Source organism: Hylobates moloch, unplaced genomic scaffold, assembly GCF_009828535.3.
Source record: "Hylobates moloch isolate HMO894 unplaced genomic scaffold, HMol_V3 SCAFFOLD_1, whole genome shotgun sequence".
Taxonomy (NCBI): Eukaryota; Metazoa; Chordata; class Mammalia; order Primates; family Hylobatidae; genus Hylobates; species Hylobates moloch.
In genome coordinates this window covers 76,104,395-76,248,573 of record NW_026652276.1, presented here as the reverse complement: position 1 = coordinate 76,248,573, position 144,179 = coordinate 76,104,395, and the positions used below count along the sequence as shown (strand labels likewise).

Sequence of the window (144,179 nt, the reverse complement as noted above, 5' to 3'; positions counted from 1 at the left end):
TGTCATAGAAGGTTTTCCTAACCTGATGCTGACAGCCTCTTCTGTTCCCCTATTTGCAGTCTACATTCCAGCTACATTATTCTACGTTTAATTTCCCCAAAGGTCAGCTAGATGATTTCTGCATCCTCATAATGTTCCTTCTGTCTGAACAGTTTCAACTATCCTGATCACCTGATTACTTGCTTTGTAATATTCGGCTCAATACCTCTTGTATGAAAGATCTGACTTCACCTCCTTCCTTCCCTGAAATATAAATTCAACTCTTCATCAGCTTCTCTTTCTCCCATATCTCCAGTCTGCTTTGAGCTGCCAGCAGTCCCCTAATGCAGATTTTTATCCTACTTCTACAGTGCTTCATTTCTTTCATCACTCCTGTCTCCTTCAACTAGATTCCAAACTTCATAGACAGGAAATTTGTCTTAGGCATCTATTATCACCAAGGTATAGCATGATATCTGGCACATCATATAAAATTGTTAAATGCTTGATGAATGAAGATGGTGAAATACTTCTCCTAACCCAAGCACTTGAAGAAACACGCTATCTAATTATATTGCCTTTAAAATAACATAGATGTCACCCTGATTTAAGACAATTTTAATTATTATTTAACAAAATTTTCTAAGATTTTTCAGTGTTCCAAGAGCATCTTCAAATATTTACAATAATCCATAACTATCATTGATTTTACATCAGAAACGCTATCTTTAATTTATGGCACTCTCAATTGCTCTTTTTCTCCTCATTTAAAAAATTATAACATCGAAAAACAAAGAAATTTCCATCCTTTTATGGAGGCTGATATGTGCAAAAAATATAAAGATTCTGCTATTACAACCTGTTTCCCCATTTATTGACATCAAAATACAATTTAAAAACAACACTATCTGCTTAGGTTTAATTAGCTCTTTTTTTCCACAGCCATAAACAGGAAGGTTAAAAGTTTGGTCAGATGGATGAAAAGGGGGACAATATGGTGGACACCAACTAAACTTTAAAATTCTCTAATTTGGGGTCACACAAATCCTAAAGTCTTTAAGTTCACAGCAGAACTTAAAAATACATTAGGCATATTTTGACATGTTCACCAGTACTTAAGCATCTTAAAATTGTAGATATTTTATCTGAAACATATATTTGATTAAGGACAAATTGCCAAATCTTTGAACATCTAACAAAGTGATCAATTATTTAATTGTTTTAGAAACCTGGGCACAGATACAATCCTAGATGGTTGATTAGTCCTAACTTAATTTTTGCCATTAAAATAGTTTATGCAGTTTGAAGCTTGTACACAAATAACAGGGAGAAGCTATACTGAAAAGATTTCATTTCCATTAAATCCAAGACACATTTATTTGCAGGAAGTTGCATATATGACTAATTTGCAGTTATTAATATGGTTGAATATAAATATAGCAAATTTTCATTGGGAGAAAACTTGGAAAACTGAAAAGCATAGAAAAAAATAAATAAAATTAACCTATTCTGAGAAAATTACTGATTTTTTTTTTTTTTTTTTTAAAGAGACAAGGTCTCCTACTGTCACCCAGGCTGTGGTGCAATCATAGCTCACTGCAACCTCCAAACTCGTGGGCTCAAGTGTTCTTCCCACCTCAGCCTCCCAAGTAGCTAGGACTACAGGTGTGCACCACTATGTCTGGCTTTTTTTTTTTTTTTAAATGGAGTCTCTTTCTGTCACCCAGGCTGGAGTGCAGTGGTATGATCTCGGCTCACTCCACCACTGCAACCTCCGCCTCTTGGGTTCAAGGGATTCTCCTGCCTCAGCCTCCTGAGCAGCTTGCACTACAGGTGCATGCCACCACACCCAGGTAATTTTTGTATTTTTAGTACAGACAGGGTTTCACCATGTTAGCTAGGCTGGCCTCAAACTCCTGACCTCAAGTGATCTGCCCACTTTGGCCTCTCAAAGTGCTGGGATTACAGGCATGAGCCATGGCACCGGCCCTAATTTTTTTTTTTTTTTAGCAGAGATAGGGATCTTGCTAAGTTACCCAGGCTGGCCTCAAACTCCTGGCCTCAAGCTATCCTCCAGTCCCCACCTCCCAAAGCACCGGGATAACAGGCATAAGCCACCACACCCAACCTGTCTTCTTATATATATATACACATACTGACAAAATGTTTCCCAGAAAGTCTATAAAAATGTATATCCTCTTTAGCAACATGTAAGCATATATTTTCCCACAATGTTAAGTATAGCTATTTAAAAAAATACTTCACAATTTGATATTTAAAACATTTTTATCTAAAATGTGAATTTCGTGAAACATTTCTAGTTCTTTGGTCAGTCTCTTTAGTCTCTTGATCATTTTTATATTGAAATATTCATTATTTTCTTCTTTGCTAAGGGACTGTGTGTGTGTGTGTGTGCACACTAAGGATATTGATACCTTTTCACGAAAATTTCTTTTTTTTCCTTTGTCAGTTTGTCATCTTCTAATTTTGTCTTTACTAAAACTGGTTTTCAAAAATGAATAGAAATATATAATTACTCTTTAAAGGAATTATGCAGTAACTTTAACATTAAAAATATTTACCTTTTTGTGCATATATATGTTTTCCCATTGGGAGGGCAGAGTTTTATTTTCATGACATATTTCTGGGAAACATAGGCCTAGAAATGAGATTTTTTTTTTGACAGAGTCTCAGTCTGGAGTGCAGTGGTGTGATCTCAGCTCACTGTAACCTCTGCCTCCTGGGTTCAAGTGATTCTCCTGCCTCAGCCTCCTGAGTAGCTGGGACTATAGGTGCGCACCACCACGCCCAGCTAATTTTTGTATTTTTAGTAGAGACAGTAGAGATCAAGGCCAGGATGGTCTTGATCTCTTGACTTTGTGATCTGCCCACCTTGGCCTCCCGAAGAGCTGGGATTACAGGCGTGAGCCACCGCGCCTGGCCAAAATGAGGTTTTTTACACAGTCCCTGGAGTCTTGTCTGAGGCTGGGTGAGGCTGCTGCTTTACTTCAAATTGAACTGTCCTGCTCAGCCTCTGCCTCTTCTCTTTTCTCAGTGTTTGGGTCATCCACCTCCTCAGAGCTACTGTACAACATTTTTTTATTTAGATTTTTGTATAATGAAGTTTCTTTAATGCAGATGACTCTATTCTAAATAAACCTTATATTAATACTCTACATTTTTACACACATAATGGTTTGCAAAAAACATTCATTCATTCATTCAAGTTCATTCCAGACATATTTTAGAGGAACTATTATTCGATTATCATCCTAAGCATCACAGCAGTTAATACCTCCAAGAACAGAATATTTTTAAGTTGAAAAGTTAGGTCCAAATTGCAGGTTTATGACTCCCATTTTTTTCCCATAAATGACATTCTTATATTTATTTTTGAAGAATAAATTTAGCCACAAAACTCAAAAGTATGTATAATGAAAAATAATTCTCTCACTCTCCGATGTTTCCCAGCCATCCAAATTCCTGCCCTGTGGACAACCATAGTACCAACCCCTTGTGTATCCATCCATGTGGTTTCATCAGCATGTATACATCTACTCATTTTTCTTTTCATGCAAATAATACCCTATATAAACATCGTTTCATACCTTCCTTCGTCACTTAAAAATCAGACTTGGAAATCTTTCTCTATCAGTATGTATAAAGCTACTTCTTTTTATAGCAGCTTCATAAAGTCCTATTGTACAGCTGTACCCAAATTATTTAGTCATTCCCACACTGTAGAACACTTAGGTTGTTTCCCAAAGCTACAATAATTATCTTCTCATGATTAGTTTTTTTCTTTTTTTAACCTACTCTTTTGTGGGTTCTTTTCTTTTTGTAACTTTTATTTTACGTTCAGGGGTACATGCACAAGTTTGTTACATAGGTAAACTTGTGTTACGGGGTTTTATTCTACAGGTTATTTCATCACGAAGGTCTTAAGCCAAGTACTCATTAGTTATTTTTCCTGATCCCCTCCCTCCTGCCACCCTCCACCCTCCAATGGGCCCCAGTGTGTGTTGTTCCCACCTATGTGTCCACATGTTCTCATCATTTAGCTCTCACTTATAAGTGAGGACATTTTCATGAATAGTTTCACAGTATGGTATTTTATTTGTAAGACAAATGCTTCAGAGTGAAATTGCTGAGTCATAATTGTATATGCGTTTTTAATTTGCCATAATAAAATATTGCCGAATTCTCTTTTGTTACCTAGTGTAATGCCTGCAGGGCCATAGCTGAATTTCTATCCTACCCTAACTCTGCTTATCTTTGAGAAACAGGTAAAATGTTCCATTTGTAACCAGACCAGCTGAGATTGCTTAGAACCAAGATAGCTGACTAAAGGACCTCAAGAAGACCTCAGGCATCATTATAATCTCATTTTCATACTAAATGACACCCCCACCAGTGCCATGACAGTTGATAATTGCCATGACAATGACCAGAAGAAGCCATAAAAGGACAAAAAGGAAGGCAGCACTCTGGTTCCAAGAAGTTCACCACCTATTTCTGGAAAAGACATGAACATTCCTCCCCTCACTTTTAATGACCAACTTCTTCATTAGAGATACTTTCTATTTCAATTTCCTCACTCCTCACTAGTCAAGAAGTTGACTTGTGAGCCACACTTGCACTTCTCCATTCTTTGGCCATCGAATAAAGCTTGCATTGCTTGATGCTCACTTTCCCATTTCTTGTATTGGGTCTCCAATGCCAAACAGGGAAAGATGCCGCCTTTTGAAGCTACCGAGGAGGTTATTGGTATATTGGTAACTCCTTCATAAAGGCCTACCAATCCATGCTCTCCCCAAACAATGTGTCAGGGATTGTTTGCACATACCTTCAATAAAGTATTTCATAATATTTTTTTCATCTTTGTGATCCTAATAAGTGGGGAATAAAACTTTTATTTATTTATTTATTTATTTATTTATTTTGAGACGGAGTTGCTGTCTCATTGCCCAGGCTGGAGTGTCTTGGCGCGATCTTAGCTCACTGCAACATCTGCCTCCCCGGTTCGAGCAGTTCTCCTGCCTCAGCCTCCTGAGTAGCTAGGATTAGAGGTGCCCACCACCACACCCAGTTGAATTTTGTACCTTTAGTAGAGACAGGTTTTCACCATGTTGGCCAGGCTGGTCTCCGACTCCTGACCTCATGTGATCCACCCATCTCAGCTTCCCAAAGTGCTGGGATCACAAACATGAGCCACCACACCCAGCTGAAAACTTCTTAATTCTTATCCTTTTAGTTTGCATTTTCTTTTGTGAGTGAGGTCAGGGATCTTTTCATATCCTTAGATGCCATTTGTGCTTTTTTTTCTGTGCTCTGTCTGTATGTAGTCTTGTCCACTTTTTTAATAGACTATCAGTATTTTATTAATTTAGGAACTCTTAACAAAATAATAAAATTAGCTTTTTTTCTGTGGTATACAATACAAATATTTTTGTAAGTTTGCTGTTTTTGTTTCTTTTGGTTTATGGTAGTTTATCTTTTAAAAGCATCTACATTTTAATTAAATTGAATTCACCAATCCTTTCTCCAGTGGCTCTTGTGTTTTATATTATCTTAGAAAAGAATTTCTACTTCAAGATTTTGAAAGAATTCTTGGATCCTTTGTAGTTCATAAGTGTGATGACTGGGTTTTCACATGCATGTGTGAGATATTCCTCCCTCAAACCTTGTAATGACATTGATATATTATCCATCTCGGGTGAAAAGAAAAAAGAAAACAAAACCTTCACATGTTTTCTTCTAGCAGTTTTGTGGTTTGTATGTTATTTTAAATATTTGATTCCACTAAAATGTATCTTGGGTTAGGTGGCAAAGTAATAATCTGAATTTATCTTTATCCGCATGACTACCCAGGTGTCCCAATGATAACTATTAAATAATATTTCAACCTATTTAAGATGCTACCTTTATAATTCTCATATGTAATTATGTCTATTTCTGGATATCATATTTTCTTCCAGTGAACTATCTATTTAGGTCACCATACTATTTTAATTACCCTATTTGCATAAAATAACATTATGTATTAGGGTTGGTGCTATTAGATATTACTCTTTTATGTGTGTACAAATTTCCCAACTAGACTCAGATTATCTAATTCCAAATGGGAAAATTTCTATTTTTATTTTCATTGGGATTGCAATATCTTTATAAATTAACTTAAAAGGTTAAAAGGAACTGCCAACGGTAAGCACTCTGACTCCTTTCTTAATACCTCTTCTTTAGATTATAAAAACAAAGTATGCCAAGTATAATATCATAAGAAAAACAGGCAGGCTGGCTACTCATTTTAGAGCCTCTAATGTTAAGTGTATCAATGTGTATGAAACCAAATACTTTTCATTAAATACTTGCCTGATTGCTGAAATCTTACCATTGCATCTTTCATAAGTAACATTATGTTAATCATGTAAATAAATTCTTAAAATAATTATTATTTCTTAGAAATGCTTAATTTGGTAGATGGCAAACCAGTTTAATAACTTCAACAAGAGTAGTTCAATATTTCGTGTCCTAAAATCATTCAATTTTATGGCATTTTATAGTATTTGAACAACTGGTATGCAAAACAAATTAAGCTGTATATGCAATAATTTTATATTCAGACAACGGATAGGGACTTATTTCTAAATTCAATGATTATTAAAATATTGTGATTTGGGTATTTCATAATACCCTGTAATAATCATTTATATTATACATTATTTATTATTTTATTATTAAGATAGAAGTTAGTCTTATGTATAGCCTTTTAAAATATAGTATTCCTCAAATTTATAAGAAATGAAAGTTTATAATCTTAAGAAGTGTATTACCCTGGGAAAACTTAAGATTAGTGTCAATATTTGCTGGTATATCTGAACGTTTTACTAAAAAATTCATGAAGTCTTATCTATACAGCATGTATAAAGGAAGACAGAAAATACTTCTTAGTTCACATTAAATCCCATCTCTCTGTTAGTTAAGACTTTAGTGAAAGCACAAAATTATCACAGACTTATGGCTGCAGAACAGGTTCTATACCCTTATTTAAATAATTAGAGAGAAAATGTATTTCCAGTATTATTATATATGTATCCACTTCCCTCAAAACATCAACATGATTTAGGAGACAGTGCATAGTAATAACTTTGGCGCCAGGCAGACTTAGGTTTGAATTTCCTGCTTATTCCATATAATTAGCTCTGCAGCATTATGCAAATTCCCCATAAATGAAAGAGAGAAGTATATCTGTCTTATAAAGTTATCACGTAGAATAGAAATAGTTTTGGTAAAGTGCCTACCACAGTGCCTAGGCTAAATAAATAACAGCAAGATTATTATCCTTCTTCCCTATAAAAACTGAAATTTTTAATAATAAGCCGTGAGTTGGCCAATAAACACAACACCTTACGAAAATCTTATGTGGAGTATATTTGTTACCTATGTTTTATCTTGCCAAACATGTTTATGGCTTTAATTTAAAATATAGATCTGCAGTAAAATAGTAAGACAGCATAACCCAGTTGTTAAATTCATGGCTCCAGAGTGAGAGAGACATGGGTTCACATCCCATCTCTACTGCTTACTAGCTTATGTCCTTGGGGAATTTAATTAACTTCTCTAAAGCTCAGTTCTTATGTAGCAAAACAGAGCTGAAAATGATAATTCTATAAGGTTATTTTAGTGGAAAAAATTAGACACTGAATTTTAATCACTTAGCACATTTCCTGTTACACTTTAAGTGCGCAATACATTGTAACTGCTATTGTTAGTGATTTTAGCAATTTTCTTCTAAGTTGATTTTGTACACCTAAAGCTAATGTTCTTAGGATCGAGAATATATTTGCTTACTTTGTAATAGAAAAGCTTTTGTATTGCATATACAAAACCTTTTCTTCTTAAGGAGCTTTCAACTCAGAATATTTTAAAGACTAAAATGTATGCTTACAGCAAAACCAAGACTACATTGCTTTCTACCAGCCACACACAGCCATTTTAGTCCTGCCAATACAAAGTTCATTAGTTCATTCAGTGCCTACAGGATGTGGGCCTTGCTTTTAAGGTTATGTAAATTCTTAAATCCATCAGGTTTGATAAATGTGAATATACTGAACACACCGAGAATGTTGAAAGATTTAATAACAAAAACATTGGAATATCATGGGAACCAAAGAAAAATAATAAAATAATCGAAAGTAAGAAAATAATAAATGTGGCAAGTGCATAAAAGGTTAATCATTGACAGTAATGATGACCCTCTAGGACTGAGCAGAATTATGCAAAAGTTTAAAATAATGAGCTTAGGCAATAGCCAGCAAGATACAAGGAACATTTTTTTTTTAAAAAACTGAAAATGCTCTAGCATGGGTCAGAGGAGTTTTCATCAGCAGCGGATGCTCCAGAACTTAATGCTAAAGTGAGAAAAGACTAGGTATTCATTCAAGAAGGAAAAAATCCAAGCACAGTAACAGCTGCTGATGAAATATTCCTGATGGGGCAGGAATTGTTAAAAGCCCTTTAATTCAATATCAAAATAAGTGAGTTAAGAAGCATGCAAGCCAAAGTATTCTTTGGAACATTTGTGGACATTGTCAAAACTAGTGACATCTACTCATAAGATTTTTGATGAAGACATTCTTTGAGGATCTATATTAGCAAAGGAAGGGGGTAATCTGGTTTTAGGAGTCTAAAGGAACAGTTTATTTAGTGGAAATTCATCTGGAGATGGTAAAGTACTACAGTATAAATAACATGAGTTTACTAACAAACCTTTTGCAAACTAACATGTTCATAGATATGACTTCCTGTGTTTCTTATTTCTGTGCTCTCTCTTGGAACTAAAGGCTGTGATTATGGCAAGGTATCTAGTAACCCTCACCATAATCTGGGAATATGATGAAACTCATGTGATATTGTTTAAAATGCGTTCTCTTTCAGTAGTTGTTGTTTAAAATATATTCAAAGATAAAGGGTATGGCTATTTTTTTAAGGGTGAATTAAATGTATGATAGTATTTCTTACTTTCTGCCATTTTGGGGCAAAATTTTCAGAACCTCACAGATATAAACAGGATTGGAGTCATGAAGAATATTCCAAATTAGATAGCGATCATAGGATAACAAATGAATAGGAAGGAAATAATTCCTATCCTTCCTCAAATTTATATTCCAGAAGGAAGTGTTTTGCCTAAACATTTGCTTTATCTCAGAATCCAAGACTCCTGATCAAATTTATATTCCAGAAGGAATTAAAATTATTAAATTATTATTTAAAAATTATTAAATTTAGTAGGAATATAACTTTGACCAGGAGGCTTGGATTCTGAGATAAAGCAAGTGCTTAGGCAAAAACGGTTCACAACAATTCAATGACAAAGGTGCTTAACTTTTATTTACAGACTTCTTTTTATTATTCTAATTGATGAATTGACCTGTTCATTTTCTTAAATGTCCATATGTCATATTTTCATGAAAATGCAGAATTTACTTAGTGACCTGGAGTTTCCATAAATAGTCACCATTTTTCATTTGCTTGTAACTCCCCAATGGGAAAAGGTATTGCCTAGGGGACTTAACCTCCACAAGGATTGTCTAAAAACAAGAAATATCTGTGGTATAAACGCTAACCTTAAAACTTCAGGTTTCAGTAACAAACTCTTCCGAAAACTCTTTAACAAAACTGAGTGAAAACTAAGTGACTTTACTAAAAATTAACGGAGAGAGGAGATTTTTGAACTTGCTTTTTTAAAATAAATCTAAGATTCTAAATAGTAGAAATCATTGATCTACCCGACCATTGAGAAAACAAGATAGCTTTTCTTTTTTACTCATCAATTCAATTTGTTTACTCAAGTATTAAGCACCTTCTCTGTGCAAAGCATTTAAAAGGGTCTATGTGGATTACAACTACAGCACAATGAATCCTTGTTTGATTTAATCACATCTAGGATTGGAAAATGAAGGATCCCTAAATTCATTAACTAGCTAGGCGAGGATATACTTTCCCATCAGGAATTCCCCTAAATTGCTAGTATATTTATACAACAACTCAAAAATTTTAATACTGGCATAAAAGAAAAAACAGAACAAAACAAAATGAAATGGGAGTTCTTGAAAAGGAAGGCACATGTTCAGAGTAAGGCACATTCAGACTAAAAACCAGATCTCTGGGGACAATGGGTATGGAAAAGCTGGAAACTCTCTTAGAGTCTATGACTTATATAGGAATGTTTTAAAAATCACCAATGAATCACAGACCTAAACATCAGAGTTAGAACTGCAAAATTCTAAGAAAATATCATAGGGAAAAATCTTCGAGACATTAGATTTGACACGTGGGCATGGAACCAAAAGCGTGGTCAACAAAAGAGAAAAGGAGCTGAATTGGATTTTGTCAAAATTAAAACTGTTGTGCATCAAAGAACACTACCAGAAAGTGAAAAGGCAATCCATATAATGGGAGAAAATAATTGCAAATCATATATCTGATAAGGGATTAACATTGGCAATATGTAAAAAATTCCTACTCCTCAACAAAAAATAAACAAGCAGATTAAAAATGAACAAAGGATATGAAAAGACATTTCTCCGAAGAAAGGTCAATCAGTACATGGAAAGATGCTCAACATCACTAACCATTGGGGAAATGCAAATCAAAACCACAATAAAATATCACTTCACACTTGGTCGGATGGTTATTGTTAAAGAAAAAAAAAGGAAAAGAAACATTGACAAGGGTGTGGAGAAATTGTAACCCTTGTGCACTGCTGATAGGAATATAAAATAGTGCAGCTGCTGTGGAAAACACTGTGGTGGTTCCTCAAAAAATTAAACAGAATTATCACATGATCCAGCAATTCTACTTTAGGGTATGTATCCTAAACAGTTAATAGAAGGGACTCACATAGTTATCCGTACACCAATGTTCTTAGCAGCACTAATCACAGTACCAAAAAGTGAAAACAACCCAAATGTCTATCAACAGATGAACAGATAAACAAAATGTGGTACATATGCACAACAAAATACTACACAGTCTTAAAAATGAATAAAATTCTGATATATGCTATGACCTGGATGAACCTTGAAAACATTATGCTAAGTGAAATAAGCCAGACATGAAAACACAAATGCTGCAGGGTTCCACTTATATGAGGTACCTAGAATAGTCACATTCATAGAGAAAGTAGAATAGTGGTTACCGGGTGATAGGGGAAGAGAGGAGTGTGGAGTCATTGTTTAATAGTTACTGAGTTTTTGTTTGGAATGATGAAAATGTTCTGAAGATGGATGGTGGTGATCGTGTACAACATGAATGTGCTTAATGCCTCTAAATCATTTGAAATGGTTAAAATGGTAAATTTTGTTATTATATTTTACCAAAATATATATTTTTTAATTCACTAGCATGTTTTGTGATCTGTAAGGCAGAAAGAGTCAGTAGGAGAATAAAATCACAGCAGTTAGCAACGGGTCAACCCTGACAACATGCGGTGTCTCCTTGGTATCTGTTTTGCTAGGTAGTAGTCATTTATATCTATGCAGTACCACTATTTCATGAGAAATAATCATATAATAAACATAAAAATTGATCAAAATATACAAAATATTACTGTACTCCCACCATTGTTTAAGTTTCCAAAATGTAAACATTTAAAGTTACTCTCAATTGTCATCTTTGTCTTATTAGCCCTGCCCCCTGCCCCAAATAGTAAGAGGTTCCAAGAATCCAATCCATTACAGACAGGAAGAGAATATAGAACATTTAAATATAAATACATTTACATATACATAAATAGTAAATCAATACATAAATACATATACATGCATGTACATAAACATTTACATCTAAATCACAAAAAAAGACAAAAACATTATTTTTGTATAGAAATTAGAGACTTCTCAAACATTTTTTCTGATTTTGTGTTACCCACGTCCAGAAAGAGATCCAGTTAAAAAAGAGCACACTCATCCCTTTCCAAAGCTGTACCCATGCTGGTAATTTTAGCATTGGTTTATCACACAGCCCTCAACGCAGGTTAGTAATCCCTACAAAATCAAGAAAAACCCTCATCTTCTGCTTTCAACCTTGCTCTCTGTATTTCAACCACACTGGCTTCCTTGCTTCTCCTTAAATACATCAAATAAGCCTTAGGGCTTTTGCAATTGCTGTTTTTTTGTGACTAGAATGATTCTTTAGTTGTTTAGCTAGCTCCCTTACTTTTTCATTTACTTCATGTCTCTACTCAAATACCCCTGTATAAAATTTTTCACACCACTTTAAATAATACCTCCTTCTCTCAATTCTCTGTCCTGTTTTATTGTTTTTCACAGCATATTGTATGGTACAATGCTGGATAGTGGCGAATATTTATCTATTCATTATCTCTTAAAATTGGCTTCACATCTCCATGTGTTGTTCATTGCTGTATCTGGTGTCTACAATAAAAACTTTATGAAGAAGGAAGAGAGGGGAAAAAAGAAAGAGGGAAGGAAAGAAGGAATTGCTTTTAAATTCCAGGAAGAATATGAATGCTGAGGAGTGAGGTTGCCAGTTCTTGGAGCTGGCCTGGAGGGACTCAGCAGCCACTTACCACTGCCCGTGGGATCTCTGCCAGGTCTTCCCTCCCTACAAACCTCAACGGCACCAATACCGACTTGGATGCCAACTCCTGACCTACACATTTTGGAGGCCAACTAGACTGGATCTAATGATTATCACTAGGCTAAGATAAATCAGTTGGAAATTTCAGCTTTAACTTTGTTTTTCCTTATCTGCCAGTCTACCTGTTAAGCATATCTGTCACTGCCAAAAGTTTTTGTGTCCTTTTACTTATTTCACTTAGCATGTCTCTTCTAGGTCCATGCATGCCGTCACAAATAGTAAGATTTCCTTCTTTTTTTAAGGCTAGATAATATTCTATTTTATATACGGACCACATTTTCTTTACTCTTTCATCTGTTGATGATCATTTGGGTTGTTTTCATATTTTTGCTATTGTGAATAATGCTGCAATGAACACAGAAGTGCATATATCTCTTTGAGATCCTGATTTCAATTACTGGATCATATGGTAGTTCTATTTTTAATTTTTTGAGGAACTTCCATATTATGTTCCATAGCAGCTACACTATTATACATTCCCACCAACAGTGGACAATGGTTTCATTTTCTTGACATTCTCAACAACACTTTTCACTTTTTTATAACAGCCATCTTAACAGGTATGAGATGATTATCTCATTGCAGTGTTGATAAAACCTTAACCACTTAATTTAGAGGATAAGCTACCAATCCACAAATCACTAAAATAGATTGAGATATATCATAGAACTCAAGGGCCAAATTTCCCATGGTTTTTATATCCCAAAGTACAGTATCTAAGTGGATAATAGATATTGAGAAAAATTGCATGCAAAAATTATTATAAACATAATGTAAAATAAATTAGTTTTCCAAAAATGTTTAAAAACCTTTAAAAGTCAACTTCTTGAATTATTGATGTTAGACAATTTAACTGACATAGATAATTGAGTCTTTGTGACAATAAGTACTGTGATTTAGGTTTCATTTGTGTCTATCAATTTGTGATGCTCTAAATATTTGTACTCCTCCAATATAGAATATCTAAATTTTTATCTTCCAATATATATAAATACTTCCAATGAACACCGCCATCTTATCCTGCACAAAATCACTTTGCTTTTCATACTTCTCCATCCCCTAGCTCCAGGATCTCAATGTGTGTAGCTGCATTTCCTGTTTCTTCTCCATTTCAGAATAAACTTCACCCAAGACATTTTTTTTATTTTTTATTTTTCTTGAGACTGAGTCTTGCTCTGTTGCCCAGGCAGGAGTGCAGTGGCTCAATCTCAGCTCACTGCAACCTCCACCTCCCAGGTTCAGGCAATTCTCCTGCCTCAGCCTCCCGAGCAGCTGGGACTTCAGGTGCCGGCCACCATGGCTGGATACTTTCTGTATTTTTTTTTAGTAGAGATGGGGTTTCACTATGTTGGCCAGGATGGTCTCGAACTCCTGACCTCAAGTGATCCGCCTGCCTCAGCCTTCCAAAGTGCTGGATTATGGACGTGAGCCACCGCGCCTGGCCCACCCTAGACATTTTATACATATTTCCCTTTTAATTACACCATTCCTCTTTTTTCAAATCTTTCTACCTTGGGGAAGGCCTTTTTCCCATTTCAATTTCTTAATGTTAAAACAAAATATGAGAATCATAGCAAAGTCAAGTCACAGTAGTGCAATAATACTCCTAGACCAGAAAAGTGAAGTCATTCAACCTATGAAACAACTTCAAAAACACTTTAAATGCATAGGTACTCTTTTCATAATGTCTTCAAACTTCCACCAAAATCTCTATTTTGACTTAACACAATATACCCCTCAGGAGTTGGTATTCAAGACAAAAATTGAAACAGTCTTCCATCTTTCTTTTTTTGTTGTTTTCTATTAACTGTAATTACATGATTTAGTATGTTTGATTGCAAATGTAATTTTATTTTAGCTCCATTAAGGGTTAAACATATTTGATAGAATGCTTGGTAGCGTAACCACCAGGTGTATCTGTGTGGAGTGTGTGCAAACGTATTCTTGGAATATATAAGATTTCTTTCCTATAAAAGAAATGTGTATGTTATTCAAGTTTAGTAACCATTGTGAGTCTTTGGAAAGGTTAGGTAATTTCTGAGCCTTAGTGTTCTCACCTCAAATGGTGGTCATGAGGATTTAAACGGAGCATATGAAAATCCCTTAACAAACTGCTCAGTTAGCATTAAGGAGACATCCATACATAAGACTGTTAAAACAATGTTATCAGTAATGTTAGTAAGATGTAAACTTTTCCATATGTATTTTTCCTTATAACAGCATAATTGCTGGCCTTGCACAGTGGCTCACACCTGTAATCTCAACACTTTGGGAGGCCGAGGTGGGCAGATCACCTGAGGTCAGGAATTCGAGACTAGCCTGGCCAACATGGTGAAACCCCATCTCTACTAAAACTACAAAATTAGCCGGGCATGGTGGTACATGCCTGTAATCCCAGCTACTTAGGAGGCTGAGGCAGGAGAATCACTTGAATCTAGGAGGCAGAGGTTGCAGTGAGCCAAGATCGCACCACTGCACTCCAGCCTGGGCAACAGAGTGAAACCGGCACACATTTACCTATGTAAAAAACCTGTACATCCTGCAAATGTACCTTGAAACTTAATTAAAAAAAAAAAAAAAAAAGAGGCTGGGCATGGTGGCTCAGGCCTATAATCCAAGCACTTTGGGGGGCCTAGGTGGGCAGATCACCTGAGCTCAGGAGTTCAAGTCCAGCCTGGCCTACATGGTGAAATCCTATCTCTACTAAAAATACAAAATTAGCCAGGCATGGTGGCGCATGCCTGTAATCCCGGCTACTTGGGAGGCTGAGGCAGGAGAATTGCTTGAACCTGGGAGGCGGAGGTTGCAGTGAGCCAAGTTTGCACCATTGCACTCCAGCCTGGGCAACAAGAGTGAAACCCGGTCTCAAAAAAAAAAAAAAAAAAAAAAAAGAATGCATTTTGATTATAATATTCTAAGTTATTAAATGTCTAGACACCATTATTGAACATCTACTCATATCTACTTATCATGTGTAAGATATTAAAGTGGCTGTTTTGGAAAAAACAAATTACGATGTATATACATATATATCTCCTAACATATAATATGCTATATATATAATATAGTCCTTAGAAGTAAATACTACTAATTTACAAGGAAAGCAATATTTAAGAAATTAATATTTGACTAAGACCATGTACTGAGTAAAGGAAATATTTGGGAAAAAGAAACTTTCTTTCACTATACTAATTTGAACTCAAATTTATTTATCTATGCTTTTAACACTTTATAAAAATATTTTACAGTCTGAAATATAGTAGAGATGTAATATAAATTTTGAAAGGCACTTCTCTGCCTAGCTGTTCTACAAGTGTTCATTCCTAAAAGTCTGTCAGCTGATCTCATGGGATTATAAGAACCTTATTCCCGGTTGATCCCTGGGAATAAGGGATCACTTATAAGGCCACTTCCCTTTTTCCTACCTGAATTACCATGAGCCAAGTTTGTACATGGGGTAACAAGAATACTTATTTTGTTAAGAGGGAAACAAATTCATCACTTTGACTTTATCATATTTTGTTCCATGAAATGATTGTTTACAAAGATTGGTCCCATAATATTTACCTAGAAGGAATCACTCAGATAAAGGCATCACTTACCAATAAAGCATTTAATTCATCCTATTCAAAATGTACTTAATAAATTGTCTTTTCTCTGAGCCCTAAAAGATACACTGTCTATTGGACTTGAAAGAATAGTCATTTAGTAGAGTTTAAATCAATATATGAAATATAAATTTTAATTTTTTTGTAGAAACAGATTTTCCTTTTATCGCCCAGGCTGATCTAGAACTCCTGGCTCAAGCAATCCTCCAGCCTCGCCCTCCCAAAGTGATGGGATTGCAGGGGTGACCAGCTGTGCCTGATATAGTATTTTATTATCATGAAACATTTTTCTTATTTTTCCCTGTTTTACTCATCTGCATGGATTTGAATATCTACATTTACTTCTTTTTTCAAATTCTAAAGTATAGACTCTCAAGAAGATGACATATTTTTAAAATAATTACATTGGATTTAAAAACATATAGTGTAGGAGCAACTAGTAGAAGTTGACAGATATCACATCCACTGAAATTACCCCCAGTTAAAATAATAATAATAATAATAATAATAATAATAATAATAATAATAATAATTAGATAATGGGCTGAGCGCGGTGGCTCATGCTTGTAATCCCAGCACTTTGGGATGCCGAGGCGGGCGGATCACGAGGTCAGGAGATTGAGACCATCTTGGCTAACACGGTGAAACCCCGTCTCTACTAAAAATACAAAAACATTAGCCAGGCATGGTGGTGGGCGCCTCTAGTCCCAGCTACTCGCAGGCTGAGGCAGGAGAATGGTGTGAACCCAGGATGCGGAGCTTGCAGTGAGCCAAGATCGCGCCACTGCACTCCAGCCTGGGCGACAGAGTGAGACACCGTCTCAAAAAAATAAAAAATAAAAAACTTTTTTAAAAATCAGATAATACAGGGAGTCTAGGTGTGCATACAGCACATAAAATTTTTATTAAAAATCTTATGGGAATGTTTTTAATACTTATATTTTAATGCATGTATCTAATCTTATTTATCTTTCTTTAGAGGCCCAATTTTCCAATTATTTGTAGTAATAGTTTGACCTAAAAGTGGACTAAAATTTGCCTTACTGGCGTACATATCAAACATTTGGAAGATGAGATGTAGGAGAGAAGAAGAAAAAAAAAAAAGAAAAAGGGCATTCATTGCAGGGCAGGATGCTAACTTAATGACATTGTAAATGTACACACTCTTTCTAAATTTCCAAGTGAACAATCCTAGGTGCAATTAGAGCTTTATTGTATTTTGATAAATGATTCAGAAAGCTTTGTAAAAAATCCAAGGAGACATTTTAAAGAAATTTATGATCAGTAATAGCAGTCTCTCCAACACTTGACATAACAAAAGGAAATCATAAAATGAATAGCAAGGAAATTACAGTTAAACTAAAGTTAGGTTTCAACAATAATATATGGCATTTTTGGCTCCATGTTATATCACTTTAAAAAATCTAAAGATATTTCATCTCCTGTATTAAAGAAACAATAACAACATATTTTTTGCTTACAGTAAGTTGTTATTTTAAAAAGAGATGTGGAAAGAACGGTTTTCTCTATAGGACTAAAAAAATATAGAATAATGCAGTTCTACATATGTCAATTCAAATTTGTCTGTGGCAGATTATGCTTACTGGCACTGTTCAAGGCATTCCCCTCTTCCTTCCCCACTTTATCATGGTCTGGCATTTTTCCTCACCACCCAGAAGGGTTTCATTCCTCCAAACTTCATTCCACCTTTAGCTGCCAAGAGCTGATGGCTTTCTCTTTTGCCTAAAGCCATTTCCTTCCAGCAATGCAGAAAGAGTAAGTGAAACCTTCAATGAAGAAATTTCATTTTTCAGAATGGCAGGACACCAAAATTGTTATCTCATATTCCACAAAAGTATTCTACCCACATTCTCTGGATGCTCTCATAAATCCTCATATAAAATATTTTTATACAATTTTATAATATCTATTTTAATATGACCTTGCCTCTCAAGTGGTAATCTAACTCTACATAGTTCTAAAGGAAGATGTCATAATACTTCTGTAAAGAATAAATTAGCTAATTTGTGATGTGTAATATGAAGGACCATCTTCAATTAGTACACAGATGCCCTCCGATACAACATCCACAATATACCCTCTTCAGAGCAAATTTTTTAAAATTCCTGCTAACAATTAGTGAAATAATTTAGTCCTTCAAGATGTAATGTGGTAACCAAATTATTTACCAAAGATCTGTGGCTGGCCATTTGCTACATAAAAAAATCATTAATCAGAGTTTTTCACCTAACTGAAAGCTAAATTTTTAACCAAATGTTAATAGCAAAACTAGTTGTTTGTTTAATATCTTTAAGTATAGTCTTGAAAAATAAAGGGGGGAGGCAAATCACCATACAAAGTGTGTGTGTGTGAGAGTGTGTGTGTGTGTGGTAAAATTCTAGTATAAATATGACACAATCATTTATGAGCATGAAGTTTGCAGTCCTTCCACTCTAATAACGGTGATGGGTCTTCATGGACAAGCCCACATTGCCTCTCTGAACCTTCTTTAGAGAATGCTTCAAATTTTTGGATAATGTGCCCTTTGTACCTGGGGCAAACATCAATTTAGACTGTGTGGAAACCTAACTTCTGGCCTCAGCCTCGTCTGACTACATTTCTATCAACTGAGCTCACATAAGCATCTATATTTATTTTAAAAGAATATTTTAAGTTCATAGTCAGTGACTATCGACTGGCCCTCAAATTTCTGTTAGACGATACAGATTTAAACCTAACAAGGTTATCATTTTAGATTTGGAGTCACTTATACTAAAACCATATTAGTTTATGCAATCCAATTTTTTCTTAAAATATATTTTAATACATTTGTGGTCACTGCCTTTCTAAGAATGCATTACAAATTACTTATCTTTAAGTACATTATCACCTACATTGATAAAAGGGAGAATATATCTCAGGATATTTTAATTTTACCTCCTCAAAATCATACCACGATATTGTAAAAATACTAAATGCTTGACAAATAAAAAATAAATAGAATCACAAAATTCATGTTTCCAGCGTTAATATGCTTTAGTCTGGAAGAATCCATATTTTTGTACTTTGTTATTTATATAAATATCTACGAACCCCCTACTACTTGATGCCAGGCACTATTCTGGAAGCTAAGTCAACAATGAAGACATAGTCCGGATTCCCTTGGAGTATTTGGTATGCAAATTCACAAAACACCTACATGCTGTAACAAGCATTATGAAAGAAACAAATAAGGTTTCAACATGAAGACCAACAGGGGACAACCTACTTTTGACAAGATGATCAAAAATGATCTTTCCAAAACAAAAAACCTCGAGTTGAGATTTAAAGTTTAAGAAGGAGTAAGCATGCATAGAGTTCAGGCATTGGGAACAGCATTTGAAAAGCCCTTAAATAGTACTATTGTTTCATGTGTTTTAGCCACCACCTGGGCAGGAGCACCTTAATGAGAAGAGAATAGGTTCTGGTGAGGTTGGAGAGAAGGGGCAGAACAGAGAGTAAACCATATGCTGAGGAAAGGCATTTACTGTTGTTGCTAATTGATCTCTATGTTGCTGTGTTTATTTCTTCTTCTTCTCCTCTTCTTTTTCTTTTTTTTTTAAATGTAGTTGTGAGCCAATGTTTGTTAGGGGAGACAGAATGGTATTGCTTTATATGGAGAATGAATTGCACGGGAGAAAATTACAAAAGTGGAGAGATTGATGTGGAGGCTGTGGCAGGATTCCAAGTAATTTATGATGATAACCTGAACTAATTTGGTGGCAGTGTAGATACAGAAAAGAGGGTGAATGAGAGGCATCTGAGATGTATGATGAAATAGAAATAAGTTTGGGAGATAAGATTGATAGATCTACTTACAGGCTGGAAAGGCCCGAAATGGAGTAATAAGGAAGGGAGCAATCAAAGGTGATTTCAATACTTGGATGGTGAAGGCATTTATTCAGATAATGAAGATGGGAGGAAAGAATCTGAGACAGAGTTTTAGGGAAAGTCATAAATTATTATCATTATGACATCTAGAATGTTCCATTTACATTAATAAACTTTAAGCTCTTTTATAAGATCATGACTTGTCTTAGAAAGCACTTCACACTCTTTTGCATAACTAATAGGAATAGAAATTGGATAAAAATAGATTTTATTATTAACTTAAAATGAAAAATTCTACGTTTTTCCTTGCCGCAGAGAAAGTGGGTTGATTACATTAAATAAAGTAAATAGAACCCTACTGATTGCTCTTCTGAATTTATTTACTTGTTTATCTATTTTGCTTCTGAAACTCAGCACAGCAACAGGTAGTAAAAACATAGAAGCATTAACAGAAAGGCTCCCATGGTTATGTGCAGGCCCTAGGGGACAGGAGGCCCAAGATACTTTGGCAGAGAGCCAGACCTGACTCATCTTTCTTCTGTAGAAGCATCAGGTACTCTGTGAGCCCAGCCCTGCATCATAGGAATCAAGGCATATCATATATCCAGTCACTGTAAAAATACATCACTGTGTCCCACAACTGCACAGTGGTTTACTTAAGGAAACCTCCTTTTAAACATCTACAAAATTTTTAAAAACTTATCTTAAGTCAAACTATCAGTTGCCTAAATAGAGGGCACATTCTTCTTTACATCAAATACCATATTTTGTCTAGAGTTCAGTTGTTGATAAGCTAATCTAACAATCATGAACATTTGTAACATAGGGATCAGATAAGACTAGCTTTCAAACTAATCAATAATTTTTTAAAAATCTCACCATAAATTATAAGAAAAATTATAGTTTAAACTTTTTTAAATAGTGGAAAAAATCTGAAGAATTTTCAATAAGATGAACAGTTTAATAATTGGATTTGGTTTGCAGTTTATATAAAGTAGGTTTATATTGATGTTAAAGCAAAAATCATAAAATATATTTAAATAACAAGGAAAGAAAAAGAGAAAATCTTTATCTTGTCTACAGGGAAGAAGAAATAGAAAAGAATAATAAATATGTTTCTGAAAAGAACTGAACCCCCCAACACTGACTTCCTATTCAGTAACTGACAAGCTATCACTTCCTTGAAAGCTTACTTTGATTTGGCTTTTATCTTACTGCCACTAGCTTCTTAAAAACTCCCCTAAGTTTCTCATGTAAATTGCTCTTAACATCAGAGTAGATATAATCTATGAACTCTCCAACTTAAAAAAAAAACTAAAATAATGAGTGAAATGTTTACTATAATCACAAAAACTGGCATTAATGTTTCTAGTTTCTTGTTCTGATTTTTGTCTTGAATATAAGGCACGAAAATATCCATTTTTTTCCTAAAAGTAAATGAGTTTCCCAAGTTGAATTCGATAAAGAGTTAAAAGGGTTCCGCATCTTTTCTGAATTTCACTATAAAGTGCTTATTCGAAAAAAATAAATAAATAATCTGCGCTGAGAAATAGGGGCAGAGCTGTCCTGTCAATTATTTGTGTTTGTGTGCTCTTAAGGGGTGCGGGGTTCTTTTCTGTCCCCACAGGTTGTATCTGCTACGCTGGTTGTGCACGCTCAGCTTTGCAGATGGGAAATACAGCACACGCTTTTTGCTCGTAAAAAATGTGAGCTGCCCCTTGAATTGAAGTCCATCTAACAACTCTGCTAGCGTAAACAGAAATAAAAGACAGTAAACCACCAGGCATTGCTACCCTTCATTTCCACAGTTTCAGAACCTGGCAGCAAACCCACAGAGTCAAAACCGCACAGGAGCTGCCCAGCTATCGAAATAACTACGCTTCCAGCCCTCCTTCCTCCCATTGCTGGAACCACCCGGTCAAGCTTTTCCCCCTCTCTTCTTTCCAGGTGGCGTAATACAGGGTTCCAGAACCGAGATGTGAAAATAGACACAGGTGGGTGTGGCGGTTGAGGCGAGCACGGGCGAAAGACCGGGGGCTTCTCCTCCCCTCCCCACCGAAGCAGCAAAAAAAAAGCACTTACTTGCAACCTAGCCCGCCGATCATCCCCACTCAGTGCACCTGCAGAATCTGGCTCCAGGAGAGGGCGCGGGCCTCTCTTTCCCCGGCGCTCTCTCAGGGCTGCTTCTTTTTCTTTGGGCTCCTGTTGCTCAGGGGACGCCTGCCGCTAGCAGCCACTGGCACCCAGGCTAGCCCAGCCTCAGGCGAGCTGGCGGAATTGGAAAGCCGACAGCCGCAGCAGGAGCGCTGGCGACCGCCTGCACGCAGACTGCGCCGCTCCTGCCAGGGCGCGCCCGGGGAAGTAGCAGCCCCGCCTCCCCAAGGGCAGCTGCGCCGCTTTGCCTCCTCCACTCCTCCCTGCGCGCCCGGGTCCCCACCCCTTGCTCCCTCCCTCCCTCCCTCTCTCCACTCCTGCGGGCGGCGCAGGGCGGGGACCCAGCTAGGGGCGCGGTGGTGGCGACGCTGTAGCCTCTGCACCATGCGCTAATAGAAGGCGGAGGAGGGGGTTGCACGACCTGCCATCCACGGCCACCCATTGGGTGGGGCGTGTGTGTGTGTGAGTGTGTGTGTGTGTGTGTGTGTGTGTGTGTGTGTGTGTGTCCAGCAGCCAGAAGAGCCCTTCCCTTATCTCACCCCCGCCCCCATCATCCCTTTCCTCCCTTCCTGCTCAGCAGAATCGGCTAACGTTTCCGAGAAGTCACTTTGTGTGGCTTGGTGGGGAGCTGGAGAAAAACTCCGGAGCAGAGGAGGTGGGGACCAATGGCAAAGCCCTGAGTCTGGGGCAGTGGGTGGGGAACCAGACAACACAGCCTGGCCAGCGCCTCCCCGACCTTGGGCTCTGAAGAGTCTAGGCTGGGAATTGGTTTCTTCCATAGGGCTTTGCTCACAACCGCGAGTGGGGCGGTGACGCTCAAGACCGTTATCTAGGCTATGTTTTCTGTTTTCTTTATGTGTGTATATATGTGTGTGTGTGTGTGTGTGTGTGTGTGTGTGTATATATATAAAATCAATTGAATTGCAGAGTCTTCCAGGCAAGCAAATAATACATTTTCTTTCGAAGATGCAGTGAAGAATCAGAGGAGGTCCTAGGTGGGGAAAGAAACATGGGGAAAAGGCTGCTTTTCCAGACCTGGGACCCGATCATCTGAATATGCCATCAGTCATATGGGTTCTGAATTTCAGAGCTGGTATGAGCGACTGTGAAAATAAATTTTTTAAAAATTCATTTTGTGTGGAGTGTGTGCGTGCGCTTTCCTACAGCAGCCTGGGAGGAAGAACAATGGAAACGGGGTTGAATTATCTTTCTCAAAGAGAAACAAGAAATTTCCACCAAGGGAAGAAATCAAAGGGTGGCCATAGGGCAGGGTGCCTCTCAAAAGGGCAGACCACTTTGCAGGATAAACACTAGTGACAGGCACTTGCACTTCTATTATTTGCTTCCATACCTTCTATCATGGAAATGATGCTTAGAGGTAACCGGAAGGAAATCAAATCCCAGGGTCTACTTTTCCCTGCTGCTTTCTTTGCTTCCGAGATTTGTCCTGGGGCTTTGGACCTTACATTCTTGACTTGTAAGATGTGCTATTGAAGGAAGGAAACTTCAGTGACTGAGACTGAAGGTGAACTAGCTCACTTGTGATAATTCTCAGTGCCATATCCTGGACAAATCACCTTCTTTTCCCTGATTGGTGGTAGATATAGCAAGAAGAGTTCAACTGCAATAGGAATAGTTGTCTTTTTTTATTAGATGCAAGCAATTCTTTTATTTTTAAAATTTTATTTTTTAGAACAGTTTTAGGTTCACAGCAAAATTGAGGGGAGGGTACAGAGATTTCCCACATAACCCCTACTCCCACATAAGAATAGCCTCCCCCATTATCAACATCCCCCACCAGAATGAAACATTTGTTAAAATTAATGAACTTACTTCGAGGTTTCATTATCTCCCAAGGTCTGTAGTTCACATTTAGGGTTAGCTCATGGTGTTGTCCATTCTATGGGGTTAGGCAAATGTATAATGACATGTAGCTACCATTGCAGTATCATACAGAGTAATTTCAGTTTCCCCCGAATTTTCTGTGTTCCACTTATTCATCTCCCATTTCAACCCCTGGCAAGTACTGATCATTTTACTGTCTTTATAGTTTTGCCTTCTCCAGGATGTCCTATAGTTGCAATAATGCAGAATATAGCCCTTTCAGATTGACTTCTTTCACTTAGCAATATGCTTTTAGTTTTCCTCCATGGCTTTTCATAGCTTGATAGCTCATTTCTTTACAGTGCTGAATAATATTCCATCGACTGGTGGTACCACAGTTTATTCATTCACCTACTGAAGGACATCTTGTTTTCTTCCAAGTTTTAGCAATTATGCGTAAAGCCTCTATAAACATCTTTGTGAAGGTTACTGTGTGGACATGTTTTCAAGTCCTTTGGGTGAACATCAAGGAGCACAATTGCTTGATTGTGTGGTGAGAGTATGTTTAGTTTTTAAAGAAACTGCTACACTGTCCTCAAAGTGGCTGGAGCATTTTGCATTCCCACCAGCAATACATGAGAGTTCCTGTTGCCTCATATCCTTGGCCAGAACTTGATATCATCAGTGTTCTGGATTTTGGTTATTCTAATACATATGTGGTGGTATCTCATGCCCATTGTTGATACCATAAGTGTTATTTGATTTGCATTTCCCCTGTGATATATGACGTGGATCACCTTTTTATATGCTTATTTGCAATATGTGCATCTTCTTTGGTCTGTTAAGATATATGGCCCATTTTTTCATTGGGTTATTTATTTTCTTATTATTGAGTTTTAAGCTTTATTCGTATATTTTGGTTAACAGTCATTTGTCAGATGTGTCTTTTGCAAATATTTAACACTGGCTTGTTGTCTGTTTTTGCAGAGCAGAAGTTTTTAATTTTAATGCAGTTCACCTTATAAATTATGTCTCTTATAGATTATGCCTTTGGTGTTATATCTAGAATAACATATATGTTAGATACATTCTTAGAGTGGAATATATAATGTATTATACATTATATATAACCTATATATTATAACATGTTGTTATATATTATATTACTATACTATCTTATAATATATATGTTATATATGATACATATGTTGTATATAATATATAACATATTATATATTCCACTCTAAGTATCCATTAACATGAACTTACTATTCTCAATGTATCTAGGTTCTTGTTAGAGATCTTCAAACATAAAATCCTGGAAAATAATAAAACCAAAAATAAAATCCTCTTGGTCTGACTAAGGGATCCCTTGCAGGATTTTCCGTGTGAGCTCATAGGAAAAGCATTAGGTATATTATTCATTATTTTCCCAATTTTCTTTCATGTTCCAACTATTTATTTCCTTTCCATTTCTTTTATGTGCCATTCCTAGTCTACAGAACATCAGCTGTTTGTGTTTCTCTTGCTCTTTTGGCAGCCCTAGAAATTTTATCTCAGTTTAAACCCAGAAAAAGTCTCTTTCCAAATTTCTTATTAAATACTACACTACACCGCCTTGAGAGTTCATTAAACACTAAATGACAGTGTCAGATGTAGACATAAGTAGATGGTGCCTTTAAAATTTAAAGGGTAGCCTTGAATTAAGGGAAGCACAAAGCCTGTCGGGTTGAACAAGCCAATAACCAGTAAGTTCCTAATATTTACAACTGACCTCCTGTAACTTGGATAGAAAAATGTAGAGATGTTAAGTCATGGAAATTAACTAACATCATACAATCCATACCAGAATAGGAATAAGAATTTTATTTCCCTTAGTGAGAAATAAATGGATATCCACACTTCTGTCTTTTCCACAATTGCTGCTGCAATTTTCAAAACTGTAGAAGTTTCTGGAAGAACAAAACATAGTAATATTAAGGCAATAAAATTAATACAATACTGAAAGAGTTTGTTTTTCTCTAATTAAATAGGATTAGAAAAATACTTTTACTTTCTAATATTGGCTGCACGGCAATATTACAAAGTAAGAAAAAACAATTATTCTATTATGAAAATAGAAGAATAAAGTTACAAGTTTTGTGTATACATAGCTAAAAAGTAGGATTCAAAAGTAGAACTTCAGACTATAACTAAAAAGAAATAGAATACACAATGAAGATTATCAGACATAGATTGGAGTGATGAGATGGACAAATGATGCTTAATGAAACAACTGAAGAAAAAAGGTTTCCTAAATGTATTGGCATCTGAGTGTTTGCTCGTCTAATTTGACATGGTCTGGATTTTTTGGCCAGAAAACTGATGTGAAGAAAAATAAATGTTTTGTCTTGCATGTAGTAGATGCTTAGTAAGTATATTAATTGATTACTTATTCCTGAAGAATTTTCCCCACAGTGTCATAGTCCACTGATGGGTCCTTTACCCTAACAATGGTTTTGCTGATAATGTGCTTTCTGTGGAGTTATTTTTGATCAAAACTACTGTTATCGACATTCCCGTGTAGAAGTCTTCCACTAGATAAGGGGACAAAATATATGAATATTTATTTCAAAATATATGACCACTAGTTTTCAGTCACTGGGCGACATTATCTATAAGACGGTGATCCCTAGAGAAGAGAAAGAAAGTGAGCCTATGATTGTCTCTGCATACTACATGAAGTTTCTAAACCACAGCTCAGGAAGATGGAAACATGAAGAGCCAGAAAACAAGAGTTTGATAGGCTGAGGGAGCTAGAATTTGTTAGGACACCTAAGACAAGGGAGCTGAACAGAGAGTATACCAGAGATCTATAGAAAGAGACCTCAAGTTTTTGCTTGACAGCATTCTGCAATTGTGTGAAAACAAAAATACCCTAAGCCAGAGAAAGAACTACAGTCATGCGTTGCCTAACAGTGGAAATATGTACCAAGAAATGTGTCACTAGGCAATTTTAACATCATAAAGAGAGTACTTACACAAACCTGGATGGTATAGTCTACTACATACTTAGGCTTTATGGTATAGCCTATTGCTTCTAGGCTATAAACCTGTACAACATGTTACTGTACTGAGGCAATTGTAACACAGTGGTATTTGTGTGTCTAATCATATCTAAACATAGAAAAGTCACAGTAAAAATACAGTATTATAATCTGTGGGACCACCATCATATATACGGTCTGTCCTTGACTGAAGTGTTATCTGGCACATGACTGACATGACTGTAATGTTAAGTAGCAGGTTAAAAATTCGTGGACCTCGCACAGGGATAGTAATAGTTTATCCTCCCCAGTCAAAGTGAAAAGACCTCATAACACAGGAGGTATTGGGTAGACCCTGTAGAAAGGTCTTGTCTTAGCAGTGGGGCTGAATTAACTTTAATTAACGTTGCTCTGGATTTATCCTAACAAAGCTTAAAAGTGAGGCTTAAAAGGACCCAGCTGATTTCAATTTGTTTATATGTTAGCCAGAGTAAAATCCAACACGTCTCAAAGGACCTAACAACGTAAAATTCACATTGACTGGCATCCAATCAAAAATAATGACCAGACATGCAAAGAAGAAGGAAAATATGAGCTAGAGCCCGCAGAAAAGTCGATCAACAAAAACAGACCCAGAAATGACAAAGATAATGGAATTAACAAATTAGGACATTAAATTTTGTAATATTAAGTTGGCTATGTATACTTAAGACAGTAAAGAAAAATCTGAATATGATGAGAGAAATATAACACACAAAAATGGAACTTCTACATATGAAAAATACAATATCAGAAATGAAAATTCAATGTATTGTAAAGGCAACACTCGGAATAGTAGTTAAGAAATATATATACACACTCAAAATAGAAACTAATGATCCCTATAACAACAAAGTTCATTCACAACCTGTTTTAACAGCTTGACTGCTATTGTTCCGGACTTTTATTTTCCTATATGAATACGTATATCATTAATAGTATTTGAAACAATAAAATATTAATGCAACATTTGTTAAACAGTTATAATAATTTGTAGGTAGCTGTGATCTTTTTTAACTTTTAATACATATTTTAATATATTCATTTAACATATTTGTATTACATTTATTAAGTTAATTCTCAAGGATCAGAAATTTTTCTTCCCTCAGAGATATATATGGCCAGGTGCAGTGGCTTAAGCCTGTAATCCTGGTACTTTCGGTTGCTGAGGCAGGAAAATTGCTTGAGTCCAGGAGTTCAAGACCTGCTGGGGCAACATAGGGAAACCCCATCTCTCAAAGAAATAAATAAAAAATTAGCCAGAGATGGTGGTGTGCACCTGTGGTCCCAGCTACTTGGGAGGCTGAGGTGGGAAGATCAGTTGAGCCTGGGAAGTCAAGGCTGCAGTGAGCTCTGATCTTGTCACTGTACTCCAGCTTGGGCGACAGACTGAGATGCTGTTTCAAAAAAAAAAGAAAGAAAGAAAGAAAGAAAAGAAAAGAAAAAGAAAAGAAAATTAATTTTAAAAAAGACATAAGTAGGTCCTCAAGATAGTTCCAAAAGAGACATTTAAAAATATTTCAGCAAACCTATCACTAATGATACAAGATATAACTTCCCAAGCTGTTACTCTAAAGGAGATAACAGTTATTTAAATTTATTTATTCCATTATCTTTACTAAATTGAAAGTTTAATTATATACTATGAAATGGAGTTTGAAAATATCGGTATTTTTCTTGTTGTTCTAATTACCTTAAGAAGGAGTATTGGCAAATTTGAATGTGTAGTCTAAGATGTGGTGATAACTGATTCTTGCCAGGTTAGTAGGTTTTAAAGCAATGATGGGGATAGAATCAGTTTGTGGACCAAGTTCTGAAGATTTTAAAGAGGCTTTAGAGAGAAGTGAGGCCAGGGAAGTCTACAGAGACCTAATGGTCCAAGGGTCTTCAATGCAGCTGTAAAAGACTAGTTCGCTATTTATAGAAATCCACATTCCAAATATTAAGTTTCTTATTTAAAGTTTCTCACACTGCAAGTTTTTATCATAAAAGTAATAATCAGTCAGAGCAGGAGTCCACAGCAGGAACCAGGCCACACAGCAAGAGGTGAGCTGCAGGCCAGTGAGCAAAGCTTCCTCTGTATTTACGGCTACTTCCCATGGCTTGTATTACCACCTGAGCTCTGCCTCCTGTCAGATCAGTGGCAGCATTAGATTCTCATAGGAGCGCGAACCCTGTTGTGAACTGTGCATGTAAGGGGTCTAGGTTGTGCGCTCCTTGTGAAAATCTGATGCTTGATGATCTCTCACTGTCTCCCATCACCCCCAGATGGGACCTTCTAGTTGCAGGAAAACAAGCTCAGGGCTCCCACTGATTCTACATTATGGTGAGTTGTATATTTATTTCATTATATATTACAACGTAATAATAATAGAAATAAAGTACACAATAAATGTAATGCACTTGAATCATCCCAAAACCATCTCCCACCTCTGTCTGTGAAAAAAATGGTCTTCTAGGAAACTGGTCCCTGCGCCAAAAAGATTGGGGACTGCTGAGTTAGAGTTTATCTTTTAAATCAAAATTTTCAAATTATTGATTACCATTGTAGGATTTTTTTTCTAACATTTCTTTTACTTTCAGCCTAACTGCATTTACTACTTTTACATTGCTGTATTTTAAGCAATTCAGTAAATAGACTCAAATTTTCATAGTAGTGACGAAGAATAAAAATCAAAAAATAAAAATTTTAAAAAACAGAATATATTTGTATAGTGTCTAATAAGTTACGTTAAATTTTAAACCAGAGGCCTATTTTAGCAAAGTCTGAATTTATTTACACTCAAAAAAACCTGTTGATATTCTGAAAATGTATTGTCATGTGAAATGTGGAGAAGACAAGTTGAATGGTAATGCCATATAAAAACAATACTGTATAAAAATGATCAGCATGATTTTATAAAATATTCGGAAAAGTCATAGATTTAACTCTTGAAATTTTGTTTCTTGCCGGTGAGATTAATAACAGTTACTGAAGTTGTAACATATACCAGGCATTATATTAATAAACTTTATTTTTTGACCCATTTAATCCATATAACAAACTTTTCATTTGTTTGTTTGTTTGTTTGTTTTTTGAGAGAGGGTTTTACTCTGTTGTCCAGGCTGGAGTGCAGCGGCATGATCACATCTTGCTGCAGCCTCAGCCTCCTGGGTTCAAGTGATTCTCCCACCTCACCTCCCGAGTAACTGGGACCACAGGCATGCACTACCACACCCGGTGATGTGGTTTGGCTCTATGTTCCTACCCAAATCCCTTCTCGAATTGTAATTCCCACCTGTTGAGAGAGGGAGGTAATTAGATTGTGGGGGCAGCTTCCCCCATGCTATTCTCCTAATAGCGAGTGGGTTCTCAGGAGATCCGATGGCTTTATAAGGGACTTTTTCCCCTTCATCTCTTCTCTCTCCTGCTGCCATGTGAAGAAGGTCCCTGCTTCCCTCTCACCTTCTGCCATGATAGTAAGTTTCCTGAGGCCTCCCCAGCCATGCAGAACTGTAAGTCCATTAAACCCCCCTTTTTAAATAAATTACCCAGTCTCGGGCAGTTATTTATAGTAGTGTAAAAACAGACTAATACACCTGGTGAAGTTGATTTATTTTTTATAGAGACAGGATCTCCCTGTGTTGCCTAGGCGAGTCTTGAACTCCTGGACTCAAGTGATCCTCACACCTTGGCCTTCCAAGTGCTGAGATTATAGGCATGAGCCACAGTGCCCAGCCAACAACTCTTAGAGGCAGGTAATTTTATTATAATCCCAGTTTTTTTTTCAGGCTGAACAACTGGCCCAAGGCCACACAGCTAATATATGGAAGAGCCAAGGTGACAACCTAAATAAGTTGGCTCCAGAGCCTGTGTGCTTAAGCACCATGCTACTCTATCTCCATAAAGAAGTGGCTCTTCTATGTCTCCTAAAGGCAATACATACGTTTTGAAAATACTGGCCACCTACATTATATCTATGAATTGAAAATAAAATTTGTTACACGTAGAAGAACAAAATAAATATTAAACAAATAAATCTCTCAGTAATCCATTTATTTGCAAATAAACCTGTGGAGTTTAAATCAAACAAGTCAGAAAAGTTAAACTGCATCGTAGTATAGTGGATAGAGTACAGAAGCTATTTACTGATTTGCCAGTTACTACTGTATCTCTGGGCATGTCTCCTCATTTCTATGTATTTCAGTTTTCTCCTCTGTAAACAGGAAAGTTTGTACTAAATTATTTTTTATTCCTTTGCATGCATAAAGTTCAAAATCAGTTTCATCCTTCTACCTTCATTTTTGGCTAAATGCCACATTTACTGCCGCCTGGTGTTCAAAATAAGTAGAATGTTTTATTATACGAAGTGATCTAAAAAACCTTTTGATATTAATAGTTTCTTTACATTCGAAGCAAGGGGGACAGTCGTGTGTGTGTGTGTGTGTGTGTGTGTGTGTGTGTGTGTGTGTATTTTTTTCTTAGACAAGGTCTTGCTCTGTTGCCCAGGCTGGAATGCAATGGCACAATCTCGGCTTACTGCAACCTCCACCTCTCGGGTTACTGCAACCTCCACCTCTCGGGTTCAAGCGATTCTCCCTCCTCAGCCTCTCGAATATCTGGGATTAGAGGCGCCCGCCACCACGCCTAGCTAATTTTTGTATTTTTGTAGGATCAGGATTTTGCCATGTTGCCCAGACTGGCCTCGAACTCCTGACCTCAAGGGATCCGCCTGCCTTGGCCTCACAAAGTGCTGGGATTACGGGGTGAGCAGCTGTGCCTGGCCCGGAAAGTACATTTTGCTGGTGTTCAGACTTAAGGTCCATCTTTAGATGAGCTGAAACAACCACCTCTGACTGTTTTATATATAAGAGTAATTTTCAAGGAGATAACTTGAGTTAGTAAACGTCACAGATCTGATTTATATTTTTTTAAATTTTTTTTTTGCTTTTGCTGAGACATAATTTCAACAATTTATAATTGTTTTATGGGAACTTTTTTTTGCTTACTTGTGATTTTTGTCCACAAATATTTATTTAGCTTATGCAAAGGGCACACCTGATACAGAAAGGCTTTCCTTTAATCATATAACCTTGTGTTAAATTCTCCTTTGATTTAAAAAAAAAAGTAACAGAAAAAGAAAGAAAATATGGTATTTCAGAAATGTATATGAAATTAAAACAAGACAAGGCAGAGGGACAGTAGAAATGGATGTAAATACTGGAATTTTTAAAAAAGCTTTATTCTAAAATTTTAAATACAATTAATTTTTTTGAAGTATTAGTTTTTAAATATAGTATCTCAAACTTTGTTTAAATTTATGAAAACATTTTTACTCCTTCCATTACAATAAAATAGATTGGAGGAAATTCAAGATGGGATTGGTTAGAGGTAACAGGCAGAAGCCCTGGCTAGACAGGTATCCAACGAGTACAGTACAACAGGGTCGATGCCCAAAGAGTCAAAGCACTGTTTGAGGAGAGTTGAGGGAAGGTAGGCGGTAGCACCAGTGGTGGAGTCGCGCTCTTCCGAAGAGCTGTGGTCTGTTTAGTTACAGGCCCTTGGTTGTCTTCCAAGACCTGACACACTGTTAAATGGAGATTACTACTGAGTGTGGCACAGCTTTGAATAGACACCCGTAGTCTTCTAAACAGATATGAAATTTGAATGATACCTTTAATATTCCCTCTCACTTTTTTCCTACCTTCACTAGTTTATTCTCTTGAAAGAAAGGAGAAAAAGAAAAGCAGAGCAATCATAAGTAAAGCCAGATGTGGGGAGAGGTATCTAGCAATGGTTTCTGCCTATTTTGATGAAATATAGATGTTATTGATAAGAGCTCTATGCCAGAACTTTATATCTTTGCTTTTGTGTAAACTTTGTATTTCCTTTCTTCACAAAAATGTAATAAAGGAATTCTACCACATGAAAAAGCCAAAGAGATTGGGGGCAAGTGTCGGAGATTCTGTGGTCCCTAGGAAAGAAAAGTTGGTTTGTTTTATTTAAGCAAAGAAGAAAGAAGCATAGAGAAAACTTATTTTTACCAGAGATTTCTTCTTTCTTTTTTTCTTGAAAAATTTATGGTGAAGTCTCTCAAATTTGTTTATTTCTATCACTACTTGCACTATTTTAGCTTGAGTGCTATGATCTTTAATCTGGACTATAGAAACAGACTCCATACTGCTCTGTCAACTGCCAGCATTCCTAACTCTAACCAACTGTCTACATTCTCTTATTTAATGAGTGGTTCTCAGGATCAAGGTCAAATTCTTTAACATCCCTTCTGATCTCTAGCATCAAGGTCTTTGCTTTTGCACTTTCCTTTGGTGGACCACTCTGCTCCAGCACTTATTTCTGAGCCACCTCTTTTTGTCCTTCAGATCCTGGGCATCACACACTCTAAACCCTGCTTGACCTGCCAAGTATGGATTAGATTCCCCTCCTCCATGTCTCCATTATGCCCTCAAAGTATGTGTCAAAGTATGTGTCACATTTTATTCTAATTCTTTATTTGGGCTCCAGCGAAGACTTCCCAGAACAAGTGATGCTTGAGCTGGCCTTGGAAGGTTGTTCAAGAATTAGATGGATGGGGCTTGAGGGGGAATTGCAGGCAGAGGGAATGTGGTATGCAAAAACAAAGCCCTTCGCAAATCTTCAGTTTCTGTACTGATGAAGTTGAGGGAAGGCTTGGGAGAATGAGGGAAGGTAAGCCCAGAGGAAAGGAGGCATGGGTGATAAAGGTCTTGAATATGCCCTGCTGAGTTGCCTGAACTTAATGAGGAAAGGAGACATTTTAAATGTGGAAATATAAATTGTCACCATCATATTTGATTTTTAGAAGCATTATTCCTATTTTAAAAGAAAAAAATACATATTTACTCTGATAATGCTGGGAAGGAAGGTTTGAACAATAATATACGAGAGGAAAAATAAAGACCTAAAGAAATTAGGGAAGTGAAAATGGAGCAGTATGGTCAGAAGTGGTAGGTTTTTTTGGTTTGTTTTCTAAGTAGAATTGAGAAGTAAGTGCTTATTGAATTTGGGTAGGACAGTAGATAGAGGCATATAAAATAAACAGAAAAGTTTTTGACATTAGTGACAATAGATGGCAATGATAATTTCATTAACACTCCCCCCCATCCCACAAAAGAGTTAGTATTATAAGAGAAATAGATTTAATGGTGGAAGATGATGAGTAAAGTTTTATACATATTGATTTTGAGATGCTGTGAGACAGCCGAGTGGAAGTATTTAGGAAGAAGTTGAATGTGTAGAGATTAACATGATGTTGTCATTTATGAAAAATGGCCAAATATGTCATTTAATACCTATATTACATATTTTTAGAATACATTTTTAACATCAAATGAGTATATATAGAACATAATCTCTGAATAAAGTAATGTATTTCACAGAAAAAAAAACTTTTGTCAATCTATTTCTTAATGCATAGAGAAATAATGTTTATTTACAAAATTTAAAAGTTACAATTTCATTTTGCAATATCATATTGTATGTAGTGATTTTCTGGGCTCACACTTGTCACATTAGGGATCCATATTTGATAGCAATACACAGAGAAGATAACAAATATTGAGCATCTCCCAGGATCCAATGTATGTGAGGTAGTATGATATACAGAGAACTGTGTTATGTTGCCCATCCCCCTTCAGGAACAATGAACAACAGATTCATTTCTTCAGCTGGAGAGAGTATGGGATGTGGATGGCTCATAGCTGTGATTCTCTCTGGGAATTGTCCTTAACTAAAGGAAACAGCCGCACTCAAAGATCTGACCCTTTCTCAGAGGCAGCCCACATCTAATGACTGGTTAATATGAGTATTAAAGTCCTGTTCGTTTGCTCGGGTACAAGTTAGAGCTTCCCATGATTTCACTGAGGCTGCTGTTGCAGCTGCACTGCAATTCTGCTGCTTCTGCGCAATCTTGTTTCCTGCTTCCTCTCAGCTATAATTAGAGAGAGTACTTCCCAATGAACTTCCATACAAATATTTCTGACTCTTCTGTATCAGAAATAAGTTTTTATTGCATAGTAATATTGAGGGAAATAAAGTCAGTTGCTACATGTAATATCATTCTAGAAAAATTACAGGAGTTTTGAGGAAAATAGTCTCATCTTCCAGCATCTGGCACTATTTATGACCTTTTCTCATTCTATGAAAGAATTAGAATGAAAGGGTTCGAGGCCAGGGCATGAATTGGCTAATGGTTAGAACTGTAAGAGCTGTGGGAAAGAAACTGGAAGTCCCGCCATCCCCAGAACTATGGATGTTTATAATTATATTGTAGACTGAAGGTACTAATCTCCACCATGGAAAAGTCAGAACTTCAGGAGAGGCAAAAACTCCTCATTGACTGGTACCAGTCATGGGCTAGTATTGACAACCTCTTGTCTGGAGATTCTATTATTATATTATTTTTTATCACAGATTTTGTAGTGTGATTAAACCATGGAGAGTACCCCAACTTAAACAATGCACAAAAATTCTGGACTTAATAAACACAGATAACTTGCACTCCATGTTCTTTTCACAGTATTCATCATCATATTCTGTATTAGTCCATTTTCATCCTGCTGATAAAGACATAACCAAAACTGGGTAATTTATAAAGAAAAAGAGGTTTAACAGACACACAGTTCCACGTGGCTGGGGAGGCCTCACAATCACGGCAGAAGGCACTTCTTACATGGTGGCAACAAGAGAGAATTTGTGAAGGGAAACTCCCCCTTATAAAAACATCAGGTCTCGTGAGACTTACTATCAGGAGAACAGCATGGAAAAGACCCACCCCCATGTTTCAGTTACCTCGCACTGGTTCCCTCCCACAACATGTGGGAACTGTGGGAGCTACAATTCAAGATGAGATTTGGGTGGCGACACAGCCAAGCCATATCAAATTCTATGCTTCAATAATGTTGTTAGAACAAAAGAGATTTGTCTGAAGGTTCAGCCATCCATATATTCTTGTAACTTTTGGACACCCTCAAAAATATATATCTGAACCAGATCCCCAGAGATGTGCAAACTGAGACCCAATTGACACAATTACCTCTGCTAAATTTCTAGGCCATTGGCATTAAGGGATGTCATCACAAGCATCAGCCTCATGGGATCTGGAGAAGGACGAGGAGGGCGATAGAAAGCCGAAATGATGGCCACTGGCCCATTGTAGCTTTAAATGATCTACTCTACAGGTTTTTGGAAGTCACCTTTATCATATATATTTGGAAAATGATCTATGTCATCAATTTGGGTTGGCAAGGACATTGGAGTTCTCAGGAATTGAAAACATAATGACTCCCTTTGACTAATTTATTTTCTTTAACATTATTCCCGCAATCACTTGACTTTCTATCCTATTTTTCAGTGATTTTACTTTGAAATATGACTGGTAATGAGCTGTAAAATAATGAGATATCATCTTCTCTGTCCTACATTTAAATTTGGAATTTCTATATCTGAACAAATATGTTTAGAGTCAGTATTAAAGAACATCCATTTTTAGAAAGAATATGAAACAACTCTATGAAGGGATAAAACATACTATAGTGTCTTAAAAGGCTCGGCTTCAGAGGCAGGTGAAGCTTGTTAATTGTGTTATCATGAGAGTTACTTAAACACTCTGGGCCCTAGCTCTCTCATCATAGGAATAATAACACCTGCCTTGTATGAGTCTGTGAGGATTAAATAAGACTGTATTTATATAAAGACCTTAACACTGAGCTTGGCACATAATCCTTACCCTCATACTACACTACCTTGATTATTGCAGCTTTCTAGTTGTTTTTCAAACCAGGTAATAAAAGTTCTCCAAGTTTGTTACTCTTATTCAAATTTATCTAGGCCATTCTAGGATCTTTGCATTTCCATATAAATTTTATAATTGGTTTGATGGTATCTACTGTGATATTGATTGGGATCATGTTGAACCTGCAGATTAATTTGGAAAAAAATATATATCCTAGCAATATTGGATTTTCCAATCCATGAGCAACGTATTTTTTTCCATTTATTTAGGTGTTCTTTAAGTCTTCTAAAAAATGTTTTATAGTCTTTAGAGTAAAGGTCTTACACATAGTTTGTCAAATTTATCTCTAAGTACTTCATTTAAAAAATGTTCCTGTACATTGAATTTGACATTTTAATTAAGTTAATTTTTCAGTAATTAAATCATATTATAGGAAAACACTTTATGTTTATTGATCTTGTACCTTGCTAAATTCTATTAGGTGGAATAGTTTTCTCCTTCTAAAAACTTAGTGAGATTTTAGGTGTAGGTAATGTATTTGTCTGCAAATAATACAGATTTACTACACCTTTGATCTATGGATCATTTAGACATGACTTTTCCTTTTCTTTTAGATAGGTGATTTTCCATATAGCTCTTATTTGTTGCTTTATAGTTGAATTTTGATGGAGTCAGAGAACATATTTGAATAATTTCAATGCTTTCAAGTTTGTTCACACTTGTTTTATGTTCCAGCTTAGTATGTATCAGTTAATACTTTGCTTGTGCTTGAAAAGAATGTGTCTTCTGCTACTGTTAGGAGAGTGTTGTAAATGTCAATAAAGTCAAGTTGGTTGTTCACATCTACATTATTTCTGACTACCTGTGTACTTGTTCTACTAATTACTGAAAGAGGAGTGTTGAAAACTCTGATTATATTTGGGAATTGGTTATTTTTCCTTTTATCTCCATCAGTTTTACTTTATGTATTTTGAAGCTATGCTGTTATATTCATACACACTTAAGATTGCTATTTATTCTTGTTAATTGCCTCCTTTGTTACTATAAAATATACATCTTTATCTCTGATAATATCACTTTCTTGTAAATCTACTTATTTTCAATTTTAATACAGTCAGTCCAAATTTCTTTGAATTAATGTTTGCATATATATTTTATCACAATTTTGTGTTGTTAATCTGTTTGTATCTTCATATGTAATGTGGGTTTTGTAATTTAAAATTTCTATTTGACATCATTGTTAATTTTAAGTCATGTTTAGAAGTATTTTAATGATGTAACTATTAACATTTTTATCAATATATAATGTCATTTAAATCAATCATCTTGCAATTCGTTTTCTATTCTTCCAATCTGTTCCTTTTTGTTTTACAAATTTTTAAAAATAATTTGCTATTTTTAGGATTTTAATATATTCCCTCTATTGGCTTATTAGCCTTTCTTTTTGCTTTATATTTTTAATTATTATTCTACAATTTACAATATATTGTTTCGACTTATCACAGCCTAACTTGAAATACTATTATACTACCTCATGTGTAGTATACAAATCTTAATTCAGTATAAATCTATTTCATCAGTCTTGTCCTTTGTACTATTGTTAAAAATTTTTCTTATATATATGTAATATGTATTACAAATACATTATCAACAACAGACATTGTTATCTTTGCATTACACAATCTTTTAAAATATATTCAAAACAATAAAATGTTTTTTACATTAATCCACGTTTATGTTTCTAGTGCTCTTCATTTTATTGTTTACATCCACATTTCAATCTGATATCATTTGCTTTCTCCCTGAAGAAATTCCTTTGGCCTTTCCTGTAGTATAGCACTACTGGTGGTAAATTCAATTATTTTGTGTTTGTCTTAAAAAACATCCATTTATCTTCATTTTGGAAATATTACCCATATTTTTAATTGCTATGTATTGGCTCATGGGTCACAGAAGCACTTTGTTTTTTCCTCTCTTTGTTAAATTTAGATAGTTTTTATTCCTACAACTTCAAGTTCATTGATCTCTTCTGCAGTGTCTAATCTGCATTTAAACCCATTCAGTTTATTTTTCATTTTGGATGATTTTTTAAAAATCCCTAACACTTCCATTTGGATATTTAAAAAACATTTCCACTTTCTCTTCTTATCATATTTATGTGTTCCTTTATGTTTTTGTTCATAGTTATACTATATACAATAGCTAGTTTAATATTCTAGTCTGCTGATTTCATAGTTTATATTGTAACTGATTTTTGTTTCTTTTTCCTTCTAGTTAAAAGTCATATTATCTGCTTCTTCCCTACCCTAAATATTTTCACTGGACACTGGACATTGTGAATTTTGTAATGTCCTATATTTTCTTATATTTCTAAAATATACCAGGCATTTAAACTATGTTCAGAGTAGTTTAACCTTTTTGAGGCTTAAAGTATATTTAAGTCAGGTCCAGAGCAGCATTTCATACGGGACGGGGATCCTCACATTTTTGTTGTCTCAGGATCCCTTCTGTCATGTTTCACAGTTCTGTGTTACCTATTTTTCAATGTCTACAGACACTTGTTTCATATCTTTTATCTCGTTTTCTAGTTTTACAATGACACAGCAGTTCCCACAACAGTTAATCCATCCTAAATGGAAACAGAAGACCCTAACTTTACTTTTAAATAACCTTAAATAAATCTAATTTTCTCAGTGATTGTACCCCCACAATAATGACAGCTTGAAATTTCGTTTTTTCTCTTCGGCATTAGAATATTTAATTTTTATGCATTAAACCAATGAAGATGAGGAGGGATAATTAAGATATGGAGAGCATAATGGCAGAGTGATGACTAAATCTTTCTATAATCAACAACATAGAATCTCCAGAGCACTGATATGGATGACTCTATCTTATAATCTCAGAAAGAAAAATATCCCATACAATTAATATTATACAAGATTTATTAATAACAATATTCACCAAGGGAAAACAATCAATATAAAACATACAGACAACATTGTAATGTCTTAGACATGCCTGTGTTTACTACATAATAATTCATGGTATAGTTATGATAGTATACCACATTTCCATTATCTTGTTGATTTGTGTAAAAAGTCAAGAGGCTGATATCTGTAGTATATGATCAGACCATGGGGGTCATCCACTCTCCCCCCATCAATAGCAGCAATTACACTTAGGCAATTGTGTTAATAATTTTGGCTAATTGAAGTAAATGCACAAAGGCTGTTATATTGTACGTTTAATGCATAGTCTGTTATTGAGGGGAAAATATCCTCTATTTTTTCATCTAAAATAATAAAAAGGTAATGTGATCATACTGGGGAATAATGATAGCTATTCCAGGAAGGTGCCTGGCATCTCCTGACACTTCTTGTCATCGGTTAAGAAAATAGAACAGAGTGGATTCATATCCTACAAGCTAGTCCATCAGTGGCACATCAGCACTGAATACTATATCACAAGCACTTCTCCAATTATAAGATGGCCTCATGATAGCTGCTTTTGCTTCTTAAATACTCTATAGTGAAATAATTTCTCTGGATTTTCACACTTGAGGCTTTTAAATATTTTCTATTTCTGCTTAGTGATAGAATTCTGGTTATTGTTCTAATTTATGTGAGTTTTCTGTAAAAGTACTGCAGATCAGTGTAAGCTAATGCACATGCAATCAATGCCTTGCAAGGCTTTTCATCACACTTTCTTCCTGGATAGATCAATTGCTAATAAAGGTATCCAATTACTTCCCTCAGAGTGTACTTGGGAATAGCATTAAGTGAAGGAAGCTTGATATGGTCACCTGTTCATAACTGTACATTATTCACAATACCTTTCCTGTGTGCGTAAAACGCTGCAGCAGCAGAGATCCCCAGCAGACCTTGGCTGGTTGTGCTTGGGTTGCCCTGCAGTAGAAACTTTGTGTACACTGGAAGGACCCAGTGTTGTTGTTGTTGTATTTCTGCAGAAAGCAATGTGAGGACACAGCAATATATTTAGTAATTTAAAGGTCAAGAGAAAAGTAGACATCTTAGCGATGAATATTCGTCACTTCTGTGATGTTAAAAAAAAAAAAAAACAAAAAACAACTCATCTCCCTTAATCAAACTGATGTTACTTCATGTAATCTTGCTTGTCCTAAATATGTCAGTGCTCCAACTTGGTCTAAAGAAGTTTCACTCAGTTGAGAAAACAAATCGTTTTCTTGACCAGAACTATCAAGCATGATTGTTAGAACAATTAAAAAGAAATATTTATTCAGCAAACCAAGGGGGCTCTTTCACATGTGAAACAAGATGAAATACTCAAAGATCAAAAAGGCATTCCTGCTTTACATTGCACTGTTTCATGGGTTCATGATAAATTCCTTCCTGTTAGTTTTTGTTTAGGAATCTTGGAGAGATTTCTACTAAGCAAAAAAGTAAAAGTCAATGTAGGATTAGCAACTACCGCTTATAATACCTATACAGTTAATTAAGAGTCAATTATAATGGAATGTTATGTTAGACAGCTATGCTACCTGTTAACACTGTGAAATTATATTCAGGTTTAGGTTTCAGATAATGTAATCATCTTAATGATGATATCTAGTTAGAAAATAAAGTTTTATTCCATCTAAAGCTCCTATTTATTAATTTATTTATTTGAGATGGAGTCTTGCTCTGTCACCCAGGCTGGAGTGCAGTAGCATGATCTCTGTTCACTGCAACCTCCGCCTCCCAGATTCAAGCAATTCTCCTGCTTCAGCCTCCTGAGTAGCTGAGATTATAGGCACCTGCCACCACACCCAGCTAATTTTTGTATTTTTAGTAGACGGGGTTTCACCATGTTGGTTAGTCTGGTCTCGAACTCCTGACCTTGTGATCCGCTCACTTCGGCCTCCCAAAGTTCTGAGATTACAGGTATGAGCCACTGTGCCCGGCTAAAGCTCCTATTTATTAAGAAAAATATTGAAGAGTTTTAATCGCTGTGTGTGTCCTGAATTGTTTGCAGTTTTGCTCCTCAGAATGACAGAGTATGGCACACATTTTTATGAGCAATTCTACTGTGGTTCCAAGCTTGTGCATCATACTCAACAAAATACAAGAATCATAGTATGCACCCTATAATAGATAGTTTCCTTCTTTCTTTTCCTTCCTTCCTTCCTTCCATCTTTCCTTCATTTTTCTGTTTTTCTCTCTTTATCTTGATTTTAATGGAGAGAAATAAGATTTAAGCTTACTCTGGGGAACACTACTATAGGAGATAAAATTTGAGTTATTTCAGTTTCTAAACCTACTAAAGGCCAAAAGTTCAGCTGATGCATGAACCAGGGATATGCAATTATTGTAGAAAGAATAAGTCACACTCCAAGGAGACCATCTGAAGAAAAGTAAGCCGAGGGGCCTGTCAATACTGTAGGCAAGGTTTAAGGAGAAACCAAGGGATTCTGCTTCTAAGACTGAAGGGACAAGAAGGGAATAGTTACCAAAAATTGCCCTAGAGATTACATGTAGATGTAAGAAACATTTACAGAAATTGTGGCCATAGGTAAAGAACAGAAACTACACCCAGTGACTGGGGAGGGAGCAAACACTTGGTCTGGTGCTTCCCATTGGTCAAACCCAACCAGAAGCCGGAGGTCAAGAGAACCCATTGAAACAGCTCTTGTGAGTGAGTCTCTAAGAGCTGAGGGCAAGGAGAAGGGTAAAGAGTAGTTCTGGCAGAGTAAATGGAAGATATCCAGTACAGCTGATAAACTGTTACAAATATACTACCCTGACAAATTTCATTTATTCTTCAATCAATGTTGTTTAGCAGTGCTTTCTAAGATGATGAAATGTAATAAATTTGTGCTGCCAAATATGGTGGACTCTAGATACAGGCTTTTATTGAATACTTGAAATGTGGCTAGTGGGATTTAGAAATCAAAGTTTTAATTTTATTTGCTAATTATTTTAAATTTGAATTGTCACATTTGACTAGTAGCTACCGGTACAGATCTAAGTAACTGTTTCTTAAACTTTACTGTGCATTAGAATCGGTTGAAGGGCTTGCTAACACAAGCCCCACTCCCATAATTTCTGATTCTGTGGTAGGGCCACTGAATATGCATTTCTGAAAAGTTTCCAGACACAGCATATTAAAATGTTGAAAATTAAAGGCAGAAAAATCTGGGATGCTGCCAGAGACAGATGATGCAGCCAGAGAGAGATGATGGTGATAGAAATGGCTGACTTATATTTTCATTAAACCCCATATTGACTTAAAGTGTACACACAGAGTTGCAAATCGACATTGAAATTCAATCATAACACATAGGTAAAACCGAACCACAATACATTGATGTCAAGAAATGATTCTAAATAAGAAACACAGTAATATGAAACTATAAAACAAGAATGAGAAACATTAGGCCGCCAAATCCTGTATACAACATAGATGTACTATTTAAAAAGAATCCTCTTAGATAACTACAATTTTCAACTGTGAATATGCACCCACGGAGAGTAGATATATTTTTTTTAAGATTCAAGATGTACATGTGCTTCTTTGTTACATGGGTATTACATGAGTAGTGGTGAGGTTTAGGCTTCTAGTGTACCCATCACCTCACCCAAATATTGAACACTGTACCCAATAGGTAATTTTTCAACCCTTAGCTGCCTCCCCCCTTCCTCGCTTTGGAGTCCCTAGAGTCCATTATCCCACTTATAAGTGAGAACACAAGATATTTTACATTCTCTAGCAGACATAATTCTTAAAGATTGGCTGAACAGAATTCTTCTAACAGAAAAGATGAATAAAAGAAGAGATCATGGAGCATCAGGAAGGAAGAAATAATAACACAGAAAGCAGAAATATAGGTGCTTACAATGAGCTTTCTAAGTGATGTTTGATGATTGGAACAAAATTATAGCATAATCTCATTCTCTTGATGATATAAAAATGGGGAAGAAAATGTAAGGTTAAAATAGTGATACCAGTAGACTCATAAAGATATAGATAGATAGATGATAGATAGATTAGATAGATAGATAGATGATAGATAGATAGATAGATGATAGATAGATAGATAGATAGATAGATAGATGATAGATAGATAGATAGATAGATAGATAGATGATAGAGAAATAAATAGATAACAGGAATACTCAGAACAACCACTACCAAAAATGATACACTCAAAATCACTGTAACTAAACCAGATGAAATCCTAAAATATGTTCCAGGAACATGCAGGAAGAAGAGAAAAGAGAAACAGAGGTCTGAGTCCAGAGAAAACAAACAGAAAAGAACTAATAAATGGTAATCTTAAGTACTGGTATATCAATAATTGTCTCAAGTGTAAGAGGCCTAAATACATCAACAAAAAATGGATAAAAAATGTACCTCAGCTAAAGGTTGCTTACAAGAAACTCCCTTCAAATTCAATGACATATATAGGTTGAAAGTAAAATGGTGAAAAAAAAATTGCCATGCAAACCTTAATTAAAAAAAACGAGAATGGGCTATATTGTTATCTGATAAAGTTGACCTCAGAGGAAATAAAGTTATTAAATACAAAAAGGGACATTACATAATGACAAAAAAGCAAGCTATTAGGAAGAAATGCCAGTCATACATATATATGCATCAAAAAACAGTTACAAAATACATGTAAGAAAATCTGAGAGTGCTGAAAGGAGAAACAGAAAAATTCATAATTGTAGTTGGGGATTTCAACAACTCCTTCTCAGGAGCTGATAAAAACACCAGAGAGAAAATAAGCAAAATTCTACATCCTGATTATCTGAATAACACAATCAGTGAACAGGATCTAACAAACATATATGCAACACTTCATCCAACAATTGCAGAATACACATTTTCTCCAAGAGTCCATGAAGCAATTACTAGGACAGACCATATCCAGGGTCGTAAAACAAACCTCAATAAATTTGAAAGTATCAAAGTCATATATAGTGTATTATCTGACCACAAAGGATTAGAATTATAAATTAATAACATAAAACAGAAGGAATATCTCCAAATCTGTAGAAATTAAACAGCACACTTCTAAATCCATGGTCCTAAGAGAAAGCCTTAAAGGAAATTAAAAAATACATAGGGCCTAAGATGAAGCCTTAAAGGAAATTTTTAAAATACACAGAACTGAATGAAAAAAAAAATAACATATCAAAATATGTGAAATGGCACTAAATAATGTCAAGGAGAAAACTTTTTATCTTAAAGGGTATATTGGCTATGAATAAATGTCTCAAAAAACCCCAAATTCCCTAACTCAATAAATTATAAAAAGCAAAATAAATCTAAAGCAAGCAGAAAGAATGAAATAACAAAGATAATAGGAGAATCCTATAAAATAGAAAAATGGAAAACAACAGGAAAAATCAATGAAACAAAAGGCCGTTTTCAAAAAAGTCAATAAAATTGATAAACCTGTAAATAAAAGTAAAATACATACCATATAAATGAATAAGGAAAAATAAGGCAAAAATACCCAAACGATTCTCAAAACCATTTGATAGAGTTTTGATGGCAACCCTATCAAAATCCCAGCTTGGCTTTCTTGTAGAAGTTAACAAGCATATCATAAAATTTACGTAGGAACAGGACAGGGCCCTAGAATAACCTATCTTGAAAAACATTTAGAACAAAGTTGAAGGAGTCGTATCTTCTTATTTCCAAGCTTACCACACAGCTACTGAAATCGAAACAGTCTGGTGATGGAAAAAGAATATATGTATAGGTCAAACGAACAGAGAATCCAGAAATAAGTGTTACATTTATGGTCAATTGATTTCAACAAGAGTGTCAAGACAATTGAATGGGGAAAGAACAATATTCAACAAATGGTGTTGGGACAGCTGGATAGCAATATGCAAAAGCATGATCTTAGACCCCTTTCTTAAACCATAGACACACAAAAATTAACTCAGAAGCATAAACTTAAATATAAGAGCTAAAAGCACAAAACTCTTAGAAAAAAACATGGAAGTAAATCATTGTAAGCTTGGGTTAGGCAAAAGTTTCTCAAATATCCTAAAAGTACAAGCAAAAGTTTGATAAATTGGACTTCAACAAAATTAAAACTTTTGTGTATCAAAGGACATAATCAAGAAAGTAAAAAGAAAACTCACATAATGTGATAAAAATATTTGCAAATCATATGTCTAATAAAGAACTGCTGTCTAAAATATAGGAAGAACAGCAATAAAAGATAAATAACCCAATTAAAAATGGGCAATGGATTTGAGTAGGCATCCCTCCAAAGAAGACATACAGATATCCAGTAAACTCATGAAAATGTTCTCAACATAATTAGCCATTAGCAAAGTGCAAATCAAGGCTACAGTGAGAATCTACTTCATACTCAGGATTGCTATAAACAAAAATACAGATAACAAATGTTAGCAAGGATGTGAAAAATTGGCACCTACATGCATTGTTGGTGGGAATGTAAAATGATGCAACAATTTTGAAAACCAGTAGAGCAGTTTATCAATAAATCAAACATAGTGGTACCAATTTCACCTCTAAGTATATAGTGAAGAGAACTGTAATAATGGATCTACCCAAAAATTGTACACTAATGTTCATAGCAGCATTATTCATAATATTCAAAATGTGGAAACAATCCAAATGATGAATGGATAAATAAAATATAATATATCCACATAGTTAAATATTATTCAGCAACAAAGAGGAATGAAGTAATGATATCTGCTACAACATTTGAAATATTGTGTTAAATGAAAGAAGCCAGTCACAGAAAACATCACATATTTACACTCCCACCAACAATGTATAAGAAGAAAATGTGGTACATACAGACCATGTAATACTATGCAGCCATAAAAAAGAATGAGATTATGTCCTTTGCTGGGACATGGATGGAGCTGGAGGACATTATCCTTAGCAAACTAACACAGAAGTAGAAAACCAAATACTGCATGTTCTCACTTATAAATAGGAGCTAAATGAGGAGAACACATGAACACATAGAGGAGAACAACACACCCTGGGGTCTATTGGAGGGTGGAAGGTGGTAGGAGGGAGAGAATCAGGAAAAATAACTAATGGGTACTAGGCTTAATACCTGAGTGATGAAATAATCTGCACAACAAATCCCCATGACACAAGTTTACCTATGTAACAAATCTGCACTTGCATCCCTGAACTTAAAATAAAAGTTAAACAAAAAAGAAAAAAGATCACATATTATATTATTCCATTAACATGAACTGTCTAGAACAGATAAATCTGTAGATACAGAAAGTAAATTCATGGTTTTCTAGGGTTAGGTGGTGGTGGAATATGGAGTGACTCTCAACAGAGATAAAACTGTTATAAACTTGAATTGCTGTGATGCTTGTACAGCTCTGTTAATATACTAAAACCATCTAATTATATACTTTACAAGGAGAATTTCACGATATGTTAATCATGTCTCAATAAATATATTTTAAAAAGAATGATAGACAATATGAGCAATTTAATGTATAAGATAAGTTTTGCTTGGTAATTGAGAAAGCCCACTTTAAGTGTTCTCCTTTTTTTAAATTTTAGAGACAGGGTCTCACTATGTTGCCCAAGCTGGTCTTGGACTCCTGGGCTCCAGCAGTCCTCCCACCTTGGCCACCCATAGTGCTGGCATTCCAGAAATGAGCTACTGCACCCAGTCTAAGTGTTCCTTTGAGGTCATCTCAACCTTAACACTCTTGACTTGTCATTTTTCTTTCCCTCATATTAACATATCCTAGAATCCAACTCTACCATCTCATGCCATTTTTTGAATGCCTTTTTGCATAAACATACAAGTAGAGAGACTTGGGGTTTATGGACTCTATTTTTCACACTTCTGTATTTGCTGTTACTTCAGCTTAGGATGTCATTCCTCATTTCATCATGACCTCCAACAAAATCCCATTTGCTTGAACACTTAGCTCAAGATTCAGCTTTTCTGCTAAGCTCAGTAATACTTTCCACTAGCCTTTGTTGAGTATCTCTGTTATTGGAAGGGAGTTAACAAATAGTTCTAACATGGTGTTTTACTTGTCACACTAAGAAATGACTTTTTAAGGATAAGAGCAATCCTATTTATCTCTAAATTGTTGTGCCTAATACTTAGAAGGTGCTCAACAGATTTTTATAAAAGGACAAAAAGGAGGGAGAAAATAAGGAAAAATGGTGATAAAATTGTGTATAAATGTGGAGTGAGAACTTATGGATCATTTGAAGGTGTAGACTTTCAAAGAGCCTAGACTAGAATCCAGGAGTATAGGGTTGCGCCACTTGGATAGTGAGTAGAACCTAGGGCTGGAGTTGAGATAGAATTATTTGAGCCAGTGTGTGATTATAAGTAATTGAAGACAGAGGTTTCCATACAGATGAGGAGATGATTAAGTGTCTAAGCCTGAAAGTTTTAGTTTACCGAACATAAAGATGAAAATTTCCACTTGTGAAGACTCAGTCATTCACTGGAGTTCTTTATTGACCATTATAGCTAAGAATGCAGACCCAGAATTTATGGAAAGGAACAGACAACAGAAGAGAAAGTTCAAAAACCAAAGGGAAAAATAAAACATGTCTGAGAAGGGATTCGAGGTGTCCAGAGTAATTCTGCTCAGATTTTCTAGGTAATCTCTGCAATAGGGATTTCATCCTCTCCTTGGTTCATATCTCTTTATCCTCCAGGCTGAAGAACTATAAGCTGGATGCCTAGGTCTGATATCTGTGGTGGACTCTTCTCCATACAAGTGACTCTGTGTTTAATAAAATTGCCTTCTTTAATTGACAAAGTCCTCCTTTTTCTGCAGGGGCCCATTTTACTCACTTCACCTCCGATATCCAACACAGAACCCATCATTCCTGCCTATATGTGTATTACAATGTACACTCGTAGTATAAAAATTATCACATATTATTACCAGCTGCATAGTCACGTTTCCACCCAGTAGTCAGTAAGCTCTTCAGTCTCAGATATATCTTTATCTGAATAGGATCTGAGTTTACCTTTAGTATTCAGCATTCACAAAATGTTGAATTTTTCAACTTCTATAATTTTATCCCTTATGACTTCCCTTTTTCCAGGGAATGTCTCTACTTTTAAAATTTACTCCACCAAATGGGGAAAGTGGGACAGAGGGAGATGGAGAGAGAGACAGCAAGAGAGCGAGTGTGAGAGAAAACACATTAAGGCTCTGTACCTGGACCTGGTTTAGAGTCCTGGCCTTTTTACTTATAAGGTCTCTGCCATATAAAAACTTCGTAACCTTTCTAAACCTAACTTTTTTCACTCATGAACTGAGAGTGATCACTTCTTCATGCATGATAAATACATAGGATAAGGCTGGGCATAGGAGTGTGCTCAATAAATGGTAGCTATTACCATTATCTTTAAAACAATTTCAAGTGTATTATATTTATTAATGAAGCACAATACAATTTTTGAAGATGCAGAAATTGATAAATAGTAGTGTACCAATAAATTTAATTTCAGTATTATCTTCCAGAAAGCAAATTCTAGTAATACGAAAATATATCTAGTAAAATTATCATTATAATTTTGATAAGAAGAGTGATCTTTTTCATCCTGTTAATGTGTAGGGGCCACCGGTAAGCTTACTAAAATGCATTTGACAAAATTATGTGGTCTAAAGAAAGCACAACTGTTTCCAGTTTTAAGCCTGAATTAACAAACTTTAATGTAAAGCTTATTTTTAAAAAGTATACTACACAAAGTTGCCAACGTGATTTATCAAATTAAAAACAAACATAGCTTAATGTGGTTTACGAGTTATATTTATTATTTTCTATAGTATCTAAAAAGTAACATATATTAAGACTTGGTTAAAAATAACTCTTTACACAGCTTTCGGAAGGTAACTGGCAAACAAGGTTTACAAGTAAAATATACTTTTCAAACTAAAATCAGTTTGTTGTCTTTATGCAATTTACAGAAGCAAGTTATGATTCAGTTTAAGTATCTGAAGCAGTTTCCACAATAAAGCGTTCCCAAGAAATAGAAAACGGAGAAGCTTAGATAAAGCACCAGCTGTCACATTGTCACCAAGCTAACACTGGTTCCTCACCGGTCCCCATAACATGATGGACAGCAGGAGGAGAAAGGGAAGGAACACTTAGAGAGGAAACAAAACAAAACAAAACAAAACAAAACAAAACAAAAAAACAACCCTGAAATTACATTTACTTAGGGCATCCCCTGAAGGCATCTTGGTTAGGTTATTCAATTTCTGAGGGGCAGAAAAAGATGATAATAGTTAAGGCTTGAGATCATGCATTCAGAATAAAATACAATCACTGATACATAAATTATATTGAATGTTATACAACATATTTAAAGGATGACATTTAAATCAATAATATATAAATTTTCTTTCTGAATCTTTTAGGACTTAGCAGGCACATTGAAATCAATCTTCATATAGTTGGAATAACTCTCAGAATCTCAAACTGCATGGAAGTAAATGACTATATTTGTATGAATAAGTCAAAGGACAACTATTTATGCCTATCTTTAAAAAATAATTTCAATAGTGAAAACTAATGTTTAGGATTTTACAGTTCTTTGAATATAAAACATTTTATAGAGTATTGATGTACATGATGAGATTAAAAAACTTGAAAACGTAAATATATAAGGGAGAACTCACTTGTACATGTTATAAAACAACAAATTTAAACTTTTATCTCCTAATTCATAGTTCTCATAGTTTGAGTGACCATTGTCTTTCTCTAAGTTATAAAGAATTGTAACGTACAGTAAAAAGTACTTTAAAGTTGCCACAACTTTCCAATTAAGAGTCAAGACACTATGAGAATCCCTGTACATAATGGTAGCTCTCAACTCTTCTAATTCATATTTAAACATACATTTGTCAGATCTTATATATTCAATGTTACATTAGAAATAACTGGTAAAAGTACATCAATTTCATAAGGTAAAGCTTGAGTCTATTAACATATTACCTATTACATCATTTTAGTAAATGTATACTTTTTTAAGAAATAGGTGTAAATGAGAAGAAAATGCAAAAAAATTAGGCTATAACTCTCCTTTACGCTTCTTATTTTACAAATCTGCCCTGCTTAAGAGCCAGGGCTTAGGTGGAACTAGCCAGAGATGAGAAACCAGGAGCTTGAGCACAATGATATCCTATTCATTCCCAGTTCCAAATGAAAGGAAAACAAGAACATACAGAAATAAACACAGAGCTTCAACCAATCTTTTTCAAATGCGGTTTTAATCAGCCCAAGAATCTCTGAGGTTGATCTCAAAGGCACTTTCTAAAGAACTGCTCTCTCCCTTCTTCCAATTAGCATTTGTCTAGGCAAGTTTATGATTTAATGGCCGGTAGCATTTCACCATCCCACATCAGGAAAGTATTGGCTTATTTGTAAGTCTTAATAGTGGTGACTTGAAGCCCATTAAATTATACATAAAATATAAAAGAAAGCCCCTGCTGCTGCTGATCTCTATCACCACTTCCCTTCATTCCCTAGAGGGCACACATCATATACACCATGTAGAGAAAACAAACATGAGATTGTCAAATGGCCACTTTAACCCGCTTTAAACTCACCGCAGCAATATTAAGGATTCTCTTGATTTGTTAGATATAATGCTAAAAAGTGAATTTGGCATGAAGTCTTGTGAATACAAGCTTAATTACCATCAGTTGTAAAGAACTGATTATTATCTCTTCTTTTATTCCTGGCTTAGGCTTTCAACATTTTTCAGACGTGTGAAGAAATATGCAAAGAGGTGGTAAGTGGGATTAGATCTGGCTTTGAATAGGTGACTTTTCCTTAGCTTTGTCAAAATAGGCACCTTCTTTAGTAGTGTGAACATCTCTATCACCATCTATCCTATGAGTATCTGACGTATTTTTGTCATTTCGCCTCAAGCGGTAATTTTTATAAGCACGTTGAATGATGGTTGCTGAAACTGCCTCTTGTTTTCGTTTCAAAGTAGTCGTAATTGGCTCATATGTGATCTTAAAAGGGTTGGCCAACAAAAACCCTGATTCTATTTCTGAAAGAACTTTCTCCATCCTCACATCTTGACCCATAACTCTCCTTGTAAAAGCAAGTAAGATATCAAGGCAATGAATTCTGTCCCCAACAGCCATGGGGAGGTCCAAAGCAATGAGCTGGCCCTTGTTTGGTTTTGCCATGAAAAGAGGAGGTTCAAGAGCAGCTGCAAAATCTGAAAGCTTGCTAGAGTCTATGTACTGGGTCCTATCAGGATCAAACCTTTTCCACACCTGAAAGAATTTCCTAAAATCATCTTCACTCAAGGTCTTGTTTTTCTTCTTAGAAGCAATATTTAAAAACTCCATGACAACAACAATATACATATTTACAATGATCAGCCATGATATGAGGATATAACTGACAAAATAAAAAATCCCAACAGAGGGGTTCCCACAATCTCCTCTAACTTGAGTCCCAGGGTTAATTTTATCAGGATCACAGTCAGACCGTTTACTGTTGAAAATGGCATCAAGCATCCCATCCCAACCAGCAAATATTGCAACTTGAAAAAGACAGAGCATACTGCTGCCAAAGGTTTCAAAATTAGACACATCATTAATTCCAGCTTCTTTTTTAACATAGGCAAAATTGTACATTCCAAATATGGCATAGATGAACATGACCAGGAAGATGAGAAGAATGATGTTCAATAATGCTGGGAGGGACAGCATCAAAGGAAGCATCAGATTATGAAACACCTTTGGTCCTTTTCCAAGACGCAGCATGTGAATGATCCGTGAAAGAAGTATCAGTTGCACAAGTGAAGGAGGCACAAGGTAGGATCCTACTGTCGCAGGCAGACATAGACCTGGGGGTGGGAAAAGATAAAGCAGGCTATACAATTATTCAAACACAATTGTATTTTGAGGACTATAAATTATTTTACACTTAATTGTTTTTCCCTATGTTTTATTAATCCTTTATTGATCCCTTCCATTTTACTAAGCATTCTCATTTAACAGTTAGCATGTTGAAAGTTTGTGTCAGCCAAACACCAATTGTATCAATGATCAGGGTATCCAGCTATATTTGGAAGATTATTTTTCTGTAACATCATCTAAGAGTATTATAGACCAAGTAGTTCTGGAATTACAGATGACCTGATTCTATAATGCAGGACAATAGTCATAATTTTTTTATTGCTATTGGATCAAGAAATTTAGTTCCATGCAACCTTTATTGAATACCCAATAAATATATCACAACAATATGCAAAGATGAATGACATGAATTTCTGTCTTCAGGAACCTTATAATTTACAAACTAGTGATAGACATTTAAAATAACTATAAGGCAGAAAGACCTAATTGATAAATATAATTACAGAAATGTCTGGCACTCAGTGATTCACAGATTGTAATTTAATTTCTTTATTTCATAAATAGTACTGGGGCTCCAGGAACTTTAAATATGAATTGAATAAATAAGTCTTTGTTTATAACATTTTTGTAGCTGTGGTAGTTAGATGAGGGAAGCATGGCAGTGATTAACACAAGAACTATAAAACAAGGTAAAATCATAATTCATTAAAGGTATAAGAGATGTTCTCTGGAAGTATTAGACAGAATGTAGTTTATTTTGAGTTGAGAAGGTAGTGGAAGAAAGAATCCCACGAGGCTTCTAAGTGATATGGTAGGTTTATTGAATCTGGAGGAATCATGTCTCACATTTTTGTTAAACTTGGTCTCTGCCTAAGATGACATTTCTCTCTGATGTTCTATCCTATCAATACCCTATCTCTATAGTGCTTTAGTGAATCTTATACTCTGACCCAAATTCTCATTTCCCTTCAACCTTCCAAACTTTTTCATTATGCAGGAAGTATCACTAAATTGTGAATAAATTCCTCTACATTCTCGTCACTAATTTTTTTTAACCCAGTCTCTTTTTTGGGGGTAATTTCTTTTTTTAATTTTTGTTTTTCTTTATTTCTTCTAAAAAAAACCACCAGGATACATGTGCAGAACATGCAGGTTTGTTACATAGGTATACATGTGCCATGGTGGTTTGCTGCACCTATCGACCAGTCCTCTAAGTTCCTTCCCGTCACGCCCCACCCTCCAACAAGTCCTAGTGTGTGCTGTTCCCCTCTCTGTGTCCATGTGTTCTCATTGTTCAACTCCCACTTATGAATGAGAATATGTGGTGTTTGGATTTCTGTCCCTGTTTCAGTTTGCAGAGGATGATGGCTAAATCTGTCTCTATCTTGAAGACTCTATTTCCCTTGCAACCCTCTCAAATACAGGGAGCTCATTCTTCCCCACTCCACTTTCCCCAGGTTAGAAAGAAAAAATATGTATCTTTCTTTCTTTCCTATGTGATTTCTGGTCACTTTTCCTTCCTATTATTTTTATAAAGAAAAAAATAAAAGAGGTTTTTGACACTTTGTGGATCATGCCATTCAGCTATATCATTTCCTACCATTCCTTGGCTCTATAGCCTACTCATTCTTCATTCATATTCATTGAAGACTTCAATAATTGACTCACTGTCTCTCATTTCACCTTAGCACCTACCATCAACAATCTATTTAAAAACCAGTTTCTGTCTTTGGTCTTCTAAATTTATTACACTCTTCTCCATCATTTTATAAATTCACATTTATAATCACATTCTGGACCCAGGATACCTTGCCTTCTGAAGCTTCAAATTCAAACTGCTTTCTCTCTGACTGCAATTGCTTTTCCTTCCAGTTCTCTCATGAAGTCCCCTTCGGTCTCATAGGACTCTAATTCCATCATTCCTCTGCCTTGTTCCTATCAGCTCCCTCTTGTCTTCATGTACTTTTCTATCAGTTTTTCTGATAGCTTCTTCTTTTCTGAAGCTTCTTATGGTTTTTTTCAGTAGTTAGTTGCATTGTTTCCACTATCAACTGAATGAGTGAATATTTGGAAGCATGTCTGGGCAAACAGTTTATCTACATTTTCTACTACTCAATACATAGAATACTGCTTGATGCAGTAAACTTAAATATTTTTCCTACTCTCATGGAACTTACATCCTAATATGTGTGTTATGCGGAAACAGGCAAACTTCTCTCTGCCTGAAACTCTTTGACACTAAATTCTTTGCTTGGCTGCCTCCTTATCTGAAAAGTCTCTAATTAGATTTCACGTCTTCCATAAAGTTTTCTCTGACCTCTACTTACTGATTAGGTGACCTCCTTCTGCTGTGCTGCTGCAGCACCCTGTGACTTCCCTACCATAACCTTAATAGCACATATTAAAATGTACTGTTTAATTATCTATATCCTTTAATAGACTCTAAGCTATGTGTACACAGAAATACTTACCTTGTTTACTACTGAATTTTTTGCATATAACACAGTTTTTATTCACAAAGAGAATTATCAAGTGTATTTATTAAATAAGAGAGAGATCTCCAAAGTAAGAGAAAACAAGCAACAAATTTGTTAAAGCCTGAAACTCTAATGTTGTATAAGTTGTAAATAGTTTTAGAGATTAGAGGGAAGGAAATAATAGCGAACTTGAAAGGTTACATCATTCTAAGACATAAAGATCTTTCTAGTGTCATCTAGAAAATTAATGTATATTATAGAATGAATGGGTGACTAAACATTCACCTGGTGGCTTATATGCAAAGTCTATGTTATTAGAAATATTTTTGAACATCTTATCTCTATTAGGCATGGGTGGTACATATATGATTACAAATGTGAAGCATTCCTGTTGGAAATAAAAAAAGCTCTCTACCTGTTTTGCTTATTAGGAGACTATATTTCATGAGATATTTACTGTAAGAGCTTGCTTGAATTGATATTATTATCAGTAAAAATTTGACTAAACAAAATCTTACCTGTGATGGAGAAAATAACGACCATAAAATCAAAAATGTTCCACGCAATGGTGAAATAAAAACAACGGAAAGCGATGAGCTTCAGTATACATTCCATAGTATATAGCATAACAAAAATTGAGTTAATCCAGTAGAGAGCAATGGACATTTGTAGACTCTGAACATCAGTGTCTATCATCATGGCAATTGCTTGGAAACATATAAGAACCATGACAATGACATTAAAAACTTGGCTTGTTACCACATCAAAAATGAATCCTTGGAGCTTGTTCTGTGGGTAAAATCAACAGGTGTAATAGTCTTATTAATAGGATACATATACATATATATGGTCTTTTATATGCTACAACTTTCTTCCCAAAATAAATAAGAATAAGTGTGAACCTAAATTTTTGCCAAACTATAACATATAGTTAAAACAAACAAACAAAATGACCACGAAAAGCTTTGTCAGAGGACACAAAAATTTTGTCAAAAGCATTTGTTAAGGCTTTAAAAGAGAATATATAAAGAACACCTCCATTGAAGTTTCAAAAAATCTAGACATTTTCTTACTAATGGGCGAGGTACTGGTCTTTGAGAATCCTCATACATTATCTTCTTCAGCCTGCGGTACTGTTTTCTCTGTTTAACCGTTATAAAGATATTTGAGCCTCCCAGGTAAAGAAAGGAAAGAAAAACATATTAAAATCACACTTAATCCAAATTTTCCCTTATGTTAATATGCATTTTAAAGACTTGGCAATTATTGATTTAATCTTCTAAAAGAAGGCTTAACTGCAGTGAATGAAATCATGTTTGAACATGTCTGACTTTCTGCCCCAAAATCCATAAAAAGTACATACAGAATACATGCCGATAGTGAGAGAAATTCAGTAATCTCTAAGTGCACTCTCCTAGGAGAGTGTCAACTCTATTTTCACACAGGGTTGTAAAAGAGGGCAAAGGAGAAACAGCAGGTGATATCTTGAAATATTTACTAAGAAAGGTTGAGCTCAATAGCTAAAGGAAAAGTTGATTTGTATTTTTAATAAGCAGAAGTAAACAGAAATGATCATATGGGATCATTTTTATATGACTATATATTGCTTTATTTTTCAAATACTATCAGAAGATTTTTTTTTACTATTACTCCAAAAGTACCTTGCGCTTGCTTCTTCATAGCACGTTTGAGGGCTTACTCATTTCTGTGTTTCTAGTGCTAATTTCATTATCTTATGTAATATATGTGAAGTGAATAATGTCATGTCCTAAGAATTAGGAATTGTTACTGCTCTAAATCAGGACCTGGTCACTTAAATTGACAGCAGACACCAATTCGAAGCCTAGAAGCAAATCCTAGTATGTTATCCTACAGGGTTGATATTCGTAGAAAGCTGAAGCATCCAATCAGAATCACATTTGATCACTCAGCTCTCTACTCCTATTTCACTGGTGGAAACTCAAGAGTGATGTACAGTAGTCCCCCCTTATCTGAAGTCTCACCTTGCACAGTATCAGTTAGCCATGGTCAACCACAGTTGGAAATTATTACATGAAAAATCCTAAAAATAAATAGTTAATACATTTTAAATTTCATGTGGGTCTGAGTTGTGTGATGAAATCTTGTGTCATCCTGCTCTGTGGAGACTGGGATGTGAATTATCCCTTTGTCCAGCACACCCATTCAGTCTATGCCATCCACACATTAGTCACTTTGCAGCTATCTCTGTTATCGCAGTGATTGTGTTCAAGTAATCCATATTTTAATTAATGATAACCCCCAAAATGCAAGAGAAGTGATGCTGGCATTTGAATATGCCAAAAAGACGCTGCAAAGTGCTTCCTTTAAGAGAAAAGGTGAAAGTGCTTGACTTAAGGAAAGGAAAAAAATATATATATGCTGAGGTTGCTAAATCTGGTATGAATGAATCTTCTGTCCATGAAATTGTGAAGAATGAAAAATAAACGTATGCTTGATTTGCTGTTGTACTTCAAACTGCAAATGGCCACAGTGCATGATAAGTCTTAGTCACGGAAAAAGCATCTGAATGTGAACAGAAACATGTTCTGATTTACAGCAATCAGGTTAGGTACTACTCTGCGGTTTCAGGCATCCACTGGAGGTCTTGGAACACAGTCCCCTTGGATAAGGAGGGTCTACTGTACCAGATTTTACACATGGCTAAAGTTTGATTACATGGCTGAAGATAAAATTTCAAAATTAAACAATTCTTTCCTTTGACTTTTTTGGAAGGCTTCCCAAAAGAGATTAGGTGCCTGTGTAAAATAACTTGACTTAGATGTCTTTTTGGTCCTTTGCGTTTGTGGAGGCCCTGAAGGAAGTCGCTTTTTAGAAATGGCATGAAACTGTAGTTATTCAATTCTGTCTCTGAGCTCTGTCTTATTGGGTTCAAGCACTCCTACTTAGGCCACCCAGTTAGGATTTATGACTCTCTCTACTTCTAGCAGAAAGAACTACTCTAACTTTGAAAGATGTCCATGCTGGCTGACTGTGAAGGCTTTAAATATAACAGAGAGTAAAAGAGTGTTTTTTTCTGGAACTCTTCACATATTTGTGAAGATAGAAAATTTTACTTACAGTATTTATTTTTCAGCACATCATTATTTTTAAAACACTTGTAATTTTTACACAGACACTTGTAATGTTTAACTTTTAAACTTGACTGTGTAGTACATATTTTGGATTTAGAAGTCAATGTAAAGATGAACATTTTGGCAATGTTCATCAATGTGTAGGAACATTAATCATGATTTTTTAAGATACATGTCAAATAAAAATGACATTAAGCTGAATCCAAAGCCAATTATTTGAAGCAGGGCATTTATATATTTATGTATATGCCTGATTTTATCAGACATTGGATAAACAAATAATATTTATACTTATCTTTATTTTATGCTTGTTGAAATTATCAGTAATAACAGTAATCAGCATACTCAGAGGGAGAAATACTCCAAATATAATAAAGTTGATAAAGTAACAATACATGTAGATGTTGACTTCAAAATGAGGCTGTGTATTTACCTAGAAGTTTAAAATAAGCAAACTATTGATATTGGCTTTTTAAAACAAGTTTTATAAAACAATTTATGACAAGAAAACCCAACAATGCTACCTAAGAAAATGTTTTCTTTTTTGCTCTTTGGTAAAAGGATATCATTGATTTGTATGAATGTTAAAGTTCATTTCATTCATTTAATCATTGTTGCAAAGTCTGGTAATCTTGCAAATGGACCTATGGGGCCTCAATCATTGTATATAATAACCCTGGAAGAATTTCATTGCCAATGAAATATCCAATCTGAACTGCATTTGATTTCTATTTATTATTACTGGTGTCCTGTGCTCGAATTGCAAAAATGACTTTGCTTGTATCCTAACAATGGCTTTAAAATGATATTATACTTACAGCAACAGAATCAATTGCTGAATTCATAATAGTGATCCATCCATTAAATGTTGCCTGTAAAAACGACACGCATTTAAAATTTATGCTTACTGGCAAATAAAAAGTAAAATCTCAATCTCTTATTAGTGCACTGAAACATTTGACATAGGCTTGCCACACTTCCATATACTGTGTAATTGGGATCCTTAACATTTTCATTATTATATTGTCTGTTAACAACTATTTCAAGTACTTAGTTTATTTGTAGTTAATAACAAAATATTTGAAGATAGTATGACTAGAAAAAGATAAATAGAGAAACAGATATATAAATGGTAAATAAATACATGCGTAATGCATCATGGTGACTTGTAGCTGCTATACATGTGCTTTTCTGTGAGAGACATAAAAGGAATTGTTCAACTCTTCACATCTGCTAGATATTGAGTCACTGAGTAGCAGTTCCTCAAAATGCTAAAGAGATAAAAAGTAGTGACTTGGGTTGGACCAAAGAATTATTACCTGTGATGGTTAATACTGAGTGTCAATTTGATTGGATTGAAGGATGCAAAGTATTGATCCTGGGTGTGTCTGTGAGGGTGTTGCCAAAGAAGATTAACATTTGAGCCAGTGGGCTGGGGAAGACAGACCCACCTTTAATCTGGTGGACACAATCTAATCAGCTGCCAGCAAATATAAAGCAGGCAGGAAAATGGGAAAAGGCGAGACTGGCCTAGCCTCCCAGCCTATATTTTTTCTCCCGTGCTGGATGCTTCCTGCCCTCAAACATTGGACTCCAAGTTCTTCAGTTTTGAGACTCGGACTGGCTCTCCTTGCTCCTCAAGCTTGCAGACAGCCTATTGTGAGACCCTGTGATCACTGATCATGTAAGTTAATACTTAATAAACTCCCCTTTATATATATATATGTGTCTGTGTGTGTATATATATATAACTTATATATATGTAAATATATCTATATCTATATCTACATCTATATCTATATCTATCTATATCTATATCTATATCTATATCTATATCTATATCTATATCTATATATGAAGGAAGTAGAGATGCAAGTAAATTTAACACAGGAAATACAGATACTGGCCCAAACTACTTTTACCACCACTGATCAAGTTATGGGGTAATGTATTAGTCAGGGTTCCCTAGAGGGACTGAACTAATAGGATATATATATATATATCTCCTATCCTATATCGGCACCTATTCTGATTTTTCGGTCACCCCAAAGTCTATATCCTCATCTTACCAGGCTTCGGAATAATCTCTCACATCGTAACATATTATTCCAGAAAAAAAGAACCATTTGGGTACATGGGCATGGTCTGGGCTATAATATCAATTGGCTTCCTGGGATTCACTGTGTGAGCTCACCATATGTTCACAGTGGGAATAGACATAGATACACGAGCTTACTTCATCTCTGCCACTATATATATATATACACACACACACACACACACAAAATATATATAGAATATATATATTACATAGAATATATATTATTATATAGGATAATATATAGTAGGATATATTATATATAATAGGATATATATAAAATATATATTATTATATAGGATAATATATAATTGGATATATATATCCTATTAGTTTTGTCCCTCTAGGGGACCCTGACTAATACATTACCCTATAATCTGATCAGTGGTGGTAGAAATAGTTTGGGCCAGTATCTGTATTTCCTCTGTTAAATTTACTTGCATCTCCACTTCCTTCATCCAATGGGGCAGAGACAGTATTTAACTTTTGTCTCTTTTTTCTTTTTTTTTTTGAGAGAGTGTCACACTTTGTCACCAGGCTGGAGTGCAGTGGCATGATCTCGGCTCCGCCTTCCAGGTTCAAGGGATTCTCCTGCCTCGGCCTCCCATGTATCTGGGACTACAGGTATGTGCCACCACGCCCAGCTAATTTTTGTATTTTTAGTAGAGATGGGGTTTCACCATGTTGGCTAGGATGGTCTTGATCTCTTGACCTCATGATCTGCCCACCTCGGTTTCCCAAAGTGCTGGGATTACAGGCGTGAGCCACCGCACCTGGCCTATCTCTTTAAATGAGCCTAGTGTTGTATGTTGCAGGAAGTCAGGGACCCCAAATGGAGGGACCTGCTGGAGCCATGGCAGAGGAACATAAATTGTGAAGATTTCATTTTAATATGGACGTTTATCAGTTCCCAAATTAATACTTTTATTATTTCTTATGCCTGTCTTACTTTGATCTCTTAATCCTGTTATCTTCGTAAACTGAGGATGTACATAACCTCAGGACCACTGTGATAATTGTGTTAACTGTACAGATTGATTGTAAAACATGTGTGTTTGAACAATATGAAATCAGTGCACCTTGAAAAAGAACAGAATAACAGCGATTTTTAGGGAACAAGGGAAGACAACCATAAGTTCTGACTGCCTGCGGGCTTGGGCAAAAGGAGCCATATTTTTCTTCTTGCAGAGAGCTTATAAACGGATGTAGGGAAGATATCACTAAATTCTTTTCCTAGCAAGGAATATTGATATTAATACTCTGGGAAAGGAATTCATTCCTGGGGGGAGGTCTATAAACAGCTAGTCTGGGAATGTCTGTCCTATGCGGTTGAGATAAGGACTGAGATACGCCCTGGTCTCCTGCAGTACCCTCAGGCTTACTAGGATTGGGAAACTCGGTAAATTTTTGGTCAGACAGGTTCTCTGCTCTCAAACCCTGTTTTCTGTTAAGGTGTTTATCAAGACAATATGTGCACCGCTGAACATAGACCCTTATCAGGAGTTGTGATTTTGCTCTTGTCCTGTTTCCTCAGAAGCATGTGATCTTTGCTCTGCTTTTTGCCCCTTGAAGCATGTGACCTACTCCCTGTTCGTACACCCCCTCCCCTTTTGAAATCCTTAATAAAAACTTGCTGGTTTTAAGGCTCAGGTGGGCATCACAGTCCTAACAGTATGTGATGTCACCCCTGGCAGCCCAGCTGTAAAATTCCTCTCTTTGTACTCTTTCTCTTTATTTCTCAGCTGGCTGACACTTACGGAAAATAGAAAGAACCTACATTGAAATATTTGGAGCGGGTTCCCCGGATAGTTATTATGTCCCATTACATTTATCTACTAATTGCTAAAATATTTTATAACCAAATGTATTAATCACCCACATTTTGTCCTTTACATTCAACCTACAATATGGATGAATATATAATTAATAAGGAAAAGTCAAAAGTGTACTTACTACTTGAAGCAGAGAAAGGAAACCATTTCCAACATTATCAAAGTTCATTTTTGCATTTTCCCATGGCATGGATTCATTAAACAGAAGGCTTTCACACTGACTCCTATTCATGACTTCAGATGAAGGAAACCTTTCTCCACTTGTTGGGTCAATGCATTCATAGAATCTGCCAGCAAATAAGTCTACTCCCATGATACCAAAAATCAGCCAGATCATCAGGCAGACAAGAAACACATTCAAAGTCGGTAAGGTTGTTTTGATCAAAGCTCTCACAACCACCTGGTATATAGAAAAAATGTAAACTTTAGATAAGAAATCTGAAACTGTTTTAGTTTTTGATCAGTTTGAAAAATACTAATTGATATAATGACATATTTTTAAAAAAACCTTAAAAGGCCATATCTAAAGATTTAACAGCCCACATGCTGGTACTGGAATAACCTAAATAGCAATTCAGTTTTTCTTTAGAAAATACATTCAAATCGGGCTGGGCATGGTGGCTCATGCCTGTAATCCCAGCACTTTGGGAGGCTGAGACGGGCGGATCACCAGGTCAGGAGATCGAGACCATCCTGGCTAACACGGTGAAACCCCTTCTCTACTAAAAATACAAAAAATTAGCCAGGTGTGGTGGCGGGCACCTGTAGTCCCAGCTACTTGGGAGGCTGAGGCAGGAGAATCGCTTGAAGCCAGGTGGCAGAGCTTGTAGTGAGCAGATAGTGCCACTGAGCTCCAGGCTGGGCTACAGAGCCAGACTCCATCCCCCCACCAAAAAAGAAAATACATTCAAATCTAGATATTCTTAAAATGTTTGTACTAAAAAATCATTAAATGGCAACAGAGCTAATTAGTACAAATACCAGAATAAATCATTATTTTGCCAGCTTAATATATATATGTATATATGCTTATTGATTTCCTGTATCGTGCCAGAAATGATCATTCAAGATAATTGACCCCATATGTATGTATGAGATTATCTTAAAAAATACATATATTATATATTTTAAGTGAAATATAATATGTGAAAGAGTAGTCAGAGGAATCAGAAGACCAATAGATTGTACTGTCAATGAAGCCAAGGGAAGAGATTGCCTCAGGAAATTAAATAGGTTGCTGTACTTCACAAAGATGCAATCCTCACTGAACCATTTGGTGTCACTGGTGAGTCACTCCAGAGTAGGAAGCTTGGGAGATGAATCCACCACCTAAACTTGAATACCAGCAATAATCTATAATCACTGTCATTATTTCCTCAACTGACTTCACTCTTTAAAATTCAAATCAGAATTGTATTCTCATTACTCCACTGAAGCTGCTACGGCAAATGCAAATGAGTTGCTATATCTAATATAATAATAGTTTTACTATTTCCACTACTTATTTTTCTCTTAGCTTTTTTATATTTTTTTATTTATTTTATTTTATTTTTTGAGACTAAGTTTTGCTCTTGTGTACAATGGCCCGATCTTGGCTCACTGCAATCTCTGCCTCTCGGGTTCAAGCGGTTGAACCCTCTCCTGCCTCAGCCTCTGGAGTAGCTGACATTACAGGCACACGCCACCCTGCCAGGCTAATTTTTTTTTTTTTTTTTTTTTTTTTTTAGTAGAGACGGGGTTTCACCATGTTGGTCAGGTTGGTCTTGAACTCCTGACCTCAGGTGATCCACCCACCTCCGCCTCCCAAAGTGATGGGATTACAGGTGTGAACCACTGTGCCTGGCCTCTCTTAACTTTACACTTTTGATTTCCCTCTCCTGACCTTCTTTCACTTTCTTCCTAAGGCACCATTGATTCTGTTTTCTACCATTCTAACCTTTCCTTCCTTCAGCCATTACTAGACACTAATTCTTTTGCCTGCATATTCTTGCTTATGTTCCATAGTTGTCTATCTTTGAATTAATATTTAGGCTTATAACTATGATTTCACTAACACTTTTATTTCTAAAACTAGATCACAGATCTTTCGTTAATACTTTTAAATTTGAAAGGTCCATTAATGGTTCTGCTGAAGAAAAATGCCATGTCTTTTAGAAAATCCACATATAAAGAATAAAAAGAGTGGATGTAGTTGACACATATATTTGAAAAGTAGTCAGCACCTAAGACCTTAAACTTATTAACACAAATCATTAATTTTGTAAGCATGTAGCTTCCTAATATACTCAATGATATATCTTCAGTGATAATTTACAGAACTTCCAGAGGTTGAGATGAGGCTTCAGGTCTGAACCTGACTTTGACCTAAGCATGGCTACAGTTTTCCTGACCTTGAATTGTCCACAGCCATTGTCTCATTGCCATTCTAATGAATGTACAGCATTGAATGGTACAGGGCCTAATTTCTGACAGTTTCCCTGGCAAATCTCTTCCTGCTTTTCTCTAAATTGGGGCAGACAACTTGCTGATTTTGTTACTTTTTTTTCCTCCCTATATGTCTAAACTTATTAGGAAAAAGAACTGGTATTATCCCATTTTTTGAAAATAAAAAAGAGTTTGTTTATTTTAGTTATATATTTACTTAGGGGTGTGTGTGTGTGTGTGTGTGTGTGTGTGTGTGCACGTGTGTATTTTGAGTAAATAGGCCCTCTGTAGTTTACATGTTAAAATATTCTATAATGTTTTCCTATCACTAAACTGTATTTATACTGGAAATGTGGCTTTTTTTTTTTTTTTTGAGACAGTCTCACTCTGTCACCCAGTCTGGAGTGCAGTGGAGCAATCTCGGCTCACTGCAGCCTCAACCTCCTAGGCTCAGGTGATCCTCTTACCTCATCTCATCTCAGCATCTCAAGTAGCTGGGACTACAGGTGCACACACCACACCTGGCTAATTTTTGTATTTTTTGTAGAGACAGGGTCTCACTATGTTACCCGGGCTGGTCTCAAACTCTTGAGCTCAAGTGATCTGCTCGCCTCGGTCTCTCAAATTGCCAGGATTACAGGTGTAAGCCACCGTGCCTAGGCTGTTTTGTCATTTTAACTTCAATCTTATTGAACCATTCAACCACCTTATTTTCAGCTTATTTTCCACCTTATTTTGGTTTAAAAGTACTGGGCAATATCACCACCTTGTGGATCTTCATGATATGGTTAATGAAGTCTGTTTCTTATTACATGTTACAATTACTATTTTAGATTTTTTTTTCTGAGGTATATAATTGGAATTTTGCCACATTTGGAATTTTTATGTATTTACTAAATAATCAAAATATTAATTTCCCAACACAAATAATCAAATGTATTTAAGAAACAGATAAGGCCTAAGTACTATTATAATGAGTCAACGACACATTTGTATAAATTACAAGAATATTATCATGAATCATGGACTAAGTATACATATACAAATATAATTAATGTACTTAAGTACTTTACACAATCATATAAAAGTGAAATTATTAAAATTTCTGAAATTATTTTTAAATACAATACATATTTTAAATTATTTATATTTGTTTGTATTTATAATAATCACTCAAATTTTGAGAGAAAAATAAACATCCACTTTTTACCAAGTGGAAAGAGTTTAAGTGTTAAGGTTTCTTAATTAATAATAGTTTAAATGTAACACATAATACATAAACTATAGGGATAAAGATAAAGGTTAAACATTAATAATTTTCTCACTAGATTCTACCATAGCAATGAATATGTGATATTAGGTAGTAAAGTGGCAGACTGATATGAAAAAAATCTATGTAAATAAAAATGCAAAAACACATAAATGTATTATAAAATAAAAGGTACATTTGAACCTGTTCTCCCATTTCTGTATACAATGGGTCACTGTATAGCTACATACTTAATACTACTTGTAGTGGTCATAGACTCCATTTTTTTCTATTATGGGATTTCCATTTCAGGTATGAAAGATTGAACACCGGCCATTTTATAATATTCAATCTATTTTCTTTACATTGTTCAGAAGAGGTTTTAACATGTGAGTGATGAGGACAGGACAGGTAAGAAATCATCGCTTGTGATTGTGACATTAAAAAAGTAAATTTATCTTAAAATTCAAACTTTTCTTTCATTCAGTGAGTAACCACTTAGGGTATACAATGTTTGTATAATTTTAAAGTTTGTTAACTGACCCAAGTTTCATTTTCTGACAATTGTATTTTTAAAATGGAGACAACTGCGGTAATATGCATATGTATATGGGGTAGAAATATATTTTTAAAACTATATTTTCTGTCTCAAATACTAGTTTCTTTTACTTGTCTGTATTGATTTTTATACTTTATGAGGAATAAGAACCTAGAATTTTAATAAACGTACCAATTCCTTTCTATTTCTAAGCAATGAAACAAAGTTTTTGTTGTATTAATACTGTCAAAGGTACAAACGAGAAGAAAACAAAGCTTCCCAATTTGTGCAAATTTAGAAATTCCAAATAAAAATCGGTAGATTAGCTTAGAAACTTATCTCTTACCTTCATTCTTTCAAATTGAGATAGAACTCTGAGGGGCCGAAGGAATTTCATGGAAATAAGTGGTTTTAGTTCTTCCCGAGTTTTGCCTATTAAGCTAAGACAAAATACCTATATATTTTTTTTTAAAAAAAAGTGAATAGGATTCCATATTAATCAAAATAACATGTAAAATAAATGTTGCATTTGTTACAACAGATATATACAATAAAAGCTTACCAGTAAATTTGTGAATTATTTTTACATATATTTCAAAATACATTAATAATGACTTACAGAAAGTTATAAGAAAATTGTTCAGTGTTAAAATCACTTTAAAAAGATAAAATTAAACTGTTTTCTGGTAATAAGGAACATATTTTAGTGAAATAAATAAAAGTTGTATATTTTATACTCTTTATGATCAATGACATATCTTTTTTGTTTGAAATTAGATTAAGAATCAGTTTCATAATTACTTGTAATACAGTAATCATATGCAGTATATTCATTAAAACAAAATAAGAAATATATTTACAAATGCATTCATATACAAATATGGTTAAGACAATATACATGATAGGCTTTCAGGGGATAGGCATCAAGGAAGATATGAATATTGTTAAGTCAAAAGCACACACATTACAAAAAAGCATAACCAGATACTAAGGTAATCTTTAAAAGTAAATATATTAAAGGTTAATAAATGTTCACAAATACTAAGGTGGTAAAGCTAAGATTAACTTTTATTAATATCTTCAGATTTTTCTACATTTTCAAGTCAACATTATGAAAAATTTCTTCTTTTTACCCTTTACTAAAGAGACAGCCTTGAAGTAGGCTTTGAAGTTTGGGTATTATTTTCATAAGCATGAAGGAATCTGGACACAGAACAATGACTAGGAAACAGGAAGGCGAGTTGCAGGCATAGTATGATTTGGCTAGAGCAGAAGGCTAATTTGAAAGAGCGAACTTAGAAAAGAGAGGTCAGCTATTTTAAATCATTAATTGTAGATTGGGGAGCTTCTATCATTGTTTATAGAATAGAGAGCCATTCATTCATTCAACAAAAATACTGAGAACCTTCTAATATGACAGAAATTGTTCTAGGCACAGGACTTAAAGGAGGGAAGAAAACCAAGAAAAAATTCTACCCTAATGGAACTTATAACTTAGTGGGAGAAAACAGACAATAAACAAAATAAATGAACAAATGGTACAATATTAATAAGGGGTATGGAGATGGAGAAAGAGAGTATTGGAGTGGTTGTGGTTGCAGTTTAAATAGTGTTGTAAGGAAAGACCTTCAAAGGTTTCATTTTGGCTAAAGCATCAATGCCAGCCAAGGTTCCAGCTGGAAGGAAAAATAAGTGCACAGGCACTAAGATGAAAATAATCTTGGCATATCTGAAGTGCTCCATGAAGGCTGATGCTGGTGGATCAGTAAATAGACCTGGACAGGGGAAAGGGAGCACAGCAGGGAATATGTTTGGATTACACAGATACTTGTAGAGCATTGATTGCAAAGATTGTTGATTTTACCCTGAATGAGATGGGTGTTTATCATAAGGTTTCAAGAGAAGTGACATGAGCTGACTTCCATTTCACAGCAGTTACTCTGGTTGCTATGTGGAAAACAGAATGAAGGTATGCAGGGCAGAAGCAGGGACACCACTTTGGAATATATTGCAGAGATCTAAGTGAGAAATTTGGGGAGATTGGATCAGCCCCACACTTGTGAACATCATAAGTAGTCTAATTGTGATATATGATTAAGAGTTAAGCCAACAGAAGAAATTAAAGATTTTAGGGTGCTGATATCATCAAGATACTGTGCAACAAACTTACATGGTTAACAGTAAATTCAAGGTGATTATTATAATAACCTAGGAATAAAGTGTTGAACTTTTAAAATTTTGGAATGAGAAGAAAATGATAGATGTTAAATATTACAAACTAAGAAAGGTGTCATGTACCAACAATGTAGAGAGAGAGGGAAAGGAAAGATATAATAAATTGACAGGAAGTGAAAGGGTAAGAGTGAGGAAGAAAAAGTAAATCAAATAGCCTTTTATATTTTCTTTAAAATACATACAATAACAACCACGAAGTCCAGCCTGTACCAGCCATTAGAGAAATAGGCCTTAAAACCATATGCCATCCATTTTAGAAGCATTTCCAGAATGAAGATGTAAGTAAAGATCATGTCAGCATATTCTAATAAAATTTTAATTGTCTTTCTCTGATCAATATATATATCTTCAAAAGCCTGTGGGTAAAAAAATAAGGATTAGGTGTACAGGTAATTTCTAAAAACGCTTTTGACATAGAAGGGAACAAAATTTTGTCTCTAATAGGCATATGGTGAGCACTGTCAGAGATTGTAGGCTCCAGGACTGGTTCACTATGCTTGTATTTATTGACATAATCTATAAATATTATTTGACCCCATGCCTATGCCAGACATCATTAATTGATCCCAGAACTAGTTCTTACATAGGCTGAACCTGGCTTCATAATTGTTTTAAATAACGATCCAAAAATCCCCTCCAAAATCAGTTAATCAAACTAAACATAAAAGACAAAACCTTTAGTCACATTTGACATGGATCTTATATGTAATTCCAGGTAGCCAACTCACAGATATATGCCACTTACTCATACAGAAACAGATATGTTTTTAAAATGTCTTTAGAAATCCCTAAGGCTATCAGGTAAACCAGTTGAAACACTGAAGATTAATTAAAACTATAATTGTTTCTCCAAAGCTTCTCAGTTTTAATGTCAACCTTAGTTTGACCTGGGAATATGTAAAATCTGATCATGTCATTGAAAGCGATTTCATAAATATTTTAGCACTGAAAACAGGCAGGCAGACTTTCAATATATCAATATACCTAAAAGGACAAAAAGCAAGCAAGGATTAAAATAATCTCATATAAAGAATGATGTGATTCTTAAAACCTATTGTTAAATGGAAGTAAATACAAAATAACAATAGATTTTATGACTTTTAATTGAACCAATTATGGTGCAAACGAGTCCATAAAGATTATAAATATAAAGTTCTTAAAAATTGTATTTTGTTAAATGTATTTATTTTTCAATTATTCAGGTACATAATGCAAAATATAATAAAAAGATGTACAAAAGCCTCCACTTCAATTAGCATGGGTAGAATAGATTTCACCAGACCAATGATCCTGCTGCAAAGAACCAGAGAAACAGTACAAAGTTTAAAAAGCATTTGCTTTTAAAGGCGTCACAGAGCTGCTGTATCAATAAAGAGCAGATGGGCCCTAATTGTAGAAAGAAGGTCAGGAATATGTTCAGAACAAAAAGATTTAACATGTAAATTCTAATAAAAATAAAGCTAGTATCAAATTAGGCAAGATACATAAGATAGTTCATAATAATGGGGGGATCGCTACTACAAGTGTACATCTGTATGTCCAAAATAATGGGTCATCAAAATATATAAAGCAAAACTGATGACACTAAAAGAAGATTTAGAAAAAAAACAATCATAGTGGGATGATTTAACACATTATATCTATAGCCAATCAAAGAAAAACATCTTTGCTATATCACTAAGGCTCCCATTGTAGATGGGAACAATGGAAATAACAAACTATAATTGCACCTAGCTACATCATATGACACATGCTTTTCAAGTACATGTTGAACACCGTAGTAGATGCTGGAGTTGCCCACCAAGAACTCCTTTACTGGCGTATCTATTCCACAGCAACCGAGTGTTGCTTGATTACACACAACTGAAGCCCTCTCTGGAGAACTGCTTCTGCTAAACAAGAGCCACCCCACCTGAGAGGCAATGTTTCCACTCCTAGACGGACCCAGCACAATCAACGGCTGAGCGGAATAGAGATATAAATGCCAGCTGCCTTGAGTCACTCAAGGTGAAATTGTGTGGTACAGTCTGGACTCCAGAGCCTCCCCATAAGATCAAGCTGAATTGAGTCTTTCTTGAGGATTATGAAGAGGCCTACATAGGGTAGGTGTCTTTTAAAAACTCTTTAAGGTCTACCTCTACCTCTTCTCCTGGCCACCTGATGTATAAATAGAGACAACTATCTTCATACAGTGGCCTGGGAAGTACTAAGATTGCTAAGGAAGGAGAAGGATTATATACCAGAAAACCTGGTACCTATGCAGGACCTAGAAACATGTACTAGCAGGAAATGGAGGAGCTTTCCTGGGAGTGGATCTAGAGAGGGCTGCTTATTAGTTTCCTATTGTGACTGTAACAGATTACCACAAATTTAGTGGCTTAAAAACAACACAACTCTATATACTCTCATTCTTGATGTCAGAAATCACTGGGCTAAAATCGAGGTGATGAGAAGGCTAGTTCCTTTTGGTGGCTCTGAGGGGTCTCAGTTCCTTCCTTTTTCAGTTTCTAGTGACTGCTTATACACTTTGGCCTGTGGTGCATTCTTCTATCTTCAAAGGACAACACCCCAATCTCTGCTTCTATCCTCACATCACCTTCTTTTCTGACTCCAACTCCTCCAGTATCTCTTTTGCAGGAACCATTGTGATTATATTGGGCTCAGCTAGAAAATTCAGAATAATCTCCCTGTCTCAACATCTTTAACTTGATCAGATCTGTGAAGACCCTTTTGCCATATAAGTTAACATTGAAAGGTTCTGGGGATTATGTCCTGGACATATTTGAGGACCATTTATCAGCCTACCACAGGCTGGATCAAAGGGGATAGAATATGAAGCTGGATAAAAGGAATAATGTGTTGATATGGGGGTCACAGTTAACTCCAGGACCACAGGAGTTAACATCATATTGATTCATTATATTGATGATATCAGGTTAATCAGACCTGATGAACAAGAAATGGTAAGTTCTCTAGATGCTTTAGAGAGACTTGTGTGCCTCCGACTCTAAGAAAGAGGTAACAATGCCTGGTAGGCCTCTTTAGGATTTGAAAGCAAAATTTCACACTTGGGAATATTGATCCAAAGATGCATTATCAGGTGATGCAGAAGATTGCTATTTTTCAGTAGAATCTGATGCAACAAAAGATACTAAAATAGGTTGAGTATATTCTAAGCAGCCTTTCCATTTGAGCCATATGAAGATCCATGATGCTAGCAGAATCTGTGATGGAGAAAGGCATAGTATGGAGGATCTGGCAAGCCCACTAGAGGGTATTTGTGTTTCCCATTCTCTCAACCTTAGGATAGGTGGACTCTGGGGTCTTTGCTCCCAGAATAGGGCATGAGGAGACATAGTATGTCTCCTACTAAAATTCAAGCTTAGATGTCATTTGCTCAATTTTTGACTTCTTGTACCAGTTAACTAGTAAGAAAGAAAGAAGTTACTATACCAGCAAGGATAATTGACCTGATCATTATGAGGAAGTGGGATGCTGTAACAAAATGAGAGGAAGAAGAAATACAAAAGTAACACACAGTTTGAATCTATTTTTATTAAGTCTGAAATGGATAAAACTAATCTATGGCAGTTGAAGTCCACATGCTGGCTACCCTTGTGGAGTAGGGAAGTAACTGAGGGGGAAGAGTGTTGTTCTGGCATCCTGGTAATGTTCTGTTTCTCAATCTAAGTCACAAACGTGCATTCACATTGTGAAAATCATTCCTGCTGCACACCCATGGAGAGTTTTCAATATGTGTGGTAAATAACATAAAATTTATTTTAAAAATATAGGCAGTGCAAAGTCCAGTTCACAACCATGACTCCATCTTCTGTGTTCTGTGCACCTCACAGTTAACTAGATCTTGTATATAAGAATTATCCTTAAAAGATCTCTGATCTTCTTTAATCAAATACAAACAAATACCAGTATACATTCTATTTTTATTCCTTTCCTACATAAAAGGCAGAGTGCCATACACTTTATTCTACACCATTCTTTTTCCACTTATTACTATATCTTGATGAATTGTAGTGTAATATGCACATAGCTTCTGAATTTTTAAAATAGCTGCACAGATTTCCATTGGATGATTTTTCATAGTATAAAGTCAGCTATTACAGACCTTCTTTGCTAACCCTTTGCTATTATTACAAAACATTCTTCAGTGAATTACCTTGTAGAACCATTTAATGTGCAGATATTTGTAGAATTTTTTTAGAATTAAGATTCTGGGTGCAGAATTAAGATTGTAGGGTCAAATACATTTGTAGTTCACAGATCCTTTAAAGCATATGCAATAGTTCCCTTTCCTTTGATAGGTACCAAAGTACAAGCATATTATGGCAGTTTTGGATGTGCAAATCGCTAAAATGTTTCATACATGAAACTTCATTAAAATCAGAAGAATCCGGTATCTATTCACATTCCATTTCCCACTGTCACTCATATATTTTGAAATTCAATATTGCAAAATAATTAAAAATCGATATTAAATTTAATGTTAATGATGCATATATAAACTTTCTAAGAAAGTATAATATTTAGATTTTAAATCACAGAATATGAAATTTTGTGCTACACTAAATATCTTTGGAAATCTAATCCTGGTTTTGACTTTCTGAATTAACAGAATCATGATACATTTGTCCCCAGCAAAGTATCAAACACCCTGGCTGCTCACTTACCAGAGTGCCGGTGCTGAACAGAGTAACAAGACCAATAAAACACTTAAACCAATTGTTCTCTACAATCTTGCAGCAGGTTTTCCTGATATTCTGCCAGATTTTTCCTTTCTTGGACGCTCCACTGATTTGACCAAGTGAAGATCCGCGTCCACAACCTGTCAAGATTGAACTGGTAAGAACAGCAATCTAGAAAACTCATGAAAAAGTAAACACCTGAAACTTTCTACTATGTTAATTATTTATTTATTTACAAATTATTTATTTACAAATTCTAATCCAGGTTGTCTCTGATTTATAAACATTTAATTTTTACCCATGGTGAAGTGACCACTGTAATCACTGAGCAGAAAAAGGAAAACTGGACTTAGGAGTTTGGTAGTAACGAGAGGAAAGGCATTGTGAAAGGCAGAAATGACCTAGAATATCTTGTCACTCTGCAAAACAGTCTGAGAATTGGTATTCACTAATACTACAAAAGAAAATACACACAAATATCTCACTTCTGAATGTTAACATTTTGATATAATGCCTGAAAATTTACTCTTTGAAGATTCACATGGCATAATATGCATTCCTGTTTAAAAACATAAATACTTATGAGATGTTAAGAGGCATAAAATTAATTAAATCAAATTAATTGCTTTGATTCCAGTTCTTAGGTGGCATGGAAATGGGAATTTTTATTGAGACTATTACAGAAGTAACATGGACTGTGGAGTACTTTGTGGGTAGAGTACATATGTACGGGGCTGCACTCTGTGCCCTGGCCAAAAGGGTTAGCAAAATGGAAATCTGAGGCTGGAGAAGAGGTTGATATGCAGGTGACAAAACGAAGATATGGAGGTAGGCGGAGTTTAAAGCCAAAACATTTTATTTTAGAATTTTGTCTTGTGTTAAATTATACTATGAGTAGTATTGTGGCAGTGGAATATTATTGATAGTGGTGATTCCAAAACACATTTTTCATGCTGTAAGTAATATTGGGTAAAAATACATAATATTCATATTTGATTTTATACTGGTAGCTATACCACTGTGTGCTTTAGAACAGAGCACAATTTAGGAGTAAAACAGAAAATCAGTATAGTTAAAGCAGCACTGAGATGTGTGTGTATACACATACACATGCACACATATACCTATATATGTTGAAGTCAAATGAAGTGTTCTTAGATCTCATGAAATAGGGCCAATATTTAAGTTACTCGTATAAAAATGGCCTATAACTGTCAGAGGAAAACAAATTGTAATGGTGCCACTTATATATTTAACATGAATATTAAGAAATGTACAAAGATTCAGTCAATTGACTGACATACTGGATATGGAACATATACATTTTGACAACTTATAATTCAAATTAGTTTCCCAGCAAGATTAACAACATTTTCTTACCATTTTTAGGATGCTTTGATCTTTCACCTCCATAGAACATTTCTTCTTCTTCAGAGATAGCAATATCAACAGTACTGCATTCAGATGAGCTAGATTGCTTTATTTTCTAAAAGGTGAAGTCCCACCAAAAAAGTTGTGATTAAAGTTTCATTTACCCATGGTGGTCAAAGTTTATTTCATTTTCAGAAGTAAGAAAAATTTTATACAGAAATAATATTATTAGGTTTAAAAGACTTTAGGCCAATTTCATGACTGAGATTAAAATGCATACATATTGGTAAGAGGTGAAGTTCAAAAAATATTGTATGATACTTATTTTAAGCTAAAATAACATTTAGATTAAAATTAGTGTTTAGTTTATAACACTTTGCTTCTTAAAGATGTATAGGCTGTCTCCAATTCCCAAAAGGATTTGCGTTCCAAAGTTTTCTTGAAGCACAAGTTTCCCATGTATGCTATTTCAATTAGGTGAGTAGAATCAAAACAAATCATTCCTTGTTGCTAAAGATGGGTAGATAATAGTGCACCTAGGTTTCATTGTAAAATTCATTCCAGATGGTCTTATGTATGTCATCATAGGATGGGATTTATCATGAAGTAAAATGAGGGAAAGGCACAAGAAATAGGGATAAGGACAGGCCTGGGAAAGGGGCACAGCCTTACGAAAAGCACCCAGATGCAGAATTGACCTTCTTTCTCACTCTGCTTTTGACTGAAGTTCAAGGCTGGGGAGAATAAGGTGGTCATTGCTTTACACAGGTAATAGTGCAAATGATACTCTTTGCCTTTATTTAAAATTATTTTCTCACAATATTTTACTTTATTTTAAAATAAGTATACCGTAAATCATTCTTTAAAATCACCAAGATTCTAAGGTTAATAGCATGTAAGTAATATTTTCTAATTAAAATAAAAATGAAAGCAAGTGTATTTTAACATTTGGAATGAAACCAATCTTATTTCATAAAAATTAAGAGAAAAATCTAGGTAAAGTCGAGTGCCAAAAAAAAAGAAATTATCAATATTTTGTCCTACCTCTTGGACTTATACACAGTAAGGGTCAAGGGAATATAATTAGAAAGCTTTTTTTGCTTTAGTCCTTACGTGGTCAATTGTCAGTAAATCATTATAGTGCTCAATTAAAAAAAGTAAAGTATCCAGCAGAATATTATTCTTTTTTATTTCCATTACTTTTATATATTATTTATTTCTAATGAAATAAAATCTGTAGCAATATATATATTTGAGACTAGGCATTAAGTAATTTAAATATAATATTTGACAGAGTAATTAAAATTATACATCATACATTTATATTTTTAAAGACTTGTAAAAAGCCTTGTACATATCCTATTTGATGTGATTTTTCCAAAATACCTGTGAGTAGGTATTTTTCTAATTTTACAAATAAATCAAGACTCAAATTATAAATCATTTATTTTGATAGACGATTACTTAATGGCATAAGAAAGTGACCATGATATACTTCTGCATTACAAAAAATACAAGTTACAAAATACGATGTGAATTTTGATGTTATTTTTATAATATGTAAATATATATGCATATTTTTAATAAAAATAGGCTGGAAGTACAAATACCAAAGAAACAAGACAGTGTATCTCTGAATTATCAGATCATTTATAATATTTTTGTGTTTTATTTTTGGCTGTGGGTATATCAAAATCCTAAGTAGTCATGGGCTACATAATCTAGAAAGCATCTAACTAAATATATAACTAAATATATAAATAAATGAATACATCTTTTGTGAGTAGTTAATCAACCAACAAGACCAAATAACTATGCAGCATAAATAACAACTGCAATTTCAATATTTACAGTTATTTTAAGTTACAGCTTTCCTGTGTATTTTCATACTCCAGAATTTCTAAGGAGATTAGCATGAAGTGTGCTGTAGTAAACAGCAATTTCACCCAGAAATGGATGGTAATCAAAATCTCTAATGAAGATTGAGAAGTGTGCTGAGTAAGAATTTATGCCTGTTTTATAGTAATGGTATTAATTTAAAAGGTAAATGAATCTTAGACTATTGGGCATGTGGATTAAAAATGTTTCTCTAAAATAAAGATGGCTTTAGTAGGTGATGGAAGGACCTTGGATAATTGAAACTGAGTTCCTGTTAGAAGACAATTTGTGAAGTTATCGTAGAGAGCATCTGCCAAAACAGAAGAGGTCTGGGAAACAAGATGGTGCCAGAGACGATGGGGACCTGTAAAGAGACATTCCCTGACCCTCCAGTGCCCCTGAGTGATCCGAAATGATTCCCCAGTGGGGTCCAAGGTAAAAAGCCCTTGTGCAGATGTGATCTCTGTAGGTGTAGATTTCTGTGAAGTGACACCTCCTTCTAAAACACAATGCTGCTTGCAAATGGAGACAATAAGACTGTTTCCAGTAGGGTATATATTTTAGAAGCTGAGTGAACAACAGTATCTACCCTTATTTGAATGTGACCCTGATTTTTTTAAAGCCAGTGCGTTACAAAGCTACCAACTGTTCACAATCCAAACTGGGAAGTTTTAAAAATTCCTTTAGTCCAACTTAATTATAATGTCCAAATATGGGCAGAAATGATCTGACTCAAATCTTGAATTTTAGCAAGCAAGAAGGAATTGTAGCACTCTTCTAATTCAATCTCCCATTTTAAGATTATAAAATCCATGGAAATTTAGTGATTTCTTAAATCATACACCTTGATTTTGAAAACTTTGGTTTCCTCAGTATACTTTTCAGCATCCTCAAACTGCCTGGTTATTAATTTATAGAATGTCACAATTATATCATCTAATGTTTCCTAAGTGCTTACTCTTTACTAGGTATTGTTCTATGCACTATCACCCACCCCCCCATGGAGTAAATACCATTTTAGCCTCATTTAAATATGAGAATAGTGAAGCTTGAAAAGTTTAAGTAATTTGATCAAAAGCATAAAGTCAGAGGCTAAGAGTGATGGAGCTAGGAGTGATGGAGTTAGAATTGAGTGGATAATCTGGCTGTGGAACTTCAGCGCTGATTTACTTCCTTATCAACAATACTATAAATCACTACTAAGCAATCAGGATATTTAAACATCTTACCTCTTTGCTGCCTCCATCACCAGACTTACTCTGAATCTCCTTATTTTCCAGATTTTCTATATCAGATTCTCCTGAAGCAATTGGTACAGTTTCTGAGACACTAGGACTGGGAATAAGTGATTGGTTCTCATTTTCAGTAGTGTTTTTCTCTGTGCCACTGCTTTTTTCCTTATCTTTGAGAAAATCTTGGGTGTTGCTCAATTCAGAAAGGGTATGGTCAGAAATATCTTCTTTAACATATACCTCATTTACATGGTCCATTGTGTCCTTTGGGACATTTTGTGTTTTGCATAGTATTTTAAGAAGCACATAGTTTATTCCTTTTTTAATCCTTGCCACTGCAAGCTGGAGATTTTTTGCTTCATTATTCTCTTCAGCTGTTACATCCTTGCATGAACTAAATGAGCTCACCAATGCCAGAAACAGGTAAAGTACCTAAATAAGGAAGTAAAATGAGGCTAAATGTATCTCATTTTGTTTCATTTTAAGTAATGAAAAGTTTGTTTACAAAACTGACTTGAGAATATTTAATATCTACTCCGTTAGCATTTTTCAAGAATACAATACATTGTAATTAATAACTGTAGTCATCATGCTGTGAAATGCATCTTTTGAACTTATTCTTCCTATTTAACTGTAATTATGTGTCCTTTGACCAACAGCTCCTCAATCTCCACTTTCCCCTAACCACCCCAACTTCTGGTAACCACCATTCTGCTCTCTACTTCCAGAGTGTGAAAGAACACTTAACCCATTTATGCCTAGTATTCCATTATTGGAAGGCTAAGCTTGTGGGAGTTATTTATATCCTACTGCTCAAGGTCATCGCCAAGGTCTCTTTTTCACACAAAAATTGCAACTTCTGGCATAAATGGGTTAAGTGTTCTCACCATAAAAATGATAACCATGTGAAGTAATGCATTTGTTAATTATCCATATTTAGCCATTCCACAATGTATGTCTACTTCAAAACATTACCTTGTACAACATAAATACATACAATTTTATATGTTAACTTAAAAAATAAATTTGACCCAAAAAGGCTGACCTGAGATTTGAAAATGAAGCATATGAACTACAGTACTAGTCAGTTCTTATCCATCTACCACAGTGTGTCAGGTGCCATGCTAGGGATTTGATAGCAAGAATTTATTTTAAGCTCATGACATCCTATGCAATATGATTTGTTTCTCTTTTACAGATGAAAAAGGCAAGGTTTACAGATGTCAAATATCAAACGATCAAAGGTTACATAGATTAGACCCAAGTCTGCTTTATTCCAAAGCTTATTTTCTCACTGAGTCAAGCTGTCTCACCCAAGGTGAGCAAATAAGTTGTTTTTCCAGGCAGCTCACTTCACTTCAGCCCTGTTCCAGGAAAACATGTAAGAATTCTGCAAACCCAGGAAGAATTATATGGGGAAAGAGCTATCCATGGTCCTGAATACCATATCTAATGGCTTTTGTGGGATGAAAACACAGATGTTAGGAAGGTTAGTTGATTATCTGTTGTAGTAAATTTGGTCAAACAAGAAACAGATAAGTGATGGAAGACTCATTCCTAATACTTGTAACTTATTTTTAACTCAAAGATAGTGTATATTTTGACTTTTACTATCACTTAGAAATATGATCAAGTACTGATCACTTTCCAGAGAATCAGATTTTAAACTTGTTTATAATTGTAAGACATATATTACAGTTTTGGATAATTAGGCTATTTATGTGTACATAAAATAAGTATGTGAGCATCTCCAAAGACTCATATTTTGAAACTTCTTTCAAATTTTTAGATCTATGTCAACAGTTGAGTTTCTCAAACACTCCAATAATTACTCTTTTTCTCATGGACATGCACATCTGGGATAATGAGAACTTCCCACCTAATAGTGTTTAATCCTAATGGGTTACATTTACTTCTCTCTATCTAGATCTTCCTATTTCTTAGGAATAGAGAAAGTTCAAATAAAACTTGTATAGAAAAATCAAAGTATTTTGCAGTGAATAAAGTCATCAAATAGATAATCTTATCCATAGTTTTAGCATAGCAATAAAATTTTGGTTATAAGATATATCAATATGGGAAATGTTTTGTGGGTGAGAGCATCTGAAAAACTGGCAGATATCTTCTATAATCCACAATGAAAGATTCTCAGAAGAGAAAAATTAAAACAGAAAGGACAATGATCAAATGCTAATAGCTTCAGAAATAAAGAAATAAAGCAGACTTAGGTCTAATTTATATAACCTTTGATCCTTTCTGTTCTCCCACTAGCGTCTCCTTTGGCAATGAGGGTTACTTACAGATAATCTAGGCAGGACCTCCATGGCCCCCATAGGAGCCACACTATTAGCAACTCTATCATTCTCAAAGGACAACAGTTTCGTGATATAAGACGGTGAGACCAGATACAATTTAAGACAGTCAGTTGTTTCCTTTCCTTCTATTGTTTGGCTAAGTATTAGGCACAGTGTGAAATAAGGGAAGTCTGTTAGAGTGTTTCATGACTGTAAGCTTCATATGAACAAAAACCATGTTTTCTCTTAATTAGACAACCAGCACCCTGCTAAGCACAAAATAGGTAATAAACAAATATTTATTTTAAAAAATAATTGATTATAGAATGAATAAAAAATAGATTTTGTGCTAGGATTTGAACAAGAAAAAGTTTATGCTATATTAACCATATTTTAAGGAAATTACATCAAAGATTTCTTATATCTTAGACACACATGCACACAAATATACACACATACATTCATATATATATATATATATAGTGAAAATGTTCAATGCCTAAAAATGAACGTAATCTTACAAGTGCTAAGTGCTCTGAAACTGTAGTATAAGACAAGAATTTTATAATACTAACAAATGCTACCGCTTTGTTCAGATGTGGTCTGAATTAAGAATAGCCTACTCTCTTTAAGGATTTAAAGGAAAAGACAGGCTGTGTAAGTGGCGGAAGTTACAGACAACTGATTACTACTTCTAATCTGAGCATTAACAAAAAAGAGAGCAGAAAATGCAGAGATTTGTATTATATAAACTCAGAGTAACTTTATTCTAGTCACAGAATCTGTAACCAGATTAAAAACATATTTATTAATTTTGTGTTGAGAGAAAAGGTGAAATAATGTGTATAAAACAAAACTTTTTAAAAAATTCCCCTGAATTTTTTTTTCTTGCCCCTCAAAGATATCCATAAATTGAGTGAGAATTGAGCAACTCATAGCAAAATCAAGCAGCATGAAAGAGGAAGAAAGTTCAAGATTTAAGTAATTACTTTCTGATTTGTAATCAACAAATAAACAGGTATGAAGGAATTCAACATGTATTGAGGCTATTTAATTTTAAATTTCTTGAGTTACATAACATATATTTAATTTGGGATTATACAAATATATATGGAACAACATATTTATCTATGATCATATTTTTTATTTTTAAAAGGCAACTGAATTTTGTATTAAGTTTTCTTTTTCTTTTATTTTCATGTTTCTATCCCTCAGTGTTTGGTTTATGTAACCAGTCAGGTACTATATTTCACTTGGTGACAATTAACTAAATCACAAGTAAAACACCTGGAATGAAATTAAAATTTGCCTAAAACTTGTTAATAATATTAAATAACTAACAAAAATCTGGTAAAGATATAGGGGTTAAATTTTTCTACAGTGTAAAGAAATGATTTATGTAATTTGTGAATTACTTATAGGGTGCTAAATGATTACATTTAAGTTATAATAACCCTATAAGGCAAGTATTGTTATGTTCATTCCTCCGTTAAGTATGGTCAGGTTCAAAGAGGCTGCATAATATGCACAAAGACACTTATTTATTAAGTGATTGAAATGGTTTATCTTTGCTCCCATCCAAATCTCATCGTGAATTGTAGTTCTCATAATCCCCACATGTTGTGGGAGGGAATTGGTGGGAGGTAACTGAATCATGGGGGCAGTTACCTCCATGTTGTTCTCATGGTAGTGAGTGAATTCTCACAAGATCTGATGCTTTTATAAGGGGCTTACCCCACCTTCACTCTGCACTTCTTGCTGCTGCAATGTGAAGGACATGCCTGCTTCCTCTTTCACCGTGATTTTAAGTTTCCTGAGGCCTCCCAAGTCCTGTGGAACTGTGAGTCAGTTAAACCTCTTTCTTTTGTAAACTATCCAGCCTTGGTTACGCCCTTATTAGCATCATGAGAATGGACTAATACAGTAAATTGATACTGCAGAGAATGGGGCACTGCTGTAAACATACCCGAAAATGTGGAAGTGACCTGGGTAACAGGCAGATGTTGGAACAGTTTGGAGGGCTCAGAAGAAGACAGCAAGATGTGGGAAGTTTGGAACTTCCTAGAGACTTGTTGAATGGTCTTAACAAAATGCTGATAGTGATATGGACAATAAAGTTCAGGCTAAGGTGGTCTCAGATGGATATGAGGAACTTGTTAAGAACTGGAGCAAAAGTGACTCCTTTAGCTGTGCTTCAGCAGAGACTGGTGGCTTTTTGCCCTTTCCCTAGAGATCCATGGAACTTTGAACTTGAGAGAGATGATTTCGGGTATCTGGCAGAAGAAATTTCTAAGTGGCAAAGCGTTCAAGAAGCAGAGCATAAAAATTTGTAAAATTTGCAGCCTGATGATGCAGTAGAAAAGAAAAACCAATTTTCTGGAGAGAAATTCAAGCTGGCTGCAGAAATTTGCACAAGTAATGAGGAGCCAAATATTAATCACCAAGGCAATGGGGATAATGTCTCCAGGTCATGTCAGAGACCTTGGCAGCAGCCCCTCCCATAACAAGGCACAGGCCTAGGAGGAAAAAATGGTTTTGCAGTCTAGGCCCAGGGTCCCCCTGCTGTGTGCAGCCTAGGGACCTGGTGCCCAGTGTCCCAGCTGTTCCAGCTGTGGCCAAAAGGGGCCAAGGTATAGCTTAGGCCATCACTTTGGAGTGTGCAAGCCCCAAACCTGAGCAACTTCCATGTGGTGTTGAGCCTGCTGGTGCAAAGAAGAATTGAGATTTGGGAATCTCCACCAAGATTACAGAGGATGTACGGAAATGCCTGGATGTCCAGGCAGAAGTTTGCTACAGGGGCAGAGCTCTCATGGAGAACCTCTGCTATGGCAGTGTGGAAAAGAAATGTAGAGTTGGAGACCCCAGAGTCCCCACTGGGGCACTGCCTAGTGGAGCTGTGAGAAGAGGGTCACTGTCCTCTAGACCCCATAATGGTAGTTCCACTAACAGCTTGCACTGCACCTGGAAAAGCCATAGGCACTTAACACTGGCCTGTGAAGGCAGCTGGGATCGGGGCTGTACCCTACAAAGACACAGGGATAGAGCTATCCAAGGCCATGGGAACCCACCTCTTCCATCAGCGTGCCCTGGATGTGAGACACAGAGTCAAAGGAGATCATTTTGGAACTTTAAAGTTTAATGACTGCCCTATTGGTTTTCAGACTTGCATGGCGGCTGTACCCCCTTTGTTTTGGCCAGTGTCTCCCATTTGGAATGGGTGTGTTTATCCAACGCCTTACCCACATTGTATCTAGTAAGTAACTAACTTGCTTTTGATTTTACAGGCTCATAGGTGGAAGGGACTTATCCTATCTCAGATGAGACTGTGGACTTGGACTTTTAAGTTAATGCTGGGATGAATTAAGACTTTGGGGGACTTTTGGAAAGGCATAATAGTGTTTTGAAATGTGAGGATATGAGATTTGGGAAGGGCCAGGGGTGGAATGATATTGCTTGGCTGTGTCTCCACCCAAATCTCATCTTGAATTGTAGTTTCCATAATCCTCATGTATTATGGGAGGGACTTGGTGGGAAGTAATTGAATCATGATGGTGGTTACCTCCATGCTATTCTCATGATAGTGAGTGAGTTCTCAGAAGATCTGATGGTTTTATAAGGGGCTTTCCCCTGCTTCACTATGCACTTCTCCTTGCTGCCACCATGTGAAGAAGAGCAAGCCTGCTTCCCCTTCTGCCATGATTGTAAGTTTCCTGAGGTCTCCTTCACCCTACGTAAATGTGAGTCAATTAAACCTCTTCACTTTATAAATTGTCCAGTGTCCAGTATGTCTTTATAAGCAGCATAAGAATGGACTAATACAGTGATAGAACTGAAATTTGAATCTATGTTTCTTTGATTCTGAACTCTGCTTTTTCTACAACTCAACAAGACAGAACTATTTAAAAACCAATTGATTTCCTTTGGCATATAATAATTTTTTGTAAGTTTTCTGCTTAAGGCTTAAAATCACTGTTGAGTTTTCTTAGATGAGTAAGACAAAACTAATTTTTTAAAATGTGAAATATCTTCCTTTTACATCAACCCACATTAGAAGTGTGGAGGTTAAAAAGGTCAACAGCTTCAAAGATTATCTACTTATATTTTTCCCTCTTCTACTTATTCTACTGCCACTATCATGATGTTTCACAGTTGGATGACTGCTGAGGAAAATTAAGCTGGAAGGATTTAGTGAGCCAAGAAATATGATGGCCAATCAATTGGAAATGGAGGTTCATGTAACTCCATTTATCCTAGAATCCCTCTGCACATTGATGAAGTTTCTGGTTAGTAGAAACAACAAAAAATAGAAAGAGATTGGAGTTCAAAATCAAAGAAGCAGGAATGTTTAGGCAAATATATATATTATATATTTATATGTTATATCATATATGTATATATACATCACACACACACACACACATATATATATATACATAATGCCTCAGTATTTCTGCTTCTTTCTCTTTGAATTATGTGTATGTGTGTGTTGTTGTTGCTTTCCTCAACAGCCATAACTCTTCCTTTTGGAAACAGAAACATAAAATTTATTTAGGAAATTACACTTATCCTCTTATTAGTCATAGGATTTGGGTTTGATCTTATCCCATCTCCAGCTGTAAGAGAGAGCTACGTACAGTTTAACATAATAAATGCATTCCACACCTTGGGCAATGGAGGTTAGTTAAGAATGGGCATGTGATTCAGCAAATGAGATAATAGGAAAAATCAGCTGTGGCTTCTAGAAAAGAAATTCTTTCCTCTATTAGACTTGATATAATACAAAGATATGAGGCTTTAGACTGCAGCAGCCATCTTGATAAAACAGAGGATACTAGCTAGCAAGGAGCACAGAGAAAAACAGAATCGAGATCTACAAAGACCTCTCTGTAATGATCCCATTTAATCATTTGTGTCACACCCAAACTGAAGCAAGATCTATCTCTGATATTTTGAGTTATGAGTTATGTATGCTGATATATATGATCATTTTTTGTTTCAGCCAGTTAGAGTGGTGTTTTATATCACTGGGAATGAAAAGTGTACTACTATAACCACAAAGAGCAGAAGATATTGAAGTATTTTTTACATGTTGGGCACCATTCTAGGTTTTATAATAAAGAGGAGAACTATGGTCCTTTCTCTCATGGTGCTTACAGTTTAATAAAGAAGATAGAGAAGTACACTAACAATTAAATACAATGCCAATGTGATAATTGTATGAAAAGGGTCTTCTCAAGGTGAAACACAAGCAATGTGGACAGGTAAAATTGAGTCTAACCTGCGATTTTTTTTCAGTCTTTTGGAAAAGGTACTTGATCTTTATGACATGAGTAAAAAGAAAATACCAAGTCTTGTATTCCTGTAAGAATCATTTTTTTAATAAGCCATACCTTTTCCACAGATGCAGTGAAAGCTACTTATTTAATTCATTAAAAACACTTCAGTTCTTAGGAAACTTATAAGTGAAGGCTTCCTCTCTTAGTTAATGCATAACATTTTTATAGACCAGTGGTTTTCAATCTTGACTACACAATTTAATCAACTGAAGATTTTCAAAAAATCCTGATGACCAGGTCATGTCCACATACCAATAAAATCAGAATCTCTAAGAATGGATTCTAGGCATCAGCATATTTTTATTAATTCCCCAGGTAATTCCAATGCCAGGAAAAGACTGATGGCAATGTTACATTTAAGTGCTTCTTAAAATTTAATGGGCACACAAATCACCTGAGAACAGTGTTACAATGTAGATTATGCTTGCATAGGTCTGGAATTGGGGTCTGGGAGTCTGTATTTCTAACCGCCTCCTACGTGATGCCAATATTACATTGAGTAACAAGGTTAGAAGCTAGTGCTATCCAATGGAAGTATGATGCAATCATATATGCAATTTTACATTTCCAGTGGCCACATGGAAAGCACAGAAAAACAGGCAAAATTAATTTTACTAATACATTTTATTTAACAAATATATTTAGTTAAATACAATATACAATTTGTATACAATAAATACAAACATATTTGTATTTAACTAAATATATATTTAACTAAATACAAATAAATAAAGGGAGACCATTGTATTTGTATTTAACTAACAGTATTTGTATTTAGTTAAATACAAATACAGTAGTCCCCCCTTATCCAGGGCAGATAAATCCCAAGACCCCCAGTGGATGCCAGAAGCAGAGGATGGTACCAAACCCCATGCGTACTACATGATCTGACAGCCCAGACAGCTACTAAAGGACCAATAGGTAGCGTATACAGCATGAATATGCTAGACAAAGGAATGTTTCATGCCCAGAGCAGGACAGAGTGGTATGGCAGGAGATTCCATTACACTACCCAGAATGACATGCAATTTAAAACTTATGAGTTTTATATTTCTGGAATTTTCCACTGGATGTTTTCAGACCATGGCTGACCACAGGCAACTGAAACCACATACAGTGCAACTGAGCATAAGGAGGACCTACTGTATTATCATTAAAAAAAGCATTCAATATAAAAATTATTAATGAAATAGTTCACATCAATTTTTGTGTAAGACTTCAAATCTGGTGCATATTCTACATTTACAGCACATTTCAAATGGGACCAATCATATATCAGTTGATAATGGCCACATCTGGCTAGTGGGTTACTATATTGGACTACCACAGTTACAGACCATTAGATCCCATCAATGCACATCATGAAAATACCAAACTACCTTGTACCAGTTTTCAAGGAAAATGTAAAAGAATTGACTACTTACCAGTAAATTTCCAATTAAAATGACCATCAGGTAAAAAGGAATACACCAGGATTGGCCTGCAACCTCCATACAGTCCCACAAGGTCTCTACCCACTCTCCACAGAGAATTCGGAACACATTCAGGAAGGAGTGGAAAAAGTCATGCATGTGCCAGCGTGGGAGTTGACAGTCTTTGTCTATGTGGCAGACAAATTCTTCATAATTCTGACCAAACAGCTTCATGCCGAATGCAGCAGAAAAGAAGATGAATGTGAACAACAACAGGACCAAGTCTTTCAGGGCCACCCATGAGTTACTAAGAGACCACATCAAAATCTGGAATGTTGGCCAATACTTTCCCAACTTGAAAATTCTCAGCTAATAGAGCAATGTAAAATCAAGACAAGAAACAAATGACAAAAAACTTGATCAGTGTATATTACAAGGTACAGCGTTATACGCATACACATATATAGCCTTTAGAGTTTTAAGCATTATTAATATTAACTACTGAACATTCATTTTGTGAAAAATTCTTAATACATCTTAAATATTCTATAATTTTGTATACTCAGTCTATACATATCCTCTTCTACTGATGTATTTGCCAATTCCCATTAAGCATTATACTGTTACAATTCCTCTAGCTTTATATTTTATTAACTGTTAGGGCAAGTATGCATTCTTTGTTTTTGCTTTACACAATATATTGAATATTTTTTCACATTTTTTCCATACATTGACATGAAAATGATATTGAAAGTCTTTCAGTATCCAATGGATTCTGACGAAGGTACTATCATGTATTTCCCTTTTAAAATAACACGTCAAAGACCAAACACAACATTCTAGGTTTATTTTGAATAGTCCCCTTCCTTTTACTAGATTTTTAAAAATTTCTATTTATACAGAACAAGATTACCTTAATATTTTTGGTCACTATATCACAGTAAACTTACCGTCGACTAGATCTCATACATCATTTTTATATAGGCTATACCTTCCTGACACTTTCTTTTCAATTTTTTTTGTTTGTTTGACAGAATCTCTCTCTGTCACCCAGACTGAGTGCAGAAGCACAATCATGGCTCACTGCAGCCTCCAACCCCTGGGCCCAAGTGATCCTCCCACCTTAGCCTCCTGAGTAGCTGACACTACAGACATGAACCACCACTATGACTAATTTTTTATTTCTTTTTTAGAAGTGGAGTCTCACTATGTTGCCCAGGCTGGTTCCAAATTCCTGGCCTCACTTCTTGACTTTGTCTAGTGTTCAGCTGTCTTTCTGAACTCGAGAGTGAGATCTTACATTTATCTATGAAAAAAATTAATCATCTTAAATTCAGTCTATTACTAGCCTTTAAAATATTTTGATACTATCTTTTAGCACATTTTCTGCAATTGTCAGTGTTGTTTCATCCACAAATTTGATGACAACATCCTGTATATATTTCTCTTATTCATTAGAAAAGGTTATGGATGAGGATCTAAGATAGGATTCTGAATGAGCTGCCCTCTAGGAAGTAACCATTAGAATAAGATTAAATGGACTTAATTGTTCTTAGTTCTTGCTACATTCCTTCAACCTGTCACCAGAATGTGACCATGTATAACTTATCTAAAGCATATCATTTCAATAAACATTATTCTCATAACATCATTCCCTTGTTTAATTTTCTGAGTCTCACCATTACCTTACCCCATAGACATACACTAATTTTTACCTAATAATTATCATAATAACATTCTGCTGGCCTGACTGGTCTTCCTTTATACCTGACATTTAGAAATACTCACCTTATTTTGGCTTCTTGGTGACATATTAGCAATCTACTTTGGAGACTCCTCGTTTTCTTGCTTTCCAAAATGTACTCAGTTACCCTGACCCTGCTTCCTAAAACTGTATCTCAAATTTGCTGCATATATGGCATTATTTCTTTTAACACTGTGGTCAAATAACAGCATTGGAGACTGCTTACTCTTTCCTTGGCAATAAACTCTTTATATACTAATCAATTCATTGAATACTTCCAGTGTCCCAATGGGACAGGTATTACTGTAGCCCCATTTTATGTCTGCAGACACTGAAATAAACTTTGATCAAATAAAAGTAAGGTATTGGATTCCACTTACCATCCTGAATAATCGAAGAAGAGCCATTCCTGCAATATCTGCTAGACAAAGTTCTATTAAACCATGGAACACGATCATGCTATCAAAAATGTTCCAACCTACTTGAAAATACCCATATGGATGCATTGCAATTATTTTAAGAATCATTTCTGCTGTGAAAATTCCAATGAAAACCTAAATCAAAACCAAATACATGGGTGAGAATATGATTCCAATAGCTGTATCAGAATCTTCACACACAAAATCTGTAACACACACTGTTTACTTGTCACTGTCACATTCTTCACAGCTTCTCTGTCAAGATCTGGTTAGTTGCAGAGTCTGCATTGTAAGAACAGACTCATACATTTTATTTAACAATCTAATGTCAAACACTATATACAGAATCTTTTATTATTTTAATAAAATTCATCCTCGAAGAAAACAAAAGAATATTTCAGGGTGAAGACCTTTCAATTTTGAATAGTTATTTTTGAGGTACAGAGTACATGATACGATATTTAATTTTTCAACCTCTGAAAAAACATAACATGAACCTATGGAAGCTGTCCTTTAAAAAGTGTACTGGCAGAAATCACTAAATTGCTGTTTTGGTACCAAATAAATGTATAATTTGAAACTTCTAGCAGTTTGGCTGTTTTTATTAGTACCAAGCAACTAAACAACAACAACGGTGAAAGAAAATACATTTAAACAATATACATTTGCTTGAATGTGACTTATTTTTAAACTCACTGGAATATGTTTTGTCTTTTGCATTGTATGTGAAAAAGGACCAGTGAATCTCAAAAATACCAGGCTAAAATGGTAAGTTCCAATCCTGGGCAAAGATACATGGTTAGAACAGAGAGGGCCAACTGCTCTTTTAATCAGAATTAAGAATTCAGGAGTCAGGTGCCTGTTATTTCACTTCTGCCCTTCTCTGATCTATGAGCTAATGGTACCAAGAGACTGTATATTTGGGAAGGGAGAGGCAATAAATAATTTCCATGTAATGTAACTGCCAAGCATCTGGCTAGGAATCCCAAATTTAAACTGGGGAATTTTAAATTCCAGCTGTAAAACTATTCAATGATAAGAACATTTACAAAGCAGGGGTTGGAGGGATAAAGCATAAACACAATGCTTTGTTCAATAATTATGCATATTGCAACATATTGGAGTTACAGAATAAAATAATGGGAATAATGATGAACCAAGAAAAGTTCAATGATAACTAAGAAACTACAAATGAAAATAATGTACAATGAGAGTCTTACCAGGTTTCCAATGTCGAGAAGATTGTTAGTTTGTTTACTCATCGGATAATGCTCCAAGGCCAGAAAACATACGTTTAAAATTATGCATATGATAAGGAAAAGATCAGTAAATGGTGCCCTTATAATCCTATGGACAAACTCTTTCAATTTTAACCAAGAGGGAGAACAATTCCAGATCAAGAAAGTTTTAGCAAACTTATACCAATATAATGGGCATGTCTTCTTGGATTTTTCAAGTTCTGAAATGAAAGAATACAAAAGTTAAGCATTCTGGCCGGGTGCAGTGGCTCATGCCTGTAATCCCAGCACGTTGGGAAGCCAATGTGGGCGAATCACTTAAGGTCAGGAGTTCGAGACCAGCCTGGCCAATATAGTGAAACCTTGTCTCTACAAATACAAAAAATAGCTGGGTGTGGTAGTGGGTGCCTGTAACACCAGCTACTCGGGAGGCTGAGGGAGGAGAATTGCCTGAACCCGGGAGGCAGAGGGTGCAGTGAGCTGAGATTGTGCCACTGCACTCCAGCCTGGGCAACAGAGTGAGACTCTGCCAAAAGAAAGAAAGAAAAAAGGAAGGAAGGAAGGGAGGGAGGGAGGGAAGGAGGGAGGGAGAGAGGGAGGGAGGAAGGTTAAACATTCGCAAATTGTTTTAAGTTCTAACGAACTAATAGGGAGATTTGAAGATAGAATTCTGATACGGAATTCAAAAACAGAAATACTCTATCCTAATAAAAAACTGAATGAAGGGAAACCCTCTCTTGGGCAACCCACTTTCTCAGCACGAGGAAGCTTTCTCTCTCTCCTTTCTTTTTTGTCTGTTAAACTTTCTGCTCCTCAACCCACTTCACATGTGTGTCCATGTTGCTAATCATCTCTGTGTGAGACAACTAACCACAGCCTTGCATCCCCAGGATGAAGCCGACTTGATCATGGTGGATAAGCTTTTTGACGTGCTGCTGGATTCGAGAAAAACAAGCGATGGGAAAAGGATTCCCTATTTAATAAATGGTGCTGGGAAAACTGGCTAGCCATATGCAGAAAACAGAAACTGGACCTCATCCTTCCACCATATACAAAAACTAACTCAAGATGGATTAAAGACTTAAATATGAAACCTAAAACCATAAAAACCCTAGAAGAAAACCTAGGCAATACCATTCAGAACATAGGCATGGGCAAAGCCTTCATGACTAAAACACCAAAAGCAATGGCAACAAAAGCCAAAATTGACAAATGGGATCGAATTAAATCAAAGAGCTTCTGCACAGCAAAAGAAACTATCATCAGAGTGAACAGACAACCTACAGAACGGGAGAAAAATTTTTGCAATCTATCCATCTGGCAAAGGTCTAATATCCAGAATCTTCAAGGAACTTAAATAAATTTACAAGAAAAAACTCCATCAAAAAGTGGGCGAAGGATATGAACAGATACTTCTCAAAAGAAGACATTTATGTGGCCAACAAACATATGAAAAAAAGCTCATCATCAGTAGTCATTATAGAAATGCAAATCAAAACCACAATGAGACACCATTTCATGCCAGTTAGAATTGCGCTCATTAAAAAGTCAGGAAACAACAGATGCTGGCAAGGATGTGGAGAAATAAGAACGCTTTTACGCTGCTGGTGGGAATGTAAATTAGCTCAACCATTGTGGGAGACAGTGTGGCGATTCCTCAAGGATCTAGAACCAGAAATACCATTTGACCCAGCAGTCTCATTACTGGGTATATATCCAAGGGATTATGAATCATTCTACCATAAAGACACATGCACATGTATGTTCATTGCAGCGCCATTCACAATAGCAAAGACTTGGAACCAACCGAAATACCCATCAATGATGGACTAGATAAATAAAATGTGGCACATATACACTGTGGAACACTATGCAGCCATAAAAAAGAATGAGTTTATGTCCTTTGCAGGGACATGGATGAAGCTGGAAACCATCATTCTCAGCAAACTAACACAGGAACAGGAACCAAACACCACATGTCCTCACTGATGGGTGGGAGTTAGTTGAACAATGAGAACACATGGACACAGGGAGGCGGGCATCACACGCAGGTGCCTGTCAGTGGGTAGGGGACAAGGGGAGGGAGAACATTGGGAAAAGTGCCTAATGCATGCGAAGCTTAAGACCTGGATGATGGGTTGATGGATGCAGCAGATCACGATGGCACATGTATGCCTATGTAGCAAACCTGCACGTCCTGCACATGTATCCCAGAACTTAAAGTTTAATTTAAAAAAAATCTGTGTGTGAAAATAAAAAAGTGGAATGAATTGAATTTCCTCTATTGTGTTCATGCTTGGCTTAGTTAGACAAAAGAAAATGAAGCGAACTATGTATTAGAAGAAAAATGTAGGGACATCTCTCAAGAAAGCAAATATGGAACATAGTTGAGAACATTGTGACTTACAATGTCTAGATTTACATGCTTTACTAATTAATGCCTTTTGATATTGTCCATGATGAATAATTATTGGTTACACATAAAAATACAGAGATAAATCTAGAAGGGACATTGAGATGTTAATGTTATATACCACAATCTCTATACTTAGTCACAAGTTAATATGTCAATATGTTTTTAATGTTAAACAAAGAAAATTATTTGGTACTCTTTGGTCACTCTTTCCAATGTTTAAAACACCATGATTCTAAAATGTTTATACATGGTTTATCCTAATATTCTCAAATATTTCTTAAATTTTTGTTATTACCATCTAAGATTCTGAAGAAATTGCTGAATTTCTTTAGAAGTGAATTTTATGAGTAGTACCTTCAATAGTGAGTGTCCAATTATTTAGTACTTTACCTTCCTTATGTCTGAGAGTAGCATCTTCTAATACATCCAATGATGTGTCTGTGGAAATTGGTGACCTTTTCTTCATTTCTATTTGTATGGTCTTGGCCTGAAAAGGAATTTGATGGTTTAATACTGGTTTCCTCTCTTTGCAGGTCCAAGACTATAAGAAGGTGCACAGCCTTGCTAAAAACACCACTTATTCTCCCGGAGCCTTTTCTTTTTATTAAATTGATACATAATCATTGTACATATTTGAGGGGTATATGTGGTATTTTCATACATGCATACAATGTGTAATGATCAAGTCAGGTTAACTGGAATACATATCATCTGAAACATTTTTCTTTGTATTGATAACATTTCAATTCCTCTCCTACAGCTATTTTGAACTATATAATAAATTATTAACTAGAGTCACTGTACTATACTATTGAACACTAGATCTTATTCCTTCTATTTAACCATATTTTTTATGGCCATTAGCTAACCTCTCTTCATACTCCCTCATACATACCCTTTGCAGCCTCTGGTAACCACCAATAAACTATCTACTTTTATGAGATCCACATTTGTAGCCTCCCACATATGACTGAAAACATGTGAAGTTGGTCTTTCTGTGCCTGGCTTATTTCACTTAACATAACCTCAAGTTCCACCCATGTTGCTGCAAATGACAAGACTTTATTCTTTTTAATGGCTGAATAATATTCCATTGTGTATATACTACATTTTCTTTATTCATGTGTCCATTGATAGACACTTAAGTTTATTCATAGGCCGGGCGCGGTGGCTCACGCTTGTAATCCTAGCACTTTGGGAGGCCGAGGTGGGCGGATCACGAGGTCAGGAGATCGAGACCACGGTGAAACCCCGTCTCTACTAAAAATACAAAAAATTAGCCGGGCGTGGTGGCGGGCGCCTGTAGTCCCAGCTACTCGGAGAGGCTGAGGCAGGAGAATGGCGTGAACCCGGGAGGCGGAGCTTGCAGTGAGCCGAGATTGCGCCACTGCACTCCAGCCTGGGTGACAGAGCGAGACTCTGTCTAAAAAAAAAAAAAAAAAGTTTATTCATGTCTTGGCTATTGTGAATAATACTGCAATAAACATGGGAGTACAGATATTTCTTCAACACGCTGACTTTCTTTCTTTCGAGTACATGCCGTGCAGTGGGATCCCTGGATGATATGGTAGCTCTATTTTTAGTTTTTTGAGGAACCTTCATACTGTTTCCATAGTGGCTGTACTAACTTACAATCCCACTAATAGTGTTCCAGAAGAATTTTTGGGGTCTATCACTTGCCAATCTTTAGGCAGTTATTAAACTGATTTAGGAGTTCTTAAAATTAAATAAAAGTTTACACTGTAAGGTCTAAGGTCAAATACAAAAGGAGCAAAGACCAGGAAGTGATTGTGGTATGATCCATATTTGACAAGTAATTCAATATATAGTTTAGGATTATTGCAAAATATCCAATCAGGAAACATACTACTAAGTAATAACAGAGTATTTTTCTAACATCTTAAATTTTGTTAGGATAATGTTAACTTTATAATTTTGTAAATGCTCTTGATGAAATAAAAAATTATTTGGCATTGCAATAATAAGTCTTGAAGAATAACAAGTAATGGAATGGATTTATAAGGGTTGTCTTAGATAGACCATGTATGATATTAAATGAGTAGGACAGGCATAATTCCGTAAGAGAATTACTTATTTCTGTTTATCATGTCTCTTGAATAATGATTTTAAGAGATCTTCTGCTTTACTGATCTTGCATTGGTAAGACAGTTAAAACTCCCAGGCTTTGTTGCAGATTTTACAAGTTCTATGCATTCATAACTCTGAGGAGTGTGGACATAGATGTTTCCAGTGATCATATGTAAAACAGTATTTGAATTTAAATTTTAGGTGCTGGAGAGGATGTGGAGAAATAGGAACACTTTTACACTGTTGGTGGGACTGTAAACTAGTTCAACCATTGTGGAAGTCAGTGTGGCGATTCCTCAGGGATCTAGAACTAGAAATACCATTTGACCCAGCCATCCCATTACTGGGTATATACCCAAAGGACTATAAATCATGCTGCTATAAAGACACATGCACACGTATGTTCATTGCGGCACTATTCACAATAGCAAAGACTTGGAACCAACCCAAATGTCCAACAACAATAGACTGGATTAAGAAAATGTGGCACATATACACCATGGAATACTATGCAGCCATAAAAAATGATGAGTTTATGTCCTCTGTAGGGACATGGATGAAACTGGAAAACATCATTCTCAGTAAACTATCGCAAGGACAAAAAACCAAACACTGCATGTTCTCACTCATAGGTGGGAATTGAACAATGAGAACTCATGGACACAGGAAGGGGAACATCACACTCCGGGGACTGTTGTGGAGTAGGGGGATGGGGGAGGGACAGCATTAGGAGATATACCTAATGCTAAATGACGAGTTAAAGGGTGCAGGAAATCAACATGGCACATGGATACATATGTAACAAACCTGCACATTGTGCACATGTACCCTAAAACCTAAAGTATAATAATAATAAAAAAAAGAACCAGACAATGGATGGATGATATTACACTATAGTGATCCCTGTTTTTACATTTGACACAAGCAAAGGATGATAATATCTGTATATTTGTTAACTTGAGGTAAAGACTGCTCTTGAATAGAGTTAACTGACATAGGGGCTGCCACTGTCCCAGCACTGAGGGAGTTAATGGTTGAGGCTTGCCAATACCCAACCCAACATTCTGGTTGGCAAGTTCTGCTGTGGTATATCTTAAATGGCATAATAGACGCCATGGAAATCGTTATATTATTTCACTATCAGTCAAGACCCCTGTAATTTCATAAATACTAGAGCTAGAGGAGGATAAAGCCAATTATACTGCACACTCTGTTTCCTCAGACCAATGACAGACTCTGCAGGTCTACAGAGCTCCAGTCCCTCTTTTTTTTTTTCCAGTGGGTAAAGTACATGAACAGACACTTCCCAAAAGGCGGTATACTATGGTCAACACATACATGATAAAATGCTCAACCTCAGTAATCATTAGAGAAATGAAAGTCAAAACGAAATAAGAAATCATCTCCCACCAGTAAGGACTATTACTAAAAAGACCAAAAAAAAAAAAAAACAGATGTTGGTGGAGTAATTGGAATGCTTGTACACTGCTGGTGGGAATGTAAGTTCAGCCACTGTGGAAAGCAGTTTGGAGATTTCTCAAATAACTTAAAACACAGTTACCATTAGAGCCAGCAGCCCCAATACTGAGTATATACCCAAAGGAATATCAATCATTCTACCAAAAAGACACATTCACTTGTATGTTCATTACAGCACTATTCACAACAGCAATGACATGGGATCAATCCAGATGCCCATCAACAGTAGACTAAATAAAGAAAATGTATTACCCTGGAATACTATACCACTCTAAAAAAAGAACAAAATCATGTCTTTTGCAGTTTGATGAACATGGATGTGGCTGGAGGCCATTATCCTAAGCCAGTTAATGCAGGAACAGAAAACCAAATACTGTATGTTCTCACTTATAAGTGACAGCTAAACTTTGTGTACACATGGACATTAAGATGAGAACAATAGACATCGGGCACTGGGGACTAATAGAGGGGGAAGGCTCGCGGGTGGGCAAGGGTTGAAGGACTACCTATCAGACACTATGCTCACTACCTGGGTGATGGGAACATTCTTACACCAAACTTCAGTGACATGCAATTTGTCCATGTAACACCTGCACATGTACCCTCGAATCTAAAATAAAAGTTGAGAAAAAAAAGAAATTAAAAAAAAAAAGTAATCTAAAAGTTCAGGATGTAGACGGGTGTGGTGGCTCACGCCTGTAATCCTAGCACTTTGGGAGGCCGAGGCGGGCAGATCACGAGGTCAGGAGATCGAGGCCATCCTGGCCAACATGGTGAAATCTCGTCTCTACTAAAAATACAAAAATTAGCTGGATGAGTTAGGGCGCGCCTACAGCACCAGCTACTCGGGAGGCTGAGGCAGAAGAGTCGCTTGAACCCGGGAGCCAGAGGTTGCAGTGAGACCAGATGGTGCCACTGCACTCCAGCCTGGCAACAGAGTGAGACTCTGTCTCAAAAAAGTTCAGGAAGTAAGGGTTAGATTTTTTGTTTGTTTGTTTAAACTATGCTTATTCTAGAAACTATTTTTAGCTGAACTACAAGATTACATAAAATGTAAGTTATAATTTATGCAATTCCAAATTTTCATGAGATTAAAAACCAATAGAAGTAATTTTTTGTTACTAAGATCTGACGGGGATTTCTTATATGTGTATCTCATAAAGATGATACTGTGTGACACAGAGAATAATATCCTTGAATATATCCTTAATGGAGAGGAATTAATTACTCTTCATAGAGCTGTTTGAGATAGGGACAATGTTTCTTGGAATCACATTAAGAAGCAATTCAGTAAAGATAACTGTCCAGGGTGGGGTAATGGGGAATAAAGTACATGGTAATAATATTGTCGTTGATATAGTCAGTGCTCAATTCTCTACTAATTTGGCTTCAACTATGGATAGATTTTAGAATATGAAATGAATAAACCTCAGGTCTGTCTAGTAATATATCTACCTTGATTGAGCTTCTTATAAATATTGAATAAATGCCCACATATTGGTCAAATACTAAGGATATAGCTATTTTACAGTGAAAATTGAGAGGATTGTTACTCAACATCCTTCCTCTATGGATATTTAAGAGCTAATAAGGGCATATGCCTGAACTTTTGACAATCCAATATTAAAATTAAACTGGAAAAGGGGGCTAGGATTCTTTTTCTCAAAACTGGTTTAAGTATTTTTTGGAGGGGAGATAGTAATAAGGAAGAACTTAGTCACATGTCTCACATTTATCTGAATACCTGACAAGTTTGTCATGGACTCAGGGTTACTCTTTCCTGCAGCCATGCTGGTCTTTTTAATTCTCTGACTCACCTTGCCAACTCCATCTATTTAGCCTGGACACATTCTTCACATCTCAGCTCAAGTGTCAGTTTCTCACAGAAACCTTTTTCAAATCAGAGAATCCTTTACAAAAGGCCCTCAAAGGACTATGTCTCTTTGCTTCACTCCACTTGCCCCAGTTTCCTTTAATTTATTAAAGCAGAGAATAATGTGAACCACCAAGTAAGCAATATCCAGCCTCAACAATTACTAATGTTCTATTCTTCCTTTTTCATTTATTCTTCACTCTACTTATTTTCTGAAATATTTATTTTAAATAAATTTCAGAGATAATACACTTTTCAGATAAAATATTAAAAATATAAATCACAACACCATTATCACAATTAGCAAAATTAGTAATTCCTTAATATTAACCCATACTCAAATTATACCCAATTCATTACTCAAAAACATCAATTCAGTTGATTTGTTCTAATCAAAATACAAACAAGGTCCAAACATTTTATTTACTTGGAAGTTTTATCAATTATCTTGTAATTTTAATTTATTTTTTCCAACATGATTTATTTTTTAAAGATTCTGGGTTGCTTATACTTTAGACTTTTTCACATTCTTTATTTGGCAGATTGTATCATTTCAGTGTAATTTAATGTATTCCTCTCTTATAGTCTCAGAAAAAAAAGCAATTGGATCAAGACGCTTATTAGACTTAACTCAAATTTTGGGAAGAATATATTGTGTCTGGTATTTTGTGTTTTCAATTCCATAACAGCTAGAAATACATAATTTATTGTCCTTCAGATACAATTTAGTGTTTATGATAATTTGATAGTCTATCTATCCATTAGACAATTAGCTTCATGAAGATAGACACTCTATTTGGATTTATTAAAACTCTATATCCAGTGCTTTGTACAATTGTCAATCATGTGTTAATTAGATGAATTATGACTATCATTTTAAATGTGGCAAATATCTTTTTAAAATATTTGTATTTCTACAATTTTATATACATGATTATCTTCCTGAGATTTTGCCAGTAGTTGACAATTCATTAGAAAGTTTCACCTGCAAGGAATGATACTGTTTCAGCACTGAGCCTCCAGAACCAGGAAGTGAAGTGGTAAATGATGGATTCTATTCCTCAGTGTTGTGAAATCAAATATCAGTGAGTATAGATCTCTGCAGCTGGAACTCCTCAATGAGGATTAAACTTGAGAATTCATGATGGTACTTATCATATGTCTGGTGCATATTTGACACTCAATAAACATTTTATGTGACTGCTATTGTCATTTTTATTGTTATTTTAATTATCCCTAAATATAGTCAAAGACAAGAATTTTATGTTGCTGGGTGTTTCTCTGTTGGAACAGCCATGCTTCTTGTGTTTGCCTTGTTGTGTTATCTATAATTAGCGACTGATTATTTATGAACTTTATTAACATGAATTAAATTTTATAGTGTAATAACAAACATTTTAATATCTTGTTTAATATTATGGCTAGTTCTACATTTCCCACTTTGGAGACTGAACCTCAATTTTCTTACATGAAATACTGAGATAATTCCAGTACCTCAAAGGGTTGTCACAGTAGAAAGGCAACAGTATATGTAAAAATTTAGCATAGAGTCTGAAACATAGTAAATAAGCAATAAATGTTGCATGATATTAATGTTATTATATTGTTATGAGATAATTCACTTCTAAAATGTGAGTTTATTCAATCTGACTTTTTCCATAAAAATCAAGTGTTCTTAATATAGATTGCTGAGTGCAATAGTTTGTGTAAAAGCTATCTTCAACATGATGCATAATGTCAATATGTCATAATAATTTTATTAATAGTCTTCATAACATTTTTTTCAGTTGCTTAGTATAGTGTAAGCACTGCTTAGTGCTTTACATGCATTTATTTCATTTGGACCTCACTACAACCCATAAGACAGGTTCTTTGTATACATTTTACAGATAAAATAGCTGAAGTTTAGAAAAGCTAACAAACTTGGCAAACATCATTCATCTATTAAGTAGCTAAATTAGGCTGAAATCCATATTTATCTGACTGCAGAGCTGTGCTTTTAGCCAATATGACCAACAGCTTTCCTATAAGGTGAGGATATGAAGCACCTAAGCAATATCCTGGCAATTCCAGCATCGGAACTGACATCTGACTGGTTTGCAAGCAGATCAGTGACCTGTAGAGCCCTCACTTTGTTCCATTTTACATTATTTTTTCTAATTTTTGTATTTATAAATAAAAGAGGAAAATTCTTGTACAAATAGTGTATACTCTTACTTCCTAGAAAATTCTTCAGATAAAATGTTCTAGGAATCTTCCAGGAAAAGAAATGGGTTATAATTAAAAATTTTAATAAAAATCAGAAAATGGGATCCAGAGCTGAAAAATGAGTGGAAATATTGTAAAATTGGGAAATATCCAAGTTCTTCATAAGCAGAGTTAATAAAACATTTCATCTGGGATCAGAGAAGTATTGTTACATTCTTGGATACAATTGAGTGCAGCCATAAGCCCTTAAGATTGTGAAATGCCACTTCAGAACAAATTACACATTCAACGTATCATTCAAACCCTAATCACTCAATCTGAAGGACCCCGGACTCATTTCTTAGAAACAGAAAGCTTTTGAAATTTGTTTTTCTGTGGCTTACTCATATATAATGGGAATACTCAATAGCCTTTTTTATACATGTTTTCTTCACACAGTCCACAATTGCTTCTTGTTCAATGGTATGCATGTTACGGACACAAGTAGCTATCGAGTCATTCAGTATGATCTTACGTCATGTTGTTCAGATTCCACTTTTTGGTACAATAGCTTTCTAAAGCTTCTTGACTGGTGATGACTTAATAAAAGGGTTGTATACAGGGGAGTTAACATTTCCCTCTTTGACTTAGTAGGGACCTTTGGCATTAATGTACCTTACTATATATTCCACTTCGTGGCAGAGTGTATCTTGGCCCTTTACTTTTCCCCTTGTCTTTTTATCTCTTTATAGAGAGGGTTCTGGGTATGGCTCCTCTCTATTTTTTGTTCTCTGGCTCAGTATAGACCTTTTTCCCATTTATCAGAAAGGTAGTTCAAAGAAGAGATGTGAGATTGCCAGGTCCTGCAGAATATTAGAAAGCTACTTCTGTTTGCTTTCTACCATCTGGTCCTTTCTTTAAGCACACTTATGGCACAGTTTAGATTTTTAAAGACAATTTTCCAAAACTTCCTTAATGCTACTTCTGTCAATACTTGCAAATTAATAGACCAAAGTTTTTGCTATGAGGCTAAAGAATCTGAAAAATATATTAAAGCACAACACTAAGGTAATTGAAAATTACAGTAAAATATTGTTAGGCTTTATTAATCTGGATTTAATTATTTCAGGAATAAAATAATTCCCTGTACTATGATACATAGTGCATTTCCTTTGGAAAGAACTAGAAAGCCAATAAAGTAATTTTATTTCTGTCTACAACTTCAATAGTGTAATTTTATCCATCCTTTTAGTACTTTCTAATTTCGAAATTATGGAAGGTTCTGTCACTTTTGCATTAACACTAGACATTTTTCAAAGTTGTAGCAAAAGCAAGCTCTCTTATTGAAATATTTTTTGATCTTCTGATTATGTACCACACACAGATATAAGCATCTATTAGAAGGCAATGTACTCCAAGACCTTAAAAAGACACCTCTAGCATTGTGATTTTAAGAAGTACTAGAAAAAAAAAAATTAAACCCTGTCATTTGCAGCAACATGGATGCAGCTGGAGGCCATTATCCTAAGTGAATGAACACAGGAACAGAAAACTAAATACTGCATGTTCTCACTTACTAACTGGGGGGGCTCAGCACTGGGCACACATGGACCTAATAATGGGAACAACAGACCTTGGGGACTACTAGAGGGGGAAGAGAAGGGGAAGGGCAACGGCTGAAAAACTGCTTGTTGGGTGCCAAACGCTACCTGGGTGACAGGATCATTTGTACCCCAAGCCTCACTGTCACTCAATATACCCACATAACAAACCTGCACATGTAGCCCCTGAATCTAAAAGTTGAAATTTTGAGATATGTTCCATCAACACCTAGTTTACTGAGTGTTTTTAGTATGAAGGGCTGTTGAATTTTATCGAAGGCCTTTTCTGCATCTATTGAGATTATCATGTGGTTTTTGTCATTGGTTCTGTTTATGTGATGGATTACATTTATTGTTTTACTTATTTTGAACCAGCCTTGCATCCCAGATATGAAGCTGACTTGATCATGGTGGATAAGCTTTTTAAAGTGCTGCTGATTTGGTTTGCCAGTATTGTTAGACTACATAAAGAAAATGTGGCACATATACACCATGAAATACTATGCAGCCATGAAAAAGAATGAGTTCATGTACTTTGCAGGGATATGGATGAAGCTGGAAACCATCATTCTTAGCAAACTAACACACATAAAAAAGACCAAACATCACATGTTCTCACTCATAATTGGAAGTTGAACAATGAGAGCACATGGGCACAGGGAGGGGAACATCACACATCAGTACCTGTCGGGGGTGGGGGCAAGGGGAGCGATAGCATTAGGAGAAACATCTAATGTAGATGACAGGTTGATGGGTGTGGCAAACCACCATGGCACATGTATACCTATGCAACAAACCTGCACGTTCTAGACATAGATCCGGAACTGGACATATATTCGGTATAAAAATAATAAAAAGATACTATAATAAAGCAACTATTTAAAATTCCAAAAAGTATTGAAATTATAAAAAATTTAAAAATTCAAAACTGCATAGAAAAATAAAGAACACTACCATTACTGAGGAAAAGAACTAAAACCCAAACAAAAAAATATCGTTAAGTGTGGTAGATTATTTGCAAAAATGGCCACAAATTTCCTTCTTTTTATTTATACCCTCCTTAGGAAATCCCTTTCCACCTTAACTCTAACCTTGGCCATGTTACTTGCTTTACCCACTGGACAATAACAAATGTGACACAAGCAGAGCCTTAAAGCACTTGGCATTGGTGCTTGCTCCCCTGCTGTTTTTTGGAATCTGTGACCACCATGGGACCAGCAATGAACTGTCTTAACAGAGCCTAAGCCATAGAATCATGAGCAAATAAATGGTTGTTGTTTCAAGATTAAAAAAATATATATATATACCTCATCTGTTTCATTTCCTTCTTGAAGTTCTTTTCCAGTCTGTTGAAATTTTGGTTCAATCTTCTTAGATATTTCACCAACTCTCTGCTTTTCTTCTTCATAGGCCATGGCAAGTATGCCTAAGAACAAACTTGCCATATAAAAGGAAAACAAAAAACTTACCACAACAAAAAATATCATGTAGACCTTCCCAGAAGCATAAAGTATCTAAGGAAAGGTAGAAAGTAAGGCAAAAGAGTAAAATGTTATTTATCTTCCAGGATTCTCCTATTTTAAGATAAAAGGCAAAATTTTGTTAGGAAAATAATATAGTCATAAATGGAATGTAATCATAAGACCGTTTAAGCACTGGCTCCACCTGAAGAAATAAATGAAAACCTTTTGAACTTGAGACATGCATGTAAGGCATAAAATATATGCTGTAAAACCAAGGGGAAATTAGTAATTTAATTAACTTAGGGTAAGTATTTGATTTTTATGTTTTCACTGATAGAGAAAGTACATTTGAAATAATTGTCATCTCTCAATATAGAAACTGGACAGCCTCAACATGGAAAGTTATTTTCTTTGCAGAAGAATCTTTAAATACATGAAGTTTAATGAAGTCAGAGAATGTTTGGAGATTTTTTTTTCTGATTATTACTTTATGGAAAAATCACGGCAAAGTAAAAAATTAGTCTTTACAAGGAATGAAGAGCAGGGCTATTTCTTTGCCTGTCAAAGTATCTGCTTTGGTGAAGAACCTTTAGACAAGCTACATGGGGAAGTCAAATTATCCATTTACATGAAGGCATTGCAGTGGATGACATTTATAGATAACAAAATACAACATTTTAGATTGCCAAACACAGCACTGACTAGCTTTTTATTTCATAATAATTGCCTAAGACAGATCAGAAAATTAAAAGATTTAAAAAATTATAAGTAGAACATTACAAATATAAAATATTATCCATTGATTTAACCTCATTGATCAAAAGTACATGAACAAAATTTAAGAAAACAAATGAGAAATTAACAGAAAAGTATTATCTACAGAAAATATTGTGTAGATGTAACAATCAAGAATGTTTACAGATTAATAGAAAGTTCAAACATTCAATAAGAAATAATTTCTTATTTGTCTTTAAAAGTATTTTTAATAAGCCCTGTTATCACAGTGAGTAACCTATTTAGGATTGGTTAAATATTTTACCACTAAAGTGTCTGTTATTTATTGTAGTGCATTCAGCAGTCAGGGATCGGTATTATAAAGTACACTGCAAATCCCAGTTCTACTAAAAATACAAAAAAATTAGCTGGATGTGGTGGCATTTGCCTGTAGTCCCAGCTACTCAGGAGACTGAGGTAGGAGGATCACCTGAGCCCAGGGTGGCTGAGGCTGCTGTGAGCCATGATCACATCACTGAACTCCAGCCTGGGTGACAGAGCGACCATGTCTCAAAAAAAAAAAAAAAGAAAGAAAAAAGTACCCTTCAGGCCATGCACATCAGTAAATAGAGTTGGTTCCAAGTATTCATGGGTTCCATATCTGTGGATTCAACCAACTATGCGTCAAAACTATACATATTAAAATTTTATCTATATTGAACATATAGACTTTTTATCTTGTCATTATGAACAACACAGTGTAACAACTATACAGTCTCATACCACATAATAACATTTAGGTCAATGACCAGCAGCATATACAACAGTGATCTCAAAAGATTCCAAAGGAGCTGTTCTATACAGGCATATCAATTTTTTGGTTTTTTATACCATGTTTTTACTGTATCTTTTATATGCCTACCTATACAAATACTTAGCACAGTGCTCCAATTGCCTGCAGTATTCAGTATAGTTACATGGTGTACAGGTTTGCTGCCTAGGATCAATAGGCTATACTATATAGCCTAGGTGTATAGTAGGCTACATCATCCAGGTTTGTGTAAGTACACTCTATGATGTTCACACAATGATGAAATCACCTAATGACACATTTTTCAGAATGTATCCCTGTCATTAAGCAACACATGACTGTATTCACACAGCATTTACATTGTATTAGGTATTATGAGTAATCTAGAGATAATTTAACTTACACAGGAGATAATTTATACAGGAAGTATGTAGGTTATATGCAAATTCGATGCCATTTTACATAAGGGACTTGAGAATTCATGGATTTTAGTATCCACCAGAGGTCCTGGAACTGATCCCCCATGGATACTGAAGGACAACTATACTTTATGTTTATTATCTTATTCAATATTATTTCAATACACAGAAGACAAATGAAAATCAGATAGGAAAAAAAGCTCCCAAGATCTCACAGCCTATGAGGGAATGCCTGAATTCAGAACTTTTGCTGTCTCCACTATATAATGCTAGTGGAGCATAAAAGCATATACTCTTGTTAGCATAAAACAGTATATAATTTCTAGTTTTATTACATTTTAGTTTGAAATAGGGGCTAACTATGGCCCCTATCTCAATGTTTTTATGAATATAAAATGAAACATTATACACGAAGATCTTAGCACATCCCAGGTTCCCAATAAATATTAGCTATACTGTAAACATAATTTTGTTCCCTGAGGGTTGACACTGTTTTTTTTTTTTTGAGACGAGTCTCGCTCTGTATGTAGCCCAGGCTGGAGTGCAGTGGCGCGATTTCGGCTCACTGCAAGCTCCGCCTCCCGGGTTCATGCCATTCTCCTGCCTCAGCCTCTCCGAGTAGCTGGGACTATAGGCACCCGCCACCACGCCTGGCTAATTTTTTGTATTTTTTAGTAGAGACGGGGTTTCACTGTGGTCTCGATCTCCTGACCTCGTGATCCGCCCGCCTCGGCCTCCCAAAGTGCTGGGATTACAAGCGTGAGCCACCGCGCCCGGCCGGTTGACACTGTTTTGTTCATTTCTGTACCCACAGCATATCAGAATACTTGGATAAAATAAATATATTGTGAATTAATGGAAAACAATAATCTCCAGAACATATGCTTTACTCTTTGGGAAAAATTGCTAAATTTCCCTATCCATAATTAGTTCATTTTAAGGCAATGTTCAGGATACAAATCTAGACAAAATCAAAACAAACTCTATCTACATTAGTCAGTAAAAACTTGGAGTACACTATTCACAATAGCAAAGACTTGGAACCAACCCAATGCCTATCAATGTTAAACTGGATAAAGAAAATGTGGCACATATACACCATGGAATACTATGCAGCCATAAAAAGAATGAGTTCATGTCCTTTGCAGGGACATGGATGAAGCTGGAAACCATCATTCTCAGCAAACTAACACAGGAACAGAAAACCAAACACTACATATTCTTACTCATCAGTGGGAGTTGAACAATGAGAACATATGGGCACAGGGAGGGGAACATCACACACCAGGGGGCCTGTCAGGAGGTGGGTGGAAGGGGAGGGATAGCATTAGGAGAAATACCTAATGTAGATGACGAGTTGATGGGGTGCAGCAAACCACCATGGCACATATATACCTATGTAACAAATCTGCACATTCTGCACATGTATCCCAGAACTTATAGTATAAAAAAAGCAAACAAAACTTGGAGTACAATAATGAAGATCCTGAGGGCCCTAATAGCAGGACACTTCCAGACTGGTTTCCTATTTCTTTGGTAGAGGGAAAGAACCATCTTGAAACAAATGCTAACAAGAAAGTTAATTGATACATTTTGGGGGCAATAAGTGAAGAGCAAAACCTGTATTATTATAGCATATACAGTGATATAGCCCATACATATTCACTTATATTTTTATTAAAGTTCCATTAAGCATTCTATGTGTAGATGCTAAGAAATCAACAAAAATTAAAATAAGACAAAAATACTTATTTTTTTTCTCAGATAGATAAAAAGTTAGCAGGTAGTTTCTCAGGCAGTTCATCTCTAAGTGGGAAAATAGCTGGACAAGCAACTAAAACACCACAATCTAAGGAAAGTATAGTGGCCCATGGCATTCCAGTGTAGGATGTGCCTTACTCCTACACTGGGCTTGGGGAAAAGCTCAAGGAAGAAATCATGGTTTCACAGCATAAATTTGAAGCATGAAACTGAAGGCAGATAGGCGGAAACTTAAATTTAGGGAGAGGGTATAAAATACACGGAAATATGATATTATGAGAAAAGCTCATTTAGGAAGCAGCAAACCTTTTAAATAGTTAAACAGAGAGTATATATTAGAGTATGTTAAAAAATCAATCAGGAGATATAGGCAGATGAGACCTTGAAGGGCACTATATATCATGCATATAGAGTTGGAACTTTGGCCTACAGGAATTTGAAAAACACTGAAGGATTTTTAGAAGAAGGATAACATGATGATTATTTTAGAAATAAGAACCTCCTAGTGTTTTGGAGAAAACACTGAATCTTATCAAAGAGACCGGAAATACCAACAGAAGTACTAGTCTAACAAAATTAGAAAAATATAGTTTGTGCAAAAATGCCACTGGTAATATTTTCTTTTTTTTTTTTTTTACCAAAAATACAATTATAATGCATGTATGTTTGGTCTACTTGATTTCCATTTAACAATATATTATGAAACTTTATCTGTGCCCCAAATATATTACATTAGCCTATCATCATTAATGACCCGTATATACACGTATACTGCCCACAATTTATCAAGTCAACCAAAATAAGCATGGACTGGATGTGTATGTACGTTTGTTTAAAAATAAAGAATGTTCTCCTTCAACTATAAATAACTTCAGAAGTTAGAGTAATGCTGCTTTGAAAATAACACTATTTTCTACTATGATAGAACTTCTCTTCAAAGAAAAACTGAATCCCTATTTTCATGAATATCATACCTTTCTGAGAAACTATGACATACATAATTAGTTATGAACACAGACTCTCAGAATTTGAATTTCAATTCTCATTACAGTAAGCCTTCTGTTATTGTAACTGGAACATGATTGAATATTGAACTGGATAAGAAGAAATAGAAGAACAAAAAGAAACAGGACACTGTATATATTGAATAAATAATTGCTTAAGATATGGTAATGTCATAAATTCAAAATGTTTTAACTAAAGAATTAATACCTAGAAATGTTCTTTATTTAGTGATTACCAAATGCATAATATCATAGGCTTGGAAACAAGACAGTGATCTGAGATCTGGGACGTTCAACAGCTATAAATTTTGGGAGGCTACTCGACCTCTCCAAATCTTAGTGTCTTCATATAAAAAGCACACACACAGCCGGGCGAGGTGGCTCACACCTGTAATCCCAGCTCTTTGGGAGGCTGAGGTGGGCGGATCACGAGATCAGGAGATCAAGACCATCCTGGCTAATACGGTGAAACCCCGTCTCTACTGAAAATACAAAAAATTAGCCAGGCGAGGTGGCGGGCACCTGTAGTCCCAGCTACTCGGGAGGCTGAGGCAGGAGAATGGCGTGAACCTAGGAGGCGGAGCTTGCAGTGAGCCGAGATTGTGCCACTGCACTCCAGCCTGGGCTACAGAGCGAGACTCCGTCTAAAAAAAAAAAAACAACACAAATACATACTCTCTCTCTCTCCTCTCTTCTCCTCTCTCTCTCTCTCTCTGACCTTGTAGAACTGTTTCAAAGATTAAATAAGATATAATACACCTGGCAATGTGGCCAGCATATAATTTGACATTCTGTAATTCTAGTTCTCTTTACTTTTGTCTTCCAATTCTTATGTTCTTATGCACATAAAAATTTTAAAAACTACATTACATTTGACCATTATCTTAGAAGTGAGGGCATGGTGCCATTCCTAAGTACAGTACAGATTCTCTCTGTTCTTACCTGGTGATAAAGTACTTCAGGGTAATCCTGAGCCATTAACCGAAATAGGGCAAATAAGGCCCAGCCAAAACTGTCAAAATTTGTGAAGCCTTGATCAGGATTTATGCCAGCTTTTACACACACATATCCTTCAGGACACTGACTAAAGAAGACAAAGAAAAAAACCTGCTTACTGTTAGGTGACTATTAGATTATGGCCAAATCATAAATATAGAACATCAGTCCTGAGTAATAGAGAACTCACGCTTCCACAGGGAGAGTAATGTCTGCTCCCAAACAATTGCCTGCTAAAAAGTCACACATGAGTTAGATTATAAGTTGATACAGTGAACGGTGTTAATTAAGTGAAAATAAAAAAGGTCCTCAAAAGTGGTTTTTGCCAAGGCGTTTTTTTGTATTTCTTTATTTTTTCATTGAAAAAGAGAAACTGTACATATTTGTGAAGTACAAGATGCTGTTTTGAAATATGTATATATTGTGGAATGGCCAAATGGAGCTAATTAGCATATGCATACCTCACATACTTATTTTTTTGTGGTGAGAATACTTAAAATCTATTGTCTTATCATTTTTCAAGAATAAAATACCTTGTATTAACTATATCTTTACTACTCCAATATTAAAGGGGAAATATCTGAACATCAGAGTGAAGGTATAACTGATGGAAAATAGTACTGATACAAATACAGCTGCAATGGTTGAGGGTATAATTTTCAAATGACTTCATGTAAAGCCCTTAGAACCCATTATTTAAGGGTGAGAAAACATTTATCGCATCAATAATTTATAAGCAGTATTTGCACATGGGGAGGCAGATCAAATTAAATATTTATTTGATTTCCTTTTAGGGAGTCCTTATACTTCTATCCACTTAGGAGTTTCGGTGTTGTGTTCCATTATTACAGTGGTAGTCCAGTAAATCATGCTTCCTCTCTCCACGCCCTTGTGTAGTTTTCTCTCACATTATTTTGGGTTTAGTCATGTTACTTGTTGTAGTTTTAATGGAACAAGGAGAGGTTTAAAAATCACTTGTGCATTGGGACTTGCTAAATTGCTGACCCATAGTATCTGAGCAAATGAAGTTTTGTTGTTGTCTTGTTGTTTTGGGATAGTTTACCATGCAGCCAAGTATGACTGCTGCAGGTGAAACACTGCATGACTTTCTCTTCTTGCCTTGAAATATACCTTTGTATCCTGAATATCCATGACCACGTGTATCCAAAATGTATTTCGGGTCATATTTGAGCTTGGAATGTACATAAAAGGAATTAGCTGAAATGGGATGGGACAGATACAAAGAGATGGGTTCACCATTTGGATATGAGAATAAAATGGGAGCCCAGCAGGAGCTGGGCAAAAAAATATGTGCTGAGGCTGGGCGCAGGGTGCATTGGTTCATATCTATAATCTCAGCACTTTGGGAGGCCGAGGCGGGTGGATCGCTTAAGCCCAGGAGGTCAAGACTAGCCTGGGCAACACGGCAAAAACCCATCTCTACTACAAACACAAAAATTAGCCAGTAGTGGTGGCACATGCCTGTAATCCCAGCTACTTGAGAGGCAGAGGCACTAGAATTGCTTGAACCCAAGAGGCAGAGGTTACAATGAGCACAGATTGAGCCACAGCACTGCAGCCTGGGCAACAGAACAAGACTCAGTCTCAAACTATATATATATATATACACGCACACATATATATACACAATATATACATATATATGTGTATATATATACAATAGTATATTGTGTATATATATATACAATAGTATATTGTGTATATATAAACAATATATACATATATGTGTATATACATATATACACAATATATACATATGTATATATATACACTATATACGTATATATTGTATATATATATTGTGTATATATATACACTACGTATATAGTGTATATATATACACAATATATACGTATATAGTGTATATATATACACAATATATACGTATATAGTGTATATATATACGTATATATTGTGTATATATACACACACACACACACACACACACACACACACACATACATATATGTGTGCCGAGCAAGTGAGAAAATATCAAAATCCCCTGAATTTAACTAAACCATATAACTCATGCTCTCCTCCCCCATGAGCCTTTTGTTAATCTGGGCACCAGAGTGTAAGAAAGAGCTGAGTTTACAGATGGCTGCCAAGTCATCCCAGCTGAGCAAAGCAACAGGAGGAAATTACGTGAGTCACACTGCTGAGAAGTGCCCTGTTTCTCCTTTATGAATTGTAATTTTCATCTGAAATTATAGGACAATGAGATATGACAGTTTTGTCATCTCAAGAATGATTTTGAAATGCTGATTTTAAGAACGAGGTTTTTATTAATGTAAATTATAGTCATAAAAACATGTGAGATTAAATAAGTGAAATATCAGTATATCTTTTTAATTTTTTTTTTAAATGGATGTGAGGCTTTCATTTGTTGCCCAGGTTGGCCTCGAACATGCAGCCTCGCCTCTTTGCGCAGCAGGACAACCGGCCCGAGCTATCCCGGCTCCCATCAGCATCTCTTTAATATTTCTTTTCTCCCAAAACTTCTTTCCAAATGATAGATTTATATTGTCTTTCTTGGTCATTCTCACTAGCTCTGGAGCCCTCTTGAAAACAGAAGATAAAATTCTTGTGTAAGTCCCAGCTCTGCCATTTACTAGCTTCTCAACCTTGAAGAAATCATTGAATTAGTCTGCCTATTGCTTTTTAAATAAAATTGGATGAATAGTATTCCACATTGCAGACTTCTGCTATGGTCTGAATGTTTGTGTCCCCTCAACATTCATATTGAAATTCTAACTCCCAATGTGATTAGGAGATGGGGCCTTTGATAGGTGATTAGGTCACGAGGGTGAAGTCCTCTTGAATGTGATCGATATCCCCAGAGAAAAGGCCTGAGAGAAACCTCTGGCCTCTTCTGCTATGTGAGGACACAGCAAAAAGGCACCTCTATTGGCCAGAGGACAGGCCTTCACCAGACACCAAATTGGCCCAGCACCTTGATATGGACTTCTCAACTTCTCCAACTGTGAGTAATAAATTTCTGTTGTTTTTAAACCAACCAGTCTATGGTATTTTGTTAATGCAGCCCGAGTAGACTAAGACAACTTCTCAGTATGGTTTTGATGATGAAATGAGATAACACAATCAAATGGGAAGCGACAGTAAAAGGAATAGTCCTTCCTTAAGTACTATTGACAGGTGATAATGATTTAATAGAATAAAACTAATACCACCTACCCAGCATCTGTCCTGTTGCCACAAAGGAGAGCATATCTTTCTCCTTCCAAATAATAAAAGTTTTCTGTTTCTGAAAAATAGGCAAGAAATGATATTCTATATGTAATTATGAGTTAGCACCACATTGGAAGTCTATTTGGATCTCTGCAGAAGATAAAATCTCTTTCTGCAATTGTGAAGAAAAGAGCAAATATCCTTGCCTTTCAACCAGCGCCTTTGGGAATCTAGCAAAATGTTGTGTTCAACATTTCTGGGAAGACTGCTTTGCCTTTAACAAAAGTTTCAATTTTTGGTATACATGGCAAGGTGATTCTTACCTCGAATATAATATGGGTTTCCAGTTCTGTTGTGCAGAGTTTCATTTTCATTCTCTTGGGGCCATCGAAAACATTTATGTTTCAGGTTGCCCATGAAGAGCCCCATCCCAATTAGAGAAAATATGCTCAGAAAAAACAGAGTTAGGATAATGACACCAATAAGCTTTTTTAAGCAGTGGATCAGGACCCCTACAAGGGATTTCAGACCTGGAAGAGAAACATTTGTTTTTGAAATAATGTAATATCTTAGAAAAGCACCATTGGCAAACCTCTCCCATAGCAACTGCATACTCCATTGAAATCAACAGTTTTATCTTATAATGTAATTTTAATTATTTGGGTCTCATAAATAAAGTGAATACTAAATCAAAAGTTGAGGTTTATGTATTATTGCTAATTTTTAACACCTAACAAAATAATTCAGACACACTATTTAAAATTAATTATTTGTTTGTTTCTCTTTACAAAGAAAAACAATCTCCCTCTCTTGGTTACTACTTGTCGTATCAACCTCCAGTGTTTGTAAGCATAAAGAAAGGTGTAAGGTTATAAATCAAAATTAAAATGTTCTTGAAAAAAGAAACAGTTTGAAACAGCAGTATTCTATATTATTCCTTAATTGACTTTATAATAATTCAATTTGAAGAATTTCAATAAGCAGGAATGAGAATAACACAACTGTGATCTATGTAAACTGTATTTATATCAGAATACTAATAGAGAATTCAAACTTAAAGCTGGCTTTATTTCAGGATATTCATTTTTCTAATTATAAATAACACATGCTGACTTCTGAAAGTAGAAAACAAGAAAAAACAAAAATAACATAATCATATCTCATAGAATAAATTACTATTAACTTTTTTGTGTATACACTTTTTTCTTTCTTCTATCCTTCCTTCCCTCCTCCCTTTTCTTTTTCACTTGATCTCTTATTTGCTAGTCTGTGTGCATTCGTATCCTAATAACTGCTCAGCACAATAATGAATGAGAATATACTAACTCTGTGATGTTAACTATGCAAGTAGTCAACATTTGTATATCTTAGTTTTATAATTTTTTAAAATGGAAATACTACCTACTTTCTATCCTATTGTGAGAATTGAAAACTATTCATTTGAATGACGTCAGATGATTAGATTTCTTGAGTGAAATATGACAGGGTTGAAATAAGTCATTCTTGTGACTACAGAAATGTGATAATCTAGATTAAATATACAATTTTAATTTTACACCATAATAAAATATTTGTTTATAGCCTCCTTTTGCCACTTAGAATTATATCATTCTTTTTACTATAACTTTTCAAAGTATTATACTAGATATATAATAGAACTTCTGTGTCAAATATACAACAGTGGTTTAGCATTGATACACACGTTCACATTGTTTTCGAGAGATGTTGAACCAATGTATAAACCAGACTATAAGCCTTCACTAACACTGGAACATTTTAAATATTGTTGGCAGTTTATTAGAAAAAAATAAAATGACTTCAATGTAATTTCTGTAGTTACTATTCCAAACTTTTAAAATAGGTGTATTTGCACCGTGTGCTTATTTGGCAACTGTCATGAGTCCTTAGTATATTTTTATACTGAATTTTTTTCATATTGTTTTGTAGGAAATGTTTTTAAGAAGAGCAATTCTTAAAGAAAAATATATGTCTGTGTTTATATATATATATACACACACACATGCATATAGATAGATAGATAGATAGATAGATAGATAGATAGATAGATAGATAGATAGACAGACAATTTCCATTGTATACCCAGTTTTTGGTGGAGCCTTAATTTTAGCACTGACATTTTGTTTAATGGAAAAAAAATGACATCATCACATTTTTATAAAATTAAGTTTGTTAATAATTTTCATTAGTATATACTAATTAGATTTTGTTAGAAAGTTCTGGGCCATATGCCAATTTCGATCTTAATTTTCTGGTATAACTTCCTCCTTCTTTTAAATTTTAACCTTCGTTTTGCTTAGCTTAAGTAAGTCTATTATAGAGCTTAATTGAATTTCTGACTTCATATTAAAGTCTCTGCCTCGATAAAATAATTTAAACCAACTGCATTTATTTTCATAAATTAGGTTTACAATGGAATATACCTTTATTTTTTTTTGATTTCTATATTCTTCTTATTATTCACTGTGTTGCTTTTCCTTTGTCAATAAATTTACTGTATCTATTTTTTCCTTTAGTATTTTAGATAAAATACATGTTTTGAGAACTTATATCCAATTTAAGTTCCTATTTTGAAATAACATGCATATCTCTACATCAATAAGACAGCATCTACTCAGTCCCACCACATAAGGCGAGAAAATAACTGTATTTATTTTCTTACATTTCTCTATTCTTACTTCTCAGTTTTTGTTAATATAAGTAATGACCTTTGACCTACTTATCATTGTTGAATTATGTATTTTGTATCACATATTATCTATCATGATTTATAGAAAGGATAAAATTCAAATCCTTACAAGGGCTTGCCAGGAAGCATAAATTTACACAAACAGAGAGTTGAGAGGACTCAGATGAATCCGCCTGACTTAAAGTGGCAGCTGTTCTTCATCTACAGCAGGTTGTTGCTGTTCATAAATGTAGGTGGACCTATCCTGACAATTCATCCAGGTTAAATTGGATTTCAAAATAAAATCATTAAATTTTTATAATATTGACATCTATGTCAAAGTTTTCTAAAACACAAATAAAATATGTCTCTAGTTCAAGAATGAACCACAGAAGTTCATGTGGTAACTTCTGATTTATAATATTTGCATTCTGTTTTGCAACTCACTAACAGCAGTAATTTGCAATCCATTCTGTGTCGAAATGGTTTCAGAGCTCATTGCAATTACTTTTAGAACTAAATACTCTCATTGCTAAATATTTCATTTTCGTACTTATTTTTTCAGCAGATATTCTGAAAATATACACATGTACAGTTTGAGAACTCTTGCATAGCTGAGAACATACATTTGTTGACTATACATACAAATGAAAGCCAAGTATAGAATTCTAGTGTCTCAACTTCCCTGCCTACACTTTGCCCCAAGCTCTGAAACTCCACTGCCTACTTAAGTTTACTATTAACATGCGGTCTAAGGGTGACCTGTCCATGATGTATGTTTCTCGCTCTTTTGCTTGAAGAATTTTATAATACTTTTATTCTTTAATAATTTACATTTATCACATTTTACAATATGTCCCAGTGTGCATTGTAGTTATTATTTATCTAGTATAAGCTTATCTCTTTCATTTGTAGGGTCTTTTTCCAGTTAAAAATTTTTAAAAGTTTTTTCTATTGTATATATTTCAATAATTTGTCTTTTATATTCATTCTGGTCTGTTTTCAGGATCACTGTTTATGCTTAAGATGGAATTCAGTATTTTCTCCTTCATTAATCCATTCCATTTTTCAGTTCTATTGTATTAATACAGAATTCCTCTAGTCTTTCTTTATACAAGTGTGCTTGTTTGATGCACTGATAATACTATTTTACAGCTTCCATTACCACTGAATATTCATCTAGGGTAGTGTAATTTTTATCACTTTTTTGTCTTAAAGTTAGTTATATTTGCCTATATTACTCTCTCATTTCATCTTCTGTTGAGAGAATGCAAAAAGATAATTGATTATGTATGCTTCTATTTTTAAACACATTTATTTTAAAAGATGATACTTTCTATTAAATATATGTTTCTCTTTCTATATTGCAAAATATTTTCATACACTCCATATTGCCGGTATGTGCCTAGTATATTCTCCCTTGAAAAAAAGAGTGAGAGGTCCCTACTAGCCTGTAGACTTCCAACTCTAGTGAATGAATTCTTCTTGTATTATTAGAACTTGAATTCATCTGTTTATTTAATAATTCTTACCTCTAGTCTTAAGATGAAGATGCATGTGAAATACGTGGGGAGTAGTAAGGGAGCTAGAGCTGTGAAAATTCCCACCAGGTTAAGTCTCACTAATTGATTCCTTCACTAGATTTGGTAAAGCTGCCATGCCACAGACAGTTTTTATTAAACAGCTTTACTGAGATATATTTCACAAGCCCCACAATTCAACAGCTTAATGTGTACAAATCAATGTTTTAGTATATTCACAGGTTATGAATTATCACCATACTTTCCAATCTGTTTTTCTCATTTGTTCTACCTGAACTACAAATACATAGCCTATATATATTTAGCCTTATTTCTGGTCTATGAAAGTTGCCTGTAGGCTTTGTTTTTGCTTTTATTACATTCCTCCTTTGTTTTCTTGATACAGCTATTTCATAACACTTCTGAATTGCAGCTAAAACATTCTGGGTAGAGTTGTTCTTATCTAATTGTTCTTATTCATTCACAATAACAAACTAGAAGGTGTGGTGTGTTTCTGTTAGAATGTCTTTAGAAATGGGAGCTGTAACTTAGTCTTCAGCATCTTCCATCAATGTGGTAAAGTTGCAACCAGATTGATGGAAGATGAATTTTGTGGCATGTGAATTGCACCCTATCCAAGCACTCAAAGCAAAGGGGAATTCATCTTATTTTATATTACTTTGTTCATATCAACTGGTTTCTTGATAAAATGAGGAAAAGAAAGAGGCAGATTAGACATCTGTCTAGACCACTATTTCTCTCAGAAGTCTAAAGAATTTTATAAGTTCATATTTGTAAGAATTACAAATTAAAATATATTTTATTGATGTCTATATTTTGGTTTTTGTAAAAATTGGGCCTACACCAAATAAATAACAGTGAATATACTTTTCTTCTTCTCTTTCCTGGAGTGACATAAATGTAAGTTTCAGATAACTCACTGGTTTCAAAGTGGAAACACTATTCAATATTTCCTCTGAACAACAACAGGGAAGTTCAAGTGAATACATGGCAGTATATAAAACAAAACGAAGAAAAGATATTCAATGCAATTTCTTACCTTGATTTAAAGGAATAATTTTTAAAATTCTCAAAGTTCTTGCAGTTTGAAGCATTGGAATGAAGTCTAGAGGTGAGTATCTTATAATAATCCTGAGGAATTAAATTAGAGTTACTTAAAAGTCATATTACATCTATGCTACTTATTCTTGGCTTTTTATGGTTATTGAAACTTATTTTTAAAACCATATATGCAAACATTTCCCTTGATCACATGATTCCATATTGCAAACAGTTTTATTATTGATCAGAAGTCAAAGATTGCTACGGTGGAAAGTCGCCAGGTAAATATTAATCTATATTATGAGAGTTTACAAAAGTTTGACACTGTGAATACTCTTAATTTCTCATCAAATATTCCATACTATGTTCATAAATCTTTTGTTATCTAATTACTGAAAAGATAGTTACAATGAAAAATGAATAGTGTTTTAAGGAATAAGATTCATTTTAAATATTTAAACATACAGTGATGATGAGGGTAATTATGGTGGTGATATGAGAATAAAGATGAAGAGAGGATGATGGTGATGACATTGATGATGATGGTGATAATGATGACAATGGTGATGGTGATGGTGATGAAGGTATAAGCAGACTGTGTGTTGATTAAGGGCACAGACTCTGAAGCCAGACTGCTTGTGTAGAAATCCAGGCTCTACCATGAACTAACTGTGCAACATGAGCAAATTATTTAAATCTTTCTTGCCTCAGTTTCCTCAACTGTAAAGTGGGGTTAATAATACTTCCTGATTCAGAGGGTTTTTTGAGAGATTTAATGAGTTAATTTATGTGAAGTACATAGAAGAGCACTTGGCACATAGGAAGGGCTCTGTAGGTGTTAGCTAACAGAAACAGCAAAACAGCAAAGATAATGGTAATAACAGTCAAAGTAGTGATGGTAATAATTACAGTGATATAAGACACTATGTTAGATTGCTTACAAAATAGCGACACCTTTATGCTGTTTATAAATGTTATTTTAAAAACTGACCCAAAATCTACAAATAGAAAATTACTTTAAATTATTTTTAACAAGTTTGATGCCAGTAATGATTTCCATAGCTAGAAAACAGAATACACTAAATAGAAGTATTTTAAAAAGAGACATGAAATTGTTAGAATTGTCTGAAGCATTCCAGAAAATGTGGGGGGGGGGGGTGGTGTTTAAGATACGTTATTGTGATCTCTAGCATATTTGCTGGTCTTAAGCAATGTAGCTACATGCAACGTAGACTGGGAATTGAGAATCAAATCTGCTAGGACCTTCTCCTAAGTATTCAGGGGATTCGCTCACTGATCACTAAAAGGCACACTTAAAATGCACAGATTCAATCTTTATCATTCTTGCTCCAAATAGAAAGCAGAAAATAACCCACTCCTTTCATTCTTCTTTTATTATTATACTTTAAGTTTTAGGGTACATATGCACAACGTGCAGATTAGTTACATATGTATACATGTGCCATGTTGGTGTGCTGCACCCATCAACTCGTCATTTAACATTAGGTATATCTCCTAACGCTATCCCTCCCCCCTTCCCCCCACTCCTTTCATTCTTATTGCATCTTCTGAGGACTAGGTCAGAGGCAGCTGAGAGAGCTCACTATGACTATAACTTTGAAGTATTCTTCACTTGAAGACTATCTGCAGGCAGAAATCTTTGTAGACGTCAATTATTTTTTATGAAAAACATTTTCTGAGCAAAACATTAAAATAGACTCAATTTAAAGAAATACTCACTCAAACACAGTTACGCTGAAATCAAGCCAGTTCCATGGATCACCAAGGAAGGAAAAAGATCCTGCCCAGACACCTCTTGCAAAGAATTTTACAAGTATTTCAAATGTGTAAATTCCAAGCAAAGTATTCCTGCAGAATTTTTTTCATATAAATGTTATTGGTGAGAATAATACATTGTCAACTCTGAAATACTATGTTTATGATAACTAGCTGGCATCTAAGAATAAGTCATCAGGAAGGTGAGACCAGGTCTACTTGGTAGGCCAAAACAAACCAACCACCAATAAATTAGACAACATTCAAGAAAGCAAGTGGTCCTTGAGCCCTAGCTCAATGCTTTAAATAGAATTTAAAGCCCTAGCTCAATGCTTTAAATAGGGTAGGCTGTGTCTTATAGCATTTGTCATGACATTTGACTTTAAAATTTTTTTTATTACTGTAGCCATGTAGTATAATTTGAAGTCAGGTAACAAGATGCCTCCAGCTTTGTTCTTTTTGCTTAGGATTGCCTTAGCTATTTGGGCTCCTTTTTGGTTCCATATGAATTTTCTTTTACAGGAACACGGATGGAACTGGAGGCCATTATCTTTAGCAAACACAGAAATGGAAAACTAAATACTGCATGTTCTCACTTAGAAGTGGGAGCTAAATGATGAGAACACATGGACACATAGAGGGGAGCAACAAACACTGGGGCCTTTTGGAGGTTAGAGGGTGGGAGGAGAGAGAGGATCATGAAAAAAATAACTAATGAGAACTAGTCTTAATACCTGGGTGATGAATAATCTGCACAACAAAATCCCATGACACAAGTTTACCTATATAACAAACCTGCACTTGTGCCTCTGAACTTAAAATAAAAGTTAAAAAGTAAAAAAAAAGTTCAATAAATTCTAGCTGAGAGGTGATAGTCTTTATATATTATGTAGGTAAATGATAAAAACATCAAATATCAAATTTACTCCCTATAGGGATTATACAATAATTAATAATCATCATTAAGGGCATGTGTAAGATCTAATTTTATTATATATATATATTCAAAGATTTTTTATGGTGATATTGTTATAGTCACCTTCCAAAATCAACTACTTTTAATAATAATATTAAAACTCAAAAGGTAACTTCAAGAAAGCCTTTTCCCCCAGAAAATTTAATGGGCCTTTCCATCCTTACAGTCTAATGCAAGTCAGACTACTGGTATGTCCTAGGAAAGAGAGGAATAGAACAGAAAGGGAGAAAGCGATTTTCTTAATGAATGGAAAGGAATGAAAGTTACCTAAGTTAGAAGCAAATCAGGAATGAGATTGCAATAGCAAGGAAAATATATGTGAAGCACTGAAATATTATCTTAATCATTAACAAATATTAAATTTATTATAATATAAAATATAACGTATCATATAATACAATGTTATTAAAATAAAATGTAAAATATTAAAAATATATAATTATATATGATATTATGTATAAAATAATTATATAACATACTCTAATACTGGTCTCCATTTTGGCAAATTAGTCAGGGACATGAATATGCAATCAATCAGGACACTAATTAGAATAAACAGTCGGAAAAAGGTAGCTTATAGTTAAGGAATAATAGTTAATAAATAATATTGGAAAAGATATATTTCTATTATATATATTTCTTAAATGTTGAAAAATATTAATCTTATTGAACAACAATGGGCATTAATATTTGTTAATATTTACTATTGTGTATATTAGAAAATATGCTTTATATGTATTTTCAAACGTGGAACACTTAATGAAGTATAATCTAGATTTCAATATGACCCAACATGAGATATAAATTGAAAAGAGAAAAATACTGCAGAAATAGTTGAATAATAGTATAGTTGCAGTTAATGTCAGCACAGTTTAAAGTCAACAAGTCAACAGAAAAGGATATGGATGTACCAAAACCTTGATAGTTGTTCTTCTAATACAATTGAAAGGAGACAATGTACACAAGATGGAAGCCGCATTGAATCTGAAGATTGTTCTATTTTTACTTAATACTATGAAAGTCTGTAAGAAGAAAAGCGATCAAGTGAAATTAGAACTCAGAACCATAATCTCATCAATTATGCAACAAATTGCCAATCAATCATCATTATAGTCTTGGACTCTAAAAGCAATACTTTTCTTTTTTTATATATTTTTATAGGCTAAGTCAAATGGAAAGATTTTAGATGTTTTTGTTCATATTTAGGCTTGCCTGTTTATCTACCATTTTTGCTTTTTTGAGTTTTTTGCTACTGTTACACCCAAGAAAGTTGTTTGTCTCAAGCCAACCCCCAGTCTCCTCAGAGAACTAACAGAATAGGAAGAACACAGTATCCCAATGGCTCACGAAGATCCATTTAAAAATGCCAGAGCCAGTGTATCTGAGAACATAATGAATGTTAAAAGTTAGATTTTATTTCAGAGCAAATCAAATGTGGGATTATGATAGCAAAGAAGATCCAATGAATTGAAATAGTACATTAATTCTTAACAATTGTCTATGAAATAAAACCAAACTTGAATGATATCATTAACATACATATATCTAAACCAGAAATTTATAACATGTAAACCTAATACATTGAGATATTAAAGCATTAAAATTCTAACAAAAAATGAAATATCAGAAATATTCTGAAATTAAAATTGAGTCATATATCTATATATGTGTACATGCTTGTGTATGTACATGAATGTATGTGTATATATATATATACACCTGTAAATGAGCAAGTTTGCATATTTTTATATTTGTGTGTATATATATATATATATATATGCATTCAGTGAAAGTGTGTATATATATCCACTATATATCCATTTGGAAAAATCTTATTGTGGGGTATAAATAAATACGAATAGTGAATATTTTATAGCTTACAGTCTAAAAGAGTATATTTTATAATTTATAACATAACATACTGAGACACAATAAATTATAGTATACTAAAATTATATATTAAATATAATCTATTAGATACTACAGTATTATAAGTTATACAGAGGTGATTATTTCTATTTACATTTGTATATATACAGAAAAATAGATTACTTAGTACAAATATATATTCAATAATATTTCATGGATAAGTGTTCTAAATGGAAACCAAATTGTGATATAATTCTTCTTCATAAAATATTTTTCTAACACACAATCTGTGAACACTTTGACCTATACTATAGATATTTTCCTCTATTTTAAATGCAAACAGAAAATAAAAATTAAAAAGAGCCAAAGTAAATCTGATTTTTTTAAATGCGCTTTTCATGCTATTTTCCAGAACAATCTCGAACTTCACACAAGATGTTATATATGCCATTGTGATGAAATGACTAATTTTAGGTATAATAATCTCCCAATTTAAGAGCTGAAATTGTTTTGTTAATTATAAAAGTATTTATTTTATGCCACTTTTAACAGAATAAACCAAATGCAACTCAAATAAATTGTCATTTGTAACAGCACTTTTATACCAAGCTATCCGTGCAGTTCTTGCTCCAGATGTTTCATGGGAACTAGACCAAGAGTAACTCTGGGCCTTGGTTTATTTTTCAAAATCTTTGGTTTTGTCTTCAAGAACACAACTAGCACTTTGCCAAACATGTCTGTACATGCTGCAGGGTACTCAGAACTCTGCAATAATACCTATCCCTACGGTTACTGTGCCATATCAATTATTATGACATAAACATAGCAAAAACTGAATGTAGAGGTAATTGAGATGAGGGCTTAACTTACACTTTCATTAAAATGCTCTCAAGATTAAGCATGTATATTATAACAATGCTGCATAAGGCCCATGGAGGCTACCCGAGATATTGCAGTCTTTTAAGTTAATATATACATTTCTACTGTAAAATGTCAACAAGCTTCCACCATGACAAGTATTCCAAAGAACTGTAATTTATTAAAAAAAAAAAAAAAAGTCACTTTGTCTTCCATCCAGAGAATGTGGTGCAATTCCTTGTCACCCATTTGATAATATCATTGAATGCTCTACAAGAATATCAAATTACTTTTGCTATGAAGCTAATCGTCACCTCCCCCGAATTTGATATTCTTTCTAGTTATTTCATTTTGTCAGTGGCATCACCATTCCTCTAAGCTGAAAACCTTGGCATTTTTAGTCAGTCAGGTCATGCTGCTTCTTCTCAGCTTTGTTCTCTCTGTCTCCTCGCGACTTCAGTCCTGGACTACTCTCTGTGTTATTTCATCTTTCTAGTCCTGTCTCTTCTGTGCAATCATCATTTAGAAATCTGCTGGGTTAATGCTACTTAAACATTATATTCATTGCATCAGTCCTTTGATCACCATATTAAATCCATGTTGACATCTCCATTATCTCACCTCATATCTCATAACTTGCAACAGCTAAGTTTCCAGTTATAGCGTCACTTTCTCTTTTCCTCATTCCAGAATCATTCTCTGCTCTTGCCTACACATAGGTCTTCTCTTTCCCTTATTAAAACTTTGAAGTGTTCTTTAATCTATAACTCAAATTCTGCATCCTTGATTCTTTCAGCTTCATTGGTTCACACCAATCTCTGATTTCTAAAAGCAATTATTTTCATATTTAGCATTTTGTGCTTGTTCTGGGATTGGACATATAGTAGTAGGTGCCTAAAGTCATTCTGGAGATAAAGGGTAAGTGTATGTATGTATGAATGAATAAAAATGATAAATAACATACGGGTTGTATTTACTTTTCTGACTTCTGAGTAAGTTCATCATATTGAACATTTTAAATTGTTGAGTATATTCTAGGCATTTTATAGGCATTTTAAAATTGATGACCACAAATGGACAATCATCATGTTCCCTTAAAATATTTCACTTACATTAAGGCATACTAATACATATATTATGAAGTAAAGTAATCCAAAATATACTACCTAACCAGGTAAGATAGCAGTTTTGATAAAAATCTCCAATATGTGTGCTCCCAAAATGAGATATCTTACGTAGTTCTGTATAATTTAAAATCAGATCTTGCCCTATTTTTCATTATCTTTTTGTATCCTATCTCAATGACATTTTCTGTATGTCTGGAAATAAAATAATAAAAATGTCATCACAATAATCTCAATTAATTCTCACATTTTTTTTCTTGTAGTAGTATGGGTCCACATCTTCCAAGGGCTCTGACACCATTCCTTGAGAAAGGTTTCCATAAATAAATGGAAGCTCTTTGCCAACTTCCAAATCAGGATTTGGCTTTAAATCTTCTTCTTCATGTTCCTCATTATGTGTTTTAGCAATATGCTGTTTTATAAGTTCAAAAGACTCTTTAGTGAAGGGAACAAGGCCCTTAGGTTCTGGTGAAGCCAACATTTCCAATTTTGTACCTGCAAAAAATTCTATATTAAAGTTGGGTATACTAATAAAACATAAAAGTACAAAAGATTAGGACATGAAAAACAGAGACCAGGAAACTGAATGTATGCATTTGAAGAACATATTCCTTAGTTTTGTAGAAATCTAAGTTGTCCCGAGTTTTATTGTACTTAATATCGGACTTAATTTGTAATTTCATGAGTAACTCAACCTGCTTCACTTATTCATTGTTTTAACACTCTTTTACTGAAATCTACCTTTCAACTTCTCCATTAAAATAAAAGAGATATTTTTTAGAAAGATCTTTTTTGCTAGAGATACTTTTTTCTGGCCAAATCCAATTATTTCCCTGTGAGACATATTTAACAATTGACTACACTTTTCTTCTTTAAACTTACTCTTCATTGGCTCTGCACCCTACTCTTCCATGTCTCTTTTTGTAGCTCTGATTACTTTTTTGTTGTTGTTGTTGTTCTGGAAAACCATTTTATTTATTTATTTATTTATTTATTTTCTTTTTATTATTATTATTATACTTTAAGTTTTAGGGTTCTGATTACTTTTTTAAAATCAATTACAGTATCAGTCAAATATTAACCCAAATTTACATCAGGTATATCTCACGCCAACATGGCACATGTATACATATGTAACAAACCTGCACGTTGTGCACATGTACCCTAGAACTTAAAGTATAATAAAACATATATATAGTATATATAAAAAGAAAAAAAATTAACCCAAATTTTAACTCTGATATCTCTTAAGGGTTTGCCTTCTTCCTCAGTTATATCTATCATTCTGATGAATGCATAGGCAAACAGAGTTTTAATTACTCTTTGCATTCAAATATTTATCAAGTACATGTGAATATTTCCCAAACGCTTTCTTCCCCCAGCTGTCTATATAGTAACTTCACCAATGGTAGCAACTTAACAGGTAAAAACAAAATTATCTTTCTGCATGACTAGAATTACTCTTTAACCTGTGAGCTATTGTAAAAATAAAAACTCAAACTAATCATCTTGAAAATTACTGATGGCATTTTTCTGTCATCAATCCTTATACACAAAATAATTTTCTTTCAATGATTTTCTACGATTCTTGAATACTATTTATTTATATATGTCCTTGAACGTAATCATCTTTGTAATTGTATCTTTGGGGTACTCTAGTAGTCTTCACATATTTCAACTCTAGTCTTCACCTATTTCAAGTTATCCTATAGGCAACTCAAAGTAGTGTTCATTAAATATAATTTCATGCATCAATTCCCCATTCATGAACCTGGTTCTTTTTTCACACATACAAATATTTTATTTTACTAATTTGTTCCAGTCCAATTCCTGTCAAAATTTACTCTTCCAATGATTCTATTCAATGTCAAAAGATTGATTTTTCTTTATTTGTTCGTCTAAACACTCTTTGTAATTTTATTATTGCAATTAAAGATAATAAATTTTGGTTTTGATATTGTGGCATTTTGCATCTGTGAATTTTCTTTCACAATGCTGGCACTAGCTAAATTACTTCTATAAGATTTTCCCAAGACAGAAATCACCCACAGATATACATACTCACACATATGTTCTACTTCAGAATTTTTCACTGTTGTGCAAAAGTGAGTTGTTTAATACTTTAACACATTACTTGTCTATTAATTAAAAGTAAGCATAAGATAAGTATTTAATATTATTGGGACACCATTCATTGCAAGAATCAGACTTCAACTGCTAGCATAAGTAAATGACGGGCAGGATATATTTTAAATATACAAAACACAATCTTATAGACATTCAAGGGGAGGATACATGGCACATTTCTGTGTTATAAATGTTCTGTGGAAAATAAAAATGAGAAGTAAAGATGAAAATAAAATATTGGGATGACTACTTATGCCTTTTGTGGAATCAAGTTTTCTGGATTTTGCTTTGCTTTTCATGTCTGCTGCATTCTACTTAAAGAATGGCTTCCTTTTCTTACTTCTAAGAATACACATAGACTAAAAATATTGACAGTCTTAACTTTATTTGGTTTTTCAGTTTAAGTTCTGACCACATACCTATAACATATGTCTCAAAAAAAAGGTAAACAGAAATAGACTTTGACTGAGCCCAGCCTCTGGATTCATTCACAAGAACCAGTCACAAATGACTGGTTCAGTCATTTGTAATCAAAGACAGGGATATTTTTGCAATAGCAGTGGTTTCTTATGCCCAAGTCCCTCAAGAGATGTTTCAGAGATAGGGTACAAGGAAATTTTAAAGGGAAGAATATGTATTAGGAAGATTAAAATATATCTACTTACAGCTGTCTTCCCAGACAAATGGTACAAAAACTCACCTTAAAATTTACTTATTTCCAAATATCTGAGACATTAAACATTTGCTAAGATTATTTATAGATACCATATGCACACATATACAGATATGCATATGGTCACATTTCACATATTAAACTTTATTAAGGGGAGCCAAGATGCTCTGAATAAGTACAATTTATGAGTACAAGCTACAGATAACTAAGTTTTCTCTTACATATGAAATTTTTTTTTCCTTTAAAATAGCCTTTCAGGCCGCGCACAGTGGCTCATGCCTGTAATCCCAGCACTTTGGAAGGCTGAGGTGGGCAGATCACGAGATCAGGAGATCTAGACCATCCTGGCTAACACGGTGAAACCCCATCTCTACTAAAAATACAAAAAGATTAGCCGGGCGTGGTGGCGGGCGCCTGTAGTCCCAGCTACTCAGGAGGCTGAGGCAGGAGAATGGCGTGAACCTGCGAGGCGGAGCTTGCAGTGAGCCGAGATCGCACCACTGCACTCCAGCCTGAGTGAAAGAGCGAGACTCCATCTCAAAAAAAAAATAGCCTTTCAAAATATTTTTACACAGATATCCTTGAATGTATATTAAATAATTTATAAATAGCTTATTGGTTATCTTTATAAACATTCCTTACTATATTATGATAAAATATAGTGATGCTCCCAAAGGCAACTGCTGAATGGTCCTATTAGACTTTTGTTTCCTGCCTTAGCAATCAACCTTGACTTGACATTGTCTTGGTATTTCTAATCTCCTCCTTCTATGTGGAAAGAGAATATCTAAATTTTCTGGGTGAAGAACTAAAGATTGTTGAACCTCTTCAAAGAAAAAATTCATGGGCTTTGTGACAGTTACTGGCTGCTCAGGGACTTTTTTATTTTTATGTGAACCAACCATATTCATGCTCTACTTTCTCACCATAAGCCTTGATTATTTAATAAGGAAAAATGAAGTAAAATATATGTATTTGAACGTTAGTAAGTCAATTCGTAAAATGTCTCACAAGAAGAAAAAATACGTGCTAGATAGCATTAAAATAAGATAGGCCTATAAGGACTCCGGGTTTTTGTCTAAAGTCTGGTGGCCAATGGATACGACATGTCCAAGTTATCTATATTCTATAAGACTTACTCAACATATCAACAATTTAGGTTGTGATAGAGAAACAACCTGGTAGAAATAAATAAAATCATGATCTTTGAACTTAGACCTACAGTCAAATCCTGAACTCTGTGACTAATGTTCTAAGAAACCTCAGTCAAATTATTTAATATCCCTGAACATATTTTCTCAGTCATAAAATTGGGATTCCTCTTCTGGTTAAATAATAATAAATCAAAATAATATGAGTAAAAATACCTAGTACAGTGATTGGCACATAATACATGGAAAATAAATATAAATTTTTAACTGTGATAAAATTTGCTGTATTAGAATGGTGAGTCAAATTTACTAGAAAAAAATATAATAGAAATACTTGTAAAACTTCAAAATTTGGACTAAAATACCCATGGGCACAAGTACAGTAGAGATGTGCTTTTGAAACAGAGAAAATTGTCAAGGGATTTTACTTAATAGTAACTGCAGTACAAATCAGTACTAATTTGTGTCTGCCAAGAACACTAATATAACCTCTATCTGTGTTGATGGAAGATGCAGGAGGCAGTCCGTCTCTACTGTGCTGTAATCCAAGAACACCACACCTAAAAGGCATGTCCACAAACTGAACGGTCTTCAAATGGAAACAGAAGGTTGATTAAGTAAAATAAAACAATTTACAGACAAGCTAAAAGAATGGAGAATGTATAGTTGAGGTGGAAAAAACTCAAGTACAATCTTACTATTTCCAAGTATCCGAATGGTTCTAACGTGGAAGAGAAATTAGACTTCCATGTTGTTCAAAAAGGATGAACTAGAATCAATGAGGTGAAGCCAGAAGAGATTTGGCTCGAGAAAATAAAGATCTTTCTAATAGCTGTCAAAAACGAAATGGGTTGATTTAGACATCAGACCTTCCCCTTAACTACCAATGTGGATGCACATACTTCTTGACAGGGAGTGGGATGATTTAAATAGATCCGAATATTGGTTGTTAATTTCAACATCTTATAATTTTGGAACATTTCTAAGGTTAAGATCATTGGTTGAATTTGTTGCACAGTTTCACATGATATAAAAGTCTGACTGAAATATTAGCTAACTAAAACTATGCAGCATTGAATTAACAAAATCAGTATATTTTTGATATTTTTAGGTATCCATTCTGATTGCCAACAAGTATTACTAAACTAACGTAAGTTAAAAATATTAACCTTAAAAGAAGACACAAAAAGAGGTTATAAACTTCTTGCATGGATGCTGCCATCAATGAAAATGATTTAAACACCTTCCATTAAAACCGCAAGACCGAATTTGCTAGTCTGTCTTCCTATTGCATAGTCCTAGTATAATATCCCTTTTCTTTTTCTTTTACTACTCCGTAAGAAAATAATCTTGGACTCTTCATTTTGCCACCCCCCAGCTATGAGACCTCAGTAACATCACCTGACCTTTCCTCATATATAAAATTTGGAATCCCTCATATATCTCCCAAGGTTTTAAAGATTAAATCAAACCACAAAGAAATCCTGGACCACACCACTGGTTTCATCAGTACTGGTTTCATCAGTACTGATTCTGTCATCCAACCCAGTCACTTATCCCAGAAGATTATTTTAGTGATAATTTTGATGTTGAATGAAACTACCCTAGGTTGTTGACTAGATGAATGAATGAATGAATAGACAGCAGGCATTGCCTCTGTGATACTGCAAAAAAAATGCAAGCACTTATCAAATAGAAGTGGCATGCATCTGACTTCTAGATGGTTGAGTGCAGACTGTTAAATTATTAATCATTAAATCATAATTCAGTAAAATCATTTCTGTGGGGAATTTATGTAATATGGTCCAGGCACTACGCTTTCTGGTGAGGCATCTTAATACAGCACTAAAGTCTGAAAAAATATAGAAAGATTAATAGTTAATCCATCCATTAGACTTCTTTCTGAAAAATTGAATAGCTAAAGTAAGCTTTTGGCAATAATTGTATCAAAGTCAATTGTATCAAGTCCAGATTTGGACACTAACAAATTCATTGTACCAATATTTTAGATTGTTGACTGAAGTGGAATCCATTTGTGTTGAATGTCAGTTGAAATTTGCAGGAGCAGCAGAAGTACATGGAAATGGGGTGAATTTTTATAGAAAAAAAATTTCTCCTTGAGACGAATTTCAAACTTGAGTATGAGCCAAAATTTATTTTAATCTTTATGGCAATTATGATTATGGCCATGCTTACCAAGTGCCATTTTTGAAGCACTGGACTAGACGTTTCTAATTAAATTATTTTATTTTCTCACATATCTTCCTTATGATTACCATTTTAAGGATAGGGAAACAGTGTTTGATCAGTTTCATGACTTTTCCATCATTGCATAGCTGCTTAGGTGGTAGAAATAAATGCTAATCTAGGTGTATTTAAATCTAAATGTTGGTACACTTAAACTACACTGCAAAAATACTTATAGGATGTACAATTTTGGGGCAAGTGTAAATAATTGATACTTCAGTATGGCTACTTTAGAAACGTCCAAAAACCAGTGAGCTCACTGGGATAATTTAGCCACAAACTTGCACAACTGAGTAGCTGACAGGTTGATGTAACCTGTAATGGGAGTGTCTAGAGATTTTCTTTAGGTAAATGTTGTCAAAGTAAAATATTTTCTGTTTTGTAAAACCAATGGTGAGCAAGCATAGTGGACATTAATTTAAAGGGGACATCGTACTGCCTAGCATGGTAATCCACTGTCTAGATTTAGGGAACTCATTAGTGTATGAATTGTAGTTGGGGACCTACTGCGATAGAAGTGAAAGAAAGCATCAGATAATAACCTTCCCAGCTTCTTATGGGTATAAGAAGTGAACATATGACTGGCCAATCCAATCCATGAACCAACTCAAAATTTTGAATTTAGATCTAAAAACACAAAATAAGAGGGGAGTGGATAATCCATTTTTGCAAGAGAAACAGAAGCTTCAGTAGCAATTTGGGAAGCAGTAATATCAATGGAGCCAACAGCAGTCTCCAGTGTGACATTTTTGGTCGTCTGAGGATAAGGTATTATTTATGTCCACTGGACTGGTTTTGTCATTTGATGTTGTCTGTGGTCTTGACTGCAACTTAGTGTCTGTTTGAGCACAGACTATTAAGTACTAGTTTTAGTCTACCACATAATTTCATTCCCCCATGCCAATTTTGTTACTGTGATTAAGCATAATTTGAAGTATTAGTATAATATGGAATCTACATAAAAATTGAATAGTTTGTTTCAAAAGAAAGTGGAGAAATAGAAGATATTCAATAACTGATAGAGGGAAGCTTGTAAAAAATGCTCTTTCATTGGTATATTCACACTTAGGTGGATATTCTGTCAGTCACTGAATCAGTGTTAGTTCCCACCAATCACTTTTTCTCTCCTGTATGTCCCAATTTCCATAAAGGCTTTGGAGCATAAGATATAGTACAAATGAATTTGGGTTTACTTTTCTTTTACAGGCATTTTAAAGATTGAGTATTTGCTACCTTCTAGTTACTCAGATAGTATGGGGTTTGTGTATTTTTGTTATATTTATTTGCATAGTTTTGTGTACATATTATGTTGTATTTGTTTTTCTTGTTGTACTGCATTGTTTGTGGAACACCTATAAGAAGGTTTGGAAGTGGGCAGTTCTCATTATCCCTGGCTCCATGCACTAATTGCATTAAAATAAATTCTAGATGGCTCAACTATTTAAATACAAAATAAAATTTAAATTTAAAACAACAAAACTTATAAAATCCATCATAAATAAATTTATTTTTAATAATTTAAAATGGAAATCCTAGTTTAATGAAGGAAAGTGCTGGTTAGGGTATGAAAGAACACTCAAACTTTTTTGATCGTATAAAACAGTATAATTATTCTAAGAGGAAATCTGGTACTGTTTATAAATAAAAACGTTTACACTTTATCCTAGCAATTCAAGCAACAGAGACTTGACCCTTGGGTACAAATGTCAAACCAATTTATGTACTCAAATCTGTTCACAGCAGTGTAATTTTTATACATAAGAGAAGCAGTCAACATGTATCTCGGGTGCAGCCACTAAAAAAGATTATAGTACATCCTTAAAAGGAACTACTATTATTTTTTGTTATTCTGTAACTATATTGAATGTTAAGGTTAAATACATACAGAATGATTTAAAAATAGAAACAAGTGTTAACTGGGAAATAATGTGTCTCTTGATATCTTAATTTTTTTGAACACTAATAGCTTGTTTCTAACTTTCTACATAGATAATGGTTTCTCATAGTGAAGGCTATAAAATCTGGCTTGTATGACTGACTGTCATTCGTATAAAGAATACAGATGATGGGGAAATAATCAGCTTAGAAATTAGGGAAAGATGTCTTTTATTTTTTGGTGGGTTTGAAGCATATCTGAAACAACTAAAAGAACAATTCAGAGATTGGAAATATAAATCTGGAGGTTAATATACATAATTAAACTGTATGTATGTATACATGTTTTATATGCAAATATAAATAGATATATTTATGTACCTATGAGTGTGTACATAAATGTATATATAGTATATGGTTATATGGTTATATAAATATATAAATAGCTGAAACCCAGAGAAATAAAAGGATTATGTGTATTTGCAAAATGTGTGAAATTCTTTATGGAGTGATTACAAGAGGAGCATATTGAAAAGCACCTACCTACCTATTATGATTTATGATTTAAAAATCTAATCTAGAAGGCTAAAGATTTTATATATCATCACTAATACATGTTTTAAGTCACATGGCTCAAATATTAGTAAGGTATATCACAGTCAAATCTTGAAAGAAATTTGGAAAAAATGACACATTATAAATTTTAGGAAATAATGATTAAGCATGATCACTGCCTTCTTAGAAAATAAAAAGGAAACCAGAAGACAGTATAACAATATCTTTAAGGTGTCAAAGGAAAAAGAAATTTAAAACTAGAGTTCTACATACAGCAAAAATACTCTTCAAGAATGAAGACAAAATAATATATTTTCACATATTTCAAATGGACATTTCTATGTTTAAGAAGGAATGAAGAGAATGAAAAATAATAAATATATGGGAATATATTTTCTAAAGCATAAGTACCCAAAACTGGGAAGAATCCATCAAGACGAGAATAGATTTATAAAAATAAAAATAGAAGTCTATTTATCCAATAGAATACAATAAGCAAAATAATCAATGAACTACTAATACACATAACAATGACTCATTGACAAAAACATTGTGCTGAGTGAAACAAGTCTGACATCAAAGACTACAAACTATATGATCCAATTTATATGAAGTGCTAGAAGAGAGCAAGCTAATCTTACCTTGTTAATCTCTCAAAATGATCAGTTTCAAGAGGAACAGAGATTGGAATGAAAATCATCTCAAACACTGGTGGATCTGGTTCTACAGATTATGTGTTAAATTTTCCAATAATATGGGACAATTCATATCTCTCTTGTTGAGGGAAGGAACAGTCTAAGACATTAAGCTTCAGAATGAGAGTCAACAGAGTCAACAGACACAATACGATTAGAAGTCCACAAACAGTGCCAGATTACCAAAGCAAATAACCCTGTCACATCTGATTGCAAATATACTAAGATCAATGAGCATAAGGAAGGTTTAATGTCAGTTGAAACACTAGAAAAGGACACGAATCACTGGGAATAAGATCTTTTTGAGGGTGTCCTGCCTCACTGAGAAATGTGACTATGACAGTGATAAACGCAATAGAAAGGGAGGTTTCTAGGAATAAAAAGTAAAGCTGGTTCTGCCTGAAATGTCCCTGCTTGAAGCTTCCAATACAACAAAGATCTTTGATTCTCTACCAGTAACTCTGGGAAAGTGGTCGAGCCCCACATTCTAAAGAACTCAATGTTCCCAATTTCTCCAGATGTTCTCGAAACTTCCACTGCTTTGCAAAATAAGCCTCTAGAATTCTAAATTATCCTTTGTTATCTCATCAAAATGAACCAGTTGTAAAGGAGCCAGGATTGTCCTGGAATTCTATTTCTAGTGGATCCAGTCTGTTAAATCCTTGACCAAAAATTCCTGGCTAGTGGCCACACTAGGATTCAACAAGTGAAGAAAAGTAGGCTGTGCTGCTTCTCAGCAGAATACAAAGGAGGCTGTATGATGCAACCAGATTATGACTTGCCCTTCATCCTGAGGTCTTTGATACTGATTGTTCCCCTGAGATGCAAGACCTGATCTCTCAACTTCTGTTTAAAAAGTTCCAGAATTAGGACATCCCTGGGACTCTTCAGGACCTCTCAGAACTAGCTGACCTCCTTGAGTATCCTCTTAATCTGTGGTTAATCTGTAGATTTCCTTGACCCTTCATTGTCGCCAGCTTCTCCTCAGCAGTGGAACTAAGCTCACAGATCCACAAATGATACCCTAGATCAGTGAATAGACGAGTTCTGAACCAGTGTCATATAAGGTCACTCATAAACCTCTAGCACCAAGTCTGGCTCCGTGTTAGATTCAGATAGACACAAAACCTTCAACAATGTACCAGACCCTGGAAGGTTGACTAGATGTGACAGTGTGAAATCTGCAGTTCACAAGTCCTGGAGCTTCTAAGAGGACAGAGAAGATGAGAGGATGGTGACCTCTGGTTAACATGCTGGTACTGAGAGCTATAGATAAAGAAAATCTCGGTGCAGGTGATTTCGATCATACAAGCTCTGGACTGCATATCAGAAATTTCCTGGGGCTAATATTGAAAATCTAGGAGCCAGTGGCCCAATCCAGACAGACTATTTCAGAATAACTTGTGCTGCAGCCTTTGAGATGAATCTGATGCAGACTGCTAGGCAGAAAGGTGCCTTGGCTTATAGCTAAGCTTCACCCAACCAACTTTATAAAGCAAGCAGACACATCATTACATTTTCTTGTTTGTTTTTTCTCATCTGATAGCCTGAGTATGAGAGACAAAGCATATACAGGAGTTGCTGACGCAAATACCTGTTCAACAACAGCCCTCCTCCAGAAGATCCACACTCTTTTCTCATCTTTGGGCACTGGTTTACCCTCAGCTCTAATGACCTTGCCATGTTGGCATTCACACGGTGGAGGACCTGTTGCAAAACAGCTCTAAAGTTTGAAATCAAACAAACACAATTGGGACATTCACCTTTGCATGTGGCTAACACCCACCTCCAGGATAACAACCCTCTTTTTTCTTCCACTCTGTCCTCTCCTTTCCAACCCATCCAATCTCATGTTTAAGTAATGTTTCCTAAAGTTCTAGGTTACTTGGGGGCAGTTTGGGTTTATGCCTGTTGTTGAGGATTAACTATTAATTACATCCTTTTTCCTTTTCAGAAACATCCTGAGTTGAATGATAAATTACATGGCCACTCAATCAGTGAGCGAATGCTCTCTCTAGAGAGCCCAGTTCCCATGCAAGAGGGTGCATGAACAGCATTTCGAAACAGCAACTGCAGCTGCATCTTCTTAGATAATGAAGGACGGGGAAGAAACGGAATGCCAGAAGTCAGTGTTTTTCTTCTTCCCTACTCACAATCCCCAATTGTTTCCCCTGTGCCTCAGTTTTATTTCTAGAGCGCAGCCTGCCAGGAATGCAATCAAGCTGTGGAGAGAGATTCTCCACCTGTAGGAGATGACTGCCCAGGCCAGTCACAGCCTCTTCATTTCCATTTATTCCTATCTTAGGGAATTGAAAATACAGCACCTAAAGAATCAATCTCTGTGCTTTCTGAGAAACTGGAGTTGATCCTAGGGGAGATAAAACAAATGTTAGATTAGCTTTGCCAAATAGAATTGTCGAATGTTCTATTCTATATTAAATATATATTCCTAATGCATTCCAAAAAGATTGAGGTTCACATTCAAGAATGTAGACCATAGAGCAAGAGAATATAAATTAAGAAAAATGAAACAAAAAAGTAAGGACAGTGGATCAATAGACTGAGGATAATATTGCAAATGCCAATTTCTTTCTGTGTGCAGCAGGAAATAAGGATAAAATGACTTCTCACTTAGTTGTTTTCAAGCTATTTTGAAACAATTATGCTGTACATCAGACATGGACAATGTATCATGTCTATTGCACCAATGACATTTAGATAGGTGTAAAAACAAAGCAGTGATGATAATAAGACTAAGTTAACTTGGGATCAGAAGGTACCATCTGCATAAGCAAAGATACAGAGTTAATGTGACCATTGTACATAATCTGTATTGTTGAGAATGTAGGACTCATACCTGCTGATCAATTTAGCAATTTAGTGACCAACTTATATTGACATTTTTGTTGGTTTGGGCAACTTGACTGCACTTAATAGATATATCATGGCTTATATTTCATCTTTCTCACATTCCATAATGACTTACAGCTAAATTCTCTAATGCAGGGCCTTTCCCCTTAGAGCTTTCTGACTAGAATGCTTTTCCCCCCAGGGTTTACAACCTAAATGATAGTAAATGCATTGCTTTTTTAAATTTTTATGGAAGGCTGTGAAAATTTTATCACTGACTTCTAGGAAGCAGAAACCTATGAGGAAGATGACTGAAGCTAACGAAATTCTAAAGATAGACACAAAATTGCCTAAATCAATAATTTTAATAGTCTAACTCTGTAGAGACATAATTGAGATTCATCTCAATGAATATGACCATTTACAGGCTGGGATACAGAAGCAAAGGCTACCCACACACAGTGCAGGTGAGAATGTAACTTGGTGCAGTTTTTTTAAAAGGCTACTTGTCAACAGTTTCTTTTTATTTTTTTATTTTTTATCTTTTTTGAGATGGAGTCTCACTCTGTCGCCCAGGCTGGAGAGCAGCGGTGTAACCTTGGCTCACTGCAACCTACGCCTCCCTGATTCAAGGGATTCTCCTGCCTCAGCCTCCCGAGTAGCTAGGATTACATGTGCGTGCTACTACACCTGGCTAATTTTTGTATTTTTAGTAGAGCTGGGGTTTCACCATGTTGGCCAGGCTGGTTTCAAAATTCTGACTTCAGGTGATCTGCCCACCTTGGCCTCCCAAAGTGCTGAGACTACAGGTGTGAGCCACTGTGCCCAACCAACAGTTTCTTAAAGTTTCATGTACTCTTTGGCCCAGTAATTAAGCTGCCATATAGAAATTATTGCTGAAATTGAAGAAGTCATATTTGCAAGGATGTTTATCATAACATAATACTTTTAATTCCAAAGAGTAGAAATAAAATGTCTACCCTAAGGGACTAATAACAAAAATTCTAGTATATTGCTATCATGGAATACCTAGTTAGTTACAAAAAGGAATGAGATGGATATGTCTGTGCTCATGTGGAAAGTTTCACCAAATCAATTACTAAGTGAAAATGTAAAGTTGAGAACAACTTGCATCATTCACCTTTGAATAAAATGTTGTATAATGATTATATACATAAAGTTGTATATGTTAGCATGTGCATAATATTTTCCCCTCTGGACATGAGTAAAGCGTTACATCTATGGAAAGAGTCCAAAAAGGTGTCAGAGGATTCTGTTGCTTTCCAGTTAATATTTCTATATTACTTGAACATAACTCACCATGTGTATGTATTACCAAAGCCCAGAAATGGAAAATTTGCACACTGAAGTTTGAGGAATAAAGGACAGCTTGACTAAAATGACATCAATCCACTTGAAATTTTGCAACCATCTGTGTGAATAAACGTTCTTTAAATACCTCTTGACTTCAACCCACTTGGATTTTGCTTTTGGATTATTTTTTCACTCGGGTTGGTTACTTCCAATTTGGCGTTGATGATCTGATGCCTACTTTTTTACTTGTCTGTGGCAAACAGTTTATCAAGGCTGCTTAATTGACTTTTTTTACTTTCTCCTTGGATTCTGACTGTAGCTATGTTCTGCTTCCAGGTCAGTCCAGTTTGGCTTCAAGTTCTATTCTTCAATACGTCCACTTAAGTCTGGACTCAACTTTCTCACTCTGACAATTTCAGCCAACAAATTCCTAGAATATGTTATCTTACAAAAGAAAGTGGTAAGTAAGCAACTTTCTCAAAAGCATAAATATGCACTGCCATTTTAAAAAATATTTTATCTCTAATTGATAAATAGTAATTATATATATTTAGGGGATACAAGTTGATGTTATTTTATATATATAAAATATATATATGTATGTATACACAAACATTGTGGAATGATTATATCAAGCTAATTAATATATCCATTATCTCACAAACTTATTTCTTTGTAGTGGAAACATTTAAAATCTATTCTTTTAGCATTCTGAAATATACAACACATTATTATTTAATTATCACCACCATGATGTGCAATAGAACACTTGTACTTATGCCTCCTCTCTAACTGAAACTTTGCACACTTTGACCAACATCTTTCCTTTCCCCATTCACCCCCTCACCCCCAGCCTCTGGAAAGCACCATTCTACTCTCTACCTCTAAGAATTTGTCTTTCTTAGATTTCACATATCTATGAGATCATGCAGTATTTTGTCTTTCAATGCCTAGAATATTTCACTTGGCATAATGTCTTCCAGGTTCACTCATGTTGTCACAAATGATGTGTATTCAAAAGAATTGAAATTAGTTTGTCAAAGAGATATCTGCTCTCCCATGTTTGCTGCAGTATTATTTACAATAGCCAAGATATGGAAGAAACTTAAGTATCCATCAACATATGAATAGATAAAGAAAATGTGGTATATATACACAATGGAATGCCATTCGGACTTTTAAAAAAGAAGACTGTCATTTGTACTGCTATTTTATTTGGATTATAATTCTTAAAAGTTTTTGATCCAGGCGTTTTCTGAATTAAAAAAATCTAGAACTGGCACATTTACTGAAACCCTGTAGGCTTCTTAGAACTGGCTATTTACCTCTGCTTCCGACAACTCTGAAAATGTCTGTCTGTTTTTCCAGGATTCCAACCCGCCCTCCCTGCAACTCTCCCAAAAGCTCCTTTAGCTTTTCAAATGTGAAACCAAACATATAGATGTCCATCCCCTTCTCAAATTAGAGAGAAACTAGAAAGGTGCCTTGAAATATCTTAGGGTGAGCACGATTTAGTTTTTGTCTCACTCTCAGTTGGGCAAAAAATGTCCAACATGGAGCCCCAGGGCCAGAGAAAGAGAGTAGATATGGGCATGAGCCTGTAATCAAGTGCTTAGACCATGTCACCTCTGGGAGAACTCAGAGAGTGAGCAGCTGGTGGACTGGATGCCTCATCTTAGCATTTAAAATAGGAAAGACAGACTATTCTACTCAACACAATATATTCACCCAGGACCTACATAGCCCCCAAATCAGCATCACCTCCTGTTCTAGTTTAAAACCAAATGCCCTATCATAATATCAGACCTTTCTAATCAGAATTTCCATGAGTGGGCCCAAGCTTCTGCATTTCTATCAAGCTCTTTGATGTCTAGGCAGTCAGTGTGGCACCTGACTCACACCATCATCAGAGTCGTCCATTGAGCTGGTTATCCTTATCCAGCACCAGGCTGAGTCAATCCAATTATAAATACTGCAGAGACAACAGGGATATCTGTTGCTAGGAATTCCAGGATGGAATATAAGAAGATGGAGCCTCATTTGTAATAAACAATAATTGAACAAATGAATGTAAATAATAATCTTAGCTGGGTCAAGAGATATGCACCAACTGAAAAATAACCTCTGAGGCCCTCAGATGAAATCTTATCTTTAACCTCAAAGGCTCCCTCTTTCGATGTTGCTGCAATGAGACCTCACTTGTCTGGTTGGTTAGTCCTCACTAACAGAAGAGAAGGAACAACGCAGGAAAAGAAAAGTGACATCTGTTTGTACAAGATTTTCTCATGTGACAATGGGTGACTGTGCATTGCTGATATCTGGAGTGGGGGTGGGGGTTGGCAGAGGTTATAGATGTTCTTCTCACACCGACAAATACTGAAAATGGTTAGTGGAAATAATGGGATCAGACTCCCAGAAATCAAGAATGTCCCTTTTACTCCAATGCCTCCACCATAAGCTTTCAGGAGGGAGTCTAAGGCGGTAGGTAGATGGTGAGTCAATCTCTGAATACCCCAGTTGTGACACATGTCTCGACCCAATGAGATCCAGGGCTGGAGTGTAGATTTCCCAATCCCTGAGTAAGGGATTAGGGAAAATACTGTTATTTTTATTTCTGGTATGCTTTGGACAGGTATTTATCCTACTTTGGGAAAATCAGTGAGTGTATATCTCCTATCAAACCGTCTACCACACGAGGCTACAGAGACAGAATGCCCAGTTTTGAAGTGCTTGGCTCTGCCTCCAGTACTCCAATAAAGACTGATATGCAGCAGCAGGTCCAAGGGTCATGTGCCATCTGGGATGTGATGACCCCTTTTCCTGAGCCCAAGTTCAACTTGAGGTCTTTCTTCTATTACTTTAAACATATCCATGGGAAAGAACGGACTCACAGTACCTATCCCCCAGGTGCAAGATTTTAATGAATCTTTGCAGTCAAGATTAGAGTATTTATGCCTAAACTTCGATTTCTCCTATGTTAAGTAATGGACCAAATACATTCAGCAATACCCAATATACGTGATGGCTTCATCCCCAGGAAACAGGACTACACATCTAAAATCAATTTTAAAACTAAAAACAGAACGAGGGTAAAGCATATTTGGAGAATATTACAAGGTGTTTAAATATGCAAAGCTAGCCAAAGCACACACTTTTCACTTTTTTGAGGATAAAGGCTTTCAGATTAGAATATGCTTTAAACTGTACAGGTGGCAAGAAAAGGATTTGAATTTCACTTCCTCTAGTGCATTCTAGAGATGCATGTCAAAGCCCTCCGTATGCTTATATTGAATCAGACTTAGAAGGAAAACCAGAATAGTGAAGTAGATAAAAACACAGAATAATCCCTTATGTAATCAACAGTTACACATATTACTTTCATAAACCCTTTATATCCTGTCAATTAGTTTTTATCAGGACTTTTTGGAGTGTCATTTATAAAAAAAGAAAATAAAGCTTACTCAAGTTAAATAATTGGCTTAATTTGTACAAAAATTGAAATCAAGTTTTATAGTTCTAAATCCCAAAGACTTCTTCATTGGACTTCCCACTCAATTACTGATTTGCCAGGTAGCCTCAGCAAATTACTCCTTATAGGTCTTACTTGTAAAAATAGCAGCTGGATTATAGAATCTTTAATTAAGGCTAGTCATAGCAGGTATGGTGCCCAGGATTCTGTTTATTACAGGGCCCACTTTCCTTCTACTTTGCCATAAACTGCTCTCCTGAATGAACAGCAGTGGAGGAAAGTATCCACAAGAGGCACCACCCAAACTCTTTCCCATTTCAAGATATTTTTCAGTCCAACATCCAAACTGGAACCCATCATTTTCATTAATGAAAGGGGCCATCAGTGTGTCATTCCACATGTGCTCATCATTTGTCTTGTTTTGACCAATGTCCTAAGTTTTGAAGCTAATACAACCAGTCACACTATCACTTCTAAAAGAAAACCTCCAGAAGATATGCATTTTATAGAGCAAAACAATGCAAAAAACAACAACAATAATCTCTGTTGATCTAGTCAATACCAAAATGCCCAACTGACTAAACTGAGCACACCACTGCCAATCACATCAATGCCTCTACTTTTATACTGACTATTCCTTTGGGAAAATCAATCTTGAAATCTCTGTTATTTAGAATAAGAGATAGGATTCCTAGAAGAAGTGTACAACAATCTGCATAACCATTCCTCCATTTTATACTGTCATTGTATCATGTAATGTAAGTCATTGTCATATAGGGTTTCTAGAATTTTACACTAACAGAGAATGTTGGTTTCAGAAGCTTACCTGAGGGAATTAGAAAACTGACGGCACATGCCATGCAAACACCCACAGACCACGGCTGCTCTTGAAGTACACTGTTGAAGTAACTCTCCTAATGCACGTCCAAAATTTCAAATCTCTATCCTCCTGCTGGGGACCCTAAGGGTGTATATGGGACGGGGCAGGTGGGAGTGGGTGGGAAAGGCTTGCAGCAGATAGCGGTTATCACCATTCTGGAACTGGACACAGCAGCAAGAAAAAGGCACTTACTTGCTAGGAAGCGACAGTTCTCCACTAGTGCCTGAGGGAAACTTCAGGAGCAGGGCTCCTTGGAGCCCTTTCCTCCTGGGCTTCTCTTTCTCCACGGATCTCTCGGGTTTTCTGAGCTCTAGTTGCACAGAAGCTGCGGCTAGGCTGGCGTCTGCCCTCACCAGCTGTGGCTCTGCAGTAAATGGGCCCCACTAAATGGCCAGTTAGACACCGACTCACTGGGGCGACTCTCCAGCCACTGACCCAGAGACCCCTCCTACCCAGATGTCCAGTGGAGCCGCACCCGCTGCTTGGAAGCTGTTTTTGTCTCCTTTCCACTCCTCCCTCGCCTCTCCCAGCCACTCCACTCTCTCCCCCGCCCTCATCTCCAGGCCAGTGCGCGACTTCAGCATTCAGATCGGGCGTGGGCGGGTGATATTGACAGAGACCTGCTGCAGATGCAGTAACAGCAGCAGCTGTGGCGTCTCCTCCAGCAGCTGCCGAGAAGGGAGGGAGAACAGGAGCGCGGGGCAGTGGGGGGGCGGGAGTTGATGAAGAGGGGTAGAGGGGAGGGCCTGCAGAGCGTGAAGGGGCTAGGGAATATCCAAGGAGGAGAGGAAAAGGAGCAGCGCGGTGCAGCTAGGTTGAGGGGGAAGAGAGAGTGAAAATGAGGGAGAGGAGAGGAAGACAAAACTCTGGTTCTTTAACCTCCAGTTGTATTCTCTTTGCCCTTGCCTAGGTGCCCCAGCAGAACTTAAAGGGGCAATTGTCAGCCTGCAGCGTTCAAATCTGGACATTGCTGTAGTTAAGAGTTTGTAATCCTGTTGTTGTGTGAGTATGTGTGTAGCGGTTTTTAGGAAAGAGTCAAGAGTCAGCTGGGGCTGCCTTTTACTCTGGATCTCTTTCCCACTCTAGTGATTTGAAACACGAGGGACAGAGGAAAAATTATGTCTATTTTAGAAAACTGCGGCAATACAGTGTAGTTTGGGAGTGAAGGCAAGAGGGGTTGGACCTTCTTCCCAAAGGCCACACCATAGAACCTTCATTTTGTAACCCTATTTTATGCACACATCACATCACTTACTTCAAAAATATATCAGCATATGTCTCTGAATGGTAAGAACTTCTTAAGATTTTAACTCAATACCCTGGTCACATCTATAATTAACAATAATTATTTTGTAGCATCAAACATTCACTTGATTTCTTTTTAATGGACAATTGACTGCCTGCAGGCTTCTCTTCTCCACACTCTGATGATGCAAATGAATTTTCTAGAGCATAAAACTTTCCCTTAGAGCAGTCTGACACATATATCCCTTTTCACCCCGTAAAATTCTACACACCTTTCCGTACATTCAAACACAATATAAATTTAATGAACTTAATAATATCAAATATTTCAAAGTCTAAATGTAATATTTAAGATAAATAAAAAGAAGTACTGCTTTTTATAATGTGTAATGAACAGGCAGTTGATCCCAAGTTATTGTACAAACCAATCATATAAACGAGAGGCAAATAGATGGGAAACTAACGGTGTTCGTTTATATTCTGAGTTGGCTAGCCATTTTCTTGTTTTGGAACAAATATTTGTTTCGGGACAAATATTTGGCACTACAGTTATATAATGGTTATGTAATATTACCAGGTTGGATCTGAAAAGTTTTGGCAATTATCGTGCCCCTAATAATGAGCTGAGGATCCTTCCTCCCCCATTGAGTTTCTCGGCAGGAGGAACTATGTAGTGGAGGGTCTGTTTTCAACATTTCTGCCTTAGGAACTTTATAAGCATATTTCTAAACTCTACTTTCTAAGTATGTATTCAGCAGGTGGGAGCTCTAGACCCCACATACTCTCCCGTGTCAGGAGAGAAGCTGGCTGTATCACACCACACCTGAACCAGAT

The 144,179-nt window shown here is 35.2% G+C and overlaps 2 protein-coding genes and 1 non-coding gene across 4 annotated transcripts in view; 1 reads left to right on the top strand and 2 right to left on the bottom strand.

The window, feature by feature from the left end:
- Window positions 1-22,493, bottom strand: part of SCN9A (sodium voltage-gated channel alpha subunit 9) — a 178,766-nt gene extending 156,273 nt beyond the window's left edge. Inside the window, exon 1 of one of the 2 annotated variants that reach the window (XM_032755528.1) lies at window positions 22,203-22,493. The gene's annotated coding sequence lies outside the window, so the exon portion shown is untranslated. The remainder of the gene's footprint in view (window positions 1-22,202) is intronic. The other variant, XM_032755524.2, reaches the window with a different exon arrangement.
- On the top strand, window positions 5,594-5,701 carry LOC116809977 (small nucleolar RNA U13). The gene has a single exon (XR_004370130.1). It is a non-coding gene; the product is annotated as a small nucleolar RNA U13 (small nucleolar RNA).
- Window positions 22,494-49,941: 27,448 nt separating the features above from the next.
- Window positions 49,942-124,745, bottom strand: SCN7A (sodium voltage-gated channel alpha subunit 7). Its single transcript, XM_032755492.2, has 24 exons — window positions 124,512-124,745; window positions 121,317-121,435; window positions 120,893-120,982; window positions 119,402-119,530; window positions 117,660-117,751; window positions 112,717-112,923; window positions 112,400-112,469; window positions 109,130-109,271; window positions 103,323-103,529; window positions 93,178-93,274; window positions 90,354-90,592; window positions 89,095-89,268; window positions 86,983-87,339; window positions 77,926-78,360; window positions 74,828-74,933; window positions 73,433-73,587; window positions 68,927-69,100; window positions 66,856-66,963; window positions 62,420-62,698; window positions 59,187-59,240; window positions 58,664-58,801; window positions 56,329-56,433; window positions 55,774-56,044; window positions 49,942-52,765 (listed from the first exon to the last, which is right to left on the bottom strand). Exons 1-24 carry the CDS (start codon window positions 124,743-124,745, stop codon window positions 51,699-51,701), a joined length of 5,049 nt encoding a protein of 1,682 aa, XP_032611383.1. The 3' UTR covers window positions 49,942-51,698.
- Between the last annotated feature and the right edge of the window lie 19,434 nt (window positions 124,746-144,179).

What these genes read in the sequence shown, in the direction of transcription:
- SCN7A (XM_032755492.2), bottom strand. Translation starts at nt 124,745, where the DNA reads ATGTTGGCTTCACCAGAACCTAAGGGCCTTGTTCCCTTCACTAAAGAG. An exon ending in ACTACTACAAGAAAAAAAAT is followed by an intron (nt 121,436 to 124,511) that starts GTGAGAATTAAT and finishes TTCTTCTTACAG; the next exon opens with ACTTTCATAGTATTAAGTAA. An exon ending in TCCTTTCTCTGCTTCAAGTA is followed by an intron (nt 59,241 to 62,419) that starts GTAAGTACACTT and finishes TCGTTTTTACAG; the next exon opens with GCAACATTTAATGGATGGAT.